Below are 121,896 nucleotides of genomic sequence, written 5' to 3'. Positions count from 1 at the left end.
GGCACAACATCATGCAAGCCACCGTGCTTCTGCCCTCCGTTTCCCAGGTGGAAATCTAGGATCCCTACAGGCACTAAGCTTCTGTTTTAGCCAGTAGTAATTAGGCACTGTCAGAGAATCACGTGCTTTGGTTGTGTTCATTTTCTGCCCGTATATGCCTCTAGGCACATGAATTCCTCCCACTTTACAAACGACCTACAACAAGCAGACACATCACTCTCGGGCTGACAGGGGGCATTCTGGATATAGAAATAGTGAGTAGGAGCTGGATACTCTTTAAATCCACGTTAATGAGACTTTTTATAAAGGTGTCATGTCTTGCAGTCATTGCAGTCATGCAATGCAACTTGCAGAACATGCAGTCATGTTCTCTAAAATCCAGGCAGCCCTTAAAGAGGCAATGGAGAGGCTCGTTTTACAGCCTGAGGCACCAAAGGGATCTGATGTCTTTTCTAATAAGATTCTGGAGTTTAGGGGTCCTTACTGCTCTTCTAAGTCACTGATGATTTTAAAATCTTTCATTTACAAATGAAATGCTCAGACTGTTTTCTCACATTGAACTGTTTCTCACTGACTGTGAGCTTGATGTTTGTTGGGACGAAAACCCCTCTTCTAGCATCAATAACTACTGTTTTAGGAGTGAGGTTTATTAAAATACAACTTAGAACTTCATATTGGGGAGGGGTTTTCTTCCTCTTTATATTATACCCATATTGCTTATTAAGCTGAATTCAGTTTTGGGAGAATCACTTGGTTAGTTCTAAATATAGAATTGCATCTGCCCTTAAATGGGAGTGGAGGGGCAGTAGCCTTTAGAGAGGGGAATTATTTTTGTTTTCCTCAGCCATAGCTTACTAAGCTGGGAAAGGTTGGTCTGCCTCTCTGCTTTGCAATTTTTCTATCTTCCTAGGTAAGTCTGTTTTTCATCTATTTTTCTTGTTCAGAGCTAATGAGAGTGATTATGGGGCAGGCATTGGGCACTTTACAAAATAAATTACCTTTCCTGGGGAAAGGAAGCAATAACTTTGGCACGGGTTGATTTATGAAAAGACAAACAAAACTAAAAATAGAATTGTTTAATTCTTTTCATGATCAGTTTGATTTTACATTTCCTGTTTCTTTCTGTGTATACAAACTACATTATACCAAGCCATAGTTCCACTGGCAAATGTACTTCCCCAACTGCACATATCCTGAGAGTGCTACTTTCTTGTGTGTTTATGCCGTACAAAGAAGCAAAATGTAATTTATCTTGAATATATGCATAAAGAATTAAGGATAAAAAAACTTATACTAGCTGTCAAAATTATTTGGTATGGTGAGAAATAGGATGTCACTAGGACAAAAATTCCTACTTTTATTTTTTTGTCGGTGGGACTTTTAAATATTTGAAGATGCATTTCTAGTTTCTACTATCGCTTTAGGCCATGTGATGTACTCTGTGCCGCGTGAAAATTCCAGCTAAATACCACTGATAGAGCCTTGCGAAATCATGTTCATGTTCTTGAAACTATGCCTGTGAACTGATAATACCTGTGAGCCAGTATGAAAGTATTGTAATGAAGGACAATAAATGTTGGGATGATGGGAAATGACTGACTTTCATAATCTCACTCTCACGCAATCTTTGTTGTCTAGCTGAAGGGACACAGCACACTTGCCAAGTGAAGGGAAATCTTAAATCTTTATGGGAATGTGTTGCAAATCTTTGTGCATTTGGAGTGTTAGGATGGCAAAATCTCAAGTCAATCCCAAATCCAGTCTTTTTAAGTTCCAGTGAAGTAAGTGAATTCAACAGTTCCAGTGAAGAATGAATCCATAAGAACAGAGCTGCATAAATACCCTCTCTGGGCTACATGTAGCTTGGCTCACAACAGTGATATGATAGGAAATGTTAGACTGGGGGCCTTCAGTCACTTCCATTATGAGAGCTGTGTAAAAGACATCCAAAAATTCAGCTTTTACACTCACAGAAACATAGGAACCAGTGCTCCCCTCCACAGCAATGACCTCACTGGAGACAGGAGGTGCAGAGCCGCAGCTCTGCCTCCTGCTGAAGTGCTGCTGAGCAGAGGTGGTGGTTACAACCAGAAAGGGTTGTAGCTGTGATCATGACCAACCATGGTACATGCTAAACTGCCTCCCTACTGACTGTTATGGTTAATGGCTGCAACAAGCCCTTCAGGGTCTACTGTAGGGTCAAGGTGTGCATTCTACCCAATCATACAGTATTTAACATACAGACATTCTAAAACTGTGCACATGGAATATTAGTAAGGTTGTACTATTGTTAATATTTTTGGAAAGCATACTTTATTACATGATCTATAGCCACATGATCGTGATTAACCTCTTAATCTAACCATACATCTCTGCAAGCAGAATCACTTGATGTAATGAAATGTTAAACCTCTGCTTAACCTGTGAAGTTACTAACAAAGAAACCTGTAAAGTTATTAGCAAAGAACAGAGATATTTGTGATGGCTGGTATCACCAGTTACTTAGATGTGTTGCATTGCTGGACATTAAGAAGTCTGGAAATTGATTAGAGAAACTCTATTTTTAAGGCTTCATGAGGGAAGCAATACATTTACTACTCTGAGAATGATTTGAACAAGATCAAACCTGTTGCCTACAAGAATTCCAAACATCTATTTAGAACCAATATGAGAAATTATGCTAATATTATTCTTATACAAATGAATTGTGATCAGTAAAAGATAAATCTAACTATGATGTAGCTGAACATGTCAGAAAAAGACTGAAAAGCAAGGGATCTTACTCAGCTTGATGAGTAATTTCTGGAATTCAATGTGGTTTTAGCATATGGGAATTCCATATGCTTCTTTAATTTCAGAAGCATTTGTGTTCTATTGTCAACAAATTAAAATTGAATTCTTATTTTTTCTTTCTTTATAACAGTGAGAGAGAGGGAAGCATCTTATAACAACAGTTGATCATGTGCATTTTTTTCAGGTCATCCCTTGATCCTTTTTCAGTACATGGAACATAAATTTCTGTGCAAGATCTAGATATACACATACACACAGAGATAAAAGACTGATGAGAACACTACTATTTACGAAGTTTTCTACCATTTAAGAAGTTTTATTGTCAAAATGGGGAAGATATTTCCAGACATTCTACCTCCCAACATGGTCTAGACTGCAGTGTCTATGAGCCACATAATTATCCATGCTTGTTTTACAAGATTTTCACCAAAGTGAGGTCCCAGAAGAATATGTTTTCATATTATTGCCTACTGCAATTTTTACAGCATTGCTATAACCATCTGGAAAGGACCACTTTTTTTTTTTTTCATATAATATGGTAATTCTTCAAAATGCTCATCAGAATCAGCTAATGACTAAAAGTCTTTTTTTTTCCCTTTCATCTTTCATCTTAGTGTATGGGCCGTATGGAAGTAAATCTATTTTATCAGCTAAACATGATGGGCTTTAATGTACCATGGAGGTAAAAGGTGGCAAAACAGTGCTTACTAATTTGAATGTAGTTACCTGGAGCAATATGGAAAACAACAAGCAGAACTAAAGACATGGAAAGGGGAACCAACCCCAATGTTACAGTAAAAACAGAGAAACCCTTGAGTCAATGCAAATAATGAATGATATTTAAGGGAGATGATGTATAGAGGAGGAGCAAGACACACTAAGAGTAAGGATATGTACCTCAGAGCAGGATGTACTGATCTTTCAGCCAACAGGAGGGTAGGCTACGTGAGAGCAGGCAAGAACCTGCCAGTTTATTTTGGCACTTCTGCAGATGGGCAAGGACAGAGAGGAGCAAAGAAGGTGCATGTTGCATGGTGTAGCATTGACAGGGCAGGCAGAGAAAGTCCGTGCTGTATAGTGCATCGCTTGTGACAGGAGTCTCCTGCATTGAGGGATGCAGGTTGTCTATCTATGGTGAGCACAACCATGCCTCCTTCCTGTGGCATTTATCAATCACATACATTGATTCATTTGATTGCCTGCCTCCTCTCTGAGGCTATGTGAATGATCATGCCAGAATTTACTGCCTGTCCTTTAAATCTTAAATTAACTCGCTTATCAAACTAACAATGTCTATATCAGACCCTGGCTTCTCTGCTCAGGAATGTGCCCCTTGTCACATGGTCCTAGATTATTTCTTTCTATTCAGATCAGTATTACTATGGCATGAAACTATGCGTACCTTGGCATGGAAACTATCTTTTACTCACAAAAAAAGTATCTGTTGTTACATATATGCTATTAAATATGTGGAAGTAGATCTTCATACAAACTGATTTGAGCAGTCTAATTCATCTATGTCTTACATCATTAATCCTTAAAGTTAAGAGAATTTTGCCTGACTTTTTTGTTTGGGTTTGATAATCTTCTGAGTGGTTTGTATAGCACATAGAGTAGTGCAGTTATGTCCACAGCATTTACAGTCATAGAAACAAATATGAAAAAAAGAAGAGGCGAATGGTTCAGTGTCCCATCGAAAGCATGAAGACAAGATGTGAGACTAATTATTTTAGGATCATCTTTTTCTGTAACTCTGACTCTTTATGCTAATGTCCAGGGAAGCTAATGGGATCTGAATAGATGAAGTTCAAGAGTTGCTTGTGACACACTGGCCTTATTTTTCAGAAAATTGTCTGTAACTCTTGGAATCATATACCTGTAGAATTTGGAGAATAAAACTCATTTTTCATTTATTATGATTATGATCATAATTAATTTATCTTTCTCTTGGGATGTTTATGTGATTTTTTGTTGACTTTTCCATTTCCTGATATGAAATCTTTTTTTTTTTTTTTTTTTTTTTTTTTTTTTTTTTTTTTTTTTTATGTTTATTTCAAAGCATTGCATGGATCTTGTTGTTGGGTCAGTTCCACCAATAGACATGTCAGTATAATTAGGTCTCTAGCCAGCTGCCTGTAATAAAATCTTGATTTACCTTAGTCAGTAACTTCGGGGGGGCTAAGCTGTCATCTGCTTATCATGTTATCTAACTCTGTTACCGGTGTGCTGACTAAATATTCATATATATTTCAAACATCTCACATAAATGCATTTCAGTAGAAACGTGGGAAAAGTGTCAACAAGTTTCCTACAAAAGCAATAGAAATTTCTTTCGTCCTAAACTCAGATACTCTGAGTTCTGTGTAGACTTTTCTGAAGCAGTTTTTACAGTGGGGCTGTGATTTTACTCTTCAGTATTATTAAGTGTTAAATACATACTCTGCTAGCACTGTTGTAATTAACAGTGATGATTATTATATTTGGAACGGTCGCCAGGCAGCTCCCCTCTGCGTTAGCAGAAGGCTAAATGAGCTTGGCTGCTAACAAGGTCTGTTAATTGCTTGTGTAGAGGGAGGATAGGAGTGATGGCTGTGTGTTTCTGTTCTATAAGAGTTTGGGCAAATATACAAAATATCTGAACCCAGATTTTGAGAAATCTGGCTACTGATTATAGAAAAAGATACACTAATTAAAAGGTAAGTTTTAGACTTCAGGGAGAATGCTAAATTGTAAATTGTAAAGATACTGTCTCCCATCTCAAAAATGAAAATAACCCAGGCTTTGATCCATCCAAACACATAGGCATTTTTTACAGACTTTTTATGTCAGGTCTGCATTAGAATTATACATAGCAACATATAAGTTGCATGTGGATGAATTTACAGAATTATTTAACAGGACCATGCATAAACAAGAGTAGTTCTTAACAGCTGAGTCAGGCTTATAGGGAACCTATGGGTTTGCCCTTTGCACCTCCATTTAAGTGAAAGGGCTAATTATAAATAGAAAAGAGGGAACATTATACTATTAACTGTCTAGTTAAGGTATGAACTAAGTGGGAAGTGAAATGTCATATGCACAATAGTCATAGAGTTAGACAACGGAAAGCAAACCTGTATTTGCTGTCTGTGTGCGTAGCACAATGTCAAGTGGGGATACCAAAACTAGGAGAGGCTGAGGCTGCTCAGGGGTGCATGCACCCATGTTCGTGTAACTGTGACAGCGTGGCAGCAAATATGATGAATTAATAGGTCCCCAACAGCTCAGCGTTGTGTGAGGACACCTAACGAAGCTAGCACCTCTGCAGGGTGCTGTGCTGTGCCACACTAGCTTGGGATATGTTAGCTTTCTTATTTCACTAGACATGTGGCGATACCTTTCTTTGAACGTCTCATATTAGTGTTGTCAACCTGTTTTATTTGTCTTTTGGTATCTGGTGTTTTGCCTAAAGCTCTTATTTCTGAGCTCATGACCTGTAGCCCTCATATGTCCCCAAAAAGGACAGAAAAAGTAATAAGAGGATATGCAGAAGGTACAATTATCAGGTGGTAAATTATAAAAACTCATTTCCTTGAGGGTATTTTTTTTTTCCGGGATGATATCTGCAGAAGACATTAGCTCTATTTAATTGCAGCACCTTTTTCTTGCAAAAATAAAACTAGTTGACATGAGAATGGCATGATTTGGGGGGCCATCTGACTCAATTTTCGAATGCTTGAAACTAACCATCACACAACTAGAATATATTACGGTACTTAATCAGTAATGGTTATTTCCTCTTGTCATTAACACTTTATGCTGGAAATACTGGTATTTGCAGCTTCTTTGCCATCTATTAAGGTTCAATTTTATAGTCTGTAAAACTATAAATTTAACTATAATTTATTAAATTAATTTGGTCTAATCTTATAGTACTTAGGCAAAATTCCCAAATAAACACATAAAATGGAGTTACATACCAGACTAAGAACTGCAGTCTTTCATTGAATCATTTTATGTTTTTCTTTCTAGAAGTCAATATATTGTATAAGAAATCCAATTTTTGAAGAATAAATTGCCGCAATGAAACATATGAAATGATTTATTCTGCAGATACAGTATATGTGGTAATAAAACTACTAAAAACATTAAGAAGTCAGAGTTGACAAATTCATGTAAAAGTCATGCAAATGTCTAATTCTTCAATATTTTTATTGCTTACTGTTTCCCACTCTCAAACGGGTATTTTGCAAATTATTTTTCAAATCATGAGATAATAATTATAATTCCATAATATGACAGAAAGTAGTGCTTTCAAAATAAGTAAAAAAACATTCAAATCCTATTTTCAATGACATTTTATTTTATTAAATTTATTGCACATACTTTTATTACAATAAGAAAAGATTAATGAAACCAAAAGTTCTTTGCAATTTGAATGCTAACAATGAAGTAGTGATTGATTTATTTTTAACCAAATCTAATTTTATTGAAACTATTCATCATTTAATTTTAACATGTGTTCTATTCATCTTTTTTCCGAAGTATATGTCTCTAGCTGCATGATACGAAATAAAACGTGGATTAAAATTTGTCAGTACTACTGCCTTTGAAATTAATTAAGAGGAGCTTATATTGTATGTAAATCAGATTACAAGATTTCTGTTCAAACCTGTTTGAGCTTTGCATTTTTTATGTGTCATGAAACTGCCCACTTCTGGGACTTTCAAATGCAAACTCTTGCTATTGTTCTAAGGATTTTACTCACAAGCAGGTTCTGCAGTGGGTGCAGTAACCGATGAGGATGGCAGTTGTCCCCTTTCCAGCTTCAGGTGGCCCCTGGATGATCTGGCCCTGCGCTGTGTGCACTGTCCGAACCCTTGCCTTTGCCTTCACACCAGCTTCTGGAGGGGAGCTGCCAGACTGCATCCCACCTGGGAACGCAACAGCCAGCGCACTTCCCTTACCTTTCGGGAGGAAACTAGGCTTCACTGTGGGATTTTATTGGGGGATTTGGCGCAGGCTGCTTTATAGACTTTATCTGGGGAAGTTGCTTCCTTTGTCACTGAAATGCAGCCGTCTCATGGTGGGCCTGGTGCTTGCTGTTTGCACACTGCCAACTGCCAACTCTCAAAGCCATTTAGGCCAAGTGGCCCAGAAGTAGAGAATCCCATATCCGACTGAAACTGCAAATGGGACTTAGAAAAGCAGATTGTAAGTACGTGAGCAAGCACCAAGCCAGGACATGGCTGCATTTCTGCAAAAAGTTGTCAGTATGTTTCCAATGAGCATAAGCGGGTAGTGCCTCTGGCTTATTTTAACACCATGCTTGAGAATTTATGTAACTCTGGCTCCATGGGAAACACACCCCCCATGGAATCAACCACATGCCTTCTGGGAGCTCCCTGAAAGTTTCTGAGCACCTTCTAGCCAAATGCCACGCTTTGGAGAAAGTCCACAGGAGAACATCCAGAATTATTGGAAGTATAGAAAAAATAACTCATAAGGAAAGCTCGAAAGAACTGGCTTTATCTAGTTTAAATGAGAGCTCTGAAAGGAGCTCTGAACTAATTCTTCAGATATTCAACTGACTACTGCAAGAGTGAGTGAATGCAATCTATCTTGTGGTTTTTGTGATGAACTAGACAAGAAACAGTGAGCTTAAGTTACAAGGGACCAATTAAAAGGTTGGAAGAGCAGTGTACTGAAACACCAGGGAAATGCCCCCAAAACCGTGGAATTTTCATCCATGGAAATTTCTGAAAAAGTGTTAAACAGCATCTTCAAAGAAGGGGGGAAGTGATCCCTCCAAAGTCTCTTCTAGTCTTTCATCTACAATTCCATGATTCACTGCTTGACTAATATGATAAAGCCTGAAGTGCCTATGCATGCCATTAATGGCATTATTTCTCATAAATTGTTGGAATTTTATACATTTATGTGTGTGCACACATGTGTATGTATGTAAAAATATCAAGCCTAAACGTCAGAAATATCTTGGTAAATGCGACTTTATTCCCTATAGAAATTGCTGAACTATGTCGCCACTAGTGATACCGTTTTACCAGAGGAGACACAAGCACTTTGATCAGTCGTATCGCAACATTCAGACAAGATATGTACTTGAGGAATATGCAGCAAGAAAGTAAGTTCCATGTACTTCACAAATGTACCAGAGAGGTTTCTATTTTGGGTAATCAACTATTTACAGATTCCCCTGCTGATCCAAATTTATGGTTTACTCAGAATGGTAGTTTTCCACCTCTCTCCCCTGGGATGCCTCTTTTCCAGTTTCCCACTAACATAGTTAGACTTTCTAGCTTCATAGCAGCTCACCTATCCAGATCTTTTAGCTGAAGATCCCTTCTATTTATTATCTCCAAGTTGGAAATTCATTCCTTTAGGCTCCATTTAAAACTCATTCTGATTTAAGAAAAATAATTGGAATTTGTTTTAAATCACAGAAGTAATTTTTACCCATTTTCCCTGTATGACATGAGACTATTTCTTGTCCTGAAGTTGGCTATTCCAAATTATGGTTTCCTTTTTTTTTTTTTTTTTTTTTTTTTAATCATTTAAAAGGTTTTAATTCCTCTAATTTGAAATCTCAGAGTTTTATCTACAAGATCTAGGTTTTTTGTATCTCAGAATGGAAGTTTGACTCTGGATTGGTTAAGACTCGCTGTCCTTCCTTCTCAGTAATTAAGGATTGCACCTGATTGCACCTACTAGTGTAAATGGGAATTAACTGATCCTTTGGTCCTGGACCCTTACTTTATTGGATTTCAGAGCCCTATGTGCCTGTCCTACTTTCTTTATGACAAAGAAGAATTTATGAGGAAAGTTGTGTGTAGCTTAGAAACATGGGAATATTTAGATGTTGTTACAAGGATTCTGTGTATTTTGTATTATAGATGGGCTGGTACCCTTGTGCTTCACTAAAATGGTACCAGACCACTAAAGGACTGGAGACTGTATGAATATAAATTTGATAAAAATTTAGTTCATGTTTTACCATAATTGCTGAGTTGTAACAATATCTGTTATATTTGAAGGGCTGCTTCCAGACAGGCTGCCTACTATGAATCATCTGGCAGCCTGGGAAAAACAACATGTAGACTGTGTGCCAGGAGGGCACGCACCTTGGCTCATGAAGCAATGCAAGAATCCAGGAAAAGGTAAAGCTCTGATGGTCCCATCTGATCTGTGTGGTGGCTCTGATCCCATTTAGTATCTTATCTTTTGCCAGGGCCGTTTTCAGAGTCAACAAGACTGGAGGCTTCTCTGTCACTGTTCTTCACTAATCTATTTCGGCTGGAATACTAAATGATTGTCACTTTCAGTGTCGTGTTTCAACCCGGAGCTGTTCTTCCACCGCCCAATTTGACCTTTGAAAACAGCTTTAAACTCAAAAGAAATGAGAAACTATATAGAATCCAAAATTATTTTTTCAAACAAATTTACTGCATTCCTCCTGCATTTCTGAGTGGGATCAATTTAAACATTTTGAGTTCTTTCCTTGATATCAAGAGGGCTTACTGTCATATCTCAGTTACAGCCTTGATATGAAGTTGTGTGGAAAAATGTGCTGACAGCAATGTCCCTGTTAGTAAATCTGTGTGTTTCTACTCTATCATGTTCTGCAGTGACTGCACCAAAGACAAAGTGTATGCTATAAGAAAGAATTTTGTTTTCTCCCCTTTAGAGAATGTATAGAGAGAATCATATACATTCATTTGTTTCTAGTACTTTGATTGTTTTGAAAGATATATTCTAGAAACTGGATGTTCCAGGAAAATCAAACTTGTTTGCTTACTTTTGTTGTTTTTTGAAACTGTTTTAACCTCTATCAATGTAAAATAATACATGGCAGAAGAAGATAACAGACAAATAATAGTCTGAACTACAGTTCAGTGATGTTCATATAAGTTATATTGCCTGCTTCAGTACGTGTTGGATTATGCCTTAAGAGTCTTGTCAAATTCTATGACAGTCATGTGAAAAATTTCTGATATTCAGCTCCTTTCTTCATTCTTTTGGCAAAGCAATAAGAAACACAGGCTACATACTGAATCAGCATGAATGAAAGACCCTGGGCTAGGTCCTCCTAAATAGTTTGATGAGATTTTTAAAAGGAATTCTGAAAAATCTATGCAATCAGCGTTTCCCCACTGTTCCCCTAAGTTGCTCACCAACCTTTTTAAAAGTCATATGTTTCTCAAGAGCTTGTTTTTTTCCTGGCAGTTTCTGCAATACTTTTCACTCAATCCTGTCCAAGAACAGCTTCCTTGCATGCAGCAGTTCATCAAATGTTGGTGAACTCCATGATCTGTGTCTTACAGATGAGGTCAGCTGACATAGCCCATGGAGCTAAATATAGTGCTTCCCAGGTACTAGATCCAAGGGTATGACATGAGCAAGGTGAGCAAGGCCCAGCTCATTTCAGGGTGTGATGTACATTCAGAACATGCCTTCACTACCCTGCCTTGTGCTTTCCTTGGGAAGGAAAATCCAGGACCAGAGGGATGCTACACAGCTTCTTGATCTTGATGACCGGAGACCTAGGACTGTAGGGTGTTGTGCCATAGGGACCATATCAGTTTTCAAGCCTGAAACTATGGTCCCACACATGTCAGGGGAAGAAAAGGGAAGAAAAAATCATATTAATTACAGATGTTCATTAGGATACGCTAATTAGGCTAGGAATAATTCCTAAACTAGATTTGACATGTTACTGATAGATTTTCAGAGTCCTCAGCTGCCTATTGTGTATGAATGAAAATCTTAAGCTTAATTTTAGGTTACTCTTTCTTGATTTCTTTCTTGTCCTACAGTACTCATGAGAAAAAGTCTCATGTAAGTGAAGAGAAAAGGATCCGATTTGCCAGTGAGTTGTCTGCGCTGGAAAAAGAGATTCACACAGCCAGGCACCGTGCTAGAGAACATCTGGACAGACTTGCTATACAAAGGATGGTACCGTGCTGAACAATTTTTGTTCCTTAACTTATCTTAAGATAAGTATCTTAACTATAAGATAAACTGCATATTAAGTCTATGTTTCATACACTAGTAGTAACTTCACACGTTATAACCCTGTGGATTTATGACTAAATCTCAAAGCCCATTTGAATCTGGTGCTAGATATTTCTTTTCTTTGACTGCCTTCGTTTCTGTTCTATGTTCAATAGGTAGAAGAAAATATGGCCTTGGAAAGACATGCTGTCGAGGAAAGTATAAGTCGAGCTCCTGAAATTCTAGTGCGCCTGAGATCTCATACAGTCTGGGAGAAGATGTCTGTGAGTCTGTGCTTCACTGTACAAGGATTTCCCACCCCTACTGTACAATGGTAAGAGACTGGCCTTTCCCAAGCCTTGAAAAATGTTGTTAAGCTTTTTTCATTTGAAAGTTATGGCATAACTGGTAAGTGTCACATACATAATGGCTATGTTAAAACCCGTTTATAATCCTCATAGATGTGCTGGATCATAGCAGTTGATACTGCAGTGGAAGGAGTGGGAGGACACATTGCTGAATGGCTCTGTGAAGTGTGAGAGGCAAACTCAAGTATCGCAGCAAGCAGACTGGGAAAGGCAACTCCAGTTTTCTTGTCTATCAATTTCCTTGATGGTAAAATAGCAAATGGCAAAACGCAGCCCACTTAGGGGCTTGTTGCTCAGCCTGAGTAAAGGTGCACAGCACCATTGCTGTCATGGGCAGTGCCCAGGTTTGTGTTGTCAGCCTCTGTCGAGGTGCACCCTGTTTGAGCATAAGGTCCACGAAGCTGCACTCCTTTCCACATGAGTGCGGTTCTGCAGATATGAGAGCCCCAGGAAGAACTATGAAGACCTAACCCGAGACATAACTTTGTTACTGCTTCCCTTTTCTGAGCTGAAGTGCGTGACTGTAATCTAAGATGCAGTTTCCTTCCCACCCTGTGTCAGGGCTAGTGGATTGGAAAGTTCAAGTCACACACTGCCTGCTCCCTGGTTTGGGTGGGCAGATTCTTCTCTTTCCACGTTCTTCCAGCGGTAATGGTCCTCCTTCGCATTCATGGCCCCAGACATATCTATCCATGCATACTGGAAAATACTCTGTTCAAGTAGAGAGTATTTTCAGGGAAAGTGGTCAGATGACAGTAATCTACTTAATTATTGCAGTGAATAGTAGCCGCTATTAATGCGTTCCTTTTTTCTTAATTGTCAGGTATAAAAATGAGGAACTGATTACCCCTGCAAGTGATCCAGGAAAGTACAGAATTGAGAGCAAATATGGAGTACACGTATTGCATATAAACAGGTAGATCATTCTAATGGATATAATAGCTTTTTATACTCTATACAAAATATTTTTTTATCAAATATAATTGAAAAGTCACACAATGGCTGCAAGAAAGTTGATAAATTCAACTCACTTAACTTCTGCTCTGTTGGTACTCACATTTGGCCAGAGAAAACTCAGTAAATAGCTGATATTAAATCACTGAAATAAGAAATAAGATATTTCTACTATTTAAATTTAGCAATCTACAAGTAGATAGAAAAATAGAGGTAAGTAGCTAAAAGTAGTAGTTCCTTTTTTTATTAGAATTATATCCCTTTGACAGTCAAAGTGGAAAATTATCTGTGTATTTTATGTTCTTCCCAAGATGAAATTCTTTAAGGTAAGAAAACTTTAGCTCATCATGGCAAGCATACCCAATCCTCAGAATTTTTTATTATATGGTCGGTCTGTTCTGTATACTTTTTGATCTCCATTTTTTGTTCTCCAAAAACTAAGAGACTGTTAACTTAAAAAAAAATAGTTCTAATTTCATTCATTATGTTTTACAAAACAATGTTAATCTTGTTGTATAGGAAATTCCTGGGTAGAACAGCTTCCCTGAAAATAATCCTAAGTTGTCCTAAATAGTTGAAATATTACATGTTAAATGTGACATGGTGCAATATTTTTTAATATAAAAACCCAAAGAAAAATGAAGTAAATGTGGTGTTCAAAAAGAAAAATTAGTATTTAGTGCAAAGACACACATAGAAAAAAAAATAATTTCCCCATTAGCATTATCTGTGCTAAAACAGCTGGAATATTTGTAGATAAAACTTGACTAGTCAAACATTTCACCTTCTACCCCATCTCCACCTGTCAGCAGTGGAAAGAGCCCTGAGCAAGGCCTTTCTACTCAAGTAGAAATTGAGAACATCATTCCTTCTGCTTTTGGGAAAGACTACTTGTCTTGTAGTCTTTCCCAAAGACTATTCCACTGTAGTCCTCAAAGGAAGTCCCACCTGACTCTCCACCTTCCCACGGCTTTTCTGGGGATGAAAGGTGCATATACCCATTCAGAAGCTGGCTGCAGTAACTGCTCTGCTGTTGCTTCTTAAGTGACCCTCATCTCGTGCTCATACTAGGATTAATCATTACTAAGAAATACTAAGACTATTCTCGAGCCCATGAATAACTTGCTGACTGCTTATTGCATCTGTGAGACATCTGAACATGATCCATCCCACCTACATTATTTTTGGAGGTCCTATCAGGAGAATAAATGATATAAGCAGACCCCCCCTCTCTGTAATCCTCTCCTGTGCATCAGGCAAATGAAAGCCCCCTCTTCTGTCTGGGCATGAGGGGCAGTTTGGAGATGAAATGTAGGTGAGGTCCTGCCAGTGAGTGGCTGTGCTTGCACTCCTCTCCTTGTGAGCATCCAGTGCATCCTACACAGACTGCTTTTGTGGTATGAGTAGATGGCATTTTGCAGAAACAGGAACCAGTGCAAATGCTGCTAGATGGCGTTTTGAGCCTCTATAGTTACTGCTGAAGAGTGCTGATGGCTTATATCCCCTCAATGCTTTTTTGCTCTTTCCTGAGCCAATCATCACAGTCATGTAGACACTGTCTATAACGAATTTCATGAGTGTTCAGACCCACCAATGCTTACGCAGATGCATCACAGAGTCATTTATTGGCACCCACTCAGATTTTCATGTCCACCCATCATCACTCACTGACAATTACCTGTGTACAAGGCTCAGATTTGTACATAGTCACGCAGGGTCAGTCGCGTTCAACCAAGCTGCCATCTTCAGAGATGGTTGCTTTGCTTCCTTCTATCTGTTGTTTTTTTTCCCCCCAAATAAAGATGCCCAGCTGCTCTCAGACAAGTTTCACTTCTCTACTTAAAAAAAAAAAAAATTGAGAGATTTTAGGCCCAGAGTTTTGATTTATTTACCATAGTTTTATACAGTTTATTAAATTAAAATTTCTAAGCTTAAATATATCTCTTTAATACTGGTCTATTTTCTTCCAAAACTTGAGCAGCAACTGAGCAGTGCTTCCCAAAAGACAGAAAATCAACATGTAGGAAATGGAAGAACATTTTAACAGTGCTTTTTATTACTGTTATTGGCTATTTTTTTCTATTTCAAAACAAAGAATTTATAACTAGTTGGTTAATATATGTATATTCTTAATAGTTTATATATGAACATACATCAATTAACTCTTCAAATATTTGTCTCCCAAACATATCTCTCTATATCTATATATACATATATTTGGAATGCTATTTTTTTTCCTGGAAGTAGAACAGTTAGGATTTTCTATCTATCCTCTTCTGTACTCTTCTCAGCTGTTCATACCGAAGTGGTGAGCTGCATGTCATCTGATCCACAGCCACTCAAAATGGCCTTGGAATTTCTTGGCCACCTTCTCAGTGCTTCAGCGGAGCTGAGGGAGTGAACTTTTCCTTCTGATGCAAGTGTGATATTTATTCCTATGAGTATTCTTTGATCCCAGTGGAAAAATTCTTGAGGTGCCAAATCCAGAACGTCACCTTGTCATCTTAAAGTGGTAACAGGACACAATTTCATCCCCCCCATTTGCTGTCTTCCAGGGTCCATAAGCCTACAAAGTAACCAGATTATTTTCATTTCTGTCTCATATTTTTATGATGTCTTATACTCAGTTTACCACATTTTCTGGATTCATTCAACACTATCATTATCATTTACTGTTGCTTTTTTGCTTCTTCAAGTATTATTTTAGATTTCCTCAGATGGGAATTTGGGCTCAAGGTCTCCCTTGGCGGTAAATAAAAAGTCTTTGAAACTTTCTTTGTAATTTTTGCATATCTCACGATTATAGGGGCAGAGACATTTCCAGCCTGTACTGTGGCCGTGGTCAATCTTGTCTTTTATCTCACTTCTGATGGGTGATCTGGAGGATACTCTAAGGAGCCCTTTAAGAGAAAGCTACTGGTAGCTGAGATGACTAATATATGCCTGAGAAAATGAGGGTTTGTTTGTGTCCCTTTGTCCCACCTAATTTAATTATGGGTGGTCACATAGTGTAAGAAAATATTTCTATATCAGAGATAATCAAGATGAAGATGCTTTGTTGCTTTATAATATGACCAAGGAATATATTCTGCTTTAATGTCAATCCTCATACTTAAAAAGTGCTTAAAAGTGGCATCTACTTGTTTAGCAACAGTTTCTTTTACCATTATGCCCATGCTATTCCTCTTGCTGATAACAAAGTCAAATGGCTCTTTGACTGACTCACTTGTCTTTATGCAACCCTAAATGGGTATATTGTGTTTTCTGACTTGGTGCTGGGGCACAGAGGAGATGTAGTGTGCTCTGGGTGTCCCTTTACTCTGCAGCGAGCTGGCAAGTGAGACGAAGAGGGTGAAATGGTGGAATGAGTAGAGAAGGATGTTTGATTTTCCAGAGCTCTCTCCACATGGCTGCACAGTGCCAAGTATGCATGGCTCAAAATTTGGTAGTGTTTTATTAGGGCCCTCTTCCTTTACTATTTCATTAAGTCACTGTTTAAGAAGCGCCTCTAATTGCAGCAGGGAAAGGTTTGTGGCTGCATCAGCAAAAATGTGTGGCAAAGCCAGCAGAGTGCAGTGTAATACCTGCTGCCGGTAGGCATAGCTAGCCCTCTGATCAGGTGCTCCACTCCTAAGAACCACTAGCATAGCTCTAAGAAAAAGGCTTAAAATCTTCATGAAGCCTCTTTTCTAACTATTCTCATCTAGCAGATGACTCTGTGTGCAGTTGGCATGTGACTATTTTACTTTGCTTAGGCATAAAAGGCTTGAAATCATTTAATCTGGAGATGCAGAGAGGGAGGCCTGCTCCTTCTCCTGGAGAAAATAGAGGTAGGACAGAGCACAGACCTTGCAGCAGAGACGGGAGACGTGGCTGAGATTGAAGGCAGCCTCTGGTTTAGCTGGAAGAGCCTCTGGGCTGCATGGGACAGATGGGCTGATGACAAACTGCAGCTCCCAAGGCTTCTCAGGTGTGCAGTACCTGTGTGTGTATAGATACAGCATGTACTTCCCTTCTTCTGTCCTTACTGTAATGAAATTAAATGCTCTGTGATCTTCTGACCTATTCCTCACTGTCCCCTGTAAGCTGCAATACTTGGGAGCCTCCGAGAGGTAGTGGCAGCACCAAGACAGAGATCCTGTCTTCAGTAAAAACAAACAAACAAACAAACAAAATCCCAACAAAAAAAAACAGTCAAAGTTTGAACATGTCTATTAGAAAGTAGTTCTAGAGAGCATTTCCGCGTTTTGCTGTCATATTACCATGGCATTGAAAAGAATTTTGTTATCTGAATTCCAAGGATGCAGTTTGAACTCTATATAATTTACTACACTCTGCTTCTTGTTCCAGACATGGGCTGAATTGCTTTCCAATTCAGGCAAAAAAAGTTATTTCACTCTTAACTTCTGCGTTTAAATCTCTACCAGGCATAGGGATGAATACATGCATTTTAAACAGGAGTGTCTGCCAGGGGAATATTCCCCACACAAACATTAGCACTTCAGAGCCTGATGTGGATTCTGGGCAATTTAAGTTTCACAAGAAGTATTAGCATCTTGGGACAGATATAGCTCAGCACTCACACTTCACGGTATCTAAATGTACTCTATGCAAATTTTGTCTGACCTTTGTAAAGGCCAGAAAGCATGTTCTCCATCACGATGCAAGAATAACCATTGGAGAGACCACACCTTGTATCCTAGGTACATTAAGTATTTCTAACTGGTCTTGAATCAATGCACTTTGCAGTGCAGTTTAGGAAATCTGTAGGTTTTTTGTATACAGGAAAATGGATAGTTTCCTGGGTAATCCTCAGTCTGAGTATTATTTGACACCAAAGGAGTGTCAGGACCTGATATAACTGTCCATCTTTTCCAACTTTCTTCAGAGTGTGTATTAAACTAATGTGCTATGTAGCTCTCCCAACTAAACCCACACAATTCCACTATGAGGTTTGAATGTAGTCTGCTGAATATCAGGCTATTGAATATTAGACTGCTGTGATTTATATGCTGGAAAGTCAGGTTAGAGAGCACAGCGAGCAATAATCTGTTGCAAAATGCTTTCAAAGCTCCAGAAAATGGGTAGAGTTGTTACAATTTATTTAAATAGCATAAAATGCCTAGACTATGGAATAGTTACATGTGTTTATAATAACAGCAAATACCTTGATTCTCTTTTAAAAACCAGATGATGTTGTGAGAATATGGTCAGCAGTTTGATCAGAAATTTCTTCTTTCTTTTCTTCTCCCCGAGGAAACTAATTCTCACTCCATCACAGATAATTTCTATCAAATTGTTGCTTTTAGACTTTGAGCTACTTGTGCTAAAGAAACAGTCCCTTGTGAATATCCTAATTTTTCTAGTGATTTTTATGATTGTATTTTGTTTTCTCTACGTCGGAGCCCCTCATAAACGGGAACACCTTGTGAAGAGATGTGTTTTGCTGTTGCTTTTGAGGGAGCAAAGGTATGGGGAGGGCACGGAGAGTAGCACCACTGCATATCAGTTTGAAAGGTTCATCAGGTATCTGTCGTTCTCCTTTCTCATTCTATGGAGACAGCACTGCAATTCTTTCAACTCTAAATTTCTGATGCTTTGAGTAGTCAGGCACAGACTGGGGCTCCTCATTTGTTTACAAAATCCATTTTTCGAGTTATTTGATCGCCACCTTGTGGTTACTCATAAATCATGCTTACTCCTGAATCCTACATAATTCTTACAAAAACGGATTCCCGTTGACTGCTGTATTGTTTTTTTTACTAGAAAATGAAGTCCATACTGAAAGTAGATAGCCACTTGATTATTTTAAAGCGATAACTAATCAGAATGAACCCTAAACCGACAATAAAATGTTAAAGAACTGTGAACCGTTATTTGGCAGAAGCAAAGCAACCTGAAGCAAGGTTTCCACTGCTCGGCCAGGGCATGTGCCGGGAGAAAAGCCTGCTGGCTGGGTACAGCGTGTGCCCGCCACTTGCACTTTGGAGCCACGCTTCTGGGCTATGCCTGCTGCAGAAAATTAAGCATATCCTCTGCTACAGAGCCCCCGGGCATAGAATGGGCTCTGCCCATACCAGTAACTCTCTTATCCCTCAGGACAGGGCAGCTGCAGGCAGCCCATCCTCTGGGAATGGTCCCTGACCTGTGTGACCTCCTGAGAGTGCCCGGGAATCCTTTGGGGGAGCTGGTGCACACCAAACCGTGCCGGGGGCTGCTCTGACACGTTCAGCACTACAGTGATCAACATCCTGTTTCTGGGCACGTTCCTTTGCACTATTTCAGTTTGCAAACATGTATCTTATTTTATACAAGGCATAATATAATAAGTAATGCCTAGCATATAATATGTAATATATAATATAGATTATATAATGCATAGTGTGTAATATATTATGTTTATATATTGTACGTTAAAATAGATGTTGTGAGTAGAGTGTCTGGAACTCTGTAGAGCCTCACTATAGTTAACACTGCAGTGCCCCTTCTTGTGAAGACTTTTGAGATGCCTGGCTTGGTGTTAGCTTGTGTCATTAGAGCAAGGCATTGCAGCAGGCTGCAAGAAGTGTATGAATTACACTCGCCTACGTATACAGGCATTACTACTGACTTTAGGGGAAAAAAACCCTGTAATGTAATTTTTTGCTTTTATCATTTTATCATGATTGTTAATATTGTGAAATTAGGATAGTAAAAAAAAAACTTTCTTGTTTTTAAGAAGTTAGTGGAAAGCAATATTGTCAACTCAGATAGCTTTCGAGCAAGTCCAGAATCAATTCAGATTCATATAAATTTGTGAATAGGTATTGGCCTTTTAAAAATCCCTCCTGAAAACTAAAATAATTTGAAAAAACTCTAGCCTGGAATTTCAATTTTCTTTTTCAGAATTACTTTGTCCAGACTATAGCAAGAAACTCAAGGGTTTCACAGTCAATTGCAGGCTTTATATGCTCTAATTCTGGGACTTACCACTGTGGCTTTTGTAATTAGTTGTATAATAGACTTGGTATTTTGTTGCTTTTGTGAAATGTGTAGCTGAAGATTAACCTCTAGGAGGAGCTGTGAGTCCTGCTAGTTTAAAGAGGTAAAACTCATTTTAGCAAGCCTTTCATCAAGTTGTTTTAGGCATCACAGTACAGATGGTACCATTTCTGTGATATGACACTGTCCAGGCTATATGCAGGGGCTGAAAAGCAGGTGTCTGATGTACCCGCTGCTGGTGTCACATACACAAAATCAGCATCCTGTTATGCAATTTACATCAAACACTTTCACGTATTCTTTCCTCCTTCGCACCTGGGATATATTACCTCTTAGAAGACAAGTGCAGCCATAATTTCATCACTTTCATCTGAGAGTTTCCAGGAAGATACAGATTCATTCTTTCAAAGGAAGTTAAGTGAATGATGCAGAACATTACAGCTCATCACTGGCAATTCCTGAGTGGCCTCCATTAAATGCACTGGAACTACACAGAAACAGGATTCAATTGCATTAGTTTCATTTTGCAGTTTGTGAATAATTGACTGCTCAGCCTAGCAGAAATTCCAAAAAATAAACCAAAAAAAAAAAAAAAAAAAAAAAAACACACAATTTTGTGTGACACAGACATATTTCTGAATACTTGGGTAGTGGAAAAGTTGAAAAAAAATATTGAATTGAGCCAAATCATTTTTTCATTCCAAATGAAAATAGTTTCTCATATTGGTATTAAGTATGTTTCTGAAAATAAACAGAAGTAAATTCTGAAATAAATGTCCTTTTGAACTGAAATGTTCATTTTGAAATATCAAATGAAATATTCAAACTTTTCAAAATTTTTTCTTCCTTTGTATTAAGTTGTTTTGACATAATTGAGGATATCTCATTCTACTCACATCTACATACTACCAAAAACTAGTTCAAAATATTTTTAACCTTTTCTACTTAACAATTATTTATATTTATTAGAAACATATCAGATAAGTTACTTCAAATGCAAATCTGAGTAACTGAACCGAAAAAAATCACACAAAGAGTTAGTTTCCTTTACCTCAGTTTTATGTCAGGGTAACACCCATGGATTAAATGAGAGAAGAACTGGGATATGAAAGTTTATACATAAATCCTAGTATTTGTCTTTATATCTGATAATGTAACTTCCTCTTCAAGGAAGGCTATAATAAATGATATATTTCTCTATCAGTCCCAATATTGTATGAAGAAGTAACTTTTTTTGTTTCATTTTTGATTATATTGTCCTTACATAATAAACATATTTTCTTGCCAAAAAACCCCAAAAAACTCAAGCCCAAATCATTTTGCCCATTAACAATCTAGTCAGATTCTCTGTTTTTGTATCATTTCCCCTGGACTGCCTAAGATATAAAAGAGGCAGCAAATGTCAACAGTTGCCTGCTTGCAACAGCCGTAGAAAGGAGAGGTCGTTTCCAGTTTGCTCAAGTTAATGCAGCCTGCCCTGCTGCTGTGATGAAACTGCAGCAAAACCAGTACCAACTTTCTGATGTTCTTTCATCAACTTCTTGTCCTACAAGGCCGACAAAGAGCTTTACACACTTTGCTTGGATTTGGCATATCTTGGGTTTGTAATAGCAGTCATTAGGACCTTATGAGCATTGTTTGTATTTATGTAGTCTTTTGTTTTCCTCCTTCCCCTTTTCAGAGCTGATTTTGATGATTCTGCTACCTATTCAGCAGTTGCAACAAATATCCATGGGCAGGCGTCAACTAATTGTGCTGTGATTGTGCGAAGTAAGTCCTACTTCATGATTAAAACAAGAAATAAATACTGTGCTCATTTTGTTGACTCTTTGCTGTCTGTGTTTTGTAGGGTTCAGAGAGGGTGAAGAGCCTCACCCAGCTGGAATAATGCCCTTCCACTGTAAGCATTTTTTTTCTTTTTGCTTAGATAGTTTATGTGCTCTTATCACTGGTCAAAGTAATGTTCTACAGATTAGAAAATTTGATATAACTTGTTTCTTCTGGCTTAGCTTTCTAAGTATTCAGTCACAACAGTAGCTGTCCAGATGCTTTTAATTTCCAAGCTGCTTTTCTAGATCAGCATAAAGTATGGGACCGCTCCACCTCCTGCTCAAATTAGACAATAATCTGTTGGTTCCTAGTACATTTTACTTACACTAAAGAATGTTTTGATTTTCTCTTGTGTAGTGCCCCTGTCGTATGATGTTTGCTTCACCCATATTGATGTCCAGTTTCTGGAGAAATTTGGAGTCACCTTTGGAACTGAAGGTGAAACACTGACCCTCAAGTGCTCTGTGTTGATAACCCCAGAACTGAAAAGATTACAACCTCGTGTTGAGTGGTATCGAGATGGTAAGTATTTTTTTTCTAAGGTACTACATCTGCCCCTGTATACATGATTTTCAGTCTTTTTAGATGCATATTATCTTCCCTTGAAAACTCTGTGAAAATTTGTATTCACCCTTTACAATTATCTTGGCTGAATAATACCCTCTACTGTTTGAGAGAGTTATCCTAATTACCATATTTAAGGAGCGGGAAAAGGTACATGACATGAAAACTGCAGGTGATGCAGGGAAAGGGGACTCAGAGGAACCTGAGTCAAAAGAGATAGCTTAATCTATGCTGATTTTTGAACACCTGTGTTGCTAGCTGTGGGCAGAACAAACCTCACGTTGTCTTTGGGCAATAGAAGCATTAACTATATTGGAACACCTAAGATCTACAAAGATCTGAAAAGTAGGTCTTCATTCCGCTTAGGGTTGGACTAGATGATCTCTAGAGGTCCCTTCCACCTTACTATTCTATGATTCTATGATTCCATGATTCCAAGAACATTGTTGTGTTCTTGAAGATGTGCACCTCTGACTACTCTTCCAACTGCATGTCTCTGTAGCAGAGTAGGGGGTGTTGGCTATGATACTTATCTACATTTGTTTTTCAGGTAAATTCATAAGTTTATATTCCACACTTGGTTTCATAAATGACTGTTAAAACTAAACATGTCATAAGAACTAACTAAAGCTTTCCCTTTAGAGGATTGATGGTACCAGTATATGTTGTAGCTCCTGTGATTTAAATGTTTAGCTGCCTTGTGTAGTCCAGTGACCCATGTTACATTTCCAGGTGTCCTGTTCAATGCAAAGGAAAGCCAGAAGCTGAGTAATATCTACAATAGTTAGCACACTAAACAGGAGCTACCTGGAAAATCAAGGAGGAAACAATGAGGAGACAGGCCTGGCTTAAAACGCATTTTCAAAACTAAATTCAGAATACAATCTACTTTAGTAAGAAAATAACTTGCTCCAGTTGGAATTCATAGTCTTGAACTCTCTTTAAATTAGGTGACTTGGTCAACCCTTTTTTGAGCACATACTTACAAAAGGAGGAAGTGATCCTAGGTTATCTAATATTGCAATGATTATAAAATTTACTCACTAGGTGGAGGTGCAAACTCACTTCCCAGATTTGAACGCGCTTTATAATTGAATGCCGTGACCACTGAGCTGAAGGGTGTTCACAGAGCAGTAAATTAATGAGGTGTGGGTGTGGGCCTCTATTTCCATATCTTGCTCCAGTATTTATTGCAAATTTTATATTAAAATGTGTTTAATTTAAAGCACAGAAATATTTATTGGAGCAAGTCCTGGAACACAAGGCTTTTATCTGCTGTGTTGATACATTACTTTCTTTCCCTGTTTTGTCAGGGAAAAACTATAACATGCCAAATAGAACAGTTTTAACTGAAAGCATTGAAAAGAAAAGCTTCACTCAAGCATATTCTACAGTCTGGTGGACGGCTTTGCATGAATAACATTTGTTCATCCCACAAAAAAGATCTTGAAACATAAAGCAGTGTCTGCATAGGATTCTGAAGAAAATATTCTGTTTGACGATATAAGGAAAGACTCAGTTACTTTTGAATGGTGAGACCCTTCCCCTAAGGGACCGCATTTGAGAATGGAGAACTCCTATGCCTAGTGTTGAGACTGGTCCCAGACAAGCTGGTAGAATTTTCCATAGTTGTCAACGTTTCCATAATTGTAGTAGGTAAACTAAGAACTGACAAAAAGACTAATAAGACCGTCAAGAAAATTCAAGATTAGAAAATGTAAAAAAAAAAAAAAAAAGAGGATTCTTATATAGCTTCTAGTTAAGCCTGTTTTTCCTCCATATATTTTATTTACATAGATCCACATCTGACACTTCACTCTTTCACTCCTATTTTTCTGTCATTGTGGATACTTGATTGCGTTGGGGCTATTAGGTGCTACTGCAATGAAAATAACTTAATAATAAAAATGGTTGTTTTATTTGGTGAATAATCTAAAGTCTGAGGCTTATTCTTGAACCCAAGTTTCATTTGCCTGAAAGTGTATAGTGACTTGTTATTGCTATAAATAGATTGTGAGGTGACCTGTCTGCTTCTGTGATACCATTAGTCTGTCTCCTACTGGGCCCACCTTAACAGTACCAAATCTCTGAACTTTCTGAGCTTCAGAACAAATCTGTTTTCTGGAACTGTAGTCATGAGATAATTTTCTAGAGATGTCTCATGCTGTTTCAATTTTCATCTAGTGAGAATTGTTCTAGTTCTACAGTTAGGTGAAAATGAGCTTTTGGCCCCTTCAGTTTAATCCTTCATGATTCCAATTTAATTTCTTCTCAATAAGTAATATTATGCTCTTTATGTTTCTTCTTATTTGACATAATATTACCTTCTCCATGAAAACCTGAGGTGAAAATATGGTCTCTTTAAAAGCAAATAGAGTTTTGCTAGTGACTTGAATTAGAAAGGTTTTTGCCCCATTATGCTACAGATATTATGGGAAAAGGAATGATAACAACAAGCTTAAAATTATCCATCATTACACATACATGGATCATGGTGTGTGTGTGCATCAGCAGGCACAACTTCCCAAACATAGCAGAAATTCACATGACATGAACCTTTGCTATGTACTTGAATTTCTTATGCTGAGTCTCTGAGAGCTGGAGGCAATGAATAAATGTAAATGATAAGAAGGTTAATAATTTGTTCAACAGTGTAAGCTTTAAAAGTGCTGTTCTTGGAGAGGTAATATTTAATTCTACTCTTGTATTAAGACAATCTTTATTTTTCCTAAGATTTTTATATTCATATTAATCAAGTAACAGCAACTAAAGACCTTAGATGGGTCAGTATGATTTACTTCTATTAATTATACACAAGAGAAGGATGTATTTATCCAGAATTAATAAGCTTCACACAAGTGCTTCCTTACTAGACTCCTAGGAATACACATGTCAGTTGAATCAAATACCCTGAAAATGTTTGAAATCTGACAAACCTGCACATTATATCCACAATTCTTGGCCCACTTAGCACAGTTCAAAATGCTGAAAGAACTATATTGACATAAGACTTCAAGACTGTATATCCAACCTGGATATGAGTTCAGCTTGTGATAGAAGCTTTCTGTTACTGATCTTTAATGTAATATAATATTATAAAGCTGCAGTCCTCTATACTGGAGTCTAGTGTAAGTTAACTGGAACTCCTAGGGGGAAAAAAAAACTTGAAGTGAAGAATTTGGGTGAAATTTCAACTGATCATATATATGAATAGACTAGTGGTTTGAGCGCAACAGTGAGTCCCTGGAATTGTCACATTACAGTGCCGGCAGGTACCTGCTCATGTGGCACTTCTGAGTTCCCTCGTGGCCTCCAAAATTCACTCTTTGTCTTGGTCTTATCTGGAAAGCCATCTGTTCAGCCGCATTAAAAAGACAGCCCTTGCTTTCTGAAGGGACCTGGTGGGTCTTTGGTCGTGTGGGAAGGAAAGAGATTTTTCTGCTCTTACCAAAGCTGGAATGTTCTGTACATACAAATGGTGGGACTGGATGCGGATTTGGATGATTCTGGCCTTACCAGACAATACAAGGTTGCCTACATCTGCTTTTCAGAGGTGCTGGTAACTCAACTTCTTTTTTTAATTCATGATTTTCTAGAGAAATCATATTTTGTTTAACTAGTTAATACTGATGAAGGCATTTTGTGATGCCACTCTGCTAAAAGTCTCTCTCAGTATTGTTGTGACTTGCATGAGAGAAAGAGGACATGTAGATTTTCTAGGTAAGGATCTCATGATTCAGAATCTCATGAGAATGAGTGCAACTGAATTTATTTTCTATGCCTCTCACAAAACAGTTGTATACTTAGGTGATCGTGTAACTTACTGCTTTAGGTTTTAGTAGCCTGTGTTTTATTGGCGTTTTTTTCATCTGAACGTAGGCCACTTTTAACATCTCCTTATGTTATACAGTAGGCAACTGGGCAAACTGCTTCCTTTGCAATTGTGTGAGTATCTTCTCTAAGGTGTTTTTAAGCAATAGAATAATAAACATATCTATAGATCTTCAGTTCTTTTTAATACAATTCTGCTGTTGCATTGATTAGAACAAATAAATGTGTATGGAACAGGGCTTATGGAGTTAAAATAAAAAAAAATCCAATCAATTACTGAAAGAAGATGATAGGAACTCTCTTGACTAGTGTAAAATATTCTGCTCATATTTTTGCTTCAGTTTCACTAGGCAATCAGATTAATTTGCTTTAATCATGGGTCACCAGCTCTCACCTGTGAAAAATTCAAATTTAATTTCATTCACTGCTCAACAGGCATGCCTTCAAGAATTAAATTTAGTGCATATTTATAGCAGTCTTCAGATTAGACTGAAATCTAGTCTTTAATCTTGAAGGAAGAAATTGAGTAATCTGACATTTGACCTGAACAGATAGCAAAATTTATTAAAAATGAATCAAAATTCCACCCTACATCTGTTACTGTGCATGGTAGGATTTTGCATGATTGTTTTAAAACATGGATTAATATTTTTCCCTGGCAGTGTATTAGAAGTGATAGTGAAGGGAATTCAGTCCTATTTCTGTTACTGGCACCTGCTATTCTCTCTGGTCAAATAAGTTTGGAGGGGTTCAGATTAATCTCTGTAGAATTTTGATAGCCTCAAAGCGCTGTGGCTCTGAACGTGGCTGGTGAAGAGGCCCATCTGTGCCCCTGACCAGCACAGAACGGCACCGGGAAGCCAGATGTTCTGGTCAGCTGGGAGCCAGCTCCTGATGGTTCTTCTCTTCCAGACGTGCTAATAAAGGACTCCAAGTGGACGAAGCTGTACTTTGGAGAAGGCCAGGCAGCTCTGTCTTTTACCCATCTGAACAAAGATGACGAAGGTCTATACACCCTGCGTATGGTTACGAGAGGTGGGGTGAATGAATACAGTGCATTCCTATTTGTCAGAGGTAAGGTTTTCATTTGTTTCTTGGGGAGAAACTAGGAAGAACAGCAGGAAAAAGTAGTTTATTAAACAATCTCATACAATGAAGAAAGTGTAAGAAAAATCCAGCATTTTCGTATTTTAGAGTTGTTTGATTTTGTATGATAGTCTGTGCTAGAAACAACACAGTGGCATTATGAGAGTGGAGAGCATCAAAAGAGTTTGCTTCTGAAGCTATTCTCCTTCCTGAAGAACCAGAGAAATCAATCTTGTGAAAAAACATTTTGTTCCTTCACTGTCTGCTTTATCTGCTAAAGACTAAACATCCTTGAATCCTACTTCTCCTCACTGTGATAGCTTTTGCTCTAGAGGTTTCCACATGAGAGTGGGCCTTTTTGGGCATTCCCATTCCTGTACCTGGACTTAGGAGGAGGCAAAAGAGAAAGTAAAAGAAATATTCCCACCAATATACCAGTCACAGCCAGCTCAATAATCAGAGGAAAGAAAGGAAGTATGAAATTTGCTCACTGAAGAAATAGCGTTCTCAAGAGACATAGATAAAAGGAAGATAAATATATTAAAACAGAATAGAGGTTAGGATCTGCCCTACATTTGCATATACAACTCAATGAACTGAGAGTGAGCTCCTGTATGCACCTCTGGGCAGAACATCTTTCATTTTTAATTTTTATTGAAAGGTGAAAATATCTCTCACTGAACAGTTCTATCACTCTCTTAAATACTTTGGACAAGATCCTCGGTAGTAGCAAACTGCAGTAGCCTCACTGAAGCCATTGGGGCTGTACTAGCTGAAAACCTAAGGAGATCTGACTTATTCTTCTTAGAAATGTACTGGAGCATACATACCTTGCAGATTTTTTTTCCCAGTCAGTTTGTGTGTGATGGATCGTTATTAGTACTTTTTTGAGGGTCAGGTACTTCTTTTGTCTATTTTTTTCTCTTTCTGATCCCTTCGCCTGCGCAGGACCCTGGACTTAAACTATATCCTCCCTGGTCTGTGGTGTCCTCTGTTGGCCTTCTTCTTACCTCTTTTCACGTGGGCTGCAATCTAATGTTACAGCATCTTTTTCATGTGTAAAGTCAGGCCCATAGGTGAGAAATCTTACAAGGGGTTGCAGGCCTGATGCTGAGCACCAGCCTTCTAACAACCAATTGCAATTGCAATATGGCAAATGTTCTCAGTCCCCCAGGGTTCCTCCTCTGAGACACTTCAAATTCAGTGCAAGAAACATGTGTAATGCACAGCAAAGTACAGGTGCCTCTTGGTAGGAGATTCTACAGCCACAGCAGTTCTTGCAAATATTTCAGGAAAAAATTTGAGAAACTACCAAGATTTAGGTTCAAACCAAATTGAAAATTTTGCATAGTTATTTCAGCAAAGAAAAACAGAGAAAGTGATAAATTTGGATCCAGCTGGATGTTTAGGATGTTTACATGCTATAAAGCTTTTCCTTGGAGGCAAAGAACTCTGTCTGTTAGGAGACTTGATCAGCAATTGTGGGATCACACCAATCAGCTCCTCTCAGATTAAGACATATGCAGGTATCTTAATGAAAGAACATTCATTGCTTAGGCCTACTCATATTGTAAGACATAAAATAAAAAGTAGCTTCAAAAATGTACTAAAAGTTTACAAACTTCTTATTCTTTAAGGAATTTATTTTCCTTTCCTCTGCTGAGTACTGTGGGCTGATCAATAACCCACTGATATACATACAGCTTTTAGTGGGAAAGATTATCATGTGGGCTAGTCAGACATTTAATTCTCATGAAAAGTCATGAGATGGTCTTTGATGTCTAAATCACTTTTCTGCCTTCAAAAAGTATCCCTGAACATCCTTACCTTTCTGGGGATATAGATGTTATAGGCTTGATTCATCAGTGCAGTGAATTAGTCTGTATAGAAATCTTTGGGCTCCCTCCCATAGAAAAGAACAGCACAGTGAACTGGAAATCTTCTTTTCATTTTTTGTTGTGTATTTCAGAAGAATCAGGGTCAAAACTGATTTATTTTTGTTTATGATCCAGATGCTGATGCGTTAATCGCAGGAGCACCAGGGGCACCGATGGATGTTAAATGCCATGATGCTAACAGAGACTATGTTATTGTTACTTGGAAACCACCAAACACAACCAGCCAGAGCCCAGTCATTGGATATTTTGTTGACAAGTATGTAACTATTGGGATTTATTTAACTTTGTGTACTTCCAGAAGCACATATCTACTGAAGGAAAAAAAAATTACTGTCTTTATATTTGTGCTGCTTAATTGTATGTTTATAGATCCCAGGCACTGGAACCTGATCATCTACTTTGTTCAGTTACTAGAATGTTCCTTGGAACAGTTTTAGCCCAGATGATCTAGCAATTTCCTACGAATTTTCTGAGTACTGCCTGGAAGTTAACAAGGGGCAATTGGATCATCCCCAGTAATTGGTCTGCAGGAAGACGCTCATCAGAGAGCATGGGTTTGGCCAAATCAGAGAACAAGAAAGCCCTGGCACTATTGGACTTTCAGAAGTCAGAATCCTTTTATTGGATTTAAATCTTTTTAAGCTGTATGTTACAGAAACAGAAACCTAGAGCTTATTACATGGTCTGTTTACTTCTGCCTTAGCAATGATATACCATGAGTTCAAGGCACAGGTTTCCAGGAGCTGGTGGTTTAAATCAGGAGGGCAGTTCTCACTCCTACTGCCTGCTTTGCATGTTGCTCTGGGTTCAGCTCAGTGTAGGCAGCCCAGGATCAGGGGATCCAAGGGTTATTCTGCATCTCTTTCTCTGAAGTGCGTGCTTTTCCCCTATGGCTGGAGCCGAACATCTGATCCTTACTCTTTGAAAATAACGGTTGGCAAAAATGAGAAGTAGTTTGATAATGTATAATGCTCTACCCTTAAAAGCAACATTTGCAGCTCAGTGCTATCCAATACCATATAATTTGGTCTAATTCAGAGACAACTATTTGGAAATTGCTGGAAAATGTTGGCTTATGAATGGCTGTCAGTATGGGGAAATTAGCTTGGGCCCTGGGGTCTCTACCATTTATATCTAATTCGTGCGGGGCATTTCATCTATTATGTGTATAATTGACACAGCTGTGCCTTTTGACATTTTGCTTGAATTACCACAGTGCCTAGGAGTCCTTGATCATGACCCTAGTTTGCTGGGTGCTGTCAGAGCAAAAGGCATTCTCTACCACAAAACTGTAGCAGTAGTATGAGACGAAGGAGATATGTGCAGAAAAAGGAGGCAGTGTGAGGACATCGCTGCGCTTCATGGTGACTCCTGCGCTCTGCAGCCCAACCACTGTTGGAGAGAAAAGCACAAAGGTGCTTACTTAGAAATGATATGATATAATGAGAAAGGGATGGAAAAGATCAGATGAATGTTGCAATTTCAGCATGTTCTGTGGCAACTGATGTTGAAAATAAAGGTGAATAACTTGTGTTTGCTATGACAAGGAAGAGGATGTGGTTGAAGGGAAGTAGAGAGAGTTGACAAGGCCAAAAAGCATACAAGAAAGATGTCCTTTGTAACTGCATTATGAAGAAGTATGAGTACCGTGAGACCAAGATAGTATGGTCAAAGGAAAGAATGCCTAAAGAATGAGGCTTTCATTAGCAAGTTGTAGGGATTAGTTCCTCAATTTAGTGAGGATAGCTTTTGTGACTCTGACCTGATGTGTGTATGTTTATTGTGGGATGACTTTGATAAACGAACACTGAAAAACGCTGTCTTCTACTACTCCAAGATGTGAAGTGGGTTTAGAAAACTGGATCCAGTGCAACGATGCTCCTGTAAAAATCTGCAAGTATCCCGTGACTGGTCTCTACGAGGGACGGTCTTACATATTCCGTGTGAGAGCAGTGAACAGCGCGGGTATTAGCAGGCCTTCTCGCGTCTCCGAACCAGTGGCAGCTCTTGACCCTGTTGACCTGAACAGAACACAAAGTAGGTTGTGCAAGGCTGGAACTGCTGTTCAATATTTGATCTTACATTTATTCAGATTCCATTTGCTTAGTAGCAATGCTTAGTAGCAATTTGCAAGGCGAGCGATATGGCTGCAAAAGCAAGTTCCATAATGACAATTTTTCAGGACTTGGGGATTTCATCTCAGTTATGACTGATTTTACTTGTCTTTTAAATGTTTAACTTAATTTTAAACTTATTATCACCAGGAGCAATGTTTTCAAAAGAGGTAGTATGTCCTGGAAGCTTGTATCATTTCCACTGGGAGATGGGCACTCAGATCACACAAACTTTCATATTTGTTGACAATCACTTTTGAAAAAGCTATTGAATATGTCTATTTTAGTTAAAAAAAAATTATTTGTGACATGAATTCACCACCCCAGAGACTCTCATATTTACCCACTCCTTTTTTTTGCTAAGGGAAGTGCCAGCACTAACACAAAGCTCCCTTGCCACAGGTTGGGGGGCTCTGATATTATGACTTTCCTAGCAGACAGAAAGTCAGTCTAACGAAACAGCTCCTCCTGAAAACTCATTTTGTGCTCAAAGCCATTGCATTCTACAAAGGAACTTACGTGAGAACTTCTCCATGTGTGAGATAAGCTGGCTTGCTCTGGGAAGTGGTCCTGTTGATTTAGCACTGGCCAAAATACTAGCACGAAAGCTACATATATCATATACTTTCACACCTGTTGTTTTGCATGTTCCTTTTATGCAGAGGATAATTGAACTCATTATGAAGGCTGCAGATCCCAATGTTGCTTGTAAAACCTGAGTTGAATATGCTATGTTTCCATCAAATTTATTGCTAATTCTTATGACAAAAGTCCAAATCATGACATAGTTGTCCTCCAATCTGCCTGAGAACTGTGATTACTGTTTTTTAGTTCATCTGTAAATAGTACTGTCATGCTTAGTTTTCCCATGAAAATGGATGAAGCAGTATATAACTTCTGGTTGATTCCATTTTTGGAAAGATTTAATAACAGAATTTTAAAAACAGAGGTATATAAAGGTACAGAAAGGCTTTTTAACTGCTGATGAACAGTAATTTGCAACATATTTATAAATATATCAAATTTGCTCAAGAAATTAACTGAATATTTTGGTTAACAGCTATTCATGTGGATGAAGGGCGAAAGATTGTAATCCGAAAAGATGACCTTGAAGGTATGTTTCTTTTCCATGATTTCATTCCATCTGTCTGTATCCTAGGAATTTAAGATTAGAATTAGAAAAATAGCAAATAAAGGAAATGCACCTAGTGAGAAAACTCTTCATAAAAATAAAGACAGATATTCCAGCTTGCAAATCTGAGAGAACGGAAGGCAAAGGCAAAGACAAAGGTCTAAAAGGACTGACAGCATTATTCTGTTGGCTGCACCGGTTTCATTACGTCCTGACAGCATCTCAATGTTTTACTTTGCCTAGTCATAAGCTGTGTTAAAGCAGCAGAACATTGCATTTGATCACACACATTTTCCTCCCTCCTATCCTTCTGACAGACATACATAATTTTTAAAATAGAATTTCATGATTTGAACAAAATGTTTCCATTTTCCATTTAAAAATATAGAATCCAGCCTTATATTTTAAGTAACACATCTGTCTAAATAAGGAGGCTTTTACTGAGGAAGTGCTATAGACTAGCCATTGGTTTTTCTGAGGAGAATTGGAGAGGTTACTGCCAGCTTTTGGGATAACACTTGAATATCTCCCATCTTTGGTTGTTTCTATATGTGCTGATTTTTTTTTTGATCTAGATAATGATCTTCTCTTTGCTTAAATGTCAAAAAAGTGAACAGTAATAGCTCAGTAATATAGATATTCTATCTGCTATCTTCCAAAAAGCTTATATAACCATAACTCCATTAATAACCTAATAAAAGGAAATTCACCCGAGAATAGGTGTAATTCAAAGAGAATCGGACTCAGAAACATTAAATGATTTCTACCCCCAGATGAGTTTTCTCTAGTTTGACAATGGTATTCTAAATGAATTGATACAGCTATTCTCACATTATAGGATCAAGAACATTCTTGGCTTCAAAGGATCTACTCCTGCTCTCAGGATTGTCTGAGAATGATCAGAATGGTTAAATAGCCAGTCTATTATAAATATAAATAATGATATTTGGATTTCTGTTGTGAGGATTTGCACATATTTAATCAAAGAATATGAATATCCAAGTATTATTTATATATATATCATTACTTTCGTGTGTAAATTGGAGATCATTTTTGAAAAAGTAATCTTACAGATCACAAATGGATTTCCTTTTCTGTGCCAGATGACCTTTCATTCTGAAAGAGCAGACTGTACCATCATGCTATAACATTACAAATTATATCAACTTTTTTTCCAGAATGTTTATGTAAAAAATAAAGAAATTTAGAGATTTGGTATGTGAAACCAACTGAAAGTCTTTAGATCATATGCATTGCGCTGAAAATTATTATTTTCAATGCTTAAAATTTTTTTTTTGATAGCACTTTGGCAATTTCTTAAATTCGGTTAATTTATGTGCCTTTCGTAATGAAAAATATATTTGTAAGAAATAAATCATCAGAATGCATTGAGAGAAAATAAATTTTGATTGGATAAGTTGCAGTTTGCTTTAAAAAAGCATGTTTTAGATTCTGAAAAATGTACAAAGAAATAACTTTATGTACATTTTGAGCCTGGTTTGTTCTAGAAATGTTTATAAACCACCAAACTCCACTTCTACAACTTAGAGACTGTTACTGAAACATTTTTCTTTTTTTAAGGTCAAATTCCGAACATTTAGAGGATATATGCTCTTTGCATTAGAAGCGGCAAAACTTATCTTAAAAGAATTAAACTTTTACCTTCTCTGTTGTAAATCATAAAGCTAAAATATTTACAAGTATCCACTGAATTGCTATGTCTGAACTGTTGCAGAAGAGGAAGCTTCTTCAGAGCTATGTAGATATGTATGCAGCTGTCCTTCATAGGTCTGAAGTTCTTATCTCTGGCTATTTTACACCACTGTAATCCCACCGGTAGGGAGACGAGCTCCTTCTCAGAGCTGTGGTGGGAGAGTGTGACCACAAAGGGCTGGGCTGGCCCAGGCTAACCTGGTCCTGGGAATGCAGCCGTGAGACTGGGGACGGGGTGGTCGATTAGACCCCTTCAGCTGAGGTAGTCACCAAAGAGTTGGTGACATATTAGTACATCTCTGGTCCAGAGGTCTTAGAGGTGCTCTAGATTATCCAGCTGGTAATACCATCACATTACTGGAGAAACTATTAATATTCTCTGTTTCCTTTTCCACTTTCCACTTTATTTTAAGCTGCTTTTCTCCTTGAGTGTGCCTCCCTTCCATTTATCTTCTTCCAGTCTAATTTCTCATAATAACTCTTTGGACTTCTGTCTTTGATCAAAAAATAGCTCTTATTTGCATATAGTGAGTAGGTTTTTCCAAGGCATTTTACACAGCAGATTAAAGTAATTCAAACGTGATCAAAGAAAAAGCATGTGTGTCAAATGCATAGCTTTTTGGGGAAATACTTAACTCTGAAAAAGTAAATAACTAACTTTTAGCATGGATATTTCATTCCTCAAAATGGAACTGAAGCGAGAAGTGAACTGCGCAGCTGATACTGTGGCCCTCAATAGCCGAGCAATGTGCTGCAGGCTGGGAGTGCAGAAAGATGAGCTGTAGCACAAATGCTGACCTGGGGGTTAATCTGCTGTTTAACACTCGCTACGTTTATTACTCTTCCAGGGGATGTTCAGATTCCAGGCCCTCCCACCAATGTACATGCCTCAGAAATCAGCAAAACATATGTTGTGCTCAGCTGGGATCCACCTGTTCCCCGTGGCAAGGAGCCACTGACGTATTTCATTGAGAAGGTACTGTACTGTACAGTGGCTTTGAACTGTAAGGCATTTCATCGCCACATGCAATTATATGCATCTCATTTTCAGAACTACAGAATGAACAATAGAACTAACAATCTCTGAGTCTTACAGGACTTGGCAACAGGGTGTTGGAGAAGGCATGGACAATCAAATGTCTTACTGCATGCTTTAATGAGTATTGAAATTCAAGGTCCACTGAAATGGATGCCCTGTGCGATTTGCTTACTGCTGTCTAAAAGGAGAGCAAACCTACATGTGTAAGGCAGCCATTTAACAGAAAATAAATGCCTTTGATTTCTCTTCCCTACAGTCAGGACTGGCAGTTTGCAATCTGTCCTTATTAAAGGGAAGTATATGGGCATCCTGCAGCAGAGCAGGGCATAAACAGTGATTCATCATGTGATCCTTACCTCCCTTTCTGCAGGCGTACTGCACCCTCTGCTATCGCCTGACATTTTCAGCTTGTCCCCTGTGAAGTCAACAGAGAGAGGTAGACCTCTGTCTCAGGTTCACTGCTCCCTGATAGTCTTCACAGCTGCCTTTATCCTCCCCCTGACTTGACAGGGAACTTAGGTTCGTTCTTCCTCCATCTGGGCTATTAAGATTTAGATACATCTGTCCCTGAGCCGGGTGTCTATATTAAGTGTATTGGATACCAGCCAGAGGTCTTAATCTTTCCTCCTTCCTGCAAAGTTTCCCCATCACTTCAGTAAGTAAATTGGGCCTCATCCCTGACCTCTAAAACTCTTACATGCCAAGCTATATTTAGTCTTTATGAATCATGTCTGTAGCATATGCCCCTTCATAACAATCCACAAACACTAAAACCATCCATAAAACTGCCACACGATCAGTTTGCATCTTGAATATTGCAACAGACTTTCCTCAGGTCCTTACCATGTAGTTTTTCTCTTCTCACACCTGTTCAGCATATTCCTGTTCATGTCACCCTTCTGTTTGCGGCTCCCTCTTCTGCCTTCTCTTTCTCTATCACATCAAAATCTCAGTTTCAAAAGCCTTTCACAACCTTATGGACCATCCATCAGCTGATGGATGTCAAAGCAATAGATACAAGGTGAAGTCCATTCACTAGTTAAATTTTCCAACAAACATGTTTATGATTGCTCCCACTCTACCTTTCCCATTTAAGTAATGAAAATTTGCATAGAAATTATTATCTATTTTTTCCTATACAACACATTGTTATGTCACTGATCCTTTCCTTGATCCTTATTCCCTGCCATATACATGCTGTCTTATCTATAGATTGCAAGCATGCTGAGTTAAAAATTTTCAACCAGTTCTTTATCCTGTGTTTACGTATCAATTAACAGGGAGGTTTTGGTTGCTGACTAGGTTTTCTAGCAGAAGAAGCATGTAAGTAAAAAATAACCCTAATCAGGAACATATTTTGGATCACAACCTGGTGCTAGGTGTGGTATTTACCTTCACTTTAGTTGTCTAAAATTATAGATCTACATCCGAACTAGTTACCTCAGCATTCCTACAGTGCAGAAGGAGAAATAGGAACTTTTTGTCACGATTCAGAAATTATATCTTAGATGACTACTGCAGGATATGTCCTGAAAGTACGTAGTTATTTCCAGAGCCTACAGAAATAGTCTAGATGAAAAGCTCGGTCGCAGATTTCTATTGAATAGACGCCTACACTTGGTTAGTAGAATTTCGTTCTAAATATGCATCGGAAATGTGTATATTCACATGTTTTACTGAAATAGCTCTATAAAGCAGCACAAACAGTGCAGAGCAGTGGAAATGATGAACCAGTGAGTCTTAATTAAATGCCAAACTTACTGAGGGAGACTGAGACAGAGAATTAAAAAGCTTTATTAGAAAAAAAGAAAGTTTCATTATACTAATTAAAACCTGACTAGAAAATCCTTTGTCATATAACTAGCTGTTATGTATATGTATAGTCCAGTCAGTTCATAGGTGAATATTTGTTCTTTGCTTTGCACAGACATCTGTTAAGTTACAAATGCATAATCCGAAGTTATTTTATTTTAAATAAAGCAGTCTCCATCCTCAAGAATAAAATAGAATTTTTAAAAGCTTCAAGAAACACAGAATGAAAATGAGTTCTCTGTTCTGTTTAATAATGCTATTTTAATAGCAGAAATACATTAAATCAAATTACAGAATAAAATATTATGTTGATTCTTGCTGCCATCAAAATGAAACACAGCCATTAATGTTTTTCATTCCAGAAAGCAAGTTATATGGCAAAATGATGCTCTTTTCATTTTTTCTATCTTTTTATATATGAAGAAAATTACATTTATTTTTTGCTACTGAGAACAATAGGTGGGTTCAGTATCTATGAAAAAGATTTTGATTTTTTTTGCTGTTTATCTTTTTATTATTTATCTGTAATAGTGTGCAGTTTCTTATCACCCATGAAACACTGTTCCTTCTTTAACAAGTTCACAGTCTAACAAGTTTTGTTCACAGATTCTCTGTTCCGTAATTTTATGAAAATCTAATTTTATGCACTTTTCCATGTCCTAAGGCAATTTTATTTAGGCTGTTTACTGGGCACTTGGATGTCACTAAAATCACTTAAATAGCCCATGGCTTATTTTTGTTTTGGATCAACAGTTTATTTGGAGAAGCTGCTGGACAGCAGAATTCTCTCAGAGTGCTGTTTTTCTGGCACTCCTCCATATGGAGGTATGCTAATAATTAGCTCAGCTGCTACACTGAAAATATTCTAAAGTAATTATTTCATTTGATGAATACTCTTCTGGACATGACTTTAGTCAGCAGAGCACATAAACATATGGCAGAGAGTAAAGAAATACCCCCCACTCCACCTTTCCACAGAATCTGGATTAGGACTTGCTTTATAACTAACCTTTAGGTGTTCAAGTGATTTTTGCAGGGCATGAGATTAATTGTCTTGGGAGCAATCAGAGGTGTCAGTCAAGGCCCTAAATGAAGGCTAGCTGTGTGTACCAGAGGGCATATATTGGTGTCTAGACAGACAAGGAGACATTGATGTACTCAGACCTTTTCTGTAGAGTAATTGAATGCTTGAGTGATGCAGATTTGCATATGTTAAAGAAAGGCATTTGAGAATGATCCTTCTCCTTTCGTTCTTAACTAAATTAATGACAGGATGCAATATGTTCATTTTTTGACAGTTTCAAAATGATCCTCATCTTTCTTTCTTTTTTTTTCTTTTTCTTTTTTTTTCTGTAGTCCATGGTTGGCAGTGGAAGCTGGCAAAGAGTCAATGCACAGGTTGCTGTAAAATCTCCTCGCTATGCCGTGTTTGACCTTGCAGAAGGAAAATCATATGTTTTCCGAGTCTTGTCAGCAAACAAGCACGGAATCAGTGATCCATCTGAAATCACAGAACCTATTCAACCACAAGATGCTGTTGGTAAGGCATTAATTCTGAGGCATCAATACTAAATGCAACAGATATTTAAAAAAATGCAAATAAACAACCCTTACCAAAACTAGATTAATATTATTACAATAATAGTAATCAAATTCACTTGTGTTCCAAAAAGACCAGGATGTTAAATTTTAGAAACTTTCAGAAATTTTCCTAGTGATAGTATATTTCCTTGTTGAGACCAATAATTGTTACAAAGTTAAATTAATTTTAGTTAGTCATTCTTCAGAGTGCTTTGTCAAAAAAGTAGGATAATACTGGTTAATCACTAACTCAGATAATTACATTGTCTGGCTCGGGTAATTATATACTACCTAATTCCCTACAATTTCCGTTAGAGAAGGTAGCCTTTCCTTTCTTTCTGAGTAATCTAAGCTGTGAATTATTGCTGGCACAGAATTCCAGCGGCGTGCAGGTGACTAGATTCCAGTGACAGGGGAAGTTACATCAACATATTTAGTGGCAACTTTCCAAATGGAAGTGAAGGATTTATCTTGGAGCCACATTTAAACATACAAGTAAAAATTTAAGGAGCAATTACTCATCTTGTTGCTCAAATATATGGTTTACTCTTACAAGTCGCAGATAAACAGTCCCTTGTATTGACAGATGTCACCTTAAGAACTCACATATTTCTAGTACACTTACCAGAAATATAAGAAATGCCTACAGTATCTGATGTACCATAGTGCACTAAATGTTGATAAGGTAGTCTTCTTCATGTTTATAATAATTTAAAAAAACGTAACACAGCACCTTGCCTGATTTGAAACTACATAAGATGAAATAAAAACATCTTGTGCTTTTACGTATTCTTGATTTGATATCTCGTTAATACATATAAATTATTTAAACTGTTCAACATTCCCCAAGGTAGGGAAGAAACATACTGTATTTATTTCACTTTGTACAGAAAATAGGCTATCTGTTATGGGTTAGCACCAGAAGTTCTTAATAAATTGTAGCAATAGTGGAAGACAGAAAGCACAAGATATTTTTTTAAAGGGAAACTATAGTACTTTCAGAGATGGAGTTAAGTATCTGTGCTAAAACACATCAGGGCCGCACATGGCTTTGTTTAGTTAGTTGCACGTAGTGCTATTGGACATTCCTGCAGGTATCTGAGACAACTTCACAGGGCTGGCGAACATGACATAGGGACTGTGGGAGACATTGTTTCTTGAGCAGCAACTAGAAGACAGATGGGGTATCCTAGTGTGCCCAAAATGGCAAATGAGTGCTGAGAGGGGATTCAGTTTGAGATTGACATCTAAATTTAGTGTCTCCATGCAGGTATCCACAAGTGCTCTAGAGGTCTCTGCTCCCACTACAGTCAGCGGAGACTAAAGGATAGCTTGGTTGATGACCCATGGGGCATCTACATTGGGATGAGATGAATCATTCTCAGCAGTCCACTGACTGTTGGTTAGTGGCTCTGTTCAGCTGTCCACCCAGACATCTAGTACCTTTTGAGATGCTTTTGGTTTGCCATTTCAGAGGGGTGCAAGTATCCTGCATATCATATCTGCCAGCCCCAGGAAGAAGTCTCCAATGCGCTAGAATGTCTAAAATGGCACTAATTATGATTGTACGGGTAATTGAATCAAGCCCTAGATCTTTGACTATAATGACAACTTAAGAAAATGTGCTTGTGAAAACTCCTGTACATGTAAACTCCTACATTTAGCTACTTTTAACTCAACTGCAATCCACTCAATGTGACAACCCTACTGTAAAAACTACAATATCATGTTAACATGTAACTATTATTTTTTATTTTGAGATTGAAAGACTGAATGAAAAAAAATGCTACCTTTTTCATGCTGCTTGCTTTAGCTATAGTTCTGTGAAATATATAAATTTGGAGAAACTAAAATGCCTTTTATAGGCAAATGCTGGGTACTACTCTTGACCTATCATGAAAGGCTGAAGAATTCCCGTAGTTCCTTATATTATCAAAGCTCAAAAAGATATTAAACAGTGTACAGATTGGTTGAATTGGCCCCTATTAACTAAGGTATTTTTTTCACATTTGGATCTTGATGTTTCTGCTTCTGTTTATGCACATTCAGAGTGTCTAGCTGTATATAAGCTAACTGTGCATTTTCACTGCATATAGTGAACTGCATACTATGTTATACTGGGAGGACTGTGACAGTAGATTGAAGGAAGCTTTATTTCTCTCTGCCTTATGCTAGGGAGGTTGCTTCTGGAGTACTGGGTACAGTTATAGCTCCCTTAGGTTACAGGGATGTGAAGAAAATGGAGCTCTCCAGTGGATGGCATCCAAGATTGCCAGGGGCCTTGAGGCTGTGACCTATGAAGAGAGGCTGAGGTAGCTGGAGTTGGTTAGCCTGGTGAAGAGGAGGCTAAGGGGCGATCAAACAGTGGTCTACCTCTGCCTGGAGGGGAATTACAAAGATGACGGTGCCAGGCTGGTCTCAACAATGCTAGATGATAAAACAAGAGGCAACAGCCCCGAAGTATGGTTTGGAAGGTTGGACATTTATTTCTTAGTGAAAAAGGTGGAATAGTGCAATACTGGAGCATGCTGTGCAGGAAAGCTGTGGAATCTCTAATGTCAGAGGTTTTCAAGACTCAGGAAAAGCCATGACTGCTCTGGCTTATAACTGGTGGCAATTCCACTCCTATTGATAGGTTAGACTAGATGATCCCCTGAGGTCCCTTCCAACCAACACGCTTATGCTTTTGTGAAATGCATCTAGCTAAGTTTAACTAAGAACTTAGCATTCAAACACACGCTTAAAGTTGTCCTGAAAGCTTGCCATTCCTCAGCTGAGGTGGTCATTAACTGACTGGAAGGTAGCATTTCCTAACTCTTATGATACTACACTTAAATAGTTTATGTGCATTATTTACTGATGAAGTAGTGCTATGGGGGTATACATGAAGCTGTTATTCTGATCTGAGAGAGAATATTTCCATACCCATACATTTTTATCAGTACTGATATTTGAAAATATGTCCTCCTGTAACTCTTCCTCAGAAACCTGTATAAAATCAGAAAGATGTGGAGACTAGTAGCTTAGAGTAAATTTACTATAAGAAAACCAGTAGGAAAAAAAAAGTATATATACACACATATATAAGCATCCAGACAAGTGAATTACTTATAGCAAAATAAATACACTAAAATGTATATTATAAACATGGTAGAAATCATAGCTATAGTGATTAAATATGATAAAAGTATATAGTGTTGTATCTAATTTAATTTATTTTTGTTTTTATTTATTTCATTATAGTGCATATTTTCTCTCTTTTTCTTAGTTGTTCCATCTGCACCTGGTCGTATAGTGGCCACAAGGAATACAAAAACATCAGTTGTAGTTCAGTGGGATAAGCCAAAACATGAAGAAGATTTGTATGGCTACTACATTGATTATTCCTTGGTGGGATCAAATCACTGGGAACCTAGTAACCACAAACCTATAAAATATAACAGGTACTGACAATGCTTCTGTGTCTGCACGAGTTTGAAAACTGTGGAATAGTTTTAAGTTAATTTACATGGAAAGTCAATAGTTAAGTCAATTTATGTTATCACGGAAGATGAACGTTGGTGTGAGGAAAAACAGACTCTCAAGCCTGAACCTTTCAGGTTGCAGGGCAGGCTTTTACCATTTTTGCTTCTCCAAAGAGAAGTATCTTTTTCTATTCTGTGCCTTTGAATTATAAAAGTAGGTTTCAGAGACATGAATCTGTGTGGCTTGGTCCTGAATGAGCATAAAATGAATGCCTTTCTTAACATCTGGGGGATGTCTGGGATGAAATGGCCTGAGGCACATGAGGCAGAATATGAGAGGGGGTAAAGTAGCTTTCCAGGCTGTTTCTGCCTGGAGTCCATAGTCCAGGCCATCAGGGCATGTGGCTGTTTCTGCTGTAAATGTGGTGGGGAAAGTGCTACTGTTGCTGAGACCGCTGTTTATGAAATCGAGATGTATTGCCTCAGAGCTCTCCAACCTGCAAGGTCTGTGGGTAAAGAAAAGCCCCTGTCTCTAGCTCTCCTGTCAGGATAGTAACACTGTCTGTGTTTCTGCTGATTTATTACTCACTCCAGAAAACATCCCTTTGTTATGTGATTCATCAGATAATTTCCTTTTTGACTACTTTTATTGGAATTACTCACCAAATGAAAAGTTTTTAGATATTATTTTTTTTTCTTATGGGTAGATGACGAGCATATAGTGTTAATTTATAATTTCTTATGGGTAGATAACAAGTACATAGTGCTTAGTGTATTTTGTCAGCTAATAATTAATTTTGAGTGACTGTATTCAGCAAAATCCTTTGATCAAACAATCAAGGAACTTGATCAAAGAAGAAGTAGAAACTAGTTCTTGGTCAGAGGGACTAGGACAGCATAAAAATAAGAAAAAAATCCATTTTTCCATATGTGAATACATCCTACAATAGGACAGTCCTGACAATTCAATCTGTTACAGTAATTGCCTAGAACTTCAGATCAAAATTGAAAGCTCTTCTTGGCAGTTACTATGAATATAGTGAAAAACAGTCCCTGACAAGAATATACTAGAATTTAGCAACGTCAAGTTCAGAAGGAATGTACTGTGGTTTATCTGACTCTACACAGTATATCAGCGCTAGCAATTTAATGAGTCCTGTAACTTTCATTCCAGTGTCCCATCCAATTATACTGTACTATATACTTGATATTAGGGTTCTTTCTTGGAAATGTTTTCCTTTGTGAAGCTGAGCTTGCTTATTGTGGCTAAGATTTCATTTTACAGCACAGAACATTTCCTATAAAATATAAACTAATATGTGATACTGTTTTTTTTTTTTTCTTTTTAACCTAGGTTTGTTGTTCATGGTTTGGAAACTGGGGAGCAGTACATCTTCCGTGTGAAAGCTGTGAATGCTGTAGGATTCAGTGAAAACTCACAGGAGTCCGAGGCTATAACGGTACAGGCAGCCCTTAGTAAGTATGATTGTGCAACTCATCTTCTTGTTTCTTTAGCAAGTTACAGATCTGCATCAACCAGCTCCTTTGGTCTCCTTTACTATAACAGTACATTTTACAGTCATAGGTCACATCCTGTGGGTAAGATCATGCTGTGGCATGTTGCTATTCCCCACAGAAAAGTCACTGTAGGAAAAAAAAGTAGTTATTCATGCAATCTGTTAGAATTATTGAGTAAGATTCATGGTAAGGGCCAGGCTGCCTTCTGCTCCTCACCTGCAACAAAGAAACCGTAAATCTTGATTAGGTTAGACTGGCTTCTGGGTGATTTGGAGTAGCACAAATCAGTTTAACATGACATCTGTTCCATTTAGAAGAGTTTCAGGAAACTTTACTATTGTGTGGCTGGACCAAACAGAAAAGTCCCTTTGTCTGCTCTAGGCTGGGAAACAATCTGTTTCCTCTGGTACCCTGCAAGCAATGCTTCAGTGTAAAAACAGCCCACTGTGTGTGCCAGCCCCACTAGTTACAGCAGGAATGATACATATCTAGTAGAGGACTGAATAATTATTTAGACCATAAAGTACACAGAGATGCAGGTCTCTTCCAATTTTCATTTCTGCACTGCGTTCAGAGCCTTGAAATTTGAATGAAAAGTCACAAAAGGTACTTGTACTTTGAAGGTCAGTTTGAGTAACAGTTTTAGTTTCATACTGAAAACCTTAAAAATGGGGGAAAAAAAAACCCAAACAAAAAACCAGCACCCACCTGAGTTGCTTCCTCTCGCAGAGGAACACACAAATTTGTCAGATGTAAAAGATTTGCCATTTTGAATGCCTGAAGATACTTTCTTAAATTTGGATGGGTTGTTACTGACAAACTTACCCTTTTTGATTGTTTTAGGAGGAAGTGTGTCTCATATGGGTAGGTGGTACACAAATACTTTCACATCTGCCACCTGTAGGCTGTATATGCACTTGCGCTTTGAAATTTTGTGGCACCTTTTGTTTTGTCACTGTGTGTGTTTGAAAATGAGGGTTGCATGGGGTATTTCACCAAACACAGACCAGGTGAATCTTACACATACTTATGGCATGTGAATAGCTTTTATCCATTTCAATAGCCTTAATAAGAATCTAGTAGAACTATTTGGAGGTAACTCACATTTGTGTAGATAGAATCCTTCTGTAGTACTAAAGGCATGTATAGGAGTTTGTTACAGTCATTATTTAGCAAGAAGTGATAGTAATTACAAAGGCCTTTTTTTTTCTGAGCCAGTCTGAATATCACACTACATTTGAGAAAAAGAAAAAAAATGTCAATTTCTGCTGATTACGATCTGTTTTCATGCTGATCACTAGTACAGGTATAAGTCCAGGAATTGCATTTAGGGCCCTGGCTAACATGTTCTCTTCTAAATGAGATAAATCAGATTATCTCAAGAAATACTGCTAATTCAGCTGTAAAGATTGGATGAGCTTTGGGATAAGTAAGTTTGCCGATGATACCAAGCTGGAAGGAGTGGCTGATACACCTGAGGGCTGTGCTGCCATTCAGAGAAACCTGGACAGGCTGGAGAACCTCATGAGGAACCTCATGAGGTTCAACAAGGGCAAGTGCAGGGAGAAATAATCCTAGGCACCAGTACAAGCTGGGGTCTGACCTTCTGGAGAGCAGCTCTGCAGAGAAGGACCTGGGAGTGCTGGTGGATGACAAGTTGACCATGAGCCAGCAGTGTGCCCTTGTGGCCAAGAAGGCCAATAGGTCTCCTGGGGGTACATTTAGAAGACTATTGCCAGCAGGTAAAAGGAAGGTGATCCTGCCCCTCTACTCAGACCTGGTGAGGCCTCATCTCAAGTAGTGTGTCCAGTTCTGGGCTGCCCAGGACAAGAGATACATGGAGCTACTAGAGAGAGTCCAGCGTAGGGCTATGAGGATGATCAGAGGGCTGGAGCACCTGCCCTAGGAGGAACGGCTGCGAGAGCTGGGCCTCTTCAGCCTGGGGAAGAGAAGACTGAGGGGGGATCTTCTCAATGTGTACAAGAACCTGAAGGGAGGGTGTCAAGGGGTCAGGGACAAACTCTTTTTGGTTGTCCCATGTGACAGGACAAGAGGTAATGGGCAGAAATTGAAGCACAGGAAGTTCCTCCTGATCGTGAGGGGGAATTTCTTCCCTGTGAGAGTGACGGCGCACTGGCACAGGTTGCCCAGAGAGGTTGTGGAGTCTCCTTCTCTGGAGATCTTCAAGGCCCACCTGGATGCAACCCTGTCTACCATGCTCTAGGTGACCCTGCGGAGTGGGGAGGTTGGACTAGATGATCTCCAGAGGTCCCTTCCAACCTTACCGAGTCTATGATTCTATGATAAGGAGTTTAGCCTGTACTGACGGCAGCACAACAGGGGGCCAGGCAGGAGTGTCTTCAGGTGAACTTTCCTGCATGGAGGTAAAAAACAGAACAGTGCTTTCTAGACCAGAAGGGGTATTTGCTGTAGGAGAGGTGCAAAAAGTAACTCAGAAAACAATTATCTGATTTTTTAGGAGGCTGCTTGGGTGACATTTGTGCTTCTGTGATAGGTAGGCCTAGTACCTGTGGTGAAAATTCACAAGGGAAATGTCTTCCCTGCCTCCCCATAGAGTAGTCATACACATAGTTTAACCATTTTCTGTTCCTTACAGGGTAGACAGCAACTTCAGTCTGAAGTAGGCATAGAATATGGGGATAGGAGGGAAAAGCATGGAGGTGAGACAGTCGTATGACTTCATTTCATTTGAGCTCATAACCATTTTTTTTCATTGAGCCTTAGTCCATTCCAAAAGTACTTGATCAGATTATTTGGTTCTTAGCAGGAAAATGTTTTCTGATTCTTCTGAAATCTTGTAGCACAGTATTTGACCTGGAAATATTTTCACTGGCTCTACCATTTCCATACTAAAGATTTTAGTCTGTTCCTTCCTTCTGTCCCCTCAGAGAGCAACTCTGAGGCAGATGTTTCATAAGGGAGCTTCCATGGTTATTTTTGTAGATAAAAGTAATTTTGATTAGCAACTTTACAATTACTTTTTTAGTAAGATGTAACTGATAGTAGCATATTGCAGAAAACAAAGACAATACAGAAAACCTAAGCTTCTGCACTGCAGCGTTTTAGACTCTGTAATAACTCTCAGCATGCTTATTTCCTTCTAGCTTGTCCGTCACACCCTCACGGTATCACACTTCTTAACTGTGATGGTCATTCAATGACCCTTGGCTGGAAAGCACCGAGGTTCAGTGGAGGTTCGCCAATCCTTGGTTATTATATTGATAAACGGGAAGCTAACCATAAAAACTGGCATGAAGTCAACTCTTCCCTTATTAACCGGACAATTTATACGGTTAGTGCTTTTTAGTCCTTATCTTTCTGTAGTTGGTTCATATTATGTCATTACTTTTGGTAAAGTTCTATTTTCTGGCAGAGACATTATTAAAGTTTCCCTGCTTCATCCCAAACAGGCCCTTCTACTATGTATTTTGGAGTGCAACAAGCCTAAAAACTGAGGTGGAGATACAGTGAACCAGTGCCATCCCATGCTATTAAATTCTAAGATAAACATGGTCATTTAGATGAGGAAACTTCTGAGTAAAAAGTTGTGAAGCACCTTTCTTACTAAGGACAAGATGAGCTATAAAATGCTTCATAAACTATATTCATTAATGACTTCTATACACATATATTCAGGGTAATAGCATGCAGAGGAAAGATGGAAGCATTTAGCAGAAGAGATGACCATGCTGTCTGTAGAACTGGAGACTTGAAAATAAAATGGAGATAGGCTGAGGAAAAGTGAAATTGGCCCATTTCTTTCTCTCAGCATCTGCCTTCAGCTAGAAAGGGGAGCTGTGAATAAATCTACCTCATCTTCTCCTTTCCAAAGAGTGCTCCAAAGTAGCAGACAGCTGTGATTTTAGTTTTGAAAAAAATTATTTCTATTTGCTCTTATAATGCACTCAGTGTTTCTTAACAGAGCAAATACGTGATGCAAATTTCCATGAAGAAAGGCTAGGGAAGATAGGTGACAGCAACCTGTTGATCAATTTTATGCTTGTGAAATTAAGGAAAACATCTGGACATTTATTCTCAACTACTTTTTAAAATTACCCCTGCAAATCAGCACACTTCTTATAAACCTCAGAGTAGAAATAGCTCTTTAGCAGAGATTTGATGTAGAAGTGGATAACTGCACTGCAGATGGGCTCAGTAAGAATGCTTCACGCGCAGAAGGGAGTGCAATGCGCAGGGGCAGTGCAGTGCTCAGCTGTGTGCATGAGGGCTTGCGGCTGAGTTTATAACTGATGTCTGTGACACAGCAGATGGAGCATAAGTTTGAGAAATAAAAAAGGGCGGATAGGATAGGCATGAAAGGACAGTAGTAAGCAATGCTTCCCAAGTATTTTAATTTTTTAATGTGTTTGTAAACAAATGAGTAGTGTAAATTAAGGGAAACTATTCAGAGTTTAATTAATTTGATATTTAAGGTCTCAGTCTTCCCAGTAACTACACTTGTGCCTGAAGGTGCATCTTCATACATTATTTTGAAGGATTGGAATTTGAAATACTAATGGGAAATAAAAATGAGAGCTTTTAGAAGCATAGAATTTTTTATGACACACTGCAAGCAACCAAGGCCCTCATATACACAGTGTAGCACCAGGAAATCAATAGAGATTTGTTCTTGACCGATTAAATAATTCTGTGGGAATCCCACAAATATTTCTTCCTTTATTAACTGGGGATTTCAAACTGTTTTTACAGGCTGAATTTCTGTTCTCTATTGTCATTTACGATATACAGCTTTCTATTGTCAGGAAATTCTGGCTAAATTGTATTAGTGACTGGCTTCTCCTAGCTTACTTTGCCCTACTTTGGTTTTCTCTCTGATATTATCTCAGGTAACCAACCCATCATGTTGTTCCCATAAGAAAATAAATATCACATTAAAATCCTGTTTTATCTTGTGTTTTGCCTAGAGAACAGTTATAGCTTATTTATTTGTGGAAAAATAAAGCTGTTCAATATCTCTACCAGAAGTACAGCCCTCAGCTGTATCTTTCTGTTCAGAACTATGATAAAATGTGATTTGGGGAAAATTATCCAGAGGCATGAGGTACTGAAAACCTGTTTATTAAATTGAGGTCATCTGTGAAAGGAAGGATGGGAGAGGGCTGCTACCATGATGTGCTCAGGTTGTGGAGAGGCTCAGGCTGTTGGGATGCCTTATAGCCTGTCTACCTCGACCTCAAAATCTGAGCTGGTGCTGTGGTGTGGTGATAGCCTCATTGGATAAGCCAAGTTCATTTACCAGGAAGAGCAGCAACAGAATGGCGTTGGTTCTGCTCATACCACTTGCAGTGCTTACTACTTTGCTTTATAATACTAGATGGTAATACGAAAAAGACATATAAACCAAATAAAATTACCAACAGAGACTATTTCCCAGAGTTATCTCCATACACTGCTGAACTAAGAAGTGAATCAGTTTTTCCTTTAGTTTCCTGTTGTTTCTTCTCTGGTCAGTCAAGTATGATCAAACATCATTTGAACTCTTAAGTGTATAGTCCTTCATAAGCAGTACAAGAAGGTATTTCATGTGGCCACACATTGAGTGGGCTCCCTGGACCTTTGCTTTAAACTTTTACACCCTATCCTGCCAATATGTTGAATGTTGTTCTTCCTAGAATGATGCAGCTGAAACATGGAAGTAAAATGTAGACCTCTGCAATGTGTTTGGTTTAAATGTAAAATCTTCCAATTAGAGTCTCCCAGTACTCCAAACATAGCAATAGGGTCTGATATTGAATTAACCAGTGACAGAATGCCTATTTTTAATATATTATTTCATTTATTAAAAGAATGTAAATCATAGCTTTTTATATACATATATTGATTTTTTTTTCTCCAAAAAGGTAGAGGATTTGATGGAAGATGCATTCTATGAATTCAAAATTGCTGCTGCAAATCTAGTTGGTATAGGTCAACCTTCAGATCCCAGTGAGCACTTTAAATGTAAAGCCTGGACTATGCCAGAACCTGGTAAGTCTATTAATTTCTCATGAATTTCAATTTAGTATAAACTCTTTGCAACATAGTCAGTGTAATGTTCCAGTCAGACTCTGTCTTTTGGTTCCAATGTAAGAAAGATAAACTCTAGTCTACCTCATGTGAACATATAAATTATTCCTAAATGTTAGGCACCGAGGGAATTGTTTCTTGCCAGAAAAGCTTGACTTCTGTAGATAATCTCTGAAGCGCCTTTGAAGGTTTGCCTGCCTAATGCGTAATACCTTCAGTCATACTGGACAACACTTTTGCTGAAGCTCTTTGTGATATCTGGTACTGAAATGCCTAAACAGAGGATGTCACAGTACAGTCCATAATGAAAACACCAGTTTAATATGTTTCTATCTCTTTTTTTTCCCAAAATGCTCTAAAATACTGCTATATTCTTAACTCAGAAACTATTTATAACGTAGAACTTTGGTGTGCAATTAAACATCCATTCCAATACCCGTCTTTGTCATCAGGAGCTGTCTGACACCTGAATACATCTGTTTCATGCATAAATGTTCATTCAGTTATTTTCTAACTAAAAAAAAAAAAAAAAAAAAAAAAAGAAAAAACCCTTAAATCTACTTTTTACAACCATTGACATTTTCAGTGATTCCAAAAGGAATAATTACCATAAGGAGACAGGAAAATTTCATTTTTTCTTTTATATGGTATAAATAAAAAGCAATTCTTGCCTGGAACAAGAAATAATTCAGCAGGATCATGGAATCCTTTGGTAGGAAAGACTCTCAAATGTCACCTAGTTCAACTGCTTGCCCAAGTCAGGATAAATTATATCTATCTCACTGTTAATAGAATCTCACTGTTAATAGATACTTGTTTAATTAATCCTTACAGATTTCCACCTATGAAGGAAGTCAAGGTTCTTTGGACACGTTTTATTCCTGACCTTATGACCCTTACAGTTTAGAAGTTTTTCTATTATTTCTGAATCTTTCTTGCTGCAATTTAAACCTGTTTGTGTCATCTTCTGTCCGTCATGGATCAATATTGATCTTTTCCTCTTTGCAACAGCCTTTCTACATATTGAATCAGATCCCCAGCTTTCCCCTTAACAAAACCCAGTTCCTGCAGCCTTTCCACATGAAATATGTATTCCAGATCTCAAACTAAGAGATCTTGTTGTTTTCCTTCAAACTTTTTCTAATTAGTTCATATTCTTATTGAATGACAGCACACAAACTAGAAACATTATTCAAGAGTTGCCAATGCTGATCAGAAAAAAAACAGTAACTTCGCAGGTCTACAATTATGTGTCTGCTTATAAACCCTCTTCAGTCTGCCTTTTTTTTTTTTAAAAAAAATGTCACTAAGACTCAAAAGTTAAAAGTCTGCTTCCTTTTAATGCCCAGATTCTCTTCCGTAAAACTTCTTGTCAGCCAGTTGTTCTTCACACTTTCTTTTAGTTTAGAGTTTTTAAATCTTACCTTTTGGATTTAATGACATGGCAAAACTGTCAATAAAAGAAGATTAACCTCTTGAATTTAATCTACTCTGTCCTAATTACATTTTCTTATCATTTTTTAATATTTAGTATAAATATATCATCAGTAGAGCAATTATTTTTCTAAACGAATCAAATTTGTGATTTATACTCTCTACAAGTGTTTCCACAATTTAAGTGGAATTGTCATTGTGTAAACCGGTGAAGATTATCTTTCATTTTAAATGATATGTAAGGAAATAAAATAAAAGGCACTTTCAGGAAATGAAGAGAGTGAAATTTGCATTTTCATAATGAACAAAGTGACCTTTCTATTCCTTGGCTGATTACATTGTTCTCATTATGAAGCCAGCTGAATAGAGAGCATTACATTCTTCCTACCTAAAAACAGCCTGAAGAACCCCCCCCCAAAAAAAAAAATCAAACTTATTAAAATATTTTCCAAGACTTTCTTAGAATACATTTTAAAAAATCATTTAGAAATAATGAAAAGAAATAAATGAAGTTTAAGACTGAAAGACTGATCCTTTTCCTTGATTTACAAATGATATGGAAGACAAATATAATATGACTGCAATATATTCCCTGTGTCAACGAAATACACATCCACGTTTTGATACAGAAGGGAGGTTTTCTTTGAAAAGCCAGGACGCCTGGCAAGATTTCCAGTCTGAGTGATAGATTCCTTGCCCTTAGCCCATTATTACTTCATCCCTCTGCAGAACTCCGGTCTTAGCCATAACTGTGAGCTTTCCTGAGTTAGCGATGATGATAATGAATTATTTTACATGACTTTGAAAAAAATGAAGCATCTCTGGTCTCAGCGTTCTTAGAATAGAACATACTTCATTACACATTTTCTTCCAGTCTAGATTTCTAGCAGGTGCCTCTCTCAGAGGAAATTTAATTAACTGTGAATATATAGACATTTAGGTTAGGATTGTTAAAGAGCCCAGAGAGAAGGCTTAGGCTTCTTGAAAGCTCCAGTCTTTCCACAAAAAAGTAGTATTTATCCTCAAAAGAACTGAAAAGGTACTCATACATTTGTTTTCTGGAATATGATTATCTGTGATGGAGAAAGACTCCATTACTCCTTTTTTTGCCATATATTTGCTGAATCTCATCCCTTATAGAATTTCCTGGGCATTCAGCACTATTTAACATTGTATAGACTGGAATGACAATCAATCAGGTTTATTTGAAAGGTTTTGGTACTTGTCCACCTTTAAATGATGAGAGAAGGTTAAGGGAAAAGTAATATCTTGAGTTAGATCGAACTCTCATGTTGAAAAAAAATCTCTAAGTCTCACGTACTTTCAGGTTTTCTTACTACAAATTTAAAGCACAAGCAGCAAGCTTCCAGCTACATTATTTGCCTGAATAGCAGTATTCTGTCACAGATGTTGTCATGATGGTAGAAAATTGATATGATTATGCCTTTTACTGTGCTGATACAAGTGAATATCAAGAGTATAGTGAAGAAAATATTATAAGTTAAACTGGCTGCATCAGAACAGTTAAGTGAAGGTAAAGCAGGGAAGGCAGAACTACTGAATGCCTTCTTTGCTTCAGTCTTCACTGCTAAGGGCAGCCCTCAAGACTCCTGCAGCCTGGATGTAAGTCTGGAGAAGGGAAGACTTTCCTTTGGTTGAGGAGGATAGGATTAGAGATCTGGGCAGGCTAGACATCCACAAATCCATGGGCCCAGATAGGATGCACCCACGGGTACTGAGGGAGCTGGCAGATGTCGTTGACAGGCTGCTCTCCATCATCTTTGAAAAGTCCTGGAGAGCTGGAGAGGTGCCTGAGGACTGGAAGAAAGCCAATGTCACTCCAGTCTTCAAAAAAGGCAAGAAGGAGGACCCAGGCAACTACAGGCCGGTCAGCCTCACCTCCATCCCTGGAAAGGTGATGGAACAGCTCATTCTGGATGTCATCTCCAGACATATGGAGGAAAAGAAGGTGATCAGAAATAGTCAGCATGGATTCACCAAGGGGAAATCCTGCTTAACCAATCTGATAGCCTTCCATGATGGAATGACTAGCTGGACAGACGAGGGGAGAGCAGTGGACATTGTGTACCTTGACTTTAGCAAAGCTTTTGACACTGTCACCCATAACATCCTCCTAGAGAAGCTCAGGAAGCATAGGTTAGACGAGTGGACAGTGTGGTGGATTAAGTGGCTGAAAGGCAGAGCTCAGGGAGTCGTCATCAGTGGCGTGGAGTCTTGTTGGAGGCCTGTCGCTAGTGGTGTCCTCCAGGGCTCAGGACTGGGTCCCATCCTGTTCAACTTCTTCATCAATGACCTGGATGAGGGGACAGAATGCCTCCTCAGCAAGTTTGCTGATGATCCCAAGCTGGGAGGAGTGGCTGATACACCTGAGGGCTGTGCTGGCATTCAGAGAGACCTGGACAGGCTGGAGAACCTCATGAGGAACCTCCTGAGGTTCAACAAGGGCAAGTGCAGAGTCCTGCACCCAGGGAAAAATAACCAGGCACCAGTACAAGCTGGGGTCTGACCTTCTGGAGAGCAGCTCTGCAGAGAAGGACCTGGGAGTGCTGGTGGATGACAAGTTGACCATGAGCCAGCAGTGTGCCCTTGTGGCCAGGAAGGCCAATGGTCTCCTAGGAAGACTATTGCCAGCAGGTGGAGGGAGGTGATCCTGCCCCTCTACTCAGACCTGGGACTCATCTCGAGTCCTGTGTCCAGTTCTGGGCTGCCCAGGACAAGAGAGACATGGAGCTACTGGAGAGAGTCCAGCATAGGGCTACCAAGATGATCAGAGGGCTGGAGCATCTGCCCTGTGAGGAACGGCTGCGAGAGCTGAGCCTCTTCAGCCTGGGGAAGAGACAACTGAGGGGGGGGATCTTGTCAATGTGTAGAAGTATCTGAAGGGAGGGTGTCAGGGAGATGGGGCCAAACTCTTCAGTTGTCCCGTGTGACAGGAGAAGAGGCAATAGGCAGAAACTGAAGCACAGGAAGTTCCTCCTGAACGTGAGGGGGAATTTCTTCCCTGTGAGAGTGACGGCGCACTGGCACAGGTTGCCCAGAGAGGTTGTGGAGTCTCCTTCTCTGGAGATCTTCAAGGCCCACCTGGATGCAACCCTGTCTACCATGCTCTAGGTGACCCTGCGGAGTGGGGAGGTTGGACTAGATGATCTCCAGAGGTCCCTTCCAACCTTACCGAGTCTATGATTCTAAGGGAAATATAGCAGCAAGAGCATAACTTGAGAGCTGAAAGATATGAAATCACACTTTCTCAGAGCATCAGCATATTTTTGGTGGAAATGGTTCTCATAAATATCCTATTCAGAAGTTCTTCCAAACTATCATTACTCACCACACAGTGAAAAATGCTCCTGTCAGGGAATGCAGAGACTGATCCAAAGTCCACTGACATCAATGAGTTTTGAACTAGGCCAAAGGGTCATGTTTCGTGTATATCAACACAAAATAAAAATACCTGAGGATAAATTATGAGCCTGAATCTAAGCTTAGTGAAGCAGCTTTGATTTAGGGCCAGTGAATTAAAACAGATGATGCACAAGAAGCCTGTATTCCTAAACTGCATGGATTTTCCAGATTAATAACTCCCTTATAATTAAATTATTGAGATCTAGCTAACAATGTGTGCCTTGGAATACTAATATTACTCCTGCATAAAGCAGGTATTGCTGTATACAGCCACAACGGGGTGATGACCTAAATACCATACCATATTTATTGTAAATGAGGAGATATTTGAAAACAAACATAGTCCAAGCAAAATTGAAATGACACATTTTACTCTTTACAGGTCCAGTTTTGCAAAACTTTATTATACTGAAGTAAACTTCCAATGTTTGAAATATTTTAGGTCCTGCCTATGATCTCACAATTTGTGAAGTCAGGAACACATCACTGGTTCTTCTGTGGAAAGCTCCAGTGTATGAAGGCAAAAGCCCTATTACTGGGTATTTAGTGGATTATAAGGAAGTAGATACAGAAGACTGGATCACAGCTAATGAAAAACCAATTTCACAGCGCTATTTTAAGGTAACATTTTCAGTGCAATTAGTGTTATTTCAAAATACAGTTCTAAGAACATTGGCTCGAGTACAGCAAAGAATAAATTTGAACATGGGCTAACATGGTCATATAACCAAAGAATATGAATTTAGATTTTTTTTTTAATTAGCTTTACTCTTTATCTTGTTCAAGGTCACTGATTTGCATGAGGGTCATACATATGTTTTCAAAGTTCGTGCAGTGAATGGTGCTGGGGTAGGCAAGTCATCTGAGGTATCTGAACCAGTGCTTGTTGAGGCAAGACCAGGTAACGAAGTAACTGTTTTATCTACCCCTCCCCTTCTAGAATACTGAAATACTTAGAAATGTGATTAATAAAGCTGAGTCAGCATTGTAGCCCCCCCAAATGTATTTCCAGAGTCCAGAAGTTCTAAGCCTTAAATCTTAAAATACATGTACATACATACATACATACATACATATAAAATATGGATACAGAGCTACTGTCAAGCATTTGTGTTTTACTTACTGCAGGGAATATTTTGATAATTGCTTCAGTTTTTCTCATAAAAAAAAGATGCTTCTTACTGAAGGTGAAAAAAGCACAACTTGACAAGTTTATTAAGCATCAAGAATGATTATAAAATGAACTTAAATTGTTTTATCTTCTCACTCTCTCTTTCATTTTGTAATTTTGTTCCTCAAGGAGCACTTATCGTTTGTAGTCTTCCCTTCTTGAGAAATGTAAGATCTTGTTGATATGTGACATAAACACATGCTTAAGCATATGCAAGTAAGATCAATATCTGTTAATTAAGAAGGATAGAATTAGCATGGCCTTTAGTCGTTTGTGAATTGCAGCTATGAAGAAAAATGCAGCCTTGACTTGATTCCTATTTTGCAGGAACAAAAGAAATTTTTTCAGGAGTGGATGATGAAGGTAATATTTACCTGGCTTTTGACTGCAAAGAAGCTACTGATGCATCTCATTTTGCGTGGGGTAAATCTTATGAAGAGATTGATGATTTTGATAAGTTTAAGATTGAAACAGAAGGAAATCAGTAAGTCATGCAAGTCTGTATCAAGATATTTGAAGTTTGTCCTGATGAAACCATAATAAAATAAGAAAACCCACTAATTATATCTTCCTTTATTGTTGATTTTAGTTCTAAGCTGTACTTCAAAAATCCTGATAAATCAGACTTGGGAACCTATTCTATCTCCGTTAGTGACACAGATGGGATTTCATCCAGCTTCGTTATGGATGAAGAAGGTAAGGTCCTTAACGTTTCAAGTCCTTCTTCTCTTAACACCTGAATTGCATTAAATATTGTACAAAAAACCAACTAATTATCACATTTTCTCATATATATGAAGGAAAAACATCCGCTCCCCAAAACATACCAGACTTCGTAAGATTAGCTGTTTTTCCGATTATCACAATAATGACTGCTGGAATAGCTTAAGACAATATTTTGTTTAAATAAAGGTAAAGAATATGCCAAAATATTATTGTTTACTTATGCTGGGACTTCAATAGTGTTTACAAAGATTTGTTTCACTTTCACTAGAAATGAATTAAATGTCTCAAGATGTCAGTTTTTTCACCATTTTGAGAATCTTTCTTTGTCTAATACATCACTTTGACTTTCTAGCCTTTCACATACTACTTAAAATTGGCTCTTGTTAGCAGTAAAGCTGCCATCAAATCTTTACCTCTTATTTGAGAAAACGTATATAATATAAAAAATACAGAAATAGACTTTGAAGCTCTAAATATAGTAGCATATAACTGAGATGCAGAGGATTACTGAGAAAATTGTGAAAAAAGGAATGCTGTTTGAAAAACTTCTGAATATATTGCATTAACTCATCCATCTATGTAAATTTTTGTTTTGCTTTATTTCATCAACACTATTTCATTTAATTGGAATTGCATGGAATTTGTTTCAGTTTGATTTTGATTTATCACTTAGAGAGACTGAAGGGAAAAGCTAAGCTGGAGGAATTTCCCATCTTTTTACAAAAATGAATCTAGTGCTTTCCTGGTCCGCAGGGATTGATTGTTATGCCTAGTTCAGCCCCGTTAGTTTTACCTTTGCTAATGACAACTAAAAATAGTGGTAGGAATAAATACCTAGGAAGTTGCCCATTCTAGGAAGCTGGGAAATGGCAGGGGAGTACACCGAGCGTTGAGTTATGCAGCTGCACAAATTTTCCCGTTCGTGGGTGACCTCGAGGAGTCTAATATTGATTCTAGGGACAGCCACAGGCAGCTTTGTTGTCTTATTTCAGAGCACTCTTTACAAGAAAATACTGCAGACAATTTATCATTGTTTACTGGTATGGCAAACAAGGACAAAAATACTCTCCAGAATCTCTTCGCTAGCTACATAAAGCCTTTCACAGTTTGGGCCTATGTGCTCTTTTGGCATTTCCTCTCATTTGCACAAGTGAATCAAAAGAGCTTTAATTACCTAGTTATACTTGTCTTTCAAAAACTGTGTTTAGTTTTATCTTCATCTCATCTCTAACACCTTCATACCTTAACTTCACTGTTTCCAGAAATTCAAGCCAAACCTTACGTTGTGTAGTTTTCAAATTTTGCCACATAATAAGGGCTGCTGCTGGTGCTTTGGATCACAATATTACTACTATTCCTTATATTAAATGATAGAAGGGGTCAGATCCTGGCATTAACACAGCCAATGGGAGTTTAGCTCCCAAATAAGCATGAAAATTCTTCCAGTTACATTCTAAGCCACTCAAGGAGAGTAGAAGAGACTGAGTCTCAGTCTGAGCTACGCAGGTACTTTATCACAGTGCGAACCACATCAGCTTTCCCAGTCAAAGTAGGTGGTGAGAAGAAAAGTGCTATGTGGATTCAGTCATTACTGGTATCTGCTTCTTCTAGGGAAGCAAAGTATGCAGTATTTTTAATTTACCAATGAATATTTTTGAAAAAGACAGACAAGCATTTGATCATAAGAACTTCTCCTTGGCTTAGTGTTGAAGCATCTCTCTGAAACAAGTCTTGTCACCTTTAGTCCTACTATCCAAGCTTTTTCTGTAAAAGAGCATTTAATGGTGTTTCCCATCCCACACTTAGATCATATCTTTCCTGGACACATTTGCTTCTCAGAATGATAATTTTATTTGTCGTGGCTCTCTCCACAAGTGTAAAATTTGTATCTTAGCACTGAACACTGCTGTTTCCTTGCCTACTTACTTTCCCAAATGCTACAAATTTTATGATTTTGGTAAATCCTCTTAATTATGTCATAAATTCTTGCCAATTTCCTCTTACATTCTCCGTAAATTTGGAATTGGCAATTAGATCCTTCTTCCAAATCTTTATTAACAACGAATATGATAAATAGGATTAGTATGAAAACCTATGAGGGTGATTTTTAGACACTCACGCAGCCATCATTAGTTTTTCTGCATTAAATAAAACTTTTTCTACCTTTTTCATACTAACTTGCACTCAATCTTGTTAGCTTTTAAATACTATGTCAGACAAGACATAGGTCAGCAGATAAAAGATCCTCAGAGACTGTGTAGAAGCTATTGTCTCCCATCTTTAAACCCCATGGGAAGTTTAAAATAGGTCTCATCTCTTGTTTAGATTCTTTTGCATAAGAGTATGCATGAAAATGCATGAGACAGGAAAACTCATTAAATCTATGTAACAGAATTTTAAGTTTCATAAATCTTTTTTTTTTTTTTGAGACATAATTTTCTGAGGAGAGTTAGGCATTTTGCATGCAGGACATAAGGAGATTAATTATTTGCTGATGCTGATATGTATCTGCTCTGACACTTGTATTCTGACTGCATTTTTCAGAATAAATTAAAATATGAGTATGATTTCTTACTTTCAGAGTTGGAACGTTTGATGGCACTAAGCCACGAAATAAAGAATCCAAGTAAGTTGACGAACTGATGGTATTCGGTAATTTTAGAAGGGAATATAATTATACGCTAATGACTGGAGTTCCCAAAAGGTTCTTTCTGAGACAATGGAAGCTTCATTTTTCACGGCACAACTTGCTTCCTTATCTTCCTATTCAATTTAAAGATTATTAGTTTGTACTATATAAAAATCTTCATTACCTAAAGGTCTTTTGCAGTTTAACTTTACTTTGGCAATAGACTATAGGTAGCTATTAGCTAATTCCCTAGACATCGTGCAAACTATAATCTGTAAATTGTGCTCTCCCTTTGAGAAATTAATTTAAAAAATCACCCAAAGACTGCATTAGACCTCTTTTCCCCATATAAATTATATTATGTGATTCAGCATTTCCCAAATAATGGGGAGATACTAATATATTATTATAATAGTCTTTTTTCTTACAAGGATTCATGCATTATTGACTTTTGATTGATTTTTGCTCTGCAGCAATACCTCTGAAATCAGAATTAGCTTATGAGGTTCTTGAGAAAGGAGAAGTTCGTTTTTGGATTCAGGCTGAAAGCTTATCACCAGATTCTACCTTCAGATTTGTAATTAATGATAAGGAAGTTGAAAACAGTGATGTAAGTACATATTGAGGACCATATATATGTGATTTTGTTTAATAACCGATTATGCATTAATTATTAGTCTATTTTTATAGTTGTTTAAAGCCATATTATCAATATTAGTCTGATAATACCTAAAGGGAATGATAATATTTAATTCGAACATTTTTCATGATACAGAATTACTGTCCCAGAGATTTCAGGGAGATTATTCATACCAAATGAAATGCAAGACTGAGCTTTCAGAAGTCTGTATTCATTCTGGGAAGCTAGATGACCAATAGTCAAAGAAAAAGAGTTAGACATGGAATGTTAATAAACAAATCTGATCAAAAGTAGTATTTTAGGAAAATAACTCAAGCCCCTGAAAGATGCTTCAAGTAGGGTTTTTAAATGAAAACCAGCAAGATATGCTGTTCCCAGAGACCCTAGGGATCTAGCAGACCCTACTGCTACTGATTTTATACATGCTGCAGGAGGCACTCAATGATGCAACAGTAATCTTAAGTGTAATTTATTATTTTTTTTTAATTTGGGGCCTAGACACTACATGGACATTGAATGACTGCATGGAGATGAAAGGGCAGGCCACAAGCTTCCTGCTTTTTTGTAGCTCAGCAGTTTGAGAGCACCAGTTTATTCCTGAGGTTGCAAAGCCTGTTTTTAGCCAGAGAAACCTATCAGCATTTTAACACAGTAGAAAAGTGAAATGAATTTGCCTTAATTACATATTGACAGGTGGAAGAGGAAGTGTTTCTGAATAATATACTTCTCTTCTCTGTATTTATTACTGCAAGAAGTAATAAAATACAGCTCTGAAAACTTGAATATTAGTGACTAGGATGTATTGAAATGACAATATTCTGTCTTGGCAGTGTTAGTGGAACAGAATAAGCTATTTTTAGTATGCATATGTTTTGAAAGTGTTGACATCAGAGAGAGTCCTGAAGTGGGGCTGCATTATTTCACCTCTTTAATTAGTAACCCACAGCTGACATTTACATTTTGAGATTGATGATATTTTTGTGGAAAGTCACATAAAAACCTGGTATTTATGGTACCCATAAAATCATTGAACTTCATCTTGCTGCATAATGGCAATAGTTAGAAGCCTAATTACACTCTAAAACCTGCCTAGAGACTGGACTACAGTCACTGAACATGTTCAATAGACCGTTATTCTTGGTGAAAAGTATTCTGATTCTTGACATTGACTAAAGCGATAAATTTTTCTCTGTCTAGGTCCTAGCCAGTAACAGTTTCTGCAAGATTTTTTAAAAAATACGAGAATGGAATTAACTGGGCTTTATTTATAATAGTTGTCTTTTTAATCTCTTAATATTTTTTCCTTCACGCAAAAGCAAGAAATACAAAAATTTTAAAATTGTGATAAACAACAAAATTAAACAATACATCTTGCTTTTCTTGTACTGCTTCTGGCAAATCTCAATTTATCATTCTCCCTGAGAGCTCGTTTCTTTACCAATGAAATGAATGCAAGTGTTGTCCTTGACTTCAGTGGGCAAGAGACTGTAAGTGAGAATTTGAATCTGCAGTTTAATAATTTACGCATCTTTTCTGTGATTTTTTTTCTTTTTAGTTAGAAACTTTACAGCACTTTACAATATCATGCCATAATTTATGCTTGCACTACTTGTACATCTTAATGAACTAGTAATGGATGCTAAAAATGTTGACTATGCCTACACCATTCTTAGACAGGTATCTCAGGCAGCTGTGAGCTTGTCATATTCCTTGCCCTTCTGGCTTTTCTTTGAATGACTGCTTTGCAGGGAGCCCTCAGGCAGCATACCTGGATATATCAGGCTAGAAGGACATGCTTTTTACTTTCTGTGCAGCAGCTGCACCCAAGCTATTCTCCCAGGTTTGCTGTCCATATAACAGTGAATCTATTCTTGAAGATGGCCAAGAGGTGTCCCTCAAACCTGAAGGAGATATATCAGTGTTAGTAGTACTCCTACCAATTTTAGGTCAGTACTTAAAGATTCTTCCAATTAATGATTCAGTCCCGGAGGCTTTAATAAATGATATTTTTATTAACTTTTTTTTTTCTTCCCTAGTCATCTTTTCTAAATGATGTAGCTTTGTCTACCTTTTTCTGGTTTTAGATCTCCAAGAAAAAGACTAATCAAGATACTCTGTTTACAGGACACCGTATCTTTTTTTCTAAGCAGCATAGTCAATAGCAACTTATTGCATAGAACCCCTCCTGGAAAATGATATTTACTTTTCCATCCAGTCATAAACAAAGCAGTTAGTGCAGAATATCCTTATCCTCATTAGTTACCAAAAGAAGTGTTACCAAAAAAAAACAAGTAACTTTTACAAATTATTTTTGATTTGCTTTGGGAATTTGTTAGTTGAAATTCAGAAATATCACTTTTGGTGGGACACACAGTTCTCATGGCTGTTACTCACTGAATGAAGGATAATGTTACTTAGAAAAAGATAGTTGAATCTAAAGCAGTGCATGTAAATGCAAAATACATATTTTGCAAATATTGTCAAATATTTATTTATAATTTTCTGTTTCCTTGAACATTTCTGACAATAATTTTTCTTTCTAGAATTTTTAATGAAAAGCAAACACAAAAAGAGCACACAAACAATGAAAAGCATATATAACTTTGACTTCAAGTCAATGTTTGGCGTTTTGGGTATTTTCCAAGCCCTTAGTAGATAATAAGATGTTTCAACAGCATTCTAATTCTGTTCTGTTGTACTCAATCTTTTTTTTAGTTCACTGAAACTTTGTTGGTTTTACACAGGGGAGCCAGAAGTGACTGTTCTCCTTCATGGTCCAGCACTTCAGTGTTCTCTGAAAAGAACATCTAGTATAAGATGAGAATAACATTATGCTCTTCCTAAATACATTTTTTTTTAGTTAGAAAATAAGGCTCAGTTTCCAGCTGCCACATACATATGTCTCAGAGGTATTTAGTAACTATGACTGAATTTGTTATGACCAATTTATTTACAAGGTACATATTTGGAGATCCACATCTGTGTCTGCAGATGTAAATTACAGCTCTCTCTGGACTCTGCTTAGAGAACTAGCAGATCCCCTTGTTCTACTGGGAGATGAAAGTGGAAGATGAAATGTAGCTGATGACCAGGTGTGTAGGCTCTTCCTTAAGCATGCATAGTTCCATAAGCTAGTATTTTAAAACCAAAACCAGCTGTATTATGATGACCTGAGGATTCAAATGCAGCAGCATACAATGGTTCCCATTACCATAGGACCTTGTTGTGCAACAGTAAAAGAACAGATATCTCCCCATAGTTTACAGTTCAAAGGACAAGAAAGAGATGAAGTATGGAGGTGCTGTTATAACACATGATTAATTTGCTAGAGAACTATGCATAATTTATACCATACTAGAGTAAAATTATGACTCATTTATTTCAGAGGCATAAAATACATTGTGATCGTTCTACTGGCATAATAGAAATGGTGATGGATCGATTTACAATTGACAATGAAGGTACCTACACAGTTCAGATCCAAGACGGAAAGGCCAAGAATCAGTCTTCACTAGTTCTCATTGGAGATGGTAAGTTCACTGAAATATTGAAATTTTGATGCAGATGAAGATTATTCCTTGAATAGTTTTGTGATTAACTTACATTTTCATTCACCTCTTCTGATACTTAGCATTCAAGGCAGTATTGGCTGAGGCTGAGCTCCAGAGAAAGGAATTTCTTAGGAAGCAAGGTAAGATGAAATAGATTGGTGACTTTAGGCCTAATTTGTATTTAATGATGCACTCTTGATTACTAGATGTTTCCAGCTTCCATTGACTTTATTAGAAGCGGAGTACCTTGCACGTGTTGAGAAGACACTGAATCCTTGTTGCTTGTGGATGTTGTTTTCCAACATTGTCATATAACAATTAGTGCTAGAAATTTCACTAAGCACAGAAATAAAGATAACTTCCTTATAAGAGGTTATCTTTGCTGAATATTTGTAAGACTCTAGACTCTGATTCAGCAAAACCCTTCAGTGCATATTTAGTTTTAGGCACATGAGTTGTCCCACTAACATAGTTGACCAAACTATAGTGTCAGATAAAAAAGAATTAAAAGATTCTATCACTGTGGAATCCTTCCATGAAAAACTGAGTCTGAGCTCTAATTTGTAATTATTGCTTAGCAAACACACAGGTTTTAAGATGAAAGTAGTGATTATAATTACAAAGCATTTACTCTAAATACCATAGGAAAGTGTATCTGTATAAGCAGTGTAATACTGTTATTTTCTGTTTTCTTGGCTTTCTTATAACTTTATGAAAGAAATGATGCCATTCAGTATATAAAATCATGAGATCTATATCTCCCTAAGTATTGCAGTTGTAGGCCCTGATCTTGTAGACATTAAAACATATCCATACGTTTACACATGAGTAACCTCAAAAATTTCAAAATGACTATGTATGTCAGTAAATTTACTTAAGAGCATATTTATTTTCAGGATTGGAACCTGAGTGAGGAACAGAAATATTTTCTGTTCTACTTGTAATACTTAACACACTTTTAAACTTCAGATAATTTGGACAAATAATGTCCTGCATGGGATTTTTGCTTTTAACATTTACTCGGGTGAGTGGATACATCTATTTATTCTGGAATCATCTCTACAGTAAATGTATCACTTGTACATTTGTTTGAAACTGTGTTCTGCTTCTTTCCTATGCTTAGGTGGCAATCAAGTATGATAGATCTAGTAAACTAATTTGTCTCACTCACTAAGCTGTTTTACATTTGGAAATGCTACAAGGCTTGCCGTGCAAGGAGATGCGCCTCAGGTTTCTAGTCTGTTCTGTAGATACCCCAGTCAGTAAGATGAACATAGACCACAAGGTTTTCCTTCTAGTGCATGGATAGTTCAGGAAAGCCCTGTCATCATTCTAGTGTAGGGATCTTGTTGTCCTTTTTCTTTCCATCACTGGGTCTCTCTGATCCCCTTTTCTTCATTCTACAGCATATACTTTAAGTCTGTTTTGTTCCTTAGGTCCTCATTTCTTGGAGTTTTTGTGTTGGAAAGTTACAGAAGAATGTGAAGTTTTGCTTGCTTGTAAGGTAAATAAATACACTTGAAGAAATTATTTATAAAGTTTTATAGTTGAGCTAGTAAAATGTGAGGAAATATTTTGAAATTTTTAAAACAAAACTTTCTGATTTCTTATTTTTAAACAGTGGTAGTCTTTATTAAAACAAATAAATAAAAATTACAGGACTGTAGCCTTAATGGAGAACAGGACTAGGCTTAAAAACTTAGAAAAATAACTTTTTTGAAATATGTTAACTAATCCAAATTTTTAATAATAATAATTGTAAGCCATAAAAGTTGCTCAGACTAAACATTCAGACCTAAATGCTTCATTCTTCCTTCCTCAAAAAATAGCAACACAATTCAGTTCAAACTCTTTCCTTACTCTTTTCTGATTTGGTGGTTCCTCTACCAAAGCATCTATTATTTAATCAGCTGTAATCAAGCCTACATCAAAGATTTCCAGAATTAATGTTACAAAATGGGATTTTTCCTATATGTGGCCAATGACTTTTGTACCCTAACTAATGATAATGTGCACAGAATTCATAGTAACTTCTGCAGTTAATGTCTTTATGTGCTATTCTAAACTGGCATTTTTTCATTTTTGTTGCGCTTTTCTAGACTGACTAATTAGAGGTCTGAATAATTAACTTAATTTAATTCAGCAAGTATCAAACTCTTCTTCATTGCCTTTTTCCGCAGTATGAGCTCTTTTGTATTAATTTTATCCACTTCTTTTGAAAAAGTTTTTGGCTTTTAATTAGTCCAATTTGAATCATTCATTATGAGTAATTTGCATGCACATTTTTTTTCTTCTATATTTTTCCTACTCACTAATTAGAGGGCCTTTAACCTCTGCTGATTCCCAGCACAGCAGACCTGGGTGGTGAAGCTGCCGATCTGTGTGTCCCCTGTCTTAGGGCTCAACATTCATTAGCTGACATGGTACCCTGGCTGGTACGGAGCTGCACAGGTGGAGCGCTTTATAATCTGAACATGCATTTGCCTCCGGCATGAACCATGGTTATCCTTTCATTCACAGGGGGAATTGGCTGGTTCTGAACCAGTTATGCTGGAGTTAATTCTGTACAAATTAATGAAATTATCCACCTTTTAATTGACTTTAGAGCCTGTTTCTACCACTGGAACTGTGCAAAAACCTGAGCATCTCTTTATGTGCTTTTCACTAGTGTATTTCTTGTTCATAAGGTCAGAAATGCAGTCCATGATGTAGGTTGTCTGCAAACTCATCATTTTAACTATCCTATTGACCTTATAATGTTTGTTACTTTCAGTGTGTAACTGTCCATTAGATCCACATGTACCGTTATTTATGCCTGTTTAACTGATAATTTTAGGTAGGAAGAGGCTGAACAATAAAGCCTGGATTTGTCCTACTACCTTCACGTACCTGACTAAAGCACTCAGGTTAGAAGTGTGGCTACCCTAGACTATACCTGCAGTATTAAAATTGTCCAAGGAGCGGTCTCTACTTCCTCAGGCCAACTCATTCAGAGTAGTCCACACCACACTGCTCAGAGGTGGCTCCCTGGAGAGCAGAAGACAAGGCATGAACAGGCTGCATTGCATTTGGCCCAGGTCTCTTCTAGGCTCTGTCTAGTGCGCCTGTGCAAAAATCATTTTTACATGTTTGTATGTCTTCAAAGAGCCTGGGATAACAGGATGGGAGTTCCGTGACCTGTAAGAGAGGTGTTTTATAGCACACCAGGACTTTCCTGGATGCCTTGGTGTGACATGGGAGAGTTTGGGAACCAGGCCAACCAGAAGCTTGTGGAGGGCAGAGGACTAACTGTATGATCCAAACCCATAAGAATAATAATGAACAAATATGGATAGTGTTATGTAAGAGTATATCAAAAGTAAAATATGTTACCTCGAGTACCACTTTATTTCTCATGTGATTGAATCTGACTAAATTTTTATTAACTTTGTATTTCATTCTGAAATATCTGGGATCAACAATCACATTGTTGGTTTTGTAGCTCCTGCATGTCAGTGGGACATGCTTGTCCGTGGTCGTGACTGATAATTTGATGGTGTTTACTTTTTTTTCATACTTATTTTTCTTTATATGCTAACATCTACTATCACTTTTCTGCACATATCTCTAAGTTTCAGAATGTTAGTGTTCAGATCTTACCTACTCTTGCATACCTTTGACTCTTACTTATACTTGGAGATTTCTGGTTTATGGATAAACAGTAAGAAAAACAACTTTTTATAGTAAATGTCAACATGAAATAACTTTGGTACTGCAAATTACATTTATCTGAAACTCAGTCTATTCCTTGTTAGATTGAGTCCTAATAATCCTTGATTAAAAATTGTTGAAAAGCATTAAAGGCTTCTTCCTTCAGGCCTTGTTCAAATAAAATTGCCATTCATGTTGTATGACTGCACAGATAGACCACAAACCGCTTTGTAGTTACTGGTAAATGTAAAATGCTGTTGTTTTGGGACAGATTGTGATCTCAAATACTGTCAGAGAGCCACAGCAACGACACTGGCTATTAAGTAGCAATATACATGATTAACACTAGCAGAATTTAGAGATGTTCAGGAATCAAAATAGAAGAGGGAAGAACCTTCCTATTTGCCTAGTCATCTCTATGGAAAGCTTTCATAAAGCTGTTCATCTGCAGAGTGAAACCTCTCCAATATGAAAAGGTTAGAAACTGGTGCATGTATTTTCCCCCAAGCAAGATACTTGACAACTACAGCGGAGCTGTGTAAACATCTGGGCTGCCCCGTATCCATTTGTTCAGTTCTTTTTTAAGGAGATTTTTTAACTAACTGCCTGGGGACTCAGAAATGTCATGTCAGCCCTGCTCTTCTGCCAAAGTCATGCTGAGTAGGAGTTCGAGTTAAGTGCAGAAATACAATTGCATTTCTATGATTTTTGGAAAGGTATGGGGATAATGATCTCAAATAAACCAGTGTTTCTTAAAGAGAGGGGAAATAAAATACATTGCCAGCTTTTCTAGAAAATTGGGCTTTTAGCTTCTTTGAAGTTGTGCTTTGAGGCCATTTGTCCAGCAATATTTTAAATGTCACCAATGCAACAATTGTATTTCAAAATTAGAGTACTACTTGAGGTACAGGAGTAGTCTATTTCTGCACTGTATAGATGGGCTGCTGCTACAGCAAAATTGTGGCTTTCAAGCACCTTCTCTGAATTTGTCCTACTATGTTAAATTCTTTTGTATCAGGAGAGACTGCAATCTGCTGAATTCTTCAAGTCTTTGTACTTCCCGTAGGGCATAATTGTCAGGGGGATAAAAGGAAAGATTCTCTAGTCCACCTCACAATTTTGAAATCTCAAATGCTTTCAGGATAGTAATTTCAGCGAGCTTCTCTGCAGTTTAGCCTTGAAAGACATTGCTTAGATAACCAGGATAAATCTGCAAATTGGCTAAAGACCCTCCAAGATAGGGCCTAGATTCTGTGTTGCAACTCTCTGTAGACATAGCAAATGCAAAAAGATAAATGAAAGTTCAGCGGCTACAAGCCTACTATAATTTCAAGAATATTTGGCACAGATATCTCTAGACAAACTGCAACCCCCACAGCACGGATGCAAAATGCTTTAAGGGAATAGATAGACAAGATTTCCATTTAGGATTCGATAGTGCTCTGAAGCTGCAAACGACATACTTCTCCAGTTCTGTGCTGCAAACAAATACTGTAGCACTAACGTTTCGTTTAGCAGAACTTGATTGTAGTTGTTTTTTCCTTAGCTTTATTTAATATATATTATAAAAAAATTTGGCTTCTTGCATTCAAAGCGTGAAGTATGATATCTTTTGTCCAGATATAGCTGTGCTTACATGCCTATTCTGCTGTACAGGTGGCAAACACAAAGAAGGAGACTGTTTTCAAGTGGTATAAGGACGGTTCTGGGATTGCAGCTGATGAGGTGCCTGATCTGCAGAAGGGAGAATGCCACCTCACTATTCCCAGGGTACAGTATCATCTACTGATTAGAAATGACAGCTTCTGCTTGACATGCTTTTGCTGTGCCAGGTAGAGCACTAAACCAGCTATTATGATTTCTGTGAACCATTTTAAGAAAAGGCACATTTCAGTTAGCCGGTGAGTAACGAGTGCTGGTGAAAGAGTGTTATTTTTGTTATCAGCTCAGCCACTTCTGCTTAAGTTTCTTCAGGATCCTTAGATGACCTTTCTCCAGTTCTATGTCTTATTTCTCCTTAATTTTTCAATTTGTTCAAGCATCTCTTTCTGACAGTTTCCTCAAATTTATTGCCTAAAATTAACAGATTTGAGGTATATGGTTACTTAAGATTCCTCTTGATGCAAAGAGAATAACCTAACCTCTGTCTGAAGCCATGTATGTCTTAGCTGCTGTCTTTGTCAAGTCCCTCAAACTCCCCTGGAGTCTTTCTGCTTTCAGCGTAATCTGCACTCATTTTTTTTTTAATTTATTTTTTGTCTTCATATTTTCCCAATTTCCCTCCTTCATTTACTTGCAGTAGGCTACTGACTTTCCAGTGGCTTCATTTTTATTGAATTAATTTTTCTGAGGAATAGTTTCTGTTTGTTTTTAATTGCTGTTCTTACTTGTCATTTAATGTTATGATGGTTTTCCCATTATTTCCTTGTTTGTGAGTTTTTATAAATCTTAGATTAAGCGAAATAATTTCCAGTCTTAATGTAAGTATTTATACTTTTCCTTTTGGCTTCTAATTAAATTAAAGTTAACCCACTCAAGCAAAAAGGCCCCCACTTTTCTAAAGCAGTATCACTGTGTTAGATTTTAGAATGTTATTTAGCATAGATATTTGACTACAGTTACTGCTTGAATGAAAGCCAGTGAGTTGAATTTAGATATTTAAAGGGTACTGATCCTTTTTAATGCTCTATATAGATTGATTCAAAAAAGTAAGTTTCAGTTGAACAAAAATTGCCTCTCTAAAATGGATGTGGGTTAAAGTTACCCTCTATTACATCTGACAAAGCTACTTGTGATTTCTACCAACCAGGACCAATCCTATTATATCTTTATGGAATAAGAGAAAAAAAGCAAATTTCTCAAGGCAATTGAAATGAAATCATAGTATGTGTTAGGCTTAAAGAACTTACTGTGTCTACATAAAGAGTCATGCACAAGCCATTCACAGTTTCCTGTCTCATCTCTGGTAAGATTATTTAACCAGAATGCAGTACAATGTACGCTGTTTGGTTTAGAAAATTGTGTAGTGTTTAGGAAAATGTTGTATTCTTATCAAGCTTGACATGCAACATACTGTGCTTTTCTTATAGCTGTCTCGCAAAGATGAAGGAGTTTATAAGGCAACACTGTCAGATGATAGAGGCCATGATGTATCTACTCTTGAATTATCAGGAAAAGGTAACATGTTGTTTAACTATATTGAAATAATGATCTCCAGATGTTCTCAAAAAGTGGCAGAAATCTGCCCTTGCGAATGGGAAAGGGAGCAAACTTTTGTTCAAATTCAAAATTTCAAAGTTCTTCTTATGTTACACAGGCCTGAACTGTAGACTACCAGTTAAGGAATTGCAGCACTGAGCATTTTAACGATTAATGAAACAGAAAGGGTAAGCAGAGGAGTTTAGCAAGAACCTGTCCCTGGAAGAATATATATTGTATGGGGCAAGCTAGTTTGAGCTCAGTGTGCATTCTTCCTTTGGCATTTCAGTAAAGATAAATGCAAGAGTGAGAGAATCTCAGATAGTGTTTTATATATTATCAGGTATCACAGTGGGTTATTCTAATTTTAGGCATATTTAAATTTGCTCAGCAAAATAGTTGTCATTTTACCTCTGAGTCTACAGCAAAGACAGATGTTTGGCCAGCATAAATTAACTTCACTCAGCCCTGGCAGATTGTCTGGGGCTTTCATGTTTATATCTCACCAACAAGCCCAAAGTGGACCTGTAATCATCCCACCTACATTTAGGCACTGGACTTGGCATTGAAATAAAGTTTTTTTTTTCCTTCTTCCTAATAATGAATAAAGATACCTTCAAAAATTAATTTAGTTCACCAAAAATCTTTAAAAAGTTTCTTCAGGAGACTGGTGAAGGGCCTAAAGTAGGAGGAAGGGATGAATCTCAGGCTGAAGTCTTAAGCTGCCCCTGACCTGAGAAGGTTGTCTGAGAGAATGCATAGTGTCCCAGGTATTTTTCCTAAGTGTAAGCTCTGTCCATTGTCTCCACAGAAACACATCTTACTGAGACAGGATAGGTATTATTGACCTACTTTTCTAGATGTCTACTGTCTGGTATGTAATTCATCTCCTCCAGTCAACATGACAGTAGAAGCATACTGAATTTTGCAAGGGCTTCCAGAATTGGATAAAAATTTATTTTAGCAGAGATAAAAAATGTGCAGATCAATATAGACCGCATATACAAATAGCATTTTCCCAGCTTCATGTATTTCACTAGCCTCCCTATTCATAAAAACTCTTTAGCTTAAATATGGGGTTTAATTCTGCAGTCTTAAACATGCCTTCTTCAGATTATGGTGCCTCTTTCCTTCCTACGTAGTGAAGATTTTTTCTTTCTTGACACTGAATAGGATTCTTCTGCTATGAAAGAGCACCCCACTGGCCAAGCTGCCCTTTTCTTCAGGGATCTCCCCTTCCACCAAACCATCAACTTGGTGATTTTTCAAAAGCTTAACAGGATACCTAGTTTCTTTCATTTGCTGTTGAATGGCTTTACAATTGCCAAATGCCATACTACAGGGAGCAGGTGAAAATTGTTTCCACCCAGACGATGATAATTTTTCTTTCCCTCGTGCTCTCCTTTGAATGTGAACTATCAAATTTTAATGAACTTTTATTGTTTCTGGCCTGAAGGATACAAAAGGCAAAGACCTGACAGCACACAGCTGTCTCAGATACAGTGACAGCACAGAATTCATATGCTTTACACAGACGGAGTCTCTAAATTGCCCTATACACCTATTGCAATTTTAATAGTTTTCTTTGCCTAAGGATGTGAAGATTTCCCATATCACTTTAATTAAACTAAACATAACAAAATTATATACTGATTGAATTTTGATGGTACATTTTCTTTTTCCTTTTTTTTTCTTTACAGTGTATGATAATGTAATGCTGGCACTGAGTGGAGTCAGTGGTAAGTAAATGCTGTCTTGCATTTTCATGTAGTATTTTTTTATATTAAAATCACCTGAGGCAGATGATTTTTATTGCAAGTGGGAAATCTCTGGGAGTCATAATGCTTCTATTATTATGGGCATGTTATTAAGTTTCTGAATAGGCATTTGACTTTGCTAATTGACATTATTAAAAGGGAACAAGTGCTATTCTACCTGGCTTGTTTGGTTTAGATGCTTTGAGAATGTTATGATAATGGGTTTCCTTATACTGCTCATCAATAAATGAGTCTTATGATATAGAGAGAATTAGATTCTGATCCTATTCTGTCAATAATAAGTGAGAAATCATTCCAAAGAAAGAGCAAGGTGTTTGCACAAGAATAAAATAGTTGTGCAATTGAAATCATGACACTATTGTTTCATGGCAATTACATGACTAGTTTATTTTTTTTAGAAAGGATGTTGCTGGTCATAATGCTTTACAGTAAAACTAAGATCATGTTGAAATTAACAGATGTCCTTTGAAAATCACAGATCTCTGTTGTGATTGAGAACCATGACCCAAACCTTGAACATATTTTGTCATGATAGTACCAGAACTCTATTTGGCTATTTCCTCTTCGTTCAAAAATCCTATTTGATCTCCTTATATTCTATTTTATATAGGTAAGTATGCTTCTCCACTGAAGATCCTTTGCACAGAGGAAGGAATAAGACTCCAGTGTTTCCTGAAGTACTTCAATGAAGAAATGAAAGTTAGCTGGTCTCACAGGTAGATGAGAATATCTTTCTCAAGATGGAGCCTACACTCAAATTTATTTGAGCAAAATACAGTCTGAATGATTTACTATTTGGTATTCTGTAGCACTCTTCAGTAACTTGAATGCATAAATGATTTTCTCTTTCTAGCACTTCATATTCTCTTCTCACAGTCAGTAAACAGTGTAACAGGAAAATTAACAGACTTGTCCAGCACCTATCAGGAGGACTGTAACAGAACCAGGAAAAGAGAATCTCCAGTATTTCAGCTTCTTATTCAACAAAATACTCTTCATCTTTCACTATATTACCTATTCGGTTCAAAGATAGTAACAAAACCAGGCACAGTTGTCTGATCAAGGCTATCTTTTTTGCCTCTGCTTGCTGCTACATCTGCTTGAGTTTTAAAGGTTACTTAGTCCGTTCCACTACACAGTTCATAGAAATAGAAAACTAGAGAATGACATATGGCAAATCTGGAAACTTCAGCATGCATATTAATATTTTTATATATAAACCTCCATCAATATTTGAGATTTTATATTAAGCCTTACATGCTGATTATCCCGAAGATCATTAAACACAGATTTTGAAAAAAATAAAGTTTCATTTATGTTATGAATACAGTAAGCAGAAGCGAGAGTTGCTATGTAGAGCTAAAACAAAAACTAAAACAAGCAAACAAACCAGCCTTCTCCAGGCCTCCCAAATCTCCCTAGTCTTTTACATAAAGTTCAGGCAAAGTTTTCCGGGAGACAGAAAGGCTAGACAGTTTCTGATTTTCTTACCATCATTTGCACAATGTCAAACATAGCATGCAGTTTTCCAGCTAGCTTTGAATTATCCACTATACTGCATAGCAGTGAAAATAACACAAGTCCTAAAGCCAGAATGCACCATACACTCATTGTATAGGGGGAAGTATAAAATATAGTACATTCTAATACATGGTAGCTTCTATCCAGGCATCTAATTTGGTACACTGAGCTCAAAGTAGTCCTCTTCCAAAAAGGGAAATGCACAGTAAAACTTCCTTTTCCCCATCAAAGTAGGTCTCTAGCTATGAAGCCAAACCAATCTTACTGCAAATAAATTAATTGATCAATCAGAAGCTAATACTGACTTTATCTATTTTAAAAAAAATCAGTTAAAGATGCTTGGGAGGAAGAAAAAGAAGATTTCTTTAGTTAATGAGGGAAAAAAGAAACTTTGCAAACCACTGAAAGTGGCAAGGTTTACATGCTCTCCCTAAATACCTTCTTATATTACCACCCTGCAGGACAGGTTACGGAGTAGGAGAATCACTGATCTGATCCTGAGGATGTTTCTTGTATTCTTAACTGAGGAGGATATTTTTCCTCTTCGAATAAGACTATTTGCCTCTAGTTTACCATTCTGATACCTTCCAGTGTGTGTATGTGAAATGTACAGAACTCTGAAGACATGTGGCATATTTTCATATAGACATGTGTGGGCCTATATGGCTATATACTTATAAACATATGTTTATGTATGTGGACAGAAAGAAAGTGAGAGAATGAAATGGAATGAAAACTCAGGCTAATTATTTTAAAATGTTTCATACTCACACTAGGAAGAAAAGAATATGCTATGAAGTTGCTCTCAGAAGTTGCAATTTATTTGACATTTAGGAATCATATGTAACCCTTTGTAACGTTTTATAGATGCTCTTCTACGGAGAATATACATGAAAAGAATGTTCAGACCCCTTTCTATTAATGTTTCAAGGGAATCTAAGATTTCTTCTGGTGAAAAGATGAAGATTGGTGGTGGAGAGAATATTGCCTGGCTGCAGATATGTGAGCCCACCGAAAAGGATAAGGGGAACTACACCTTTGAAATCTTCGGTGCCAAGGAATCCTACAAACGCACACTTGATCTGTCTGGGCAAGGTAAATTTGTAAGATGTGGTGACTTTTCAGGAATTAAATAGAACTAACCAGAAGTAACCAGGGGAATGATAGCAAAAATAGAAGGCTGCGGGTCAAAAACAGTTGCAGTTTAGCTGCATAAGTTTTATGATCATTTTAGTTTTAAATCTATTTCTACAGCATAGCATAGTGAGTTCCAGGTATCTGCATTTCCATTCTGATACTATGTAAAATTGTTTTGTTTTTAAAAGAGTTTAAACACAGTTATGTGTTACAAATTTTACACTGAGTCTCAAATGCAAGTTTTGTTCACGGACAATAATGATCTCAATTGTTTTGTTATAGCCTTTGATGATGCATATACAGAATTCCAGCGACTCAAGTAAGCCCTACATCTTTTGCATTTTTGTGCTATAATGGCAATGCCTTAACTTTTGGAAAAATATATCATTAATAATTTTATTAATAACTATATATTTCTCTTCTTCTGCTTCTCAACAATTTTAGGGCAGCCGCTTTTGCTGAGAAAAGTAAGTTTATTTTACATTTTATCAACAATGTTCTACTTCTGCTCTGTTGTTCTCTTTAAGGCATTCATCATGATAGGATGCCATAGCTTTCAGTGGCATTTTCAGTGGCTGCAGAAATGTCCCATTACTACAAAATATTACTGCAGAATTTTTGTTGTTTTATTTCTCTTTAATTTTGGTGGGAACCTGATAAATATACATTTTTTCACATTTTTTAAGCCTCCTACTGTGTCTCCTTGTACCTGCAGACAACCAGAATTTCTGTGAGGTACGAAGCTCTTGGTGTAGCACAAGGAGATGCTGTCTCTGAAAGATGATGATGACAATGAATACTAGAATCTATCTATTTAGTAAAAAAAAAAGGAAAACAAAAAGGCTTGCTGAGTGCAGTGCATGCTGAGAGACAATGTGGAAGCTCATTGCTGTTAGGGACTGCAGGAATTCTGTTACTTTGACATCAAGTCCCCTTTTAAAGACAAGATGCTTCTGACCTGCCTGACCTTATATACTACCCAGATGCTAAAAACATCCTCCTTGCTTTGCTCTGTGCCCACAGCACAAACTGCCAAACTCTGTAGCAGCTGCAAAGCTGTTATGTGTATTAATTCAAAACTTCACAGCACAATCTCTGCTGAAAATCTGAGGAAAGTATGAAATACAGTAATACAAAATAACACAAAATATCAACCAAAGTATTATTTTACATTTAATTAATAAAGAACATCAGTTTTTTTAAGATAACCTGAAACAGAAGTTATGACTAATATCACACCAGGTCATAAAATCATAAAGAAATGAGTAATCTGGAGTAGTAAATGTCATGTGATCTGCATATTTTTCTTTTAATTCCTAGATCGTGGTAAAGTCATTGGTGGTTTACCTGATGTTGTGACTATCATGGATGGCAAGGTAAGAGCAGTTTTTGTCAGTGAGTCAAGTTGGTTGGTGAGATATTTCCTTTAATGGGGAAAGGGAGGAATACAGATGATTTCATAGAAGCTGAGAGAAAAAAGAGGAGAATTCAAACCACCTTAATGGTAGTCATTTAATTGAGGCACATGAGAAGTCATAAGTGAGCACAGTTACCATGAGCTATCTGTACAATCAGAGGAAGGCACAGCTTGGTTCAGATCTTAGGTGAGCAGGGTCAGCCTCAGGAGGTGCTGCTCTTTTGTGCTGATTGTACAGAGACTCTGAGTTAACTGCAGGTTTGAATCTGGGCTGGCGTACAGCTACGTGTACAGAGTGGGGGATTTCAAGAGGAGAATCCACTCCTGCCCTGGAGGAGACACCAAAGAGGGAAGAGGAGGGTAAAGAGCATACCTGGGACAAGGGGTTAAACTCTCCTTTCTTTGGCATACAGCCCCATTACAATACATAATTAGAGCAAAGGCCAGAGTGTAGACATAGTTTCTGCTAGTAGTAATAACTAAAAGCCCAGATACAAAGTCAAAATTAGTAAACAATCTCAAAGTCTCTTCACAGGTCAGTTTGGCTGGTGGAGATAGAATTTCATGAGACTGACTGACTGACTGGTGTCCCTCAGGGGGATTTTGTCATCATGGAGTGGGATCTCATAAAATCTCAGGCAAAACTCTTCAGATACTAGGAGGGAAGGAGAATGCTATTAGTTTGAGCTGCAGCGAGTCCTTATAGATACAAGACACTGAAAATCTCTTCCTGAGGATGAGCTCCAGACTTCTAAGCTTTCAATCCAAGAAAGAGAGACTAGTTTTGTCCTTCCAATGCAGGAAGCAAGAACTTGTCTATTTTGTCCTGCAGCCAAATCTTATTCTCATGGGTGTCCTACCCCTTCCTGTTGGGAGAAATGAGGACTCTCCCATCTGGGAAAGAGAGGTGTGAAGGAGAATGGGGGAAAAAGCCAAATCCATTTTATGTATTTTATGTGCTTTCTGAAGCAGTTGCTTTTGACTGCTAAAAAAGCTAGATGGAGTCTTAATCTGATCAACCATAATGGATCAACTCATGAGCCAATGTGACTTTTACCATCTGCTGGCTATCAAAAGCTTGTTCATCAGGCTGTTTTTATGTCTGTTCTGTGAACAGCATCTTCAGAAACTGTGGCTTTGTTGCTCTGTTTGGAAATTGCCTTTCTCATGGCCAGAATAATAGGCTGCAAACAGAAAAAGTTCTTCCAACTTTCTATGTGGCTACTTGAGAACAGTCTCTTTAGAAGGAAGGTGGATGAGGTGGGCCTTGGAGTGGATACTGAATCCTGCCTAACTCTCAACTAAATGAAGGTGATTTTCCTCTGGCCTCAGAGGTTCATTTGCTTCTCTTTCTCTAGTGGGTATTCACATGAGGTCCTTTCCTATTGTAGTAGATACAGGTACCTCACAATGAGAAAGCCAGTTTCTTAGGAGGCTAGGTATAAGCCAACTTAAAGTCAACATCTGAAAACACTGTAACTGTAAGGAAACAACTTGAAGAAATCACTCCTAACTGCATGCACAAGTTTCTTCTTACAAAATCATACCCTAAAGCCCAATACCTTAAATTAAGGAAATGCTACTAACTCAGTTTCAAGAAATAAAAGGCTTCAAATGATACATAATCGTGAGGATTGGATAAATGAATGTGTGAAGAGGAAACATCTAATTTCTGAAATAAGGCAAAACAAAATGGATCACAAGGAAGTGAATTTTGAAATTCACCTCTAAATTAAATATGAATAGTTACCAGGCAAGATTCATGTAAATACAAGCATGAGAAGTAACTATAGGAAAGAAAAGAACAGAAATTTTCTTAATGCACTGTAATAGTATTTCTACACAAATATATGAACACAAGACAAAGCTTTCCTAGTACTTATTAAGCAAGTACAAATGGTTTTAAGTCACGTCTATAATTTAACAAATTAGAACAGTCCCAAATGATCTAAAATGACTGTGGAATATATCTAAAATATATCTTGTCTCTGGCAAGTTTTTAATATTAACATACTGAGACTTGATTAATAATTATGAGTTAATTATTAATTACTCTTAAATGAGGTCGCTTTTGAGGGCAATAGTGATGAAATGTTGCCTGAGTTACAGAAAGGACTATAAGATTTAAACTCATACTAATAGGCATTAGTTTGATTTTCCCAAATTATATTTTCAGATTTGCTTCATTGCTCCTTTAATTATTTTATGGTAAGGCTAGTTTCTACAGGCCATTAGTTAACTTTACATCATACATGTTGTCACTCCTCTTAGAGTACTTATACACTTATGTTGTCACCAGGTTGTACCCACAGCTTGTAAATCTGCCTTCAGTGGTCTTCTCTGACTCTGGAGACACAGTATACAGTGTACAAGATAGTTTCTATTTGAGGACACATAGGACTTTTGACTACTTAATTTTTTTTTCTCCCCACTGGGTAATATCACACCATTCATTAGAATTCAAGAAAAATACTTTGGTCAAACATGCATACATGCACACAGGCAGAACTTCTCTGCTACCTCTGGATGGAACCAGGATGCCATCTCCCTGTGGAACCTTTAGACAATATACGGATGCCTTCTGGTAGAAACCATCAGTTTTACCCCTTCTCCTTCTCCTTCATTTTCCTCTTGTGCTTTTCGCTTTCACTTTCACTTTTCTCTTTTCACAAACCAGTTGATATGTGAAACTCCTTAAGGTGACTTTTAATTATCTAGCTAAGAATTTGGGGCAAAAAGATTCAAGCACAGGTGGATAAAGTAAGCACTTACCAATACAGTTCCTCATAAGAGTCTTTCATTTGTTCTAGCACAACCATACCAAAACATATAAAATTTACATACACATACACATCTGTATTGTGGTCAAAATTTGGTTCAGCAGTAACTACATACAATTTTGGAAGAACAACTATGAAAGTTTTGTGGGCTTCTTCATCTTATTTCAACCCTTCTTGGAAAACATCTAAATCATCAGAATGGCCTACTAGATCATTTCAGATATTCTCTGAATGCACTATACATGTGTGCAATGCTTTTACAACCTTTATGTATTATTTAGTCTTCATAAAATATTTCTACTTTACCAGTCAGCAGCACCTGGAAGACAACTTTCAGTGACTCATGTTATGTACTAATTCTTTTTAAGTGTATATTTTTTTAACTTCTCCAGTAATAATCTCAGGAGGCCTAGGTCAGAAAAGATTTGCTCAGACTTCCTCCCTGCTGTGTATAGGGAATCACCAAGGGTTTTTTTAAAACCTATCATTGCCTGAACATCATGTCAGACTAATAGCTTGTCAGGAATCTCCTGCAGGCGAGACGGCAATGGCAGTCTAAAGTACCATCTTCAGAGAGTGTTACCCTGGGGCTATTACTTCATCACATGGTGGAAAAACTGAATCAAAGAAAAAAAAGAAAAAAAATATATTAGTCTATTTATTAGTCTTTGAGAGTAGGATACATGCCTTCCTTTAACTAATTAAGAATAAGAAGTGCCTGAAAGCAATACTGAGATATGCTGGTTAAACAAATCTGACTGATACTTAACATGACATCTTTTTTGCTCTCTTAGTCCCTGAATCTGACCTGTACTGTGTTTGGAAATCCTGACCCAGAAGTGGTTTGGTTCAAGAATGACAAGGCCTTTGAACTTAATGAGCACTATGCCGTTTCACTGGAGCAAGGAAAATATGCCAGTTTATCAATCAAGGGAGTGACCTCAGAAGACTCAGGCAAATACAGCATCCATGTCAAGAACAAGTATGGTGGGGAAACAGTGGATGTCACTGTAAGTGTGTACAGACATGGTGAAAAAATGCCTGAAGTTACACCTGGCCAGCTTGCTAAACCCAGGCCAATACCACCATCAGAAGAAGTCCTAGGACTTGAGGCCAAGGCAAAGTCCAGCAAGAAGTAAAGCTTGAAACAGTATGTTTGAGAAACAAAACAGTAGAGATGAGTTACAGTTGAGGTGTTCCCACATATAACGAATTGGTAAAGTCTAAAGGGAAACTGAGCTTTTAGAAGTGTGCTTTAGGAAGGCAGCTGTTACAGAACTGTACACGTGCAACAGTCTCAATAGGAATACATGTAATAGGGTGGGACTTACAACTAGCAAAAAGTCAAATGCCAGCCAGCAGTTCCAGTGCACAGTGGCAGGTGCCATAAACCTACAATAAACCTCAATTTCCAGCCTCTCCAGCCATCTGAAAAAATCAAACAAAACGCCCAAATCCCCAAACCTCCACAACCCTCTGAGGACAAATGTCCTCATCGCATCAGTGAAGATGAAGATAATGAACTGTAGTTAGATACTTATTCAGAGGTGAGTCCTGCTTTCTTACACACACACAGTCCCTTTGGCTTTGAAGGTGCTGACCACGTGAGTAAGTCTAGTGGATAGTTCCTCTTTAGTAGTGATATTGTTATTTTATAGTTTGAGCTTATCTAGTAGACTTTTACAAATGTTTACTGTTTACTCATTGAAGCATAAGTTACATGGTTGTATTTTGTTTTCCTTGCTTTGTGCTAATAAAACTTTAAAAGTCACCTTGTGCTTCTCACTGCACCAAATCACACCTAACTAGTTCTGTTTACTCTCTTTCATTGTTTAATTATTGCTTATTGCACAATTTCACAGCTGGTAGCATGCAGACAATCGACTTTCAATAAAGAAAGTAAATTGTGGTTAATCATAGTCATTGGGTGGCACTTATGACATTAATTTTGCTCTTTACAATACAGGTCAAGATGCAAACTCAAACTGGTACCAAAGACATCCATACAATGCAGTCACTCAGGATAATTATCCAAATTATCCAAAATGAAAAACACAGTTCTTCCATGGGTGATGTTCCTCTAGGCAAAGATTTAAACATATGGTCATCATGAAACATTCAGATAGAATGGGCTTCACTGAGACTACTCATTTATCTGCCATACAGTATATGACTGAGTGTTTGCAACACTGAATTTTCTTAGACCAGGTTCTCTGTTCGATAACAGTCCATTTATCTGCTTAGATGAGTCTATGTAATTTGGCAGGCAGCTTCCAGCAAAAAGTTCTTCTGATGGTAAGTAATACTGGTAAAATAAATGCCCTGGATGCTGCCCTCCTCTCTTCTGACTTCTCCCAGTCTATGGAGTAGAATAAATGTCAGGAAAAGAGAACCTATAGAGAGACGGGATGGGAGTAGGGGTGGCCTGCAGAAATGGCACTCTGCAAAGTCATCACTGAAAAAAATTGAGTGAAAATGTTTGGAACAAGCATCAGGCCTGTAAGTTGTCTTTGGAGGTCATAGCTGAAAGCCAAACCTGAGCCTCCAACATTGTACTGAATGGATCTTAAGTGCAAAAGTATGGAAATTGATTATTACTTTTCAGTAGACAAACTAAAAAAACAGGAAAACAACCATTTTCAGAGTAAACAATTTATTTTCCTTTTTTTTTTTTCCTGTTTGTTCTCATCTGGGTGACATAGACCTTCTATTGTTTTGTCTAGTACACAAATACTTCATTAGACTCAAAAAATATTTTATTTTTGAGACAGATTAAAAGCAGAGGAAATGAAAAACCAATTTACAAGCTGTCAAGTAAAGTAGGTTGGAGGAGTCATCTGGGAGGTAAGGAGAGCAACATTTAGTCTTTCCTCTTCTGCCTTCTCCCATCCATTGGCGTTTAAACCTCTATCTCTGACCATTTAGGGCAAGTGCAATAACCATCAGTCTTCATTGTGTTTGGAATTACTGCTTCTCCCAGTTGTTGATGCTTTTCCACTTTGTGTGACTAAGTAAACAGTCACTGACAAAGACTGTTGAGCTAGATGTCCTGCCTTTCATGTGAGCATGCCAAATGTGAGACCTGAGAGGTATTCTTCATTTCTTGTACTTCATCTTAAGTTTCTAGTACTAAAGGAGGGTATGGTACTGCAGACTACTCAAGAGCCTGATGGTTTGCACACATATTTGGGGATGAGAATGGATTTACTTTGGTTTGAAATTCCTCAGGTGATAAAGAGCGCAAATCTGCTCTGTAACGCATTAACTGCTGTAAGTAGTCATAATAAAAAACAACTGGCCAGCTCTGGAAAAGAAATAGTCTTTAATTTTATTAAAAAAATACTTTACTTTTTAAAATAAATGTCCTTCTGGAGAGATTTCTATACTTAGAGTGAAAGGGAGGTATAAACAGTCTGGAATTACATTAGAGAGTGATAAAAAGTGTCTTATTTGGAGTAAAAAAATCCTGTATTTATGGAACCAACATATCTGGTCATTGAATGAAATTATCTGAGAGGATTAAACAGTCAAGGACATGATATTATTATGAGATAGTTTAGTTAGAAGATTTTAGAACATAAAGCAAGCTAAAATTTATTCTTCAAATGGCTATCAAAAATAAGAAAATTAAATATTTCTGTGAATCTGACATTACAAGATCTTCAGAAAACCTTTCAATGAACTAAAATAACTCATTTTTCTTTCTCTTCTTTTCTAATTTGGTATTTAAGGCCTTTAAGGTTTTCAAATTCTTACTATAGCAGGCTCACAAAACATCAGAGCCAGTCTCCATAGCATACAAAGTGAGTATCAGCAAGAATTTAATATTATTCTTATCTCCTTCTACAGTACACAGGTTAAATTTAGCTGACACTATCAAATTATTGCATGTTATGGCAGCTTTTCAGAGGTATCCTTGGGCACAGAAGACAAGGTTAGCCTCATCTCAGTTGTACCTTTAGCTGGCTGTCTTAGTTAAGCAAGCTTCACTTATTTCCTTTCAGGCAAAAAAGAAATAATTTATTATAACAGTTAATCCTCTGCTGAAGTACAGAAATTATCATTCACAGAAACATTGTATTCAGAAGGCTAAGGACTTGCTATAAACTGTTTCATACTTTTCAGTGTTTGATGTATCTTTGATTCTTCTATATACATTTTAAAATGTTGTTATCAGTGCTAGGAAATGAATCAGACTAATGGTGTTTAAAAGGGACTATCTTTTCAGAGAGAAAATGCATCTAGTTGCCTAGAGGGGCTATACAATTGGATAGACATTAGAGGGACAAATAGGATACTCTTATAATCAAGTCAGATGGAATTCATAATGAGGAATATTAGCATTTGCACATACCCTTCATAGGCTTAGTGTCTGCATTAGTTTAATTAAGATACATTTTGAAGGAGGCAAGAGAGGAAAATAAAATTTGCTGAAAAAGGTCTGCTGTAAATGTGCATACTACCACTAAGGTCTATTCATTTATATTGGATGTGAATTTAGTGTTTTTTTTTTTTTTTTTTTTTTTTTTTTTTTTTTTTTTTTAATCCTATAGCAGTAATTTAGCTATTTCTTTCACCCTTAAGAAGAAATGCTTCTCTGAGAATGATTTTCTGTCTCACTGATGAGTTTTGCCTTGTCTGAGTTTCATGTTGTGCTTCTGCAGGCAGCACTAGCATGAAACAGAGCATCGCTGAGTTGTCACAGGAGGCAGATAAGGTGTCAGCCAGTTGTGCTGACAGGCCTGAAGACATGGCTGTGTCTGTCAGGCTGGCACTTGGCTGGTAAGGCTGCCTTTTCTCCGAGCACCTGCTTCCTTTGAATCTGCCTTGATATGTACGGTTTATTTACCTAAAAACAAGTTCTATGAAAATTCCTCCTAAGGCCAATTTACAGGTGTTTTTTATGTGGAAAAGGTTTTTTTTCTTTTCATCACAGTATTTACCTCTAGTGTAAATCTTTCTCCAGTCCATAAGGTTCGCTTGCAAATTAAAAACTTGGACACACTGCATTAGTCTGCTCTTGTATGGAGACAGAGGTTCAGTGATAATAGCACCCTAAGTGATGTTAGTGCACAGACAGTTTTTAAAGAAACCTTTTGAAATATAATAAAACAAATTTTTACAAGTTCATAGAACTTGGAATAAAACCTCTAGATGGCACCAAAAGAACAAGATAGAAACAAATAGGTCTTAAAGAATTCTGCCAGCTATAGCACATCCATCTTTTTGATGCAAACACATCACTTAGAGGATGGGAGATTATTAAAAGAATTATATTTATGCCATTGACAAGGACAGGTCCAGCAAATGAGTGTTTCCTGGAAATAGCAGGTGATTTTGCAAGCAATAATATCCTCTTAATCTTTGCATGATGCACATTAGGAGGTTAAGCATTCTATGTAAAATATTGCAAGACTCTTATTACATCAAGTTACTTCTTAGGATATGAAATCCATAGCATATAGACTGTGTTTACAAGGGGAGATTTGAATGCAAGCTCTAAAAGTAAACCTTTAGGAGTCTCTGAAGATTTTCAACACATTGTTTCTAATATTGAAAGGCCCAAGTCCTACAAATTTTATTCAGGTTTTGTAGTGGGATGATTACATTTGAAATTAATTGGAGGTCTGGGAGCAAAAAGTGCAGGATCTGACTCTCAGCACTGCCACTGAAAGATTCAGCGATGTCAGGACCTGCAAGAAACTACTAGTAGCCTTCTAAATTAATATTTCATTCCTCATTGGAATGTGCAGTAACTCAGTACTGGCTTTGTCCTTGGATATTAGCTCAAGGTTTATCAGATTGTTATATTTTAAAAATAGCACATTTGACCTCACATTGTTTCCTTTATGAACATTTGAACTTTGTATGAGTGCACTAAAGGGCTGTTAACTTGTAATAAACTTGTCTCATTTCTTAAAGCTAACATAACTTCATTTTTTGTTATTGTTGCTCCTCTGTGAAATTGATATTATACAGCTGATAATCAGATAGAAAAAAGACAGAGACATCCTAATAATATGATTAATAGCAACAGCTAAAGCCCTACCTATGGCATCCTAAAATACCCAGTAGGGTTGTCCTGTCCAGATTTCATCTGGCATCAGTGTCCCCCACAAGCGACTGTGCCTCCACCTTGCCAAGGGCTCCTAATGGGAATGTGTTATCCATCCGATGGTGCTGATGCACACAGCAGGTAAGGGAGGCAGATGGAAGGAGCTACAACTTCTGTTAAACACAGAGTCAGTGTAGCTCTTTACCACACTAAGTCATGGTTAAGATCAAAAGTTTAGAGTCTGCTGACTTACAGTGACCTCCACTGGGCCATTCTGAATGAAGAATGCACTAAAAGCCAATCCAACAATTGTAAATCAACCCCAAAGCCAGATCTCCTGATTGCAAGATAATGCGTGAAAAAGAACCCCACATAGTTGTGTGCTGCTTTTGCGGTTTGAGAAAAAATGCCTTCCACATATGAAAATGGCAATCAGCCTCCTGTGTGGTGCTTAATGGGAGGTAAAACACAAGACAACTCTCTGGCTGGGAGTTATGAGGCCACATGCAGATGTCTCCATCTGAGCTAATCACTGAAACTCCCTTCTTAGAAAATGGAGAGACACAAGTACTAGTAAGGCACAAGGCATGTCACTGTAAGGCAGGTGTCTCAAGTGATTGAGATGAATCATGTCTGTTCTTTCCACTGACTATAAAGGGAGCTTACAGCATGACTAGATCAGATGGGAGACATCTTATGTTTGATGTTTAAAGTTAAGTATGATAAATTCCACACCATGTTTCTCTAATTGAATTGGCTCTTCAGTAGAAAAATCTATTTACACGGATAGTTCATAATAGCTGGCATTTTTGCCATGTGTATACAGGCCATCTTCCTCCACTAAACTTTGGTATTTTGCAGTCTCTTCTCCTTTCTCTGATTTTTGCGGGATTTCTTTTTTTGAAATCTCTGCATTCATTTTTTGATTTTCAGCTGCCACTTGTTCATAGTCTACCCTCACCATTTGGCCTTTACCAACGCACTGAGTTAGACCTTCTATTCTCCTAAATATGTATTTCTTTAACCCAGTGCTTTACTGGCTCTGACGTTGCAGTTGGTGTGGGGGCTTGTTGCTGCCCTTTCTCTTCTAAGGGTCATCCCTTTGTGCCAACATCTCGGTCAAAAGAGGCAGTAAGCCTTTCATGTTCAATTGGTACCAAGCATGTAAGACGAGCCTCATTCAGAGTGTGCACTGTGCTGGTCGGGCAGGCACCCTCAAGCCTGGAGAAGCACAGCTCCAAGGGGTTTGTACATCACATTCCTTCCCATGCGCATGGGCCAGCTAAGCTACTGGCCAAAGCTCTGAATCCTCCTGGTCCTGGCCTTGATGCTATCATCTGTTTTGGTCTTTTGCTAGTCTCTAGGTAGTTCCCAGTTATCTTTTTTTTTTTTTTTTTTTTTTTTTTTTCCACCTCTGCTACTCTCTTGACTTCATGGTTACCTGATAAGATCGGCATTCCTCTGTAATTCAGTATGCTGTCTTTTGATATTGCTTTAATGGCAGCATCTGTATCAGTTGTTGAAAGTGCCAGGGCCCGGTATATAGTCCATCGGCCAACCTCCCACGCACATTATGGGAGGGTACACGGCATATGCACTTGGCAAGCTCAAGCTTGCACCTTAAACTCCCTGATCTTGCTTTTAGACAGGCCTGTGGGTTGCAGACTGCAATCCCCTGGAGCAGTTTTTGCTGTTGAAGGTTCTGTTCTGACCTTTCCAGAGTCAGGTTGAGCTCTCATGAAATCTTTCTTCTTATCCTGGCTAATACCTCCTGCTGCTTCGCTCTAGCATTTGTGTCTGGCCAATAGACTCCCATTTCACCTCAGACATGCTCTTGTTCTCCAAATATATGTACACCTAGGGAAAAATAACCCTAGGCACCAGTACAAGCTGGTGGCTGACCTGATGGAGAGAAGCTCTGCAGAGAAAGACCTGGGAGTGCTGGTGGATGACAGGTTGACCATGAGCCAGCAATGTGCCCTTGTGGCCAAGAAGGCCAATGGTATCCTGGGGTGCATTAGGAAGAGTGTTGCCAGCAGGTGGAGGGAGGTGATCCTGCCCCTCTACTCAGACCTGGGGAGGGCTCATCTCGAGTCCTATGTTCAGTTCTGGGCTCCCCAGTACGAGAGAGACATGGAGCTACTGGAGAGAGTCCAGCGTAGGGCTACGAAGGTGATCAGAGGGCTGGAGCATCTGCCCTGTGAGGAACGGCTGCGAGAGCTGAGCCTCTTCAGCCTGGGGAAGAGAAGACTGAGGGGGGATCTTATCAATGTGTACAAGTACCTGAAGGGAGGGTGTCAAGGGGACAGAGACAAACTCTTTTCAGTTGTCCCGTGTGACAGGAGAAGAGGCAGAAATTGAAGCACGAGAAGCTCCGCCTGAGCGTGAGGGGGAATTTCTTCCCTGTGAGAGTGACGGAGCCCTGGCACAGGTTGCCCAGAGAGGTTGTGGAGTCTCCTTCTCTGGAGATCTTCAAGGCCCACCTGGATGCAACCCTGTCTAACATGCTCTAGGTGACCCTGCTTGACAGGGAGGTTGGACTAGATGATCTCCAGAGGTCCCTTCCAATGTTACTGATTCTATGATTCTATGATTCTATGTACCTATTACAGGATGTCCTTAGGTCTCGCTTTAACCTATTCTTGTGTTCCCTTTAAGCACATTCTTGTTTTATATGCACACCTCCCGTTTGACTTAGTTCATGTGGGTAACTTCCCATGGATCTTACTCCTTTCAGGCAGGACTGCTTGTCTGAAGCATGTCTACGTCCCCTGTCTGGACTGCCTATTGTGTCCCACTGGAAGTCAGAGTGTATATCTCTTGCAGAACTCTCTGTCTCCCTTATCATCAAGTTGCTGGTATTTAGTCCATTTAATTAGCCATCATTTCCCTTGTTAGTACCTTATCTTTCCCTCATGTTACTGAACACTCAAAAGCATTATTTCAATCATTTTAAGAGTTCAGTGGTGTCTCATCCATGACACTTTCTGATGGGTTTTGGTCAGGTCTCATGTCCTTATTGTGCGAAAACATGAACTGATAGGAATGTTCTATTCCAAAGAGCACAGCCATCAATTCCTGCTCCATCTGAGCACAGACCCTCTGGGTCTGACAGGATCTAATTGAAAATGGCATGGGCCAATGACTTTGTGGTAAGTGTGCTCCCAAGTCTCCTCCTGAGGCTTAGACTGTAATTACAGATGCTTCACAGGCATTTCAGGTCTGGCAGCTTGCTTACATTCATTTTTATTATTTTGGATAATTTTGCATCATGATGCTCTTTTGTGTGTTACATCACAATGTGTCATCTATCTATTCCTAGGCTTATAAACACCTGATATGTACATGTACAATACAGGAAAAACTGCTGACTCTACATGTATGTTTTCAGGTGTTTCCTTGGTACTGATTCAGCAAATTAGAAGAGTCAGTAAGTGCTGACTGTAAGAAAGACATCTGCTCCCAATGCTTTCTTTGGAATAATATTAATATTACAGCATATTTTTTGGCAATATGATATTTCAAAGTGTTTGGAGGCAACAAGAATCTTGGCACATAGAAGTCCCTTTGTGTTTGTTCCCTTTACACAAGAATTCTCTGGGGCTAGATAACTGAAAGTGGGAAATACAGGTGATGACAGAAACACCACATGGTTTTAGTGCCAATAAAAAAGCTTATATGTGTTGAAGAGATTCAGTTCTTACTTGACTTGTTGACTTAAAGTCAACAACATTGAGGTCACAACACCTAAGTTTTGAAAAGTTTCTCAAGACATTCCCAAGCTTCAGTAAACTTCCTACTCAATTTATTTATTCTTTCAAACTTTTCACACATGCTTAGTCTTTTTTTGACCATTTCTTCCTTTGCTGAAGCATAAATAGTAGCAATCAGTTATCACAGTGCATGTCTTTTCCTGCTGGAATAGATGCCTTAAAATCTAAATTAAGCACAGAGAACCCCAAGGATCTGCTGCAGTGTGAAGGAAGATGGGATATAATCCAGTTCCCTTGCAGTGGGTAGGATGTGGAGTCACTGAAATCAAGGAAAACATCCATGGATTTAAGAAGGCTTGGATTAGGCCCTTCATTGAACTTTTGAATGTAAGCTAGTGTATGCGTGCACTGATCAAAAAAAGAATACTGTACAAAATTCTGGTGCTGGTGTGGAGTGAGGGTTATTTTTTTAAAAAAATATTTTTTAGGGGGTATGGCCTAATCCTTCCCCTATACTCAATCACCTGCATTATCTCATGAACAGAATTCCATACCTCTTCTAAGGATGTGAAAAGATGAGATAGTGAGGGAATGGGAGCACTGGTCTCTGGACTATTAACAGTCAGGCCACATTTTGCATCTTATTGTATGTAAACAGCTGTTAAATAGAAAATTCACATGTAGAATATTTTAACTTCAAATTCTTCATCAAAAAATTCCTGGAAATGAAAACTAAGTCTAAAAATTGATGACACACTGATTCTGTTCATATCAAATATGCCTGAAATCAGAATTTTGTAATAATGTTTTTACAAAGCCTGTAAAACCTAAAACTACCAGTAGTATACTCCTTTTCTAGATATTTTCAATGCATTCAGGTGTTTAGATCAACAAACAAGCAGATTGCCAAGTTTTTGCAACTCAAATAGTGCAAAACTGGGTTTGTGCCAAAGAAACTGGAATTGACTAGAAGAAACATAGCTAAACAGAATATCAGTTGACTGGTCTATAGTCATTGCCTGAACTAAGAGAAAGGCAAAAAAAAAAAGTAATAAGATAACACAATGATGATTAAATCTGATTTTTAAATTATTTGTGCACAGTAATCTATCTTGTTATTATAATACATATAAGGATAATAATACGTATCTTTTCTAAAAGAAAACTCCCTAAACCCAGATATTTTTATTGTTGTTAGTTCTTTAACTGTATTAATTTTAAATGTGTTCCTTCTTTAAAAGCATTTTCATGCAATTCTTACTTTTTCTTCTATGCTAAATGAGCTGGTTTTATAAGGAGAATGAGATAGAGAACACACATGGAAATGCAGAAATGGAAAAGCATATAGTGCATACAGTATTCGCACTAATTGATAATAGCACTAGTACATGCATTATTTAAATAGCACCATCCCAATCCTATCTGCAATGCAAAAAATGCACATTAAAAACCAAGTTTAACAACCTGACCACTTTTTAAAGCATTTTTAAGTAGCAAAACTGTACAAGAGAACATTTCTGTTTCATTTGATTTACTTATGTAGAAAAAGTTAAGCTGTCTTTGAAATCATTATTCCCACTGTTTAGAGATGGCGTATATTAAAGCTCACCACCAATTCCCATAAAAAAATCCTGTTTCTGACTCTTCAACCTAGAGGAGGGAGAAGACTGAGGGAGGATCTTATCAATGCATATAAGTACCTGAAGAGTGGGTGTCAAGAGGATGGGGCCAGACTCATCTCAGCTGTGCCCTGTGACATGGTGAGAGGCAATGGGCACAAACTGAAACATAGGCAGTTCTATCTGAATGTGAGGCAAAATTTCTTTACTGTGAGGATGACTGAGCATGGGAACAAGTTGCCCAGAGAGGCTGTGGAGTCTCCATTCTTGGAGATATTCAAAAGCCATCTGGACACAATCCTAGGCCACATGCTGTAGGTGACCCAGCTTGAGCAATAGGGTTAGGCTAGATGATCTCCCTTCCAGTCTCAACCATTCAGTGATTCTGTAACTGTCTATAAATTTGACAAAGTCTTAGCTTTGGGGATGAATTTGTCTATGACATATCTCTGCCCCAGATTTATTTTTTTTAATTATTTATTTCATTTTACTTGGGAGGGAAATAGGAATTTATTTGAAAATATAAACTGTAAGATTGAAGTCAGGGAATTATGTATTTTTCAGGGAATTATGTATTTTATATATGTACACATATAAGAATCTATACTGTATATTATATAATGAATATCTACAAAATATATTTATGACCCACATTATGAAAATAAAAGCACTTTGGAAATTCTTTTCAACCTTTCAAACATATAGGGCAGGGTTTTGAAATTTGGGTTGAGGAGACCGAATGGAGAAGAATGGGAAATGGTTTTCTTTTTGGCTCTTGTGGTCCTCTTGAAAATCTGTCTAAATTTGGCCAAGTTGATAAATGGTAGTTTTCACATGAGTAGGTATTTCCTAGAGGTAAAATTCTCTGATGATTCTGTGTGCATAGGTCAAGCTCCAGTTGACAAGCAGGTTGCCCTTTCCTGGAGACGACTCCTCTGGGATGCTGTAGGCAATACTTGCTTACCTCCCAACTAGATGTTGCAACATGGAGCATCTGTTTTTCTTCCTTGTGGTCCCTCCTGCATTGGGTGGGGGGAGAGGAAAGGAAGCTGCTTGATGTGAGTGCAGATTAGGCGAAGACAGAAGGGGAAGAAGAATGAAGGGAGAGGAAGGGAGAGGCTGGAAGACTTTGACCCTGATAAGGGACGAGAGGGTTGTGGGGGGGGACGACCCTGGGACTTCAGTGAGTCCCCGCATGTCCTGCATGGGGAGGTGAAGAGGGACTGCAGAAAGGTGGTGGCTGGTAGAGCGAGAGAGCAGGACAACAGAGAATATCTGAGCATGCATGCAAAACCAGGCAGGATCTGGGAGAGAGAGGAGAGTTTGAAACTAGAAAGTTCGCAAAGGAGCACTAATTGCTGGGTGGGGCTACAATCTGCACACAGGCGCCTGAGGAGCCAAGGAAGAGAGGCACCCTGCTTGACTTCAACTCCATACTTACAAAGCGAGCTTATGAATCCAGCCTTCATTCTGTTCCTTGAAACATGACTAACTAATAAACATCCCAAAGTAGGTATTAGCAGGAAATAGCCTTACTTGAGGCTATCAGAATTCAAATTGGAAACAAGATGTTCATTTTCAATAGTGAGAATCAACTAACAAATGGGGCATAGCTTTCAATAGTAATTGAGATGGAAGGTCTTTCTAAGTAGTTATGCTTTAGTTAAATCAGAAGTTACTTAAGAGTTGCTGGGTAACTTAGTTTGTATTTTGGAGAAAGTCAGGTTGGAGGGTTATTTTCTTCCAGTCTCAAAAAAACTATAGAGCAATTTCAGTAGTCCCATAAAAACTGAGGCATTAAGTGAAACCCTAATTCATTTGTGGGCTCATGGATCTAGGTGCAAGATCCCGAACAAACAAACAAACAAACAAACAAAAAAATGTGGCTCTGTCATTATGAAGTGTGTACAATTCCACAGAAATAATAAGTAGCCAAAAGGGGAAATTTGACTTGATCTTTCTGAGATATCTCTTCTCCTACAGAGGAAGAGAAGGGAAACTTTTCCCAGTGTCATAGATATATGCCAGGATTCAGCTTTCTTTGGGTCAAGAAATGGGGATCATTAATGATCACGAGTTGGGTACAATTGCTTGTACAACATCAGGCTGAAATTTTGAGTCACAAGCTTATCATATTATTGAAATAAATGAGGTCATGCCAAGTGACATGTTCTTGGGCATTCAGAAGGTCTGGCCCTCAAGGGCTTTATTCATCTGTGCTAATTCTGGTAATCAATCAAACAGTGGTTCACATTTAATCCTGACACTAAAATATTCCTGCAGGAGAATCTTAATTTGAGAGCTCTTTATGTTCTCTGGTGAGTCAAGAAGCTAGACTAATTTGATATTGCACTCCCCTGATAATGAAAAAGGCTGATGCAAATAAGAGAGAGTTTACAGTAGTCTGTCTTATTGAACTGTTATGCATTTCAGTGGTAGCATAGTTTACTTCCCGAGTTGTGCCTATGGTAAAGGAAAAATAAAAAAAATCCAACAATCATGCTAAAAATATAACTGTTATTTTTTTAATTACAATAGCATCCAAATTTCTGGTAAATATCATGGCTGAAAGGTGTAGAAGGTATACAAATAAAAACCAGATCTTTAAATGAGATGTTATTTTGCCAAGGGCTACAATTTTTATTGTGCCACCTCATAATTTAGAATTCAAGTTCTAGGCAGATGTGAGAATCTCCATTTTAATTTAAGATTTAAGAATACATTTCTTACTTTGTAGTAGTGGATAAAACCTTGAGAATATGAACTAGAAATGGTAAGAAAAAAGAGAAGGTAGCAGATAAAACAGTATATATCATTTGCTGTTAGCTTGAGGGGGGAAAGAAAGAAAAAAATTACATTTAGGCTTATTCTGCCCAGTCTAACCACATTATTCACAAGTGTGGGTTCACAAGGTCAGCACCTGGAGCAGCTTAGACCACCAGCTGCTCTGGCATCTCCACAGCATGTGGAGGACTCTCCTCAGGCTACATGAATTGTCTGTGCTGCAGCAGTAACCTGCTCTTCGACACCATTTTTCCTCGTGTTCCCTCCCTCATGACAAGACAGTAACTCAACCAATCTGTTAAATCTTAAACCCTACTCCTTGGTTGCTATTGAACTGACTTAAGAGAGAGGGATATTGGAAGCCAGCCACATGCTGAATTATTTTTTCTGATTGGCCACATGAAGCCCGCAGGCTGTGGGGTGAGCAACCCTGGGTTATAACATTATGGTAACCCAAATGCATTTGGCTGATAGCTGGTGATATATGAACACAGTGAGAGGAATTTTATCTTCATCTATAATTAAAACTATGTCAGAACCAAGATTTATCAGAAAAAAATCCTCCTCAAAACCTAAACTCAAAGTTGTCCTTCATACAAGGGACTGATTTCTATGCACAACAATGTCCTTATCTGTGCAAGAAGCCTTCTTGTTCATATTCACATAGAAGTGTACTTACTGAAACATACAGGCAAAACAATAGTATGATGTACAAGTTTAATGAGAGACCCTTATCTTTAGCCATAAACTCATAAATAAACTTCTTTATCTAACCAGATATGCTGTCCTTTCCATTATTGCAGCATTTTCTTGTGCTGCTCTAAAGCAATTTTTGTATGCTTATTAGCATAATTGTCATAAAATATTTCTACTTCTGAAAAGAGAAATATAAGCCTTTATTTTTCATCCTTTGTGAATGAAAACTTATCTCTTCTATTACTCCTTTGTAGAAATGAGGATTAGTCTGAACACAACTCATGTTAAAGCAAGAGTTTAGTGACCTTCAGTGTTTATTGTTTATAGGGGAAAAATAGGGTTTAGGTGATAGCTAGTCCTAGAAAGATCCATAAATCATCCAATTTAACTCTCATTTGCAAGTAAAAAACTTACCAACATCAAAAAGATCATCTACAGCTTCATGAAACAGATGTTCCAAGTAATAATAACACAATCCTGGATAATAGCAGGTAACAAATGTTAGATTAAAGGTGAAGACAAAGAGGAGGAGGAGGAGTTGGTTCTTTATTAGAAAATGAGAAGAAATATTCCCACAATGCCAAAGATACACTTTGAAGGCACTCAGTAATACTGAAAAGCAGATCACTTACACTGGTGCCTAAATATGGGTTAATGACTATTCGGCCATGTGTAGCCTCTGTACAGCACTGCAGTGTTCATGAATCAAAGCAGGGCAGTGTCTTTGCAGACTGCAGTGTCCCAGGAATGCTAATGAGGCCATATACAAAAGTCATAACTGTTGTCACTGGCAAGTGACCGTGAAAATGATTATCTGGTAAGATACTGGAGGCCAAGCTGCAATCACCTAAATTCTCATGGAACTCATCTGATTTACTAACTTCTCCTTGCGTTGAGCTTTCTAGTTTGTCATGGCAACTGGGAGCAGATAGAGAAACACACAGGATGCCATTCGGCAGCAGCCATAATATAAACATAAGTTAAATGGTTCTAAAGTTAATGACCCAGATTCTTCGCTGCCGCCATGAGGCACGCAGCGTAACTTGGGGGAGGCGCACAGATGCTTTAAATTACTTTGGACACCATCGCCATGACCCTGGGCCAGCTGTGCATCAGGCTAGACCTGTAGCATAAGTTACAATATTCTAGTGGCTGCTCTAAGTGGTCCTGAATGGCTGCTGCAGCAGCGCTGTAATGCCAGTGACGACTCCCTGCCAGGCTCCTTTCCCTTTTCCTTCTTTACATTGGCTGTAGGGTAGAAGGTACCATAGGAAGTGCTGCTTTTTTTTTCTACCTCACTAGAAAATTGTCTTACCCTGAATAATTCTTCCACTGGTGCTGGCCCAGTTTAGGGCCTGTTAATTCAGTAAAATGCTATAAATCATCTTGAATGCAAAAACAAGTTAAACCAATGTACTTTCCCTTGATTTGTATTTGTTTCTCTTTCACTTTCTATTTTATTTTAATAGCATGGACACTAATTTTGCTTTAATTATAAAACCTAGATCCAAGAAAATGCTTTTAGTGATATCAAAAGACTATTCATCTGGGGAAAAAATGGTAACTGAAAAGCAGTGTTATTGACAAAATTATCCATCAATGCAGCAGCATCCTCTCTACAGTTTTCACAGTGTGATCATATTAGTGTGTTAAAGCTGCCTGTCTGCTCTGCTGCCTGCTTTTTGGTGATAAGTATTATCTGTTGTATTGCAGAGGCTTTTGGACAGATCTTAAGTTCAGTTTTTATCATCTGCAGATAACTGTTACAGACAAACCAGTAGAAATTAATCTAGAACAGGCAGCAACATCTGCAGCTGGGGACACCAACAATCAGAAGTTCAGAGGTATCAATTGAATCATGTGAAAGTAGGACAGACCTAGCAGGGAACAGCCACTGTTCATCTGTGCAATAAAATCCATGCAGTTTAAGTCACAGTTGTAAAGTTAATGGGGTTTTGGTGAGCTGCCACTCGCTGGGGATAATATTCAGCCTTCAGAAAGTCATGTCTAGATTTCTTACATTCTCCTTTTCTTATCCCAGTAACCTAGGCTGATGAAGTCCTTTTTTCCACTGCCTTCTCTTTTTTTTTTTTCCCATAGAATATGCCAGAAACTCTCATAAAACAGTCACTGAGCACAGGAGATGGAAACTCCCAAAGCCTGGGTAAATGTCAATGCCATGGAGCAACTTTCACCTCTAAAAGGTCACATACTGCAGTTCCAAGACATTCTGGGCCAGCCAGTAAACAACCAGTCAAGTATGTCAGTTCAGTTTAATACCGTATTATTATAAGGCCAGCCTTAAGTGAACTGCAGCCCTATGCTTTGTTTTCCTTGACTTTGGATAGATGAGAAAGCTTTGGTTGGTCATCCTAAAGTTGTTCGTTCAAAGATTAGAAAAAGGCCACAGTGCCTGATACAAGATTTAGACTGAATGGAAACACCTTACTTCAAAATTGTGATCTTCAGACTCTCACTGTAAAATCCTCACCATTTACATTTACTAACTACCTTGCACAGCACGTGAACGTTCTCCAGGGGGACCTCAGTTGTGAGGGGGCCTGGGAGCCCCTCAGACAAAATTGCATCTCTCTGAACCTGCCTCTTGCCTGTTTATCTGAAGCCTGTGTTTGCAGGGAAGTGAATCTTGGTCTTTGAGATCACTGAAGCATGGGTAGTCCTCCCACCACCTGAAAAAGACCTTTCTTTCTTGAAAGAAATATCTTGAAGGAAAATAGTATTTCCTGGTCTGACTTCCCTTCCCCTTCCCCTTCCCCTTCCCCTTCCCCTTCTCTTCTTAAAGCAGGATGGAGTGGAATAGAGGTCTAAGAGTTTTCCAGGCTGTGAATCCCAAGACTGTGCCGCCTGGTAGTACTGGGGCAGGTTTAATGCAAACTCTTCACGACTTCCCTTTAGTTTGCTCTGTGCTTAGTAGCATTCTTTCTGTGGGTCTACCTGTCCTACATCTGGGTGCCTAAAGGATAGGCACTGCAGTGCTCAGTGTTTTGCTTTCTAAGTTACGGATGGTTGCTATGCATATGGGAACATATTTTGAGAGCAAAAATTTTCAAATGTGTTTAATAGATTTTTAAATATGAGAAAATGCCAGGGACAAGTGTGTATTTTTTTCTTGAATTTGCATATAAGTCCAGTTTGTTTTTTTTTCCCAGACAACAGCACTAAGTCTTCTTAGCAGTGGTGGCTATTACTAGGTCCTTCAAACTGTTACTGATTATGTATTGCAATACAGTAGAGATTATATATTGATTTCATAACATTTTTTAAAATATTAGCTGAAATTTTCACTGTTACCAAGATCCATTATTTAGAAGACTATTGATAAATCATTCGTGTGATATTTATTCACTGATAATGATTTTTTTTCCTTGGATGATTATTTTTTGGAGTTTATTGCACAGATTATAAAACTTTCTAAAGCTGTATTTTGTGAGGGTTAGCCAACACTTTATAAAAGGCTTTCACATATTATAACTGTGCTGTTTGCTAAGGCAGGCTGCTGATCACTGCCTTCACTTTTTTGAACATTATCAGATATCTAATTTCTATTCTGCTTTAGGGTCATGCTAAGTTACCAATTTAAGACAGTTGCTGTGATGTTGACAGTTTTAATTTGTTCCACTTGATATGCTAGTAGGCCTATTGTCTGTTCAAAGCAGGTTTTGTGGTTCTGAAAGAGACAGTTTCTGTATTTTCTGATCGCAGTGCAATTTGTACTCGTATTGCAGCTTCAGACATCTCCTTGGGGGCAAGTCTAATTGAAATTACTTGATTTCTGTTACCAATCACAGTCTTTTTAAACTGTATTTCTTTTCATCTCTCATGCTTTAAGCTTCTGTTGTATTAGCTGGCCCACTCAGGTGTAACATTTTCTCCGAATCTGCTTGACCACAGCCCTCTGGTTTGCTTTATTCCGTCTCTCAGCTAACATTTAAAAAGCACCTGATGAGCTCCGAGACCATTTGATACTTATGAGAATTTGCTTATCTTTTCTTAAAATTATTGCATGTAAATTAAATCATAAATCTAGTTCTACCTTTCAGCGAGGGGCACCTTAAACATAGGTGGTCGGTTTCAGTTGAACCTCCAACAGTACGAGGCAGGTATTAGTAGGGATACGGCCCTCTAACACACAGTATTTATTTAAAAGTCTAATATTTCAAAAGTTCCTAGAGAAGTTACTTCACTAGATCATTGTGCAGAAATGGTATGTGCATTTTTAGCTGTGAAAAAATGGTTTTGTTGCCAGCTTCCATAATACGCAGTGGGTTATGAAGAAAAAAATAAAACCTTATATGCACTTGCATTACAGATAATGGAATTTATGAAAGAGAGATTGAAGATGGAAATTTCCACAGCAATACATTCTCCATGGTAAAAATGCATAGATGTAACATGCACTGCTTTAGATTTTAGAAAAAGCATGTAATATATTAGTTCAGGGTTTTACTTACTTATTTGATTTTAGCAAGACGGTAAGTGTTTGACATTCATGGGTCTTTTATATCTAAAAGCCATAAACAAAACTCTGTTAAGTGTAATTATCTCATCACTAATTATCTCCTATGTTTGGACCTCAGTTTAACTTGCATTTTGAATGTCTCCAGTTTATGTTAAATATTAAGCCTTGCGTTAGACTTGCATTGTAGGCGTATCGGAATGATTTTTTTCCTCTTTCCAGGTAAATGGCTAGTCATGCAAAACTTTACCCCCAGGAACTCATGAGCTGGCTTTTTCCGGTTGTTTTTCTATCTACCCACAAAGCTTTTCTGCACTCTGTTTCTTCTTTCAACATTTAAATGTTTTCTTTTTTTTAGAAACAAATATTTGAAGTTGAATGTGTCTTTAACTTAACACTTGCCAGCAAGAAAGGCAATGAAAGAGAGATGAGAAAGACTAACCAAAGATTCAGGATCTGGTGTGCACCAGCATCTTTGACTCCGCTTAGCACCAAGTGGTCTTCTCAGTTTGGGTGAATCTCAACAGCAGCTTCCCTTTCCCTGCCCTCAGTGCTACTCCCTGAGGGAAATACTCTTTCTGTTGGCAAAGGCACCTGAGAGAGGATATGGGGAGTGGATCTGTGTCACGGAATAGAGGGTGGGAGAACCGAGCAACCGTGTGATAGGGGATGGGGCAGGGTGGCTGGCAGGAGCTGTGTCTTGCTGTCTCTTAACGTGGTGGTGCATTACAGCTCCCAAATAACACTTGGGCCTCTCTTCTTGCCTGTGACTCTACAGTTTTGACATAGCAGTTGGAAGATTTACAGAGCCTCTCTACTACATGGCCTCCATATCCTGAAACGCAGGCCTGGCTATGGAGTGAATAAAGCAGGAGGCAACTGCAAGTTTCCTGCGTACAAGATGTGCTTTATCATCTATAATCCGGAAATGGGGAAATGAGATACAGAAAATTTAGTGATTTACTTCTGGGAACAAACAGAGCTAAAGTTAATGCCAGCAGCAGAAATAAAGCACTCCCACTGCTCAGTTATATCTCTATTTCACTTACATTTTGTCATAAGGTTGCAAATAGAGCCTCATTTCACTTATGAAATTCATTTCACTTGTGAAATAATTTAGGATACAAACTCATATTTCTACTAAGTAGTATATTACAGAACCTCCACAAATATTTTATAGTGGCTCAGTTGTAACTAGACCACTGATTATGAATTAGCTGCTATTAGATGCTACTTTGAAGATATTCATGAGCTATCCAGAGCTATCACAGATCAATATATTTCCATTGAAATCATACTTTCTGAGCAAGTTCAGAATTGCAGTATTTCCCTAAGTAGTAATATAAGTGGAGTATTCCAGAGATAGAATATGGAAATTATGGAAAAAACTGCCATGCAAGGAGTCATTACTGATGATCTTTAAAAATATATTATATGCATAAGGGTGCCATCGTACAATGTAAAACATTTTTTATTTCAAAAGTCTTTTTTAAAGTACAGTATTTTCATCTCATATGAAAAATTTTAAAAGTTTTCAATTAAAACTATATGCAAGGAAAAATCTTACTTTTATACAAAATTTAGACATATAATCCTAAAAAGACAGAGTTTGAGAAAAACTCCTATTTTTGATGCATGTGAATAAATGTATGTAAGAAAATCTTTTTCTCAAGGGAATGATGACCTTTGAGTGACTTATTAAGGGAAAGTGAATCTCTGAAAAGAAAATCCTCATTCGAGCTCAAGTTCTGAAGATGTATTTGGATACTTGTAAGTCTTTGCTGACAAAATTCTATCACGTTGCTTAAAATAATGATGCTCCATTTTGATTTCTAAACACATCACAGTACACTAAAAATGAACCAGTGCAGTTTACTGAATCATGCAATGAAAAAATAGAATTGTTCTGCATAAGCCTCAAGAGACTTGAGCTTGTAAATGAAGCTTTTGTTAAACTTTTCTGTTGAACTTTTCATATCATTAACTCATAAAATAGATGGACCAACAGATTTATAGTCACTTTAAAATCTGCTGAATTCCAGCAAGATCTAAGGGAGAACTGTTATATATACTAATTTTCTTGGTAGCAAAAGTTTTTAGAAGGTTCAGCTTGCTCATTTAAGTCATGTCCCCCAAGCAAGGAAGACTATTAACATAAGGAATGTTTTATACTTACAACACATGGTAGCTATACTAATCCTGTCAACACCATGAGTAGTGAGTACCATTCATCAAATCTCAGCTGCTGGAAAGAATGGATTCTTTTTAAACGTATACTTGGATGATTCAGCAGAATTTAATAAACTGTTTCTAGCAAGACTCTTTGACACAAATATATGGCTTGCATACACTACTGCTGTTTTACGCTACTGACACTAGTCATGATATATACATTCATTACTGGGTGGAAATCAGCATGGCCTTCTTGGGTCAGCACACCAAATCGTGAGGTATAGTAGTGTGTTTGCTTTTAAGAGAGACTGGAATGGAAAGTTTCCAGTTAGAGATACTAATTATAGTATAATTTATTAGATCTTATTTCAACTGCTGATATTTAAAATTCATAGTCCAAATTTATTAATTGAGCTGAACATCAGAACATCATATTCAGTTTACTGTTGACTCCTACAATTTATTGAAAAATGATATTGCTTAGCCTTATGTATCATAATCAGTTTGCAGAAAGCTTCTGTGCTGCAGAGGTATCTACATTAAATTACCACAGATTAAAAGAGAAGGAAATGTTTAAAATGCCATTAAAATTGAGCAGTAAATCTTTCACTTTAAAAAAGAGAGGAGGAGGAGATCTCATTTCTCATTTCTTATCAAAGGTAGGCGACTAATTAGTCTCACTCCAATTAATGCTTGTGTCACACAGAAGATGACTGATTCTGTCTAGATTTTTATCCTTTGAACATATGGCAACAAGAAGCCTGGAAAGTCTTCATCTTTCATGTTGGTAGTGGTACCTTAAAATGTGAACGCATGGGTTATGTATAGATGGTGGTGTATTATATTGGCTGCAGAGATAAGAACATGCTATTTAATCACTTTTATTTCTACTACTTACAATTGATAAAGAACAGAATCTAGCCAGATAGAAATTAATTTTTATCATAATGTTTGTGTTGGTCTACAGATGTCTTTTGAAAGCATATCCAGACTCAGGATTTCAGTGCAGGGAAGAGGACATAATATTTATAGACTAAAGGAAGATGTAGAGTCTGGCCTTGAAGGCCTTTCCCAAGAAGACCCTGCTAAAAAATACCTAGCCACTCTCAGCTTCCTACAGCCAGTACCATGAGGCTGCCCAGACCCCTCAGCTCCTGCTGTTTTCCTCTGCCTGCAAAACCTCCTGCCTGAATTGTGTATTCCCACGTAGATGATCCGATATGGACACAGGCTGGACTAGCCAGCCTGGGGGAAGGTTTTGGAGCTCCAATTTGTAAGCAGTATTACAGTGAGGGAGGAGTGTTGTGGATCAGGCTTTAAGAGCCCAGGAACACAGGCTTTTGGGCAATATCTTGGACTACTCGTGCCTATGCCTGGGCCTGCCAGTGGTAGAAGAGGTGCCAGAGAAGCAGTAATGTGGATAAGTGGTAACTTCTGTCATTTTCAAAACATACCACTGACTTATTTGTAGTATATAAAAGTGACTAGTTTCTCAATTTGGGGAAAAATATTACTCCCTTTGAGATTTGGTAAGGTATAAGAATTATTAATCTTTGTGTTAATTTGCCTTGAAAAGATTTAAATATGATTAACTTAAACAGGTGCAGATTTTAAGCTCTGTCATTGTCCTTATGGATTAGGTTTTCTCCTGGCTGCAGAGAAGCCATTTCCAGGAATAGAGGGCAGATCTCTGACTAAAAGGATGCACAACCAAGTTCCCTAAGTAAAAAACTGCTTTTCTTAGCATACTATGCTCTCACTTTCAATTGCTTTCTATGAGCTCTCTGCCTTTGGCTGTGTCTGCATTTCTCCAGTGCCCTGTATGTCATTTCTCCTTTTAAAAAAAGGTAAGGGCATTGTTTTCCGAGGAACTGAGTAGAAATCAAGTGCAAATTCTTATACATAGATGTGTTAGGTGTAGGGCTTTGGCATGTGACTGGGAAGCACATGCACACTCAAAGAGAGTGCATGAATGAAACTGATATGGGGAAATTAGTTCCAATGGCGCCTACATGTTTGGGATCGCTAAGGTTGAGAGTAGCAAATGTGCAGGCTAAGGTCCAAATTCCCAATGAAGCTCACATACCAGTCACAAGATTCATAGGTTCAGAGTTTTATTTCACAGAAATAAAATACAGGTATGTAAAAGTATACTTACCCTGTTACCAGGTTCCTTAAAAATAGTGCTGGTAATACAAGATTTCTACTATAAACAAAAAACCATACCCTTAGTCCTTTGTTGGTTTAATAACTCTCCCATTGGTGACCCCTGCTCGTGGTTCCCAGGGCTCTCTTTATTAAACCTGTTCTGTTTAAATCCTCATGAACCTTCAGTGTCTCTCTGCTGGTATCCGAATCTCTTGTCTGCCTTGCAGTCACAGCTTCATTTCTTCTCTTCTTCTGCTTCTCTCTCTCTGCTGTGTGTAGATCCCATATTTACATGAAAAAGTTGTACTGATTCTTCTGGAGTCTTTTTAGATGTCCGTGTGATAACAAAATGGGATCTTAGCCTAAAAGCTCTGTTTGGGACAGTACTAGCAGAGGATAACAGCTTGCTGTTCATCTGGCTGAGTCCAGGGAGTGGTAGGCGGCTGCCACTGCTGGGAGAGGGAGGTCCTTGGAAATCCCACCCAGAGCAGGATTGTCAAGAGAAGCTCTTCCTAGCTCTTTCTAGGTATTGGGAGCTGTCCACAAAAGGAAATTGTATTGTCGTGCCTGGAAAGAGAACGGCACTACTGTGCATTTCCAGCCTATGCAGACCATAGATTTTACAGTCCTTGAGGTGCCGCAGGAGAGTGTCCAGCTGATTCAGAAGCTCCATTTGGTCAGACAGGCAGTCAAAGGAAGATTTCTCAGTGTCACCGAACTCAGCACTGCTGTGGACAGCTGCAATCATTGGGCCACCCACCTCAGGGGATTTTTGCATTTCTGCAGTTCAGAAGTGTTTTCTGGCACAGGTCACAGCAGGGCTGAGTGCAACTCTTTGCTGACTGCTGCTGTAGTGGCCTACCACAAAAAGGGAGGGGACTGCTGAGATGTGGACTTGCCACAGTGACACTTCTTTCCCTTTCTGCATACTTTCCTCCTGTATGTGTATATGGTGTGCTTAGGAAGCATAGAGTTAGGATGTTAATAAATGTAGCTGTTCCTGGAGCCAGCAAAACTCCTGTTAGGCAACACTGTTGGGTAGTCATCCTTGTTTTACAAAATCTAGCTTGTCTGGCTCAAAGTCTCCCCTGTAGCGTGAACTAGGCTCATGATGCTTAAGCATACTTGGAAAATAAAGCAAAAGAAATTCAGTCATACTGAAAAATAATAAACAACATAATTTTAACAGTATAAAATTGAACAATGTTCCTTCTGTAAGCACATTCTGGCCTTCGCTTGTAAATCGATTCAATTCCTCATAAAGAAATCCACGTAAATCTAATACTATTACTTCACTTGTTCATATGCCTTACTAGAGGACTCTTTCTTTGTAACAAAGCCTATTTTCTACACTGTTGTACTACATTCACCTGAATGGGATCTGCCTCCTTCTGATTTATACATTCACTTGGGTGGGAGGGTTGCCTGCTAGAAAAAGAGACGCTCATGAATCAAGAAAACAACGAAATCCACAACTACACTCTTGGATTTTTACGGTGCTATGTAAATGTTAACAGAAAAATTATTACAGTTCAAGGGTAACCGCCAGTAACTATTCAAGTTTTTGCTTCCTTAGTTGTTTACATACTGGCAGTAAATATTACAATGTTTTGGTGATTCACCCAAATCTGAGAAGAGAGTATTTCAGTGGCAGAGAGAGAAAAATGGCTAGGAAACCGCTGTTCTTCTATCTTTCCAGTATTTCCAAAGTACTTCTGCTTTTGCAAATTGCATCTTGAATGACACCAACTGTGAGCAGTTTGCTCCTCTGTGATGAGGCGCTTTGCTTTCTTGCAATGAAAGGGAGCTTCAGGAGCCAAATCCTCAGCTAGTGCAACTATCTGAATAGTACTGCAGTAAATACGCTGCCATTTAGGCTGCCCCCTGATGTTCCCTTTCATTCCCTGAGAGTGATGCACGTCATCACATTCACACAAACCTAGCATGGCTGATGTTATTCAAGTTGCAATTTGCAAAGCAGAAGTGCTTTGTGCACAGTAAGGTGAAAGGGGCAGTGATTCTCTATCCAGTTCTTTCTCTCCACCACTGAAATGCTGTTCACAGGCTGTTGGCTCAAGCAAATCACCACAACATATTTACTTCCAAAGCAGAAACCACTAAGCGGTTACTCAAGGTTACACCAGTAAATCGAAGACAATGGAATTATGGCCATTTACTCTGGTTGAAGGTCTGCCCTAGATTTCAACAATATATCTTTTATATCTGACCCAGCTTTCATTTTTTCACACTCTGGTTTTATTACAAATAACTTATTTTCCTGGTGCCCACTAAGTAAGGTCAGGCATGTCATGTACCATACATAACACCGTGCAGTAACTCTTTTAGGTTAGATCTAGAGACTGGAGAGCAGAGACAGCATTGCTTAAGAAACTGGAGGGAGGAAAAAATAGAGAAGGAGTCACTGAATAATATACAGCAGCAAGGCACTGAAAGAGGCCCCAGAGGAGCTCATCAAGAAAGGCGAAACAGAAAGTGGATTCAGAAGACAAATAATGAAAAATGAGGAGAGAGGCAATAGAAGAAATGTAATGAAAGCTCTTAACTTTTTTTTTATTTGGCAATAATTGTAGGAAAGTAAATGTTGCGTTTTATACAGTCAGTGGTACCTGTGCTTTTTACACAGATCTCTTGAACGAAGTGGTAAGAATACTTGGTAGTTTCACAAAGTTAGAATAGTAACAAGATCCAATATAGTTTAGGAAACTTTGCTATACTTTAGGAAAACTTTTTTAGATTTTCCTTGTATATTCCATTTAACTATTAGTGATACCTCTGAATTAATTGTAGTCGTACTACAAGTATTATTTTGTTGTGATGTTGTAATGAAATGCTTTGCATTGCTTTTAGAATCATTTGGATAAGATGACTTGCACACAAATAAAATCCTGGTTTCTTTCCTTTGACTATAAAGGGTGCCTCAGGTGACTATCTGAGATATAGATGTCTGAGCAGCGGGTTTTAGATTTAGATTTAGATTTAGAGCAGGTCACCACTTCTCCTCTAAGCTAACAAAAGAGGTGAGTTTCTGAGCTAGAACCCCCAAGGAGATAGCCACAGTTTCCAGGGGAAGGCAGAGTGGGCTTCACCCGTCATTAGAAACATCTATGGTATAAGTGTCTATGTATGAGCGAGGAGTTTGGGTTTCCTTTGATGTTACTGGAGAGAATAAGAAATTTCTAGAGTGCAGGCCATTTGGCCTGTTTCTGACTCTATTTTAGAAGAAGGTAACTTGTTTCCTGGCCAGCTGTGCAGATATCAACATCTGAGCCTGGATGAGAGAAACATCATGTGAGGTGCCACACGGTCTTCGGGGATATGAGATCACAAACAATATCTTCTGTCTCCTATGGTTATTATGGATATGAATTAATTACATATATGTATAATGTGTATGTGTGTCAAAAATCGTAGAAGAATCCTGTACGTAAATAGTGAATTAAACAATCAAGAGTTTAAAAATATGTGACACTAGTCTATTGAACAAAACAACCCCATCTCAATATCTTATTGTTGCTAGGAATTTAGAAAAATTCAAAAGACGGGACAACAGTCATGATAATATGCATTCTTACCACAGGTATAAATTTCACAGCTATAAAAACAAATATATACAACTAATTGCATTTTCTTGGCTGAAGAACAAATTAAAAGAATATCCTATAATATGAAAAAGCCTTAGGATACAGCTGGTGATCTTATATAAATGTGGTAAAAATAAAACTGGCTTTTTCACTTTTTTTCTTTCCAGTCTTTGAATCATGTAGCTAATAACACATTCAAAAGATATTAAAAGTTTAATGGAATTTACTATAAGTTACATGCAGACTTTTTTATTCCTAAAGGGTAATTATAATTATTTGAATTCTTCATTAAAGATGTTTAAAATGAAGTCAGGGAAAACACATGAACATTCTTCCATGGCTCAATTCAGATATGAGTACAACATTGCTGTTCTGGAGAAATTTGTTTAGTGAAACAGAACATCTGTTTTTAAAAGAAACTAATTCCTCTGTTCTTTACTGGATTATGCATTTCAGTTGACTCTATAGATATGGTTAGTGGAATTCATTACTGGGGCTTAATTCTTCAAACTGATTTGGTAGGCTTTCTGCATCTCTATAAATTGCTCAAAGGAGACTGCCCCTTGGAGCTAATTAGAAAATGTAAAATAAACCTACAAGCAGCCTGGTTCCATCTCAGTCTTTAACTGAAGCTGGATTCTGGTACAAAGCCTGATAAATCTAGTCCCATAGTAAAATTAGATAACAATAAACCAGAGTTTAATTGTAACAATATTAAGTGCAAATTTATCAATTTGTATAGGTATAGGAAATACCTATGGTGGCAATGTGTTGGCAACAAAAAGGAGTGATATCTACTTTTTTATTAATTTCTTTACAGAAGATAGGTTTGCAGATAAAGAGCAAGAATAATTTTATACTGTGACATATTTATATTGTAAAGTTTCTGAGTCAAGTGAATGGAACAAGACTTAAGTTCAGCGAGCTATGTGCAAACATGAAACGGAAGGATTGTCCTCACCCCACAGAACCTACAGGAGACAGCAGATGGATAGGGAAGGCGGGTGCATGCAAGAACGCAATGAGAGGATCTTGGTTTGCACTGCAGGCCAATAACCACAGCACTGTCTGGGTTCTTGTAGCCACTGTGGCACAGGAAAACTCTAAAGAGCATTTGAAAGAAGATGAAACAGGAATGAGGAAGATTTCAATATCTGTTTTCTATCCTGATACTAACCAGTCAGAACAATCTAAACTCTTGGTCCTCTGTGATGTGTCCTCAGTATTTCATACTCCCGCACCAAAATCATGTGATGCCAGGCACATCCAGAGAGTACTGATTTCTTGGGATTTTAACTTTAGAAATAGAGATTTTCCTATGTATCAGTGTATTTATATATTAACGATTATTGCACATTCTTGCCTCTACTGCTTATTCTTCACAGAATCAGGCAGGTTTGTTTGAAAGTCCCAAGCCCCAAAGCACATTCTTGCCTCTACTGCTTATTCTTCACAGAATCAGGCAGGTTTGTTTGAAAGTCCCAAGCCCCAAAGCACTAGTATGTGCTTGATCCTCCTTATGGAGACCTGCTGTGATTCCTTTGCTCTAACTAGACTCCATAACTTTTCTTCTCTTTGATCACCTCCTCACACTTTGGGGGCTCTGACTTGGTCTTCACAGCACTTTAATTTTGTGATTCAGCTGCTGTAACTGTGGGAGTAATGCTCAGGTTGGCAGCTGTGTGGATATTTGTCACTGAATATACCTTTTCATCAGCAACATGTAGCAACAACATAACAGAAGGGCTGCCAGAGAGGTTATAGGACAATTACTCTTCAATTTTGATGACACAGATGATATGTAGGTCCAGATACAAGCAAACGAAACACATGTACCTCCAGCTTAGTATGTCCATCACCCAGAAATTATCTCTGGAATATGGTCAGAGTCTTTCAGCGTGTTCTTTTCTATATTTATCTTCTCTTCCAGTTCTGAACTCACAGGCTGCCACTCCCTCTCTTTTTCCTATTTCTCCAGTTATGCTTGTCCATAGCTGATCAAATAGTAGAAAAAAGGCATTTCTGCTACAAGACTGTGCTCTTACAGTTCCTTTTCTAATTTTGTGATCTTAAAGACTGGCATTTATGCTCAGTTTCTATATGATGCCTAAATTGCAGGATTAAGCAGGGATAAAACTAACTACTTGGGTCCTGGAAGCAGCCTGGCAGCATAATACAGAGCTAAGTGAAGGTTAATTTACTCAAATGGGAAGTGGAGTATGTTACTATACAAATGCTGTATGTGCTGTATATGATATCTGAGCTTCATGCTACCACAGCTTGTCTGCTCATAATTTTTTGAGCAAGCTTAGAAAAGAATGGTAGAATTTATTTTATCTATCTTGTATATTCTTGTTTTACACAGGTAGGTATGTTCCTACTTGTAGCCTGCTCAGTGTAAACAGATATGATGACACCATGCACAGAACACATCCACTTATTTGCCACTGCCAGGGAGTGTCCATTGAAAAAATTTCCTTATGTCTGGGCAAACCTCCTCTACATCAAACAAGTAAACCACATCACCATACCTCATAAATGCACTACAGATCTCCCCAGTATTTTCACAGTGTTCTTTAAATATATGAATATATTTATTTATTTTTATGGTTCATTTTGTCTGCTCTTAGCGACAGTATATAAATAGTGTTATTTTTATGGTAGAATGTATTTTTTTATTACAAGACTCTTGTATAAGCGGCATATGTCTGTCTTTTTAGCCTTCCTAAGAACTTTGGATGGTCTTATTATCAAACAGTTATTCTCAGTTGAGCATATAGCACTTTTAGTTTATTTGAGCTATATATTACATCCTTAAAGTCTTTCCTGTTTTTGTGGCTTTGCCTTGTGATAATGCCCTGTGAAATACTGTTTTTAACATTAATTACAGAAAGAGCTGAGTAAGTTTGGATGTTTATGGTAAAATATTTAGAAGACAATGGGAACTTGGCCTTAAGTGCTGTAGCTTTTACTTCACAACTTAAGATGACCAGATGTTCTCATTCCTAATGGAGTGTTCACTGCTTGTTATTGCCACATTGTCAAGTTGCTTAGCTGTTTTACTGAGAGTGTTTCTGAATCAGCAGCTGTCAATAGCCCTTGAAAGAGGTATTTCTGCCCTAGGAGTCTTAACATCTTGGAACACAGTAAGCCTTGGGACCTTAGAGGATCTCTGGTTTTGCAGTCTGTTTCTTAGGGACACTGTATAAAACTGAAGATTAGATTATTAAAATTTTTCTGGAAACCAATGAATTGCAAGCAAAGAACAACAACAGCAAGGACTTCTTGTAAGAATGAGGCTGATTTTTTTTTTCTTTTTAGGTTGTACTTTAAATAAACTCTTCAGAAATCTCTTGGGCATTACTGAAGCCTCAATGTGCCCTCATTTTTAGACTTAAACTGAAGATCATCTTTAAGCCCAGACTCCCTGGAAACTTCCAGTGACAACTACTGATCTTGGCTCATGACTGCAGTTCATGGAGCTGATGGGAAGGTCGTGTTGGAGGCGAAGCTTCACCTCGAAGCCCTCCAAGCCCATTCTTTAAGCCCTGTGAGCACCACAGCACTACGTGACTGGCAGCCAATTTCTTGTTCCTGACTTCCTGCCCTCTCTAGCTTATAATTAGCTAATGGCTGAAAGGAGAACCAAGACTGTCTCTGAGAAAGATACTATTGGAATAGGAGCCCCATGTGTATAAATAAAACACAAGCACAAAATAAAGTATGACTTGGCTGCTTTGGTTCAGGTGTATGGAGCAGCTGAACCCTTCACATTCTGTGTCTGCTTTTCGGGAAAACCTTCCCAGGCGTTTCCCATGGGTTATTTGTGCTAATGTGCACTCTGCTCTCAGAAAGCAACATCAGCTTGAAATCCATTATACTTTTTAGTGTTTATTTTCTATATTGAAAGCAAAGAGAAAAAATAACTCAACCCAAAATACGTGCGTCTTTTAGCAGTGTAACTGGTTCTAGTCCTGACAAACTGTTATTCTAGTAATAGACAAAGTCAGTTCCTAAATCAGATGTGCCTTTATTGCAGTTCTGGGAGACTCAAGGTTTCAAGCACCCTATTTGTAGTCAGGAGCCTTCCATTTAACTTACAAATTAGTGCTGTAGCATTCTGTTTGCATTTCAGTTGAGGATGTTGGAATGCTGTGTACTGTACTCATGAATTTGTACTCCAATTTTAAAATAGAAATGCATAAAGAGGGAATACTTTGGTGTTTGCTAGTCATCTTGAAATCACCATAATACAACTGTAGGTTAGAGTATGCATGAACACAATGAGATGAGGGCCATGCTTTAGAGTGAATGCACCAAAAGGCACCAGTGCTTTCCAATCTGAAAATCAGTGCTTAAAAGAATATTAAACCGGAACAAAGTGACTTCTAAACAAAGGAAAATTCAAACATGACAGGCAGCCCTGATTAATTAAAAAGCTTGAAAACTTGCCTATCCCTGGCCCATTGTGTCCTTTCTCACTAGGTCCTTTCCTCTAGTTCTCTTTCCAATCTAGTTATCATCAGTGGCTTTCTTGAAACAAATTCCACACATTGTTCTGTGGATTTTTGAGGAAATATTTTTTTCCATCACCTCAGAGTGTTGGATTTTAACAATGCTGCTGGCAGAACCCTCCTCCAATTAATATTCAGTCACTCTGTATGAATGTGTTCAGTTCTGTAAAAAGCAAAGCATATGACCATTCTTGCAAGTTGTATATCAATATTTTCAATGACTGAAAGATTCAATGAAATATTAAAGTGTGACAGAAAAAATGTCTTTATGACATGTTTAGGCACATTTTCAGAACAGAAAATTTAAAAATATATCTTCAGTCCACTGTTGGCTGCATCTAATAAATTTATAAGTAGTGATGCAGAAAAGGAAGGACTTTTTAACATATTTAGAATGTTCTGTATTAAAATATTGAGTTAAAAATAAGCATCTCATAAATGTTATCAGTAGAAGAGATGTTAAAAGTCTCTAGCAAAGGAATATAAAGAATAGTATCTATTAAATTTTCACAGATAAATAAGGATAAATAATTTACATTTAAGAATATTAAAGGAATTATTTAAGAAAATTACTTAAGATAACTAATTAAAATATTGATTTGATTAATGGAATTTCCAAAGAACTGGATAACGGTGACTGTGATTTTTAGAGTTAAAAGAATTTAAACTATGGACCAGTTTCCTGGACATTGATCCTGGGAAAAATAATGGTTGGCATTTATAGGCTACCAAAGAATTTTGGTTTCTAAAAATACAATTATAGCCACACAGTAAAAACTACTTTTGAATAGATTATATATACGTTTGATATTGACAGGATTTTAGTGTAATACAGTATGCAATAACTTACTAATTAAAAAGTTATAGAATTACAGAAAATATATCAGATGAATTAAAGCCTAGTCTACTGTAAATCTCTACATTAAACATGTTGTTTTTTAACAGAAGTCTATTGGACCAAGATTTTAATATTTATTTATATAGCAGGGTTTTTTTGAAGGTTATGATGATGACAAAACAATTTAACAGGTAGATTCTGCCATGACTTAACTACTATAGATAGATAAATAATGAGGACTGCATAGTCTCACACTGGAATATAAATTATTAGGGTATGTGGTAGATACTAAAAAATTGTGCTTTAACGCTGCAAAATACGTTAGTTCAGGAAAAAGATGTAGATAGTCTACAGAATGAAGATGTAAACTTTGGAAAATAGGGCAACAAGACACTGGAATAGTCAGCTCCCCATGTGCTTCAGATTGTAATGCTGGGGGCAAGAAAAGCTAATGTGATCCTTGTATAGGTAGAAAGTAGGAATAAGGTCATGAGCTTGCCTCTGGCTGCACCACTGTTAAGGCTGAAACGATAATCCGCTGCATTTGCTTCTGTTATTCAAGAGGGATGTATGGAGACAGTTTGAAGGAAGACTCTCAAAATGACTTATAAATTGGAAAACAATGGGGGACTTAAGCTGCTCGACTTATTGAGCTTATTGAAAAGCAGGCTGAAAGGTCATTTCACACATAAATGACTCTGATGGGTGGGAACTTTCTAAGTTGCCTAGAAAAGAAAACAAAATGGGATTCAATGTCTAGAAGTTAGAGGTAGACAAAGTCAGCTTTGAGGAAAGATATAATTTACCTGTAAGGTGTAAAAATAGGTGAGGTGATGGATTCATTACTGCTCAGAGAAATATAAACATGCCTGGATATAAAAAACAAAAAACCTTAATCCTTTTTTTTTGAGAGCCTTCCTATTGCCTAGATAGATGCAGCTCAGCAACAAGGCAAGCTGAATATGAAAATACTATTTACTAGTATTTTCTTCAGGGTTCAGAAGGAAAGTTTTCCTCTAAGCACGATCAACCAGATATTTCATTTATATTTAATTTTATTTTTTTCTCTCTCACTTCTGAGGTGATAGTGTAAGGCAGTGCCCTGAGGTGGTCTGAGTACCCTCTGGGGAAGAAGCCAATCATTTGTGTCCAAGAAAATATAGGCTGAGCAACTGTCAGCATTGGAGTAGAGAAGAAATGAACTTGCGATTCAGATTTTTATAGCGTTCTTCCTTCGCCCACCCCCGCCGCCCCTTGGCAACATGCAGCAGAGAGCACCGGCAGGACTGCCTAGGCATGCTTCGTCTGCTCTGCTCCCTGTTACTTCGGGGCCCTGAAGTGCTGCTGCACCTTGAGCTCCCCTGCTTCTCTGCTTGAGCAACATTCTCAGCTTCCAGTGAGTGAAATGCTTTCATGTAAGATAGGGTATCTGGGCTAATAAAAGGGCTGCTGGGTGAAAATAAATGGTCTGAGATATCCAGGAAACCAGCCTAGATGATCTGACGGTCCCTGAAGCCGCAAATTCTATGAAGCAATGAAAAGTTAATCAAAGTAGTACATAAAAGGACAATAAAGCTGATTCCTTTAAAAGGGGTATGAGCCGCAGGATCCAAATATTAACTCTGAATGGGTCTTGTCCCTATTTGTCTTTGACACCTATTTACATAGGTATACACAGGACTGAACCGCCAGCAGCTAGTTTATCCATCAATTCGTGTCTATCCAATGGTTCTTCAAAAGGCATTGAAACAAAGGGGAGTTTGCACAAGACCCAGCAATCAGTAATATTAATACCAGCTTCTGCCATGTCAGTAGATAGAAGTGTTTAGAAAGTTCTGCTATTTGGGTGCTTGTTAGTGAGCAAGAAGATCACTTTTAAGCAACAATGTCAATAAATTTAGAAACTGAGTTTCTAATTAAATGTTAACTTTGTTTGCCTTGGGCTTGGAAAAGAGATAAGAAGCTGCTTCCTGCTGATAAACAAATATGCATAGAACACAACAGAACATTGAGATCACTAACTTTGCTTTGCAGCAAGCAGAATTATTACTTTTCACTTCATTTAAATAAGAATTGTAATGCCTAACAGAATGTCTGCTTACACAGGCCTACAGCATGCTTGAAGTTATATTGATAAAAATAAAAATCAAACTTTCTAAGGTGATCTGCTCATTGCTTGGCAAACGATGACAAATGATCACTCACAAATGATCTCCCCCTTGACTCAGCCATGGTGAGGCCTCATCTCGAGTCCTGTGTCCAGTTCTGGACTCCCCACTACAAGAGAGACATGGAGCTACTGGAGAGTGTCCAGCATAGGGCTACAAGGATGGAGCATCTGCCCTATGAGGAACAGCTGCAAGAGCTTGGCCTGTTTAGCCTGGGGAAGAGAAGACTGAGGGGGGATCTTATCAATGTCTATAAATACCTTAAGAGGGAGTGTCAAGAGGATGGGGCCGAACTCTTTTCAACAGAGCCATGCGACAGGACAAGAGGCAATGGCTGAAAACTGAAACACAAGAAGTTCCACCTGAATATGAGGAAAAACTTCTTTTCTGTGAGGGTGACCACTGGCAGAGGTTTCCCAGAGAGGTTGTGCAGTCTCCTTCTCTGGAGATCTTCAAGGCCTGCCTGGATGCAACCCTGTCTAACATGCTCTAGGTGACCCTGATTGAGCAGGTGAGTTGGACTAGGTGATCTCCAGAGGTCCCTTCCAACCCCAACCATTCTGTGATTTTGTGATCACTGCTTTAGTTTCAGATGTGTGACCTGTAAACTATGCATAACATCTCTGCATTTCATCAGCACTACAGGTCATGTATGTGTGTAGGTGATGTGAAGAAGTAGTGAACCCATAATTCCCTCCTCTCAGAAGCTCCCTCTTCCCCAGGATTCCCCTTGTCCCTGAATCTCCTCATAGTTCTTCTCTCTTGTTACTGTGGTCTTTTGTAGCTTATCTGAGGATATGGTTGTCCTGAGGACTTATTTACAAGGGAGCTGTCCTGCTGTATATGTGCAGAAATATGTATATCCTTTATAGGAGATATTAAATTAGAAACTTCCTAGTGTTTATAGGTAGTTGATATTTTTGTTAGTGTGTGTTTCTTTTTTTTACTAAATTTATTTAGCAAAAATTAAAATAGTAGTTTAGAGTAGATTTTGAAGAACAAAAGCTCACAGTCCCAAGGTGAAATTACAAAAGCAACCTGCAAACATTCAGTGTCATTTTCATTGAGAATAGTGGTTCAGCAATAGTAAAGAAAACAGGAGCAAAAGTCAAAACACTGAATAAAAAACAACACTTTGTTCTTTTATTTATGTTGCTTTAGGCAGTCACTAATACTTCTTCAGCTTGGTTTGAGCCAACAAACTATTTCATTTGAATGGTTTGCACATTATAAAATCTACACAGAGAAAATGATATATAAGTGGAGCATATTATTTTGCATCCAATCCTTGCCTATGCTTACAGATGATCCATTTCGCCGGGTGGAGGAGTTTTAAAGCATAGCAACCTAAAATGTAAATTTATCTTTAAAATTTATGTTTTCTATCCTCTAGTGTAAGACAGTTGACTGAAAGTTGTCTACTAGGAATGGTCCATGGCCAACGTTAACCCCTGAACCATGCCATGGAATTTGAGAAAGTGCTGGTTGGTTCATTTCAAAAGGATGCCAGGAACTGCTCTAGCAGTTTAGTAGCTCAGAAGGTGAAGTTTCAGGATGCAGAAATGAATATATCAAAAGAAGAATTTATGGAGTGAATTTAAGGCTGATAAGGCTGGTAATTGGACCCCCCCAAAAAAAACAAAACAAAACAAAACAAAACAAAAAAGAATCCCAAACCTATTCCTTTTTTTCAGTGCATCTCACATGGTATTGACCACAGATCATTACTGGTAGATCCTTTCTGAGACACTTAATTCTTCTCCCACACCGTGTAGGAAATTACATCTAACCATGGTTCAGAGGTTAACATAGTCCATGGACCATTCCTAGCAGACAGCTTGCAGTCAGCTATGTTATTTTGGAGGATAGAATGATTTAACAGAATAGATTAAAGCTGTTTTGGACAGATGGGCCTCTGTTAAAATTTGTTCCTTGGGATATTCTTTATTGTCTTCAAAGACCACTCCTATTCAGGAAAGTTTCTGAGCTCTAATGTTTGTCTTGTAAGACAAATTCTGACTCAATGAAAGAACAGACACGTAGACAACCACCAGCTGTTTAGAAGCTCCACATAGTACAGAACACAACACAGTATCTCATCAGCAACACACAGACTCCCATAAGCACATTACATTTGACTGTTGGTCTTTACATTGCTTTCCCCTAGAATAAATTCAATAGGCTTTCCACTCAGTTGGACTTCTGGTTGCTCAATTCAGCTGAATGAAGTGGTGTTCCTGTTTTACAAACATAGTTGTAGAGGATTTTTTAAAATGGATTGCTACTTATTTCATTTGTTTTATTATAGGAATACATCTCATATCAAGAAATCTTTGGAAAAGCAAAAAATATTCCACTTAGATTGTGCATAGATGTTGTCTTCCTACAAAAAGCTGGTGATTTATTGTTCAATGGTTTTCTCGTCAAACATCAAGCATTTATTGCAAGTCACAGGTACAAAATTTATTCTAAAATATTTAAATAATGGCAACAGAATATTCATTTCAGTCACTGTACTAAAAAATCGCCGAACTGTTTTCACCCAAGTCACACAAAAAATGCCTCAGGCAGACAGCAGAGGCAGAAAATGTCATTATGAAAGTTAAAAATTGGGAAAATTTGACTGCAAGTATAAACAAATCATTTTCAAATATAAAATGAGTATAAAAGCCAGTCTTAGCTATTAAGGTTGCTACATAATGCTGCTTCAGTGAGAAGTAACAGGTAAACTTACCAAAAAATTTTTCTTTTGTTACCTGCTAAGCTAATCTTAGCCCAGATGAGTCATAGACAGTAGAGGTTCATATTTGTTTTGTGACACTGAAAACAGAGTTAGAGAAAGGTGCATTTGTCAATAGTAGGACGATGAGAAGCAGTCATTGTGATGGAGCTGTGAAAAAAATAAATGTGATCATTGGAGTTATCAGGCGATTTTTTTTTCCAGTGAGGGTAAAGCAGTATTACAAGTACAATGCACTGGCAAAATCTGACAGTTCTGGTTATGTATGTTTGAGAAAGATGATTCAATATTCTGAGATGGTAAAGGGAACAAATAAATAATTTTATGAGAGGAAGTTCAAAGAGCAAGAGAGGTCATATATAAACAATATTGGCATAGGAGCAAGAAGGTGTAATGTTAGATGCTATGAGTGCTAGATTGGGAGTTAGAAGAAGGAGTTTCATCACCACAGGAATGGGTTGAGAATGGAAAGGTCCATCGTGAATAGCAAATCTGAATCAGCTCCAAGGTGGATCTTAATCAATCTATGAAGTAGATTATTTGTGATAATGAGAGGCTAAACTGATGATCCAGGAGATCTCTTCCAGTTCTACACATCTTTAGCCTGTTGCTACAACTTCAGTGCTCAGTGGAAATATTCCTTGCAGACCCTCAGGATTTACAAGCTATAAAACAAAAGTTAGCCTTCACAAGAGTCTTCTCTCATTTTCTTGCTATATTCTTCTACAAGGTCCTCCTTCATTACAACTGGCATACTGACTTCTAAATGGGATACCACAGTAACATCAATTATTTCTGTGTTCTTAAAATTTCATTTTTTTCCCTCCAGCCCTCAAAAAGGCTGCAGTGACCCAGCTCAGTTGGCATTATCATGGTTCATCATCTGTGAATAAGGCTGAAAAGACTCATGAGAAGTAAAAACTTCCCAAATAGTTCTTCTTAACACATGCCAATTACAAAGTACAGGCTTTCCAGCATGAGAAAGGCTATTAGGTTGTTTCAATGAAAGTCAAAATAGAAATCACAACTCATAAACAGTATATTAAAGAAACAATAACAGTGTGAAACTGGGAAATTAAAAATATTCAGAACAGAGGCATGTCCTCAGTAATTTATTTTTACCCCTTAGTGGATACTCTGAGGAATGTGTCTGAGGAGTTTAATCTTTCCCATGATGAGGTTAAGCTCAGGGGATGCATTTGATAATGTTGAGAAAGAGCAAGGTTGAGGAGAAAGGCAAGGGATAAGCAGCTGCAGGGGAATTACAAGGCTTGGTGCTTTCTTCCTCATACCTACAGTTCCCGCAGCCTCCAGTTGCACTGCTTAGTGTGTTAATTGTGAGCATCGAAGAGAAGGAACCTGTTTTACAGCATGACTCATGGGGAAGTCAGGTTTCTTTGCAGTGGGAGGTGATCCTCCCCAGCTCTTGCTAGCTCTGGTAAGCTGAGAATATTTCTCTAAAAGCCTACAGTACATCCCTCCTTCCAAAAATAGTAAGCTCTGTCTATACTAGTAGTTTAAACAGTGCAAGCACTGGAACTGAACTGCTTTTGCTGTTAAAATGTTACAATGCTGCCTAACACAGTTGTGGCTTGGATCAGCTGGCACTGTCCTAATCAATTCCTGGGCATGCTATAGGAGTAAGTGCAGGCCAGAGCCTACCTGCAATAGGTAACTCGGATGCGGTCACTCCGTTTCAGGGCTAAGAGATTTTATAGTTTAGGAGCTGTCTGACTTCTTTGTCACTTTGCCTAGACCGGTGAACAGGCCCTGGCAATGTTCGCTTTACAAGCACAGAGGTCTCAGAAGCCGAGGCCCATCCGGTGAGGTTGCCGTCAGTGTGCTTGGCAGCTAACTCTGTACACAAATGAAAACCCAGTAAGCTTGCAGTCATTCAGTACTGCAAGCCATCAGAGGGCTTGCACTACTGAGGACTCTGGTGTCTAGTGCATAGCACATGCTGCTCATTATGGGATGGACAGAGAGAGATAGACTCAGCATACAGACTGTGCCCAGCTTGTGCTCCTCCTGTTCCACCTATGCGTCCCACAGATGGCTTCCTGATGGCCTCTATGCTTGAGACTCAAATCCTTCATGAAGAGTGTGCTGACCTATGTGAATTCCACTTCCACTGATGAAGAGCAAGAGGTAGGCTGGACAGAGCTGAGAGATGGCCGACAATGTGGCATCCTGTCTTCCCCAGAGCTGTGACCATCTTCAATCCCCAAACAAGACAAAATGTGGCTCTGCCGTGGCAGTGACACATGGTTTGTGGGCCCCTTGGATCTGTGTGCAGTCTTTGCTCTCACTGTAGCATCACAATTGTTGGTCAGGGCTGAAAGTTCAAGGGGGACTTTTGGACTCTGTGAATATAAAGACAAAGTGGCTGACAAATCTGTTGTTTGGAGGGAACAGGGATGCACCTAGCAGGCATTATGCATGGCCAGGTACTGGAGATGCTGAAAATCAAAATGGTCTCTAGGATGTAGATGGTACTGGAGCAAGCAAAGCGTTCTTCACTCGTGACATCCAAGACTTACATTGCTAGAAGAATTCGTGTTGTCCAGCAAACTCAGACTTGCTATTTAATCTGCAACATCAAGCAGGCTTTCTGGAAAGGTGCTGGGGGCATGCTGCGTCTGTAATCCATCTGCAGGCACTCCCGACAACCACTAAGTGTCTTGTGACATTTGGTGGGATTTTTTGCTTTCTGTCAAGACTCAGGTGCCATTGTGGCAGGATAGGCTGCGTAACTGAGCATCATATATGAAGGTAGGTGAGCACTGGTGTGTGATCTGCAAGAGTGTAGGCTTTCTACAGGGCCTCATGAATTTGAGACTCTTCCTGCTTTAGAAGGTGCAAGGACAGGCTAGGCATTGCTGATTTTAATTCTTCTGTAGCATAAGTACTATCGTGATGGTCCTGAGAGTACCTGAGTACATGCTCAGGGTACTCAGTGACAGAGTCAGGGAACTGGAGCCCTAGGGCACAGCTGAGATTGTCCTTACAGGGAGTTCAACTGCAGTCTGCAAGACCAATTGCTTTTGCAAAGACACAGAATATGCTGGCAGGAATCTACCTCTCCTCTGCACTGCTTCTCAGCCTTACTTCAGCGAAGGTCAAATGTTATTGTAAATAATTATTCATTTTTTGTATATGCTATGTATTAATATAAAGTATGCAGATTGTTTGAAATACTGTTGTTTCCATTCTTCCAAAAATGCATAAATATATCTGAAATAGATGAATACAAAGAATATAATTTGATCTAAAATTAAAACTGCTTCATGGCATTTTCAGGGTCTTTTAAAATTTAATTAAATGTAAGGATATGATTTTCTTAAAATCTTTTTTTAAAACAAAATGTTGAGACAACACAAATTCCTGCAGATGTTAAAAAATTTAAGTGATCTGATACCATATGAGAATATCTTCCTTCTCAAATCTTTCTCCTCATTTCATCAGTTCATTAAGTACATGAAGTGTACTCAGTCTTAGTCCAAAACCATAAGAAGAACTAATGTTTGCTGTTTCTGTGTTTTCTACACTAGAAACTAGCTTATTAATTTCTATGTGATGTTTAGAGTCAGGTACACATATATAGAATCAGAAATAGCAGTACAGCTCAAAGTACAAATGTGGAGTAACTGTAGATACATATTTATTTTAATTATAATTACTGAAAGATTACTGTAATGACAGGAAATTAACATATGTGTTTATATCATACAAAAATTAAAACGGATCACAAGATGCTGAATGCTGACATTTGTCTCTCTGAAAATAGATTTTTCTTTTTTTTTAGAACAAAAAGCATAAATTTCGGATAGAGCTGGTACGCTTAGTATGACATAGTACCATATGAACGTTTCATCAATAATTTCTATATGACTTATTCAATAAGGAGGGAAGAGAAAGAAATGAATCATCTACAGATTTGATATATTGGGACTTAACTAATTCTGAGGCATTTCAATTCAAAACGTGCTATAAAAGCTATCTGAGAGTGAAGAAGTGGAAATTTCCTCAAAGCTAATGTACAGCCTGTAGACTGTAATCCCACTGCAGGATTCTGCTCTTAAACACATTGCAGTAGAGTACCAACTAACTAAAGCTCATTAAATGAAATTTGTGAATTAATTTGATTTTTTTTTAATTTGAAAAGGATCTTTCACATAGCCTGCTTTCCACACAATCATTATAATTAAAACCACCCTTCCAAAGCTGAACGATGCAACCAAATGTACTAAAAAGTGTTAAAACCAGAAATTACTTGCTATGTTATTCAGTTAATGTTGTGGCACTTTATTATGCACTTGGGAGAGCTTTTTATTAGTTCATATATTTTAAGACAATGGTGATTACTGATTATCACTTAATTAGAACACAGAAGTTGAATTTGATTAGGTAACACTTCTTTTAAATTCCTTAATAAACTCTAAGACTTCTTTCATATTTTAATATTTTTGCACAACCAGACCTTGCCTATCCTTATCAAAGCAACAGAAGAAAATAGGCTAATATATGTGAGAAAACATAATATTATTTTTATATTCATTTCCCTCCCTAAGGGGCTTCTATTAATATATGATGAAGACTGTTTTCAAGTACCAAGCACTTTACATATTGCCACTATCGTGAGTTATTCTGTCAGATTATTGTACAACACATATGTGGTATGTACCTTTCCCGGAATTTAAGGAAGTTTAGGACACAAAACACTTTTATAACGTACCTATTTCTCTACTATTTTTTCTTCAAATATATCTTCCCCTTTATTTTTAAGTAAACATCGGACAAGATGCTTTGCAGAAGAAGATGGCACATGCTGGATGCACTGTGGATGTTGATCAGTTTTCTACTGCTGCTACTGAATTTGCTTATATCAACTATAACTATGACTAGATTTCTTCTCAACAAAACGGCTCCTTACCATGGGTTACTATGGTATCTCATGGTAAGAAAATGGAGTCTTAATAGACATTTCTTCATCATGTGCTCCTCTTTTCTGCCATAGATTGGGTTGCACAGGTAAGGCCTAGAACCTCAATAAAGTAGTTGTTAAAAATTCAGCAAACTCTTCTCTCCAAGAGAAAACATAAATTCAGTCTATAGTTTTTTAATTTGAGCATACTAATTGCCTATGTTGAGCATGAACATTAAAAGCAACATCCTTATACATGTAGAAGTAGAGTCCTCCATCCTGCAATAAACTACCTCAGCTCAGCAGGCATTCCTCACCTCATGGCTGAGGAGATGCAGAGGATGTCCGTCCGGTCACTGAGAAGCAGAGGCTGGCGGACCACGGGGCTAGACCATGGTTTGGGCTGGAAGGCCACAAGAATGGGCACAACATGTGACGTGTGTCTTAGGTTCACGTTCAAAGATAAGACAATACGTAAAATCTAATGCAGCTAGACAGAGGCATTTTAAAACATGCCTGAATACTTGAAATTATAACTTTATTCAAAGTGCAATGGGAGGAAATGCAAAATATTTATTTCTTGTAGCTGACATTTATCGACAAACTCTTCTATAGCAGATAACTGGCATGTTGC

General features: G+C 37.9%; 1 protein-coding gene across 1 annotated transcript; it reads left to right on the top strand.

Annotated features, from left to right (window-relative positions):
* Positions 1 to 847: 847 nt before the first annotated feature.
* On the top strand, positions 848 to 80,731 carry MYOM2 (myomesin 2). Its single transcript, XM_062572966.1, has 38 exons — positions 848 to 910; positions 8,798 to 8,917; positions 9,828 to 9,950; positions 11,607 to 11,745; positions 11,961 to 12,118; positions 12,976 to 13,068; positions 21,769 to 21,857; positions 21,937 to 21,987; positions 22,275 to 22,439; positions 27,225 to 27,386; positions 29,411 to 29,552; positions 31,134 to 31,333; positions 32,471 to 32,524; positions 35,104 to 35,231; positions 38,463 to 38,646; positions 41,956 to 42,130; positions 43,506 to 43,627; positions 44,513 to 44,533; positions 46,795 to 46,982; positions 49,552 to 49,678; positions 55,017 to 55,195; positions 55,361 to 55,475; positions 56,073 to 56,229; positions 56,335 to 56,441; positions 59,053 to 59,097; positions 59,574 to 59,710; positions 63,126 to 63,270; positions 63,372 to 63,431; positions 64,728 to 64,795; positions 68,638 to 68,751; positions 70,071 to 70,158; positions 71,880 to 71,918; positions 72,568 to 72,673; positions 74,410 to 74,573; positions 74,898 to 74,934; positions 75,060 to 75,082; positions 75,936 to 75,991; positions 79,607 to 80,731. Exons 2-38 carry the CDS (start codon positions 8,811 to 8,813, stop codon positions 79,949 to 79,951), a joined length of 4,413 nt encoding a protein of 1,470 aa, XP_062428950.1. The 5' UTR covers positions 848 to 910; positions 8,798 to 8,810; the 3' UTR covers positions 79,952 to 80,731.
* The last annotated feature ends 41,165 nt before the right edge of the window (positions 80,732 to 121,896 follow it).

The sequence above is a fragment of the Rhea pennata genome, chromosome 3 (assembly GCF_028389875.1).
Source record: "Rhea pennata isolate bPtePen1 chromosome 3, bPtePen1.pri, whole genome shotgun sequence".
Lineage (NCBI taxonomy): Eukaryota > Metazoa > Chordata > Aves > Rheiformes > Rheidae > Rhea > Rhea pennata.
This window is presented reverse-complemented; position numbering and strand designations above follow the sequence as displayed.

What these genes read in the sequence shown, in the direction of transcription:
- MYOM2 (XM_062572966.1), top strand. Translation starts at nt 8,811, where the DNA reads ATGTCGCCACTAGTGATACCGTTTTACCAGAGGAGACACAAGCACTTT. An exon ending in CACGTATTGCATATAAACAG is followed by an intron (nt 13,069 to 21,768) that starts GTAGATCATTCT and finishes TCCCCTTTTCAG; the next exon opens with AGCTGATTTTGATGATTCTG. An exon ending in GGCACTGAGTGGAGTCAGTG is followed by an intron (nt 71,919 to 72,567) that starts GTAAGTAAATGC and finishes TATTTTATATAG; the next exon opens with GTAAGTATGCTTCTCCACTG.